The sequence below is a fragment of the Neoarius graeffei genome, chromosome 14 (genome assembly GCF_027579695.1).
Source record: "Neoarius graeffei isolate fNeoGra1 chromosome 14, fNeoGra1.pri, whole genome shotgun sequence".
Classification (NCBI taxonomy): Eukaryota; Metazoa; Chordata; class Actinopteri; order Siluriformes; family Ariidae; genus Neoarius; species Neoarius graeffei.
The window spans coordinates 49,791,116-49,935,294 of NC_083582.1; the positions used below are offsets into that span (position 1 = coordinate 49,791,116).

Consider the following 144,179-nt stretch of genomic DNA (forward strand, 5'->3'; position numbering starts at 1 on the left):
AACAAACTGCTGTATATAATTTTGCAACTTCAGAATTGTTTTAATACCCTGAAACAAGTGAGTTTGTATCAGACCAGTTTTATATTGCAGACACCTGAGTGTTACTTGCATAATCTTATATATTTAAATACAGTCTGCTATGAAGCTATTTGTTGTCACATTCAAATCACTTTTGTGACTGATGCTGATATCAGCCAGCAGAAAGACTGTCTTCTTGAAAATTTTGTGCTACCTGTTTGTGCTACGAGGCAGTTAGTCATGCAGCCAGTGTTCCTGCATTTGGAGGTTTGGCCACACAGCTGGTATAGGGCCCTTTCACTGATGTCACAGATGTAATATCACGCAGCATCCACCATATTGCCAGGCAAACAAAGAAACATAGCCATGGCAGTTAATAATGAAAATTGAGACGACTGCAGTCAGTACAATCTCTCTGAAATTATTAAAACTTATACCAACAGATCACATTACATCCAAAAGCTGAAACATGCAGGCATCACAGATCCATATAATTTACCCACAAATGTATTTATTTATTATTTATTCTCCCCACTGCTGTGTGTGTGTATGTGTGTGTGTGTGTGTGTGTGTGTGTGTGTTCACTGCTTCAGATGGGTTAAATGCAGAGAAGGAATTTCGTTGTGCTTGAGTACATGTGACAAAAATAAAGTCTGCTTCTTCTTCTCAATTTACCCACAAATGTATTTATTCCACTTGAAAAGTGTACAGCAAACCAGCTACTGGATTTGGGACACTACGACATCCTGAACTGTTTGATATTTAGGACTTCTAAGTACATTGGAGATGCTAAACGCTTACAAAAGTACAGATGCCTTCCAATATTTCAAGCCAGGTTTCGTGCATGGTGGAATGTTATGGGAAATTCTCATCCCATCCTCATTATCTCTAGCCGCTTTATCCTTCTACAGGGTTGCAGGCAAGCTGGAGCCTATCCCAGCTGACTATGGGCGAAAGGCGGGGTACACCCTGCACTGTAAAAAAAGAATAGTTGAGAATACTTGAAATTTCAAGGCAACAGTCTGCATTAAGAATTTTATGTTTTGCCAATGATGTGCCCATGATAATCCACACTATGATAAAACTGTTATCTTTATTAAGAATTCTTAATTAAGTCAATTTTCAATTCCTCATTCTGCCAACATAGATTTCTCTTTTTGCTGAACAGTGGCATTCACAGTAGTGCAAAAAGGCAATTGAGGTTATCAGACTTTTTTGGGGGGCTTTTTTCACCTTTATTTGGATAGGACAGTGTAGAGACAGGAAATGAGCGGGAGAGAGGGATCGGGAAATGACCTTGGGTCGGAATCGAAGCCGGGTCCCCGGATTTATGGTATGGCGCCTTATCCACCTGAGCCACACCCAGGGTTTTAAAAACTTTATTTCAATATTGAAGTTTTGTAATTGTGTAGAACAATGAAAAAAGGCATGTATAGTTTAATGATAAATTGTGATAACCTCGGGGGCGTCGTGGCTCAGGTGGATAAGGCACCATACCATAAATCCGGGGACCTGGGTTTGGTTACGACCTGAGGTCATTTCCTGATCCCTCCCCGTCTCTCTCTCCCGCTCACTTCCTGTCTCTACGCTGTCCTATCCAAATAGAGGTGAAAAAAGCCCCAAAAAAATCTAAAAAAAAAAATTGTGATAACCTCAATCGCCTTTTTGCACTACTGTGAATGCCACTGTTCAGCAAAAAGAGAAATCTATGTTGGCAGAATGAGGAATTGAAAATTGACTTAATTAAGAATTCTTAATAAAGATAACAGTTTTATCATAGTTTGGATTATCATGGGCACATCGTTGGCAAAACATAAAATTCTTAATGCAGACGGTTGCCTTGAAATTTCAAGTATTCTCAACTATTTTTTTTTACAGTGACAAGTCACCAGGTCATCACAGGGCTGACACATAGACACAGACAACCATTCACACTCACACCTACGGTCAATTTAGAGTCACCAGTTAACCTAACCTGCATGTCTCTGGGGGAAACCGGAGCACCCGGAGGAAACCCATGCGGACACGGGGAGAACATACAAACTCCGCACAGAAAGGCCCTCGTCGGCCACAGGGCTCAAACCCGGACCTTCTTGCTGTGAGGCGACAGCGCTAACCACTACACCACCATGCCACCCTGGGAAATTCATGATCAAGAAAAATACCTTATTATGACAAAAAGTATGCTCAAATGTGGACTTCTAAAAGTAATAACCAAGCCAGAGCCTAGATCTAGCTTATTTTATAGTGTTTAGTTTCGTCTACATTATCAGTACATGAAAAAAACAAACAAACATGCTGCTAGTCTCACCAAACATTAGGTCCAATAAAATATATCGCGTCCAAAGCCCACATCCAGATATATATTTTAACGTTCATACATTTGCCATTTTTTTTTGTAGTGCAGCAGAGCTGCAACCTGTTTAAATTTTACTATCTAGACCAAAGTTCTGTCCATGTTACATCAACTTATGGACTTGTTGAATGTTAACTTGAGAACACCGAGGCTAGATCTAGATCTATGGGATTTTTATAACTGAATGGCCTTGATCTAGAAAAAAGTGTTAGGAGAAATAACAAGTGCACAGAGCTTTCATACGAACCTGATATAAAATGTTCTCCACACACACGGGAATGTTTTGTTGGGATCCAGTGTTCCTGTTTAACTGCAGCTCGCCATTTTTCTTATCTTTCTGAATTCACCGGGAAGCAGTGAAAAATTAAACCAGGCTTAATTTTCACGTCTGTTATTACATCCAGAAACACTACAGCTCTCTGGCATTGTTCTTTCATATGTAATTTCTACAAGTTTATCTGAAGATGTCTACTGAATTGGGCTTATAATCACTCACGTACGCTTGTGCTACTACTGTGCCAGTCGTTGTCAAACATAAAGCTTGCCCGGCAACACTGCCGCATAAACAAATCCGCAATTATGATGGCGTCATGTGAAAGGCCCCTATAGGGTGTTAGCTGCTACTCTAGGAATAACTCCTCATGAAGGTTAATAAATCATATTCACTTTATGCTTTGCAGAGCAGTGATGTAGCAGGCAGCACTGCAGCAAGGCCCTGCTTCGATCCTGACCTTCCGTAACTTGGCATGTTCTGCTTGTGTCTGTATGGATTTCCTCCAGATACCTCTGGATTCTCTGCTTTCCTCCCACCTCCCAAAATGCTGACTTGCCCCTGGGTATGAATGGGTAAAATACCTTGCAGTAAACTGGAAGAAAGGAGCCCATTCAGGGTGTATCACAGCGTCATCATTTTAATGTTTCAAGACTTCAAGATTTAATAGAGCTTTACTGTCAATACCTCTGTATAAAATTATACAGTGCACTGAAATACCGTTTCCCTCAGGCTCCCCATGGTACACTTACAGAGAAAATAGAAAGGTTACAAAACAAGGTAGTCAAGTCAAGTCAAGTTGATTTGTATAGCACATTTAACAACAGACACTGTCACAAAGCAGCTTTAGAGAAAATTAAAGACTTTAAAAATTAGCTAATTTTATCTCTAATTTATCCCCAATGAGCAAGCCTGTGGCGACGATGGCAAGGAAAAACTCCCTCAGATGAGATGAGGAAGAAACCTTGAGAGGAACCAGACTCAAAAGGGAACTCATCCTCATTTGGGTGATAACAGATAACGTGATTGGAAATAACTTATTTCTATAACTGTGTCCTATATAGTCACAAAGTATAACTGTGTAACCAGGAAAATCATTATAGTTTTAACATGAAGTCTATTTTGTTGAAGTTATAAACTGTTCATTGATGGAAACTTGAGTGCAAAACTCTTCATGACAACTGCAGTCCGAAAGTTATCATATCAATTGTAGTCATCAGCTAGCCTGGCAAGCCAGACTAAATGTGAATATTTAGGCTACGTTTACATTAGACCGTATCTGTCTCGTTTTCTTCGCGGATGCACTGTCCGTTTACATTAAACCGCCTGGAAACGCCGGGAAACGGGAATCCACCAGCGTCCACGTATTCAATCCAGATCGTGTCATCTCTGGTGCTGTGTAAACATTCAGAATACGCGGATACGCTGTGCTGAGCTCTAGCTGGCGTCTCATTGGACAACGTCACTGTGACATCCACCTTCCTGATTTGCTGGCGTTGGTCATGTGACGCGACTGCTGAAAAACGGCGCGGACTTCCGCCTTGTATCACCTTTAATTAAAGAGTATAAAAGTATGAAAATACTGCAAATACTGATGCAAATACTGCCCATTGTGTAGTTATGATTGTCTTTAGGCTTGCCATCCTTCCACTTGCAAGTGGAAAGTGATATGCGCTGGGATCACACACACAGCGGCTCAGTCCCGAATCACAGCTTGTTCACTTCACTCGCGTGCTCTGTGAGCTGCGCAAGGCCGGAGTGTGCACCCTCCAGAGGGCACTCGCTGTTCAGGGCAGAGTGATTTGGAGCGCAGGATGCCTGCGGAGCCAAGCGTATCCGTGTATTGGTATTGCTGTGTGCACGCAAATCGTGTATTGGTGTTGCTGTGTGCACACTAATCGTTTTAAAAACGTTAATCTGATGATCCGCTGATACGGTCTAATGTAAACATGGGCTTAGTCTGGTCTCGGTCGTAGACATTTCCGAAGGGTGTGGGTAGGAACAACCCGTTGTCTTTCAAACCGTCTCTGTGCGTATAGGCCAACGCTCTGACCAATCAGCGCAACAGTGACTGTGACGTAGTCAGAGCGACAGAAAGCAGTGGGGGAGTAGCCTGGCAAGCCAGACTAAATGTGACAGCGAAACGTCCTTCTTGAAAAGGAATGAGCGGAGAGCCTCTTCCTGCTCATGTTTCAACGAAAACTCCAAGTCTAATTCTTCTAAAACTGATTCCAAAGCGGAGTCAAACGAGCGCTGTTCAATAGCCGTAGCCATCTTTCCTGTTGTGCTTTCTCCCATAGACATATAAACATAGACGCTGCATTGAGCTGGTGGCCCGTTGCTGGGATACGTCAGAGTGTCCGCCATATTGGATGTGGCAAATCTTCCCCGTAAACCAATGCAAGTAAATGGACTGAACTTCATAAAGCCCCTTTCTACAATAATATTTAACTCGATGCCTTTTATTCACCCATTAAGACACACACGTATATATTTGGGAAACAAACAGGCATCAAAACAACACATATAACTTTTAATGTGATGGTTATAAATAGTGTGCGAAATACTCTGTACACTGCAAACTAGCGACAGATCCGCGATAGATAGCTCAGGTAAGCTAATCAGTCAGCATACCGTAGCAAGCTACCAAAACCTGAGGCCAAAATAACCAACCTACAAGACTGAACATGATAAATGATGGAAATAGTGGAAAAACTGGAAATAGTGAATGAAAATAAAAATGTACTGTTTTATTTATTGAGTCACCACACAGACCTACTCTCGTTGAATAAAGTGAGCTGAATGACCGCCAAACTGAGTTCGGCCAGGTTCTAACGTCATACCAAAACAAAATACATCACTGATTCCTTCACATTCAGAAAGGTTAAAAACATTCATCATACGTTCAAAAACATTCATCATAGTGTGGCACTGTATTATCTAATTCTCACTGCTTATAACTCTACACCTACCCGGTGGAGATGAGCTGGGAAACTGAAGACTGAAGGAACAGTATTGAAAAGTATTTTTCCAGTCTCACCTGTGAAAGGTGATCACCATGTGATCTCGTTTGGACGGTAAACCTGTTGGTACAGTTAAACGCAGCACATGAATGGGGCATCTTTATTCTTGGCTACTGTCTAGATGCTATACCAGAGACGGTTGAAGAATCTCCACTTTGCCACATCCAATATGGCGGCGAGGATGCCGTATGATTCTACGCAGAATGCGGCGTCTATGTTTATATGTCTATGCTTTCTCCAGCGTCGCGCAGCCTTGTCGTCACTCCTGCAAAAGCCCGCCCAAAGAATCCAAATAAAAACCTTGCGTTGTGATTCGCGGGCACGATTTGATGCCTGGGGTGTGTTGTTGATATGGTCCGAGGCTAGACCCACTTGTAGGCAAAAATATTTTTGGCCGCTAGGCGGGTGGTTCTAGTTTACTAGACTAGTCCTCAGCCATAGATGCATTACTGTAAGTGTCCAGAACCATCTTCCAAGTGCAACTTTCAACTGTCCATATGGGGCCATCCTCCACAGGAGCAATGTGATGAGACTCCAGCCAAATGTAGGGCATCAGGATGGATCAGGTGGGTCTGAGAAACAGAAAGCATCACTGGTGTCTCAGGATTGACATGTAACTCAACAGAAAGAGACAAACAAATACAGGTCAATAAATAACTCTTTATATAACTATCTAGGGGGTGGCACGGTGGTGTAGTGGTTAGCACTGTCACCTCACAGCAAGAAGGTCCTGGGTTCGAGGCCAGTGGCTGATGAAGGCCTTTCTGTGTGGAGTTTGCATGTTCTCCCTGTGGGTGTGCTCTGGGCTAAAATTCTTCCAAGCTGGTGTGCAGGACTGATCAACAATTACCAGAAACATTTAGTTGCAGTTATTGCTGCACAAGGGGGTCACACCAGATACTGAAAGCAAAAGTTCACATACTTTTGCCACTCACAGATATGTAATAGTGGATCATTTTCCTCAATAAATAAATGACCAAGTATAATATTTTTGTCTCATTTGTTTAACTGGGTTCTCTTTATCTACTTTTAGGACTTGTGTGAAAATCTGATGATGTTTTAGGTCATATTTATGTAGAAATATAGAAAATTCTAAAGGGTTCACAAACTTTCAAGCACCACTGTATATATATACATGAATGTATCTCTTAAGTTATTTAGTTTTAATAAATCTCTATAATTGACTGCCTTTCATTTTTTTCTTTTACAATGCCATTATTATTTTGAATACAAGAACTGAGGACAGGGGTGGCACGGTGGTGTAATGGTTAGCACTGTCGCATCACAGCAAGAAGATCCTGGATTTGAGCCCAGTGGCCAACAAGGACCTTTCTGTGTGGAGTTTGCATGTTTTCCCCGTGTCTGCATGGGTTTCCTCCGGGTGCTCCGGTTTCCCCCAAACGCATGTAGGTTAGGCTAATTGGTGGCTCTACATTGACCGTAGGTGTGAATGGTTGTCTGTGTCTATGTGTCAGCCCTGCAATGACCTGGCGACTTGTCCAGGGTACCTTGCCTCTTGCCCATAATCAGCTGGGATAGGCTCCAGCTTGCTTGTGACCCTGTACAGGATAAGTGGCTACAGATGATGGATGGATGGATAGCTATCTAGGTAAACATTTAGCTATCTAAACATATAGCTATTTAAGTACAATAAACAACATAAATGACAAGACAAAGTGACATTTGTGCATTTGTGTGCAATGTTGTTGGTTTTTTTTTTACCAAATCACTTGGTTATTAGGAACTACAGAACTATAGTATCCTCCAATACATAGTGAACAGTCGTAGTAGTAGTAGTAGTAAGCTTTAATGTGAAGATGACAATTCAATTCAAACATCCATCCATCCATTATCTGTAGCCGCTTATCCTGTCGTACAGGGTCGCAGGCAAGCTGTAGCCTATCCCAGCTAACTATGGGTGAGAGACGGGGCACACCCTGGACAAGTCGCCAGGTCATCGCAGGATCGACATATAACTCAACAGAGAGAGACAGACAAAAAAAAAAAGGGTCATCACAGGGCTGACACAGACAACCATTCACACTCAATTTAGAGCCACCAATTAGCCTAACCTGCATGTTTTTGGGGGAAACCAGAGCAAATCCACACAGACAGCATGCAAACTCCACACAGAAAGGCCCTTGTTGGCCGCTGAGCTTGAACCCAGGACCTTCTTGTTGTGAAGCACCAGTGCTAACCACTACACCACCGTGCTGCTCTCAAACACTTTAGACTTATTGAATAAAATGGCAGACTGATACTGCTGCATAATTGCTGTAAAACATTTCAAATTGGTTTAACTTGGAAATGCAAGTTCACCTGCTGCCTTGAAAATGCAAGTTAACTCAATTTGACGATTATCTTCGTTTCAACTCAGAAAAAGTCTCAATTAGTCAAGTCGACTAAGTAATTCAGGTCTAACCTTTGAAAACTTGCAAGACTAGTTCAAAGTAAAACACTTTTCAGAGCTCATTGAGTTAAAAGTAAGTGGACATAACTAAACAAGGTTGAAACGTTTTACAGTGATCACTAACCTGTATAGAGGGATCCCGCATGATGTCACCGCACCGCGAGATTTCGGTAGTCGCCATATTGGAAGACCAAGTACACATCTATGCAAGTACATACATACATAAAACAAACTACACCTGAAATGTAGCCAGGGCCGGTTCTGCCCTAATATGGACCCGGGTGCAACATCGCGCAACCCCCCCCCCAAAAAAAAAAAAAAAAAAAAACACAGCAGTCTAAATCAGGACAACCAGTGTTCGAACTACGGGGGTACTCGGGGAATCCGAGATCCCCTGAAACAGACATAAGATCCCTTGAAAACATGATTTGGGAAATGTTGGGGGGTCTCTAAAATATTGGCAAAATGATGTTTATTGACAGCAATCGTGTATGGAAGCATTTGCATATCCGAAGTGTTGTGTTTACATCAAAGATAAAATAAACCTATATGACAACGACTGCTGCTGCCAGGTTGGTTGTTGAGTAGCCTGACTGTTTTTTTTCTTGCGTGTGGTATCATTGTTGACGCGAGGTTGTTTTTTGAACATGCCAATGCGGACACGATTTCCCCTGATGAGTTATGACTTCAGATGCGATGCGTGTGTGGAGGTGTGGAGTCCATGTGATATGTGCGTAAGATAGGCTTCTCATGTGTTTGGAGATCCACGCTCTGAGACAAGCGCAAGCGCCCCCCAGGGAAAAAAAGGGACCCCCCGAAAATATCGGCATAGTTCGAACACTGAGGACAACCATCACATAACTATAACTATAAACATTTTAGATCAACTATTTTAACTAAATGGGCTATAATAAATAAGCCTGCAGGCAGCCACGGCGGGCTGCCTCAGAAAAGTAACCATTCAGTGACACAACTGAAAGCCTGCAGCCACAGCAGGCTGCCTCAGAAAAGTAACCATTTGTCCTACCTTAAAAATTGTTTTGCATTTTCTGCCTCCTTTTTTGTATTTTTGACCCTGCGGTTATTTTCTTTCCTTTTCTGAAAACCCGATTTGTGTCCAGACATTTTGTTCTGCTACCAACGAACTAACTCATCAGGTCTCGTCTCTCGAGTCCGCGATGAAGGGCAACAATTGATACATTTTTACAAACAGCCAATAAACAGCCAATAGGGAGGTTGCAACGTTCAGGCTCTCCTTTGCTCACAGACACTCAGTAATGCACTTATTCTCTGTCTCCTGGCAGAAAGCTCCTTAGTTTGCTCCCCTTGTGTCTCAATCACAGCTGGTATTCTGAAGAACGACTTCTTTTCACCTTTCCCATCAGTTTTGTTGGAACACCCTAACACAGCACAAAAGTTTACCATTGTAGGTTTATGATGAATCAAGTGCCTCGTGGGTTTAAATTCCGCGCACTGCCGTTATTTCCCCCTGATCATGAGTTTGTTGGTCTTCCAATATGGCGCAGGGTCTGTTTACTTCCGGTTTCCGGTGACGTCAGTGGGAAGGGTCTATACTCTGACTGAGTAAGCTATGCAGTAGTTTCTAGCCCTATCCCACCTGTACTATTTTTAGATTGTCTAATCCCCTCCTGGGGCCTGTGATGACTTGGCGACTTGTCCAGGGTGTACCCCGCCTTTTGCCCATAGTCAGCTGGGATAGGCTCCAGCTTGCCTGCGACCCTGTAGGACAGGGTAAGCGGCTACAGATAATGGATGGATGGATCCCCTCTTGGGGTGGGTTTCCCAAAAGCCTCTTAACGCTAAGAGCATCTTAACTAGGAGAGAGAATGTTCATTGTGATGCTCGCTCTACCATTTAACCCTTTGATGCAAAACATATGCACACCCCTTCTAATGCACAACATGGGTCAAAAATGACCCGCATTCATTTTCCAGGTTATTTCATGCTGACTGAGTTTTTCTTTGCTCTATCTTTTGAAATCAATTTATTTTATGATTGAATATTCCAAGTATTCTTTAAATATCTTGTTTTTAATTACCACAAATCATTAATTTAATTTTTTCTTTCCTACTTTATGAGCAAAAATACTTTTTATATTACTACACATGGGTCATCCAAGTGTGATTTAAAATTAAATGTCTTAATACTATAATAATAATAATTTGTTTCAAGTAATTACTTTAGCAGTGAATGGGGCCAGTTATTTATTTATTAACTATGTAGTTAGCTAAGCCAACTACAATAAAATTAGTTAACTAAAGTAGAATATGTCAGCAGCTACTGTAGGTAGCTAATAGTAATTACTTGTAACTTTCTGACAAGTAATCTACTCACTCTCAAGGTAACCTAAACATAATAATTTTTTTTTCTAAGGCAATGTTAGAACAATTGAAAAACATTACTTCCATGTATTAGATGGGCAAAGGGCGCTGTGCTGAGCTGTGAAATGTCTGACACAAGCACAATTCACAGTTCCCACCAAACGCTGGAGTAAATGCATGCGGGTCGTTTCTGACCCATGTGTGTAAACTTGATGTAGAATTACAAAAGCTGTGCTTGTTCATAACTTAAGAAAGGAAAAATAAAAAGGATGATTTGTGCTAAACAAAAACGAGGGTTATGTATATAACCGCGGTTCTATGAGTTTCGGATGACTGCCAGAGGCGGTGCTTTCAGCACATGAATATCCATCACACGAACGTGCAGGTCGAGTAATAGTAACAACAAAGTCACGTGTGACCTGGGTGACGTCACCCCGTGACCCCGGCACAAAAGACCGGTGAACCCAGGAAGTGACCTCTTGGCAAATCTTCTCGTGTACACTCCGAGTGACTGCCAAGCTCTGGCGGTCATCCGAAACTCATAGAACCGCGGTTATATACATAACCCTCATTCTATTTCATTTCTCCTGACCGCCAGAGGCGGTGCTTTCAGCACATGGATGACTAATACCAACCAGGTCATGAGGAGTGCCTACCCGTACTCAGTGCTGCTGCGATGGGCCTGGAATGACGGCCGTCGCCACAGGATTATGTGGGACGACATTAAGACGGTAAAACCTGGTGAAGGTGCAGCTGGATGCCCAGGAGGCTGCGCTGCATATGTCTGAAAGGGATACGCCCTTCAGTGATGCCCATGAGGCCGCCACGCCCCGTGCAGAGTGCGCCCTGACAGCCGGAGGAATCGGGGAGCCACTGTGCCTGTAGGCATGTAATATGGCCTCGACTATCCACTTGGATAGCCTCTGTTTAGAGAGCGCCAGACCCCTCCTCGGCCCTGTGTGGCACAGAAACAGGACGTCACTCCTACGGAAGCCCTCCGTAGGGGACACGTACACCCTGAGGGTGCAAACTGGGCACAAAAGTTCCGACCTCTCACCATGGCCCGCCTCGAACGCCGCAAGGCTAAGGGGCTGGTTGACAAAGGTAGCAGAGAGGGTCTTCGGGAGGAAAGAGGGGTTAGGCGACAGAGTGACCCCACTGTCGCCGGAGTGCCACTGCAGGCACTCCCCACTGACTGACAGCGCGTGTAATTCCCCGACGCGCCTCGTCGATGTAATGGGCAGAAGAAAAGCAGTCTTCAGGGAGAGCCATGAAATGTCTGCCATGAGCAGGGGCTCAAACGGTGCGTCGCAGAGAGCCTGTAGCACCAAGTGAAGATCCCATGTGGGTACCCAGCTCCGTCGGGGGGGTCTCAACTGGAGAGCACCCTTCAAGAAACGTGCCACCAAGGGGTGGGACCCCACGGTCCTTCCCCCAACTCTGGCATGCTGAGCAGAGATGGCAGCTGCATAGACCTTGATGGTGGAAGGAGTAAGACCCTTGTCAAACAGAGACTGGAGGAACAGTAGAATGGTCGGCAGGGGGCAGCATGTAGGCTCCTCCCCCCGAGTCAAGCACCAGTTGGAGAAAAGCCTCCATCTGTTGGCGTAGAGGGCATTGGTGGAGGGTGCCCGAGAGCTTGCAATGGTGTTGACCACTGCCGGCTCACAAAGACCTAGCAGGGGGTCTGGCCCTTCAGCGGCCACACCCAGAGCTGCAGACAGGCTGGATCCGGGTGCCAGATCTGCCCTCCCAGCTGTGATAGCAGGTCCGTCCTCACTGGCAGGCACCAGGGGTTGCCGTTCAGAAGTTGCAGCAACTTGGGAAACCACACTCGGCCCGGCCACCGAGGGGCGACAAGCAGCAGTCCGTGGTGGTCCATCGCAACCCTGTGTAGGGTTGGCACGATCAGCAGCAGAGGGGGGAAGGCATACAGCAGTTGCCTTGGCCAAGCATGCGCCAGCGCGTCCTGGCCCAGGGAGCTGGGGCCGTGGAGGCTGAACCACAGAGGGCAGTGTGTTGACTCCTGGCAGGCAAAGAGGTCCACCTCTGCCCTGCCAAAACATTCCCAGATGGCGAGAACCACCGCTGGGTTGAGTCTCCATTCCCCGGGATCGGGGTCCTGGCGGGACAGCAGATCCGCTGCCCTGTTGGCAGTGCCTGGCAAGTACATGGCACGCAGGCTCAAGAGATGTTGATGGGCCCACCGCAGAAGTTGGCCAGCCACTTCCAAGCACTGGAGGGACTTGGTGCCTCCCTGGTGGTTGATGTAGTACACTACCGTAGCGTTGTCCGTCCGCACCAGAACGTGTCTGCCGGCCAGGCCTGGGAGGAAGTGCTGTAGGCCGAGGAACACAGCCCATAGCTCCAGCATGTTGATGTGCTGCTGTCGCTGCCCTGGACTCCAGCAGCCTCTGACGGTCTGGCATTGCCAGACTGCACCCCAACCTCCCAGGGAAGCATCCGTGGTGATGACCTCCCTCCGGGAGGGGATAGCTGCCAGCAGAACACCCTGCAGAAGGTAAGCCCTCCTCCTCCATGGACGGAGGAGCCTGCAAAAAGTATCCGTCACCTTCACAAGCCTGTGCCCGAGCAGCGCCGGGTGGAGGTGGAGACCGTTGAGCCACCTCTGAAGCGGACGTAAGTCCAGGAGCCCCAGCGGGACCAGAGAGGAGGCTGCCGTAAGCATGCCCAGCAGGCGCTGAAAGGTCTTCAGGGCGAGTGACCTGCCCCATCCGAAGCGGCCAAGCAGCAGGCGGATGTTGTGGATCCTGGTCTGGGAGGGGGTTGCCATCAACGACCTCGAATCCAGGTGCATGCCCAAGAAAATCGTCTCCTGGCTGGGCACCAGCGAGCTCTTCTTGTAATTCACCCTGAGCCCCAGCTCTGCGACATGTGAGAGCACAGTCGCGATGTCGGTGTGGGCCTGAGCTGCTGACCGTGAACAGACGAGCCAGTCGTCCAGGTAAGGCAGGACATGCAAACCCTGTGCCTGAAGTGGTGCCAATGCCGCTGCCACACACCTGGTGAACACACGGGGTGCCAGCGATATCCCAAAGGGCAGAACATTGAACTCGAAAGCCTGGCCCTCGAAGGCAAACCGCAGGAACTGCCTGTGGTGTGGCGCAATGGGAACATGGAAGTAGGCGTCTTTCAGGTCGACGGTGGCAAACCAGTCGCCCGCATGGATGTGGTGTAAGACATCCACTGTACGCAGCATGCGGAATCTCATGGTCTTCAAGTGGGAGTTGAGGGACCTCAGGTCGAGGATCGGGCAGATACCGCTGTCCTTCTTCAGAACCAGAAAATACCTGGAGTAGAACCCACCTTACTGTCTCTGCCTGTCGACGGGAGAGATTGCTCCTTTCTCCAGGAGGGTGGTGATTTCCTGCCAGAGGACGAGGGACTTCCCCGGATGGCTCACGGTGGTGTGTTTGACCCCATGAAAACGCGGCGGTCGGCGGCAGAACTGGATGCGGTAACCCTCGGTGAAGGTCACCAGCACCCAGGGGTCTGAGGTCAACGCTCTCCAGCGTTGGAGCTGTTCGCTGGAAAAGCGGCCGACCGCCAGCACGCTGATGTCAGCACCACCCAGACCGCCCCCGTCGGTCACCAGGGGGGCGACGAGGAGCGGACTGGGTGTAGGGGGCGGCGCCGCAGGTCCGGGAGGTGGTTGGGCGACGAAAGTCATCAACCCGTCTGGTCTCCTGGCGGGTGCGTGGCCGAGATGGAGTCGGTGTGGGCCCCCTGAAGGACTGGGCAGCGTTGCCGTGGTGGTAGACCTGGCGGAGGCCAGCGAACTGCTGTCGCGCCTGGACGACCTGGGCACTCCGGTCCAGGGCTTGTTGAGCGGCCTCGCCAAACAGCTCCCCGGGGACAACAGGGAGAGAGCGCAGCACACGCCGGTCGGGCTCGGCCAGAGGGGACTGCGCCAGCCATATCTGCCAGCGGGCGAGGGTGAGATACGACATCAGCCGGCCCAGTTCCCGCGACGAGTAGGCAAAGGCCTGGAGAGCCGCGTCGCACAGCTCCCGTGATGCCGTGCTCGTCCCCTCCAGCGTCTGGGCGAGGGCCAGCAGCAGGTGGGACATGGAATTGTTGATACGACCCATTTGTGCCGCCGTGTCGTATCCCCGCACGATGAGGTCGTTGGTCACACGGCATTGAGTGCGGGGGCATCGGGCGTCAGGCTGCAGAGCCTCGTTGGGCGAAAGGACGAGGGCAGCCACGGAGGGCTCAATGTTGGGCATCTGCTGGAGGCCATAGGTGGGGGCATCCTGCATTGCTGCCAGGGCCCTGCAGTCACTAGGGAGGTGGGAAAGGCGTCTGGGGTCTGCCCAACACCTCTGTAACTCCTCGATGTATGGGGCTGAGGGCGGAACAGACAACGAGGAAGGCTGTGTGGAGCCTCTGAAAAAAGCGCTCTGATGCTGGGCCACCGGGGGCGTGTTCAAACCCAGACGGGCCAATGCAGCCCTCAGTGTTGGCTGGATGGATGAGCGTCCGCCTTCCGACGTTGCCACGGTGCCATGGCTGGTGGCCTGGGAACCGGCCGGAGAGGTGGAGTCGTGACCGTCAGACCCACCGCAGTCAAAGCTCTCCGACGCCTGGATCGACAGCTCATCCAGGCCGTGTGCATCAACGGCCGGTGGCAGAAGCGGTGGTGATGGTGAACGGTCAGGCTGCCAGGCAGATGGGGTGGCTGCGGGAACACTGCTGCCCTGTGGCGGAGGCTGGAGATTCGCCAGCAGGGCCTTCATCTCCTCCAGCTCGGCGGACATCACCTCCACCTTCCGAGCCAAATCGCCCGAGCGCTTCTTTTTCGCCTTGGAAGCGGAGACGCGTGGGGGAGCCCCACGGCGCTTGCTGGGCCCCGCTGCTGCAGCCGGCACCATGTCCTGTCCCCCCGAGGCCCGGGGGATGTCAGACGGAGGATCCATCAGAGCCAGCCTGGCGGTCTGCGCAGCCACGCTCAGGCACATGCAGTCTGCGCAGGCCATGTCCGTCAGCCCCTGCCGCAGGTGATCAATACCCAGGCACGAGGGGCACTCGCGATGGCCGTCCTCCGGCTCGAGGGGGGCCCGGCAGTTGGCGCAGCAAGAGAATAGGTCCATGACACCTGGCTGGCAGAAGGGAACTTAAAAAATAGGGTGAGAACACCCCAATAATTAGTAAGTAACACAAAATAAACAATCAGGCGGCAACGAAAAACGACCGGGCGAACACACCCGTGGTCGGAAAAAAATGGTGCGAGGGCCCAAGCGGGAGCACCCGGATCTCGCGAACCGCGAGCCTACTGCCGCGGGTTTAAAAGACAGCCGCAACTAAACAGTCACTCACTAGCGTGAGAAGACATCATACACCGCTAAAACACACAAGACAGCCAGCCCGTGAACAAGCCGGAGGCAAGGCTACACAAAACAAGGCGGTCGATAATACTAACAAAAATAGGCGCCGTGCGCCACAGAACTGATAACAAAACAGCGACGAGAAACACCGCTTTAATTCAAATAAAATGAAAACCACTTACCTGAATGAAAACAAGCCGGCCTCCAGCGGCGAGGACACCGCCTCGGAGGGCTAGTCAGCTAACTCCACCGAGCGAGAGCACTCAGCTAACGGAGTAACAAAACAATACGAATACCACGACAAGAGAAAAAAGGAATTGATGGACTTAACGCAGTTTCTTGGGGGATGCGTAAGCACAGCCCCAACCACACGGATAACGAAACTAACACGGCGCTTTGTCCAAAATCCAAATTTCCAAATTCCAATCCAACTCGCAACCTGCAAAACGCGAGAAGATGCAAGAGGTCACTTTCTGGGTTCACCGGTCTTTTGTGCCGGGGTCACGGGGTGACGTCACCCAGGTCACACGTGACTTTGTTGTTACTATTACTCGACCTGCACGTTCGTGTGATGGATATTCATGTGCTGAAAGCACCGCCTCTGGCGGTCAGGAGAAACGAAATAGAACAAGATATTTACCGCATATTTGGAAAAGTAAATGACAAAATTAATTTATTTCAAAAGCATATCATAGAAAGATTCAGCCGTACATGAAATAACCTGGAAAATGAATGCAGGTCGTTTTTGACCCATGTTGTGCATTAGAAGGGTAGTGATACAAAAAGGGTTTTTATTCAAAAAGTAAGAAAGGAAAAAATAAAATAAGGATGTATGATGATCAAAAACAAGTTAATTGAGGAATACCTTGAATCAGGGGTGCAGATCCGATGTCAGGATTGGGGGGGACACAAAAGTGATTATTTTTTTTTTGCCCGTATGCAACTCATACCATGCAAGCATAAATCACAACTTCGTAGAGGCTCGCCACATCATTCAAAAAGTACCGCACAGGGAATCATTTGTCTGAAAATACATTTGTTTGTACAATTTTGAATAATTTAGGGGATTTTTATTGGGGGGGACAATTCATGTTTTTCCGAAATTGGGGGGGGGGGGGGGGGGGGGGGAGTCATGTCCCCGTCCCCCCCGTCCCCCCCGGGATCTGCACCCATGCCTTGAATACTGAATGATGGAATTAATTTATTGCAAAGATATAGATGATAAAAACTCAGCCGGGTCACTTTTGACCCATGTTTTGCATCAAAGGGTTTTAAAGATGATCTTTGTGCTACGATGCTTTTGGGAAACCCACCCCTGTTTACTACAGTGGCCTAGTATGCATTAGAGTGCCACTGACAGGTTACCATACTATTTCTTTGGTAGGGTAGTGTATGAGTGTTCCTGTTGGCATGTTACTTTGTCCATTCTGACTTTAGTACAGAAGTATGCAGTCATGACCCACTAAGTATATTCTTTACACATACTCTTTAGTAGGGTAGTATGCGGTGGATTCTCCGAGCACGAGCCCAGCCGACGCGGATCTTATGAATACTTCGATTTGTTTATTGTAGCCTGTTTTAAAAGTGGAATGTTGCTTTAAACTAGAAAAAGAAAAAAAAAGTCTATATATAGATGACTGAAGCAAATGACGCACTGAGCCGGTACAGATGAGCGCGCGCTCTGTTATTCGCCGCGACTCCTGTTCTTCACTTTGGACACATGCACGCGCGACAGCCACTTTAAATGTAAGTACTGCGTTAACTAACGAACGCACTGCATGCAGACTGTAAGATATAAGTTTTTGGCTTATCAGATAGCTGATTGGTCTTTAACCCCTTAAAGCCTGTTGATAGTCATTTTACAAAACGAGTCTTGTTTCTGCAGTTCTCTTTCGGCTTCAGTAAAACGGTTGCTATTGATCGAGCCCGAGTGCGCAGTCTGGAGGAAATTCATTTAACTCGGATGTCAGAGTTCTTTGCTGATAACGTTTTATGTAACGATGCAAACCTTCACGTGCAACTGCGTGCGTTTGCGCAAACGTGCCTCTGGATGTTTCAGTGATTTCTTTTCCTCCGGTGACTTTTGGGAGGCTTTAACAGGTGAGGACAGAGAGCCATGAGGCTGGGCATGCAGAATGGGCTGAGAAAGGATCATGAGGCTCATATCTACCACCTGTATTTTCACATCATTGCTTAATTGTTGCTCTGACGCTGATTTCAATCATGAAAGTTTTGTAATAACCTGTAATAACCTATTTCTAGACTAATATTCTTCCACGGGGCGGCATGGTGGTGCAGTGGTTAGCGCTGTCGCCTCACAGCAAGAAGGTCTGAGTTCAAGCCCCGTGGCCAGCGAGGGTTTCCTCCGGGTGCTCCGGTTTCCTCCACAGTCCAAAGACATGCAGGTTAGGTTAACTGGTGACTCTAAATTGACCGTAGGTGTGAATGGTTGTCTGTGTCTATGTGTCAGCTCTGTGATGACCTGGCGACTTGTCCAGGGTGTACCCCGCCTTTCGCCCGTAGTCAGCTGGGATAGGCTCCAGCTTGCCTGCGACCCTGTAGAAGGATAAAGCGGCTAGAGATAATGAGATGAGATGAGTATTCTTCCACAGTGCACCTGACATTATCCATCCATACATCCATACATCCTGTTCTACAGAGTCGCGGGCAAGCTGGAGTCTATCCCAGCTGACTATGGGTGAGAGGCACCCTGAACAAGTCAAGGCTGACACATAGACGCAGACAACCATTCACACCTACGGTCAATTTAGAGCCAGCTATTAGCCTAACCTGCATGTTTTTGGGGGAAACTGGAGCACCCGGAGGAAACCCACGTGGACATGGGGAGAACATGCAAACTCCACTCTCTCGTCAGCCGCTGGGCTCAAACCTTCTTGCTGTGACGCGACAGTGCTAACCACTACACCACCATGCCGGGGGGGTACACCCTGGACAAGTCATCACAGGGCTGACACATAGATGCAGACAACCATTCACACTCACATTTACACCTACAGTCAATTTAGAGCCACCTATTAGCCTAACCTGGAAGCACTTTGGGGGAAACCCACATGGACAGCATGCAAACTCCACACAGAAAGGCCCTCGTCAGCCGCCGGGCTTGAACCCAGGACCTTCTTGCTGTGAGGCGACAGTGCTAACCACTACACCACCGTGCCACCCCCTGACATTATCCTGTTAGAAGTAATATAACTGAATAAAATAGTTGGGTTTTGAATTTTTAATATGGTTTTTACATTGCTGAAAAATGCCAGCTGATAAAATACAGGCTAAAGTATCTTTACCACCTCGTAAGTTAATTTCCAGCTTCCTTATTACTTAACTCATTATCATCATCATCATCATCATCATCAGGTACCATGCCCAGTTTGAGCTTGGACTGCCATGGTCCATCCTCTTTTATCTCAAGTCAGGGGCATAGCTAGGATTTTTTAAAGTTGGGGTCAGACACTGACTGGCAGCCTGAGTGCATACCCGCAGGTTTGTAAATGAAAAAATACATTGAATACATTTGAGAAAATAATGTGGTCTTTGCCTCATTCTTTCATCTCATGTTGGAAGCTGTTTCATCTTGTTTTGAGTCTGTTTTATCATAAAAAAATTGACTTAGTACTAGAATAGAACTATGAAAAATATGTAACAAAAAATAATCACCATTGCTAGTTTTAGGTAGCTTAGAAACCGGCTCTTCCATTATTGCTGTTTCTTCCAGGTTTTCTTGATGTTGTGTTCTAGAAACGGCACTAAAACTTAGCTTCAAAGCCACAAAATGCAACTTTGATGGAAAAAATATATAATAAATTGCTTACCTCTCTTCTCGTCGAAAGAAGGAAGAAAGTTTTGCTTGTTTTGACATGGCAAATTATTAACACAAGAGGAAATACTCGTAATTCGCAACTAAAAAGACTGCAGCTACACTGGCAGCTTGACCATGCTTTCTAGTGCAATCGTGTTGCGCTTGCGCAGAACTGGGTTTTCGCGCCCAAACCACAGGAAGCCCATACTAGGTTATAGAAACCCTAATGAGGTTGAGGTGACAATCTAGTTAAAAAAAAATGTTAGAAAAATTACAGTGGGTGCTTTTCTAATATTCTTATGCAGCTATTGAAAAAATGTATGGGCCCCCCAGGCCCCCCCAGCTATGCCCCTGCAAGTGGATCAATTTATTGATATAAATTTCCAGTTTTCTGGCTGCTGCTGTCTCCATCACCAGTTGTCTTTGCCTTCTATTTGCTTTCTTCCTTTCAATTCTTCTCTTAATTACCATGCATTCTCGCTCCTTTTTTTCTAATCACATGTCCTGTGAAGTTACGTTGCCTTTTCATGTCCTACTAACTAACCAGGCCCTTAAGGCGTATTGGGCGGTGCTGATCTCCGTTCCTCTAGCCCTTGGCCTCTCGCCTATTACATAGCTAGGATTACAGTAGGGGGCCGGTCCTCTGGTGACTGGGTGAATTTGAGAGCCTTTTCATGAGCTCATACATTATTTCTCTTTTTGTGCCTGCTCTGTTCATGATATCCTTATTAGATATTCGTTTTATCCGTGATATTCTTTGCATCCTCCTCAAAAACCACATCTCTGCTGCTTCAATTCATTTCTTCCTGTTACTAGATACTCTCCAACATTCTGTGCCGTATAACATAACTGGATAAACATAACATTTCAGTACTCTGAGGCGTGTTGTCATGCCTAGATTAGTGTTGGTCAATATACTCTTCATTCTTTAGGAAGGTGTCTTTTGCCGTCCCTGTTTTTCTTTTGATGTTCATGTTGCACCTGCCATCTGATGTCACTCAGCCTCATAAGTCGCAAAAGTTCTGTACTTGTTTTGTCTTCCCCATATTTTCAGCCTGCAGATAGGACGTGACAGACTACTTAACTACATTGATCAACATTTTGTGAGATTTTCTAGCTGCCTTACTGTTATTTTCTTTAAAAAAACAAAAAACTTGTCTGCAATGCAGCATTAGTAATGGTAATTCAGAAAATATCCAGCACTTACTAGGTAACAAAGCTGATTTACTAATTTGAGTAGCTCAGCCTGTGTTGTGGTTGCTGTTAGCTGCTCAGACCAAGCTAGATTTTTCAGCAGGGTAGATGTGATTGCGTTTTGGGGTCTGAAGTGTGCAAATCATTCCCAAGAATTGTTATACTACTTCTAAAATTACGTGATGTCGTAAGGTTAGAAGAAAGACGTATGAAAAACCCCTAGCTTCACATTATACCCCACTATTGTGGTATTGGTAGAGAAACTGCGTATGCTCCTGAAATAATACCAATGTCATGTGGTATGAGTCAGACCTTGGCTTTTGTCTTCCCTGCTTCGGGGTTGCATGAGCAGATGGAGCCATGTCTTCAAACCGTATACTTTTTATGTCTTAGAACTATTTAAACATATATAAAACAAGACCCATGAATAATACACGCTTAAGTTTTAATCTAGTTCTTTTTCTAAAATTGAGTTTACTTTCTTTGAATTTAATTTGAGTTTACTTTGTAGGTTACTGAGACCAGATAGACATTTTTGATTTAAAAGCTCTTTAATTGTTTTTAAATGTAAAGAATCTTCTCAACAACTTGTTGGGCTGTTTTTTATTCAAAACTCTCAGATGTGGTTGCAGTAGCATTAATAATTTAATAAGTTTTTGAGGGCATAAGTAAGTATATTATGAGATATATCATAGGCTGCAAGTAATAAACTGCAGAAGTAGATGTTTTTATATTTCAGGCATTCATGCTGACCTAGATTCTCAGCTTCTGTTTGTCTTACCATCTTTATTGTCAGGCTTATGAAGTGAGGAAAGGAAAGCTTGACAAAATGAAACAAAAGAGCATCTTTATGTGAGGACATGGTACAGTTGACAGGTTTGCTAATTAAACATGACAGACAGAAAGAGCAAACAGTGTAGTACAGTGTATCTGCGGCTCTGCATCGCTACAAGGACATGGAGGACCAGTAGGATGTCTTGGGAGCCAAGCTGAACTCTTGTTTTGGGGTAGCACTGCTGTCACAGGGTCTTTATTCCTTTACAGACTGTTCTCTCAACTGTTACACTAAATAAAAACACTCCCAATTGTCCCCAACCTATCTGAGAAAAAAACTGTTACATCCACCAAAGTCTTCGACTAGCTATTGGACTGAAAACGTAGGCACTATCTTGCATTTTGGACCTAGGCGGATAGCACTTGTTTCAGGACGAACACAAGTGTCAAATCAGTGTAGACCTTCATGTATCTGTTAGATAAATACATAGCACACTCTCTAGGGGCAGATATACCAACCTCAAGCTTTTGCTCTGTCATGAATATTGAATTTGTAATCTTTAAATATTCATCTTTGAAATCTATATGTGTTCTGCAATTAAATGATGTTCTGATCTTTGGGGGATCTGAATTTGATGCCTGAAGTGACAACTCTAAAGTCAGATGTACACTATCTGCTTAGCTGGGGCTCATTTTTATAAATCTAGAACATTTTGCCTTACCATTTATTAATGTATCAGCTTTATTTTAATCAGCTCCCTATTGTCTCTGCATGCTCCATGATAAAAAAGCCAGTAGGCAGTAAGAACAAGCAGTCTACAAATAAATAATAATAATTAAAGAGATCAAATCAAAAGCTCCAAAGTTAGCTGTGAGGTGCATGTGGGAAGGCTTGGCCAGCATGAAGCTTTGCCTCTGCTCAGAGGTATCTAGGAAAAGCAATGCAGCTACATGGAATGTGCCAGGCTGTGTATGCCCAAATGGAGATGTGTGGTATAATAGAACAACAGGAGTAAAAATGTGTTATGTTAATACATAAGTTATAAGCTGTAGTAGATGGTGTTGCGCCAGTGTGTATAATGTTTATGACTCTAAGACAGTATGATTTATGATGTAGTTCTAGTCGTAATACCTTTGACTTCTGTCTGTGAAGGTTTTCAGTCATCCAGGTCATTGTAAACCATAGGTGCTAAAGAAGGCAACTGGACTTGCTTGAAATTCTTGAAGACGTTTCACCTCTCATCTGAAAGGCTTCTTCAATTCTGTCTGACTAGTGGAGAGTTCCAGTGGATCAGAAGCAACCCTAAGGAGAGTCGTTGAGGTCACATGGGTCGTTGACCCTCTCAGGCCAAGTTTACATTAGACCGTATCTGTCTCGTTTTCTTCGCGGATGCACTGTCCGTTTACATTAAAACGCCGAGAAACGGGAATCCGCCAGGGTCCACATATTCAATCCAGATCGTGTCTGGTCCGGTGCTGTGTAAACATTGAGATACGCGGATACGCTGTGCTGAGCTCTAGCTGGCATCGTCATTGGACAACGTCACTGTGACATCCACCTTCCTGATTCGCTGGCGTTGGTCATGTGACGCGACTGCTGAAAAACGGCGCGGACTTCCGCCTTGTATCACCTTTCATTAAAGAGTATAAAAGTATGAAAATACTGCAAATACTGATGCAAATACTGCCCATTGTGTAGTTATGATTGTCTTTAGGCTTGCCATCCTTCCACTTGCAAGTGGTAAGTGACTTGCGCACAGCGGCTCAGTCCCGAATCACTGCTCGTGCACTTCACTCGCGCGCTCTGTGAGCTGCGCAGGGCCGGAGTGCGCACCCTCCAGAGGGCACTCGCTGTTCAGGGCGGAGTGATTTGGAGCGCAGCCGCTGAGGAGGAAGCGATGAGCCGCACTGACACATTTCTCAACTTACGTGCTGAATTAGTCATGTGATTAGCGTATCCGTGTATTGGCGTTGCTGTGTGCACACGAATCGTGTATTGGCGTTGCTGTGTGCACGCTAATCGTTTTTAAAAACGTTAATCTGATGATCCGCTGATACGGTCTAATGTAAACCCCACCTCAGTCATCCTGTAGATGTTAGGGTCACTGGAGGCCGGGTGTGAATGGTGTTAGCAGCCTAGAGGGTCATTAGAGTGATCTGTGAGTCGTTGAGTCTCTCTGCCATCATGTGAGTCATTGAAGTCAGCTGAGTCGGTGTGGATGTCTATTTAGTTTTCTGGGAAGTGTACCAAGGACTGCACTGTAGGTGGCTGATAAGTGGTGTCTCAGACCACCACCTCTGTTCAGTGATGGTTGTTTCAGGTTGACGTAGATGGCTTCTTTTACTCCTCTTTCAAACCACTGGCCTTTTCTGGCTAAAATGCGTACATTACAGTCCTGAAATGAGTGTCCTTTGTTATTGAGATGAAGACAGACTGCAGAGTCCTGGACTGAAGAACTGGCTCTCCTGTGTTGAGCCATGCGCTTGTGAAGCGGTTGTTTCGTTTCCCCAATGTACAGGTCTGTGCCTTCCTTGCTGCATTGCATTGCGTACACTGCATTGTCCTGTTTGTGTCTGGATATTCTGTCCTCAGTGTGGACCAATTTCTGCCTCAGAGTGTGACTGGGTCTGAAGTGTACAGGGATGTTGTGTTTGTAGAAGATCCTCCTGAGTTTCTCAGATAGTCCAGAAATGTAGGGAATGACAATGTTCTTGCATTTGTTGCTGTTTTCTTCCCTGTCCATTGTGTTTCTTTTTCTGGTCTTGATGAAAGCCCAGTTGGGCTACCCGCACTTCTGAAGTGCTTCCTTGATGTGTTTTTGCTCCTTATCTTTTCCCTCTACCGTTGTAGGAATGTTCTGAGCCCTATGATGTAAGGTCCTAATGACCCTCAATTTGTGTTCCAGTGGGTGGTGAGAGTCAAACAGTAGGTAGTGGTCTGTGTGTGTGGGTTTCTGGTAGACCTCGATGCTAAGGCTTCTGTCTTGTTTGATGTGCATGCTGCAGTCTAAAAAGGCTAGGTTGTTTCCACTGATGTCCTCCCGAGTGAACTTGATGTTGATATCCACTGCATTGTTGTGCTCTGTGAAGGCTTCCACCGCATGGGTTTTGATTTTTACCCAGGTGTTATCCACATACAGTGGTGCTTGAAAGTTTGTGAACCCTTTAGAATTTTCTGTATTTCTGCATAAATATTACCTAAAACATCAGATTTTCACACAAGTCCTAAAAGTAGATAAAGAGAACCCAGTTAAACAAATGAGACAAAAATATTATACTTGGTCATTTATTTATTGAGGAAAATGATCCAATATTACATATCTGTGAGTGGCAAAAGTATGTGAATCTTTGCTTTCAGTTTCTGGTGTGACCCCCCCCCCCCCCCGTGCAGCAATAACTGCAACTAAATGTTTCCGGTAACTGTTGATCAGTCCTGCAGACCGGCTTGGAGGAATTTTAGCCCATTCCTCTGTACAGAACAGCTTCAAGTCTGGGATGTTGGTGGGTTTCCTCACATGAACTGCTCGCTTCATGTCCTTCCACAACATTTCGATTGGATTCAGGTCAGGACTTTGACTTGGCCATTCCAAAACATTAACTTTATTCTTCTTTAACCATTCTTTGGTAGAATGACTTGTGTGCTTAGGGTCATTGTCTTGCTGCATGACCCACCTTCTCTTGAGATTCAGTTCATGAACAGATGTCCTGACATTTTCCTTTAGAATTCGCTGGTATAATTCAGAATTCATTGTTCCATCAATGATGGCAAGCCATCCTGGCCCGAATGCAGCAAAACAGTCCCAAGCCATGATACTACCACCACCATGTTTCACAGATGGGATAAGGTTCTTATGCTGGAATGCAGTGTTTTCCTTTCTCCAAATATAACGCTTCTCATTTAAACCAAAAAGTTCTATTTTGGTCTCATCTGTCCACAAAACATTTTTCCAATAGCCTTCTGGCTTGTCCATGTGATCTTTAGCAAACTGCAGACGAACATCAATGTTCTTTTTGGAGAGCAGTGGCTTTCTCCTTACAACCCTGACATGCACACCATTATTTTTGAGTGTTCTCCTGATGGTGGACTCATGAACATGAACATTAGCCAATGTGAGAGAGGCCTTCAGTTGCTTAGAAGTTACCCTGGGGTCCTTTGTGACCTCACTGACTATTACATGCCTTGCTCTTGGAGTGATCTTTGTTGGTCGACCACTCCTGGGGAGGGTAACAATGGTCTTGAATTTCCTCCATTTGTACACAATCTGTCTGACTGTGGATTGGTGGAGTCCAAACTCTTTAGAGATGGTTTTGTAACCTTTTCCAGCCTGATGAGCATCAACAGCACTTTTTCTGAGGTCCTCAGAAATCTCCTTTGTTCGTGCCATGATACACTTCCACAAACGTGCTGGAAAGATCAGATTTTGATAGATCCCTGTTCTTTAAATAAAACATGGTGCCCACTCACATCTGATTGTCTTCCCATTGATTGAAAACACCTGACTCTAATTTCACCTTCAAATTAACTGCTAATCCTAGAGGTTCACATACTTTTGTCACTCACAGATATGTAATATTGGATCATTTTCCTCAATAAATAAATGACCAAGTATAATATTTTTGTCTCAATTGTTTAACTGGGTTCTCTTTATCTACTTTTAGGATATGTGTGAAAATCTGATGATGTTTAAGGTCATATTTATGCAGAAATACAGAAAATTCTAAAGGGTTTACAAACTTTCAAGCACCACTGTACCTGACCCAGTGGATGGGAGCGACTCCTGAAAAAGTGGTCAAGGCTTTGTTTTCCACTTCCTCCATGTATAGATTGGCCAATATAGGGGACACCAGTGAGCCCATGGTGCATCCATACTTATGTCTGTAGAAACATTTGTTGAACTGGAAATAGATGTGGTCAGGCAGAGGAGTGCAAATGTGGTCCATGGTAAGGTTCATACTATTCAGTAAGGTGCTCTCTTGAAGAAGTAATTTCCTAAACGATTTGACTGCTTCTGTGGTGGGAATGCAGGTGAAAAGAGAAGTGACATCATAGGAAACCATCTGAATCTAGCTTTAGGTCTGCAACTTTAGTGGCAAAATCTTGGGAGTTATTGACATGATGTGGCGTGTTTCTGACAAGGGGAGCCAGGATGGTGGCTAGGTGTTTGGCACTGTTATAGGTGACAAAGTTTATGCTGCTGCTGATGGGTGTGAGTGGAGCTCCTTCCTTGTGAATTTTGGGGAGTCCATAAATGAGAGCAATGGCTTCCCCAGGGTACAGTCTGTAGTACAGAGATCGGTTGATGGCATGGTCTTTTTCTAGTTATTGTAGGCAGCTCACAACTTTCTTTTTGTAACTGCTGGTGGGGTTCTGCCTCAGGGTTTCAAAAGTGGTTGTGTTGCTGAGGAGACTGGTCATCTTTGAGTGGTAGTCCACTGTGTTTAGCACCACTGTACATCTCCCTTTGTCAGCAGGAAGGATGGTGATGTTCTGGTCTCTTTAAAGCAATGTAAGAGCCCTCCTTTCTTGAGGTTAGGGGGGTGCTTTCACACTGGTGAGGGCAGCTGATACTTTCAGTCTAAGGCTACATCCACACGACAACGGCAACGAGATGTTATTTAAAAATATATCGCATCCAAATGGGCAACGATCAGTAAAATATCAGGTCCATATGGCAACGCAACACTTGCTGAAAATGATGCAATACACATGCCACACCTCTAGGGGCGCTGTAAGACGGTCCCTTCGGAGACACCAGAACAATAGAAGAAGTAAGGACGCATGCGCATAAACTATTATGCGCGAGACTTCATATTAGCCACAAAGTCAGGAAAATCTGTTCGTAAAATTACATTATAATGACCAAATACAATGAAAAGTATTTTTCCAGTCTCACCTGTGAAAGGTAATCCTATGTGATCTCGTTTGGACGGCAAACCTGTTGGTACAGTTAAACGCAGCTAATCTTTATTCTCCGCTTTGACCTATCCAATATGGCGGCGAGGATGACGTATGATTCTACGCGGAAGGCGGCGTCTTTAATGGTCCGGAATAAATTGAATGCTACACGTTGATGGATTAATTTGTTGTTTCTCACCTGTGAAAGGTAATCCCATGTGATCTCGTTTGGACGGTAAACCTCTTGGTACAGTTAAATGCAGCACATGAATCTTTATTCTCCGCTTTGACCTATCCAATATGGCGGCGAGGATGACGTATGATACTACGTGGAAGGCAGCATCTTTAATTGTCCGGAATAAATTGAATGCTACACGTTGATGGATTAATTTGCTCTTCTACGCCCTTTTTGAGGAATGTATTTTAGGACTTAAACCAATATCTGAAGAGGTGAGATCGCTCCTTTTTTTCCCTATTTTTGCTGGCGGGATTGACTCTGCCCTAAGGGCAGAGTCTCTCTCTCTCTCTCTCTCTCTCTCTCTCTCACTTTGCACCATTACACAATAAATATTCACAGTGAAAATATTTTGTAAGCGCGTTTCATGAACCAAGTTATAGGATTTGTTGACAACTCGCATCGAGTTCGTTACACTTCTACCCGGCGTGAAGCACTCACAGTCATGTGGTTGTGACGTCATCGTAAACAAATCCGTTCTACTCATCCAGACGACTTCACAATGGCAACGTTGCCATATCTTTCCACTCTGGAACCCGTTCTCAAAAAGATTGCGTTTTGGGCACCCAAAACGCCGGTGCCGTGTGGACGCCAGGCCTAAACGATAAGCAATTGTATCGGAGTCACCTGAATCCGTTGCCATGTGGACAGGGCCTAAGTTGTTCTGCCTCTGTGTTGGTCAAATTGTTGTTTCTGATGGCTGACTCTGTGGCTGTGATGAGATCTACCACTGGTATCTGCTCTGGTGAAACTGCAAAGTTTAGTCCTTTGAATAGAACATCCTTCTTTGGTTGGGTGAGTTCCCTGTCAGATAAGTTCTTCACCCACTTCTCTTGGATGTCAGGTTGTTTTGCCTGGTCAGATTTCTTCCTCCAAGTCAGCACTTCTGTCTTGTGAGAAGAGGTGGTTTTAGACAGCAGTATTTGGCTGCTCAACTGGCTCGACACAGGAGAGCTAGTTCCTCAGGCCAGGACTCTGCAGTCTATCTTCATCTCAATAACAAAGGACACTCATTTCAGGACTGCAATATACACATTTAAGGCCCTGTCCACACAGCAACGGATTCAGGTGAATCTGATAAAATTGTTTATCGTTTCGGCCTGGCGTCCACACGGCACCGGCGTTTTGGGTGCCCCAAAACGAAATCTTTTGAGAATGGGTTCCAGAGTGGAAAAATCTGGCAACGGCGCCATTGCGAAGTCATCTGGATGAGTAGAACAGATTTGTTTACAATGACGTCACAACCACATGACTAGAACAAGCAGCACTCTCGCGTGCATCATTCGTAACAACAACAGCAACAATGGATAAGAATCTTTATTATTGGATAAGAATCTTTTGAAATTGTTTACACATTAACCTGACTGACCTGCCAGACAGACAATTTACACCTGCTTTGATGAACAGAAAGTACAGCCTTCCACACAAAGCAACAGTTACCTGACTATAATGGAGGCAGAGGGGAAAAGGGTCAGAAGACCCTTCAACAGACTGTTTTGTCTGAACCACTGCATTGCATTCACTTTTGTATACAGCTTTTCTTTTAAATAAACAAGTAACTGAACCATTTCTTTAATTTCTTTTTTTTATTGGATAAGACTGCTTTTCAAAATGTTCACACGCAATATAAAAAGTTATATAAATGATATAAAAATGCTTTTCAAAATGTTCACACACAATAAGAAAATTAAGTTATATAAAACTATGCACACTAATAAAACTAATTTGTACACACAGAAGGCACGATTTCCTCGCGTAGTCGCAGCCATCTTGTTGTTGTTGTGTGTTTGTTCCTGTGAGTGCTTCATGCCGGGTAGAAGAAGGGGTTTATGCGCATGCGTCCTACTTCTTCTATTGTTCTGGTGTCTCCGATGGGACCGTCTTACAGCGCATATAGAGGTGTGGCATGTGTATTGCATCGTTTTCAGCAAGTGTTGCGTTGCCATATGTACCTGATATTTTACTGATCCGTTGCCCATGTGGACGCGATATTTTTTTTACCTGCTAAAAAAAAAATCTCGTTGCCGTTGTCGTGTGGATGTAGCCCAAGCTGACTTCAATGACACACATGATGGCAGAGAGAGCCAACGACCCACAGATCACCCTAACGACCATCTAGGCTGCTAACACCATTCACACCTGGCCTCTAGTGACCCTAATACCTACAGGATGACTGAGAGGGTCAACGACCCATGTGACCTCAACAACTCTCCTTAGGGTTACTTTTGGTCCACGAGAGGATAAATACCTGGAACTCCCCACAAGGAGTCTCCGCAGAAGGAGATGGTTGTGGACTTCAGGAGAGCGCACACCCAGTATGCTCCACTAACTATCGATGGTGCTGCAGTGGAGAGGGTGAGCAGCACCAAGTTTCTGGGTGTGCACATCTCTGAAGACCTGTCCTGGAGCAACAACACCGCATCACTGGCCAAAAAAAGCCCAACAGCGTCTGTACTTCCTCTGCAAACTGAGGAGAGCAAGAGTCCTGGCCCCCATCATGTGCACATTCAACAGAGGCACCATCGAGAACATCCTGACCAGCTGCATCACCGTGTGGTACGGCGCCTGCACTGTGTCCTGCTGCAAGTCTCTGCAGCGCATCGTGAGAGCAGCTGAGAGGATCATTGGCGTCTCTCTCCCTTCTCTTATGGATATCTATCACTCCCGCCTCACCCACAAAGCCATCAGGATTGCAGGTGACCCCACCCACCCATCTCACAGCCTCTTCAGTCTGCTGCCGTCAGGGAGGAGACTGCGGAGTTTCCGGGCCAAACCCAGCAGGCTCAAGGACAGTTTCTTTCACCAGGCGGTCAGGAGGCTCAACTCCCTCCCTGTTCTGCCCCTGTTCCGCACTACCTCACCTTAACAGCTATTAGTTTATTGTTTATACTGCTTATTTCATGTTTACCGGCTATACCTCAAGTGCCCTTGACTGTTTATTTGCTCCAATTTATGTGTATATATATATATATATATATATATATATATATATATATATATATATATATATATACACGAGTGTTTAGTCTATGTCTAGTTCTTATCTAGAGTGTTTATACTGTTTATATTGCTTATTTCAATTATTATATGTTTATTTATTGCATTGCCTGTTTGCACTGTGGGTCAGAGAGGACTGAAATTTCATCTGTGCTGTATGTCGAGCATGTATAGCATATTTGACAATAAAGTTGACTTGACTTGACAAGTCAGGCAGAACTGAAGAAGCCTTTCGGATGAGAGGGGAAACGTCTTCAAGAATTTCAAGCAAGTCCAGTTGCCTTCTTTAGCACCTACAGATTACCCTTGACTACTGAACAGTGCATGTCCCATTAAGAATGGAATAATGGGTTTAATGGTATGGGATTATATTTGTGTATCAGTCTGTGTATGTACATCTGTCTACTTTGTGTGTGTGTGCATGCATTCGTGCATGCATGTGTGTGTTTATATGTTTTGAGTGCAGAAGTTACTGTGAAAGTGTGATGATCCTGGCAGTAGAAGACTAGAGAATCAGAGTCTGCACTCAAAATAGCAGACCATGGACAACTGGAAAAGTAAAAAAAAAAAAAAAGAGGCCTATTTACTATTACAGGCTTGCTTATACAAGCTGACATTGAAATGGTAGCATTATGGCTAAAATTATTATCTTTATTTTTTATTATCTTTATGCATTTACAATCAAGATATTAAAAAACCTCAGAAATGCATTAAAACCAACTATTCATTAGACGAGTCTGACACAGTGACAGGTTAATGACATTTACAAGCCACTTTACTGGGCACATGTATACACTGGCCATTTATAAAATTATCCATTGATCCAATCATGTGGCAGCAGCACAATGTATAAAATCATGCACAATCTGGTCCATAAGTATTTGGACAATTATGCAATTTTCATAATTTTGCCCCCATACATTACTACAATTAATTTGAAATTAAGCAATCAAGATGTGATTGAAGTGTAGACTTTCATCTTTAATTGAATGGGTTTAACAAAAAATATTGCATTAATCATTTAGGAATTAGAGTCAAACATAAACTATATGGCCAAAAGAAAAATGCGATTTTGGTGACTTTGACCGTGGCATAGCTGTCGGTGCCAGACAGGCTGGTTTGAGAATTTCAGAAACTGTTGGGATTTTCATGTGCAACAGTGTCTGGACGTTTACACAGAATGAAAAAAAAAAAATCAATAAACATCCAATGAGTAGCAGTAGTGTTGGCAGAAATGCCTTGTTGATGAGAGAGGTCAGAGGATATTGGCAGGCTGGTTGAAGCTGACAGGAAGGCTGTGGTAACTTTCAAACTCTACAATTGTGGAGAGAAGAAAAGCATCTCAGAATGCACTTAATAGCTACAACAGCAGATCCCATCTATATATGCTAGGTAGATAAGCAGATGATTAAATGTGAAAAAAGCTACGTGTATAAAATCAGAAAACAGGTATGTTGAAATTGAAATTAAAAATGAAAACAATGATTTGTAAATAATCTTTGACCTGTATTACACTTAAAATAACACAGCAGCACATTGTTTGATGTTTTACCTCATGAAGTTTATTTATTTATTTATTTATTTATCTCATCTCATTATCTATAGCCGCTTTACCCTGTTCTACAGGGTCGCAGGCAAGCTGGAGCCTATCCCAGCTAACTACGGGTGAAAGGCGGGGTACACCCTGGACAAGTCGCCAGGTCATCACAGGGCTGACACATAGACACAGACAACCATTCTCACTCACATTCACACCTACGGTCAATTTAGAATCACCAGTTAACCTAACCTGCATGTCTTTGGACTGTGGGGGAAACCGGAGCACCCGGAGGAAATCCATGCGGACACGGGGAGAACATGCAAACTCCACATATGCCCCTTTTCCACCAAAGCAGTTCCAGGGCTGGTTCGGGGCCAGTGCTTAGTTTGGAACCGGGTTTTCTGTTTCCACTGACAAAGAACTGGCTCTGGGGCCAGAAAAACCGGTTCCAGGCTAGCACCAACTCTCTGCTGGGCCAGAGGAAAGAACCGCTTACGTCAGCGGGGGGGCGGAGTTGCTAAGACCAACAACAATAACAAGACTGCGAAAGATCGCCATTTTTAAGCGACGAGAAGCAGCAGCTGTACAACGCGAAGTCATCCATTATTATTATTGTTGTTGTTGTTGCTGCTGCTGCTGCTTCTTCCGTGTTGTTTTTGCTTCGATATTCGCGCCAAGGTTTAAGCAAACGTAGCGACGTAACTGACGTATACAGCGACGTAATGACGTATACAGCGACGTAATGACGTGGCACTGCGAGCTATGGAAAAGCAAACTGGCTCTCAGCTGGCTCGCAAGTTGAACCAGCACCAGCACTGGCCCCGAACCAGCCCTGGAACTGATTTGGTGGAAAAGGGGTAATAGAAAGGCCCTCGCTGGCCACGGGGCTCGAACCCAGACCTTCTTGCTGTGAGGCGACAGCGCTAACCACTACACCACCGTGCCACCCTTATTTATTTATTTTTCAGAAATAAACACATTAAAATTTTGATTCTTGCAACACATTTCAAAAATGTTGGGACTTTAAAAATATTTACCACTTTATAATGTTTCCATTCCTTCTCACAACACTTAAAAGATGTTTAGGGTCTGAAGACACCAAGTGATGAAGCATTTCAGATATTGTCACATTCTTCCTGCAAACAGGTCCTAAGGTGCGTAACGGTATGGAGTTGTTGTCATATTTTTCAATTCAAAATTCACCACACATTCTCTGTTGGGGACAGAAGGGACAGGCAACCTTTTTTTCCACAGCCATGCCTTTGTAATGTGTGCAGAATGTGGTTTCGCATTGTCTTGTTGAAATCTCCTTGGAAAAGATGTCATCTTGAAGGCAGCATATGTTATTCCAAAATTTCAATGTACTTTTCTGCATTAATGCTGCCATCACAGAAGTGTAAGTTACCTTTCCTAAGGGCACTGACACAACCCCATATCATGACAGACCTAGACCCTGGCTTTTGGTAACTTGGTAATAGTCTGGATGGTCCTTTTCATCTTTGGTCCGAAGCACAAGGCGTCCATTTCTTATGAAAAAGACCTGGGATACTGATTAATCTGACCACAATATACATTTCCACTGTGTGATGGTCCATCCCAGATGCCTCTGAGCCCAGAGAAGTTGACGGTGCTTCTGGTCACAGTTAACATAAGGCTTCCTTTTTGCACAGTAAAGTTTTAACTGGCATTTGTGGATATAACGCTGTATTGTAGAGCTTGACAAACGTTTGCCAATGTAATCCTGAGCCTATGTGGTTATATCAGCTATAGATGAATTGCGGTTCTTGATGCAGTGCTATCTCAGGGATCAGAGTTCACGGGTGCTCAGTTTAGTCTTGCACCCTTGCCCTTTATGCCCTTACTGCAGATTCCTTGAATCATTTAATGATATTATGGGCGGCACGGTGTAGTGGTTAGCACTGTCGCCTCACAACAAGAAGGTCCTGGGTTTGAGCCCAGCGGCCGGCAAGGGCCTTTCTGTGTGGAGTTTGCATGTTCTCCCCATGTCTGCATGGGTTTCCTCCGTGTGCTCTGGTTTCCCCCACATGCAGGTTAGGCTAATTGGTGGCTCTAAATTGACCATAGGTGTGAGTGTGAATGGTTGTTTGTCTCTGTGTCAGCCCTGCTATAACCTGGCGACTTGTCCAGGGTGTATCCCGCCTCTCACCCACAGTAAGCTGGGATAGGCTCCAGCTTGCTTGCAATCCTGTAGAACAGGATAAGTGGCTACAGATAATGGACGGATGGATTTAATGATATTAGGCACCACAGAGGGTGAAATATCCAAATCCCTTCATATCTTTCTTTGAGGAACATTGTTTTTAAACATTTCAATAATTTTCTCATGCATTTTTTAACTAACTGGAGATCCTCAACCCATCTTTGCTCAAAGACTAGACCTTTCCTGGATACTGATTTTGTATCAAATCATGGTTACAATCACTTTTTGACATCACCTGTTTCAAATCACATCATTATTTAATCATTTTACCTCATTATTAGCCCTAAATTGCCCCCATCCCAACTTTTTTGGAATGTGTTGCAGGCCTGAAAAGCAGGAATGGATGTATATTAACCTCCTAAGGCCCAAGCTGTTTTTTTACATGCATTTTTTATTTCTCTTTGCTATTTGGGATTATTAGAACCTGATTAGAATAAAAACTAAGCATCATCTTTTGATAAGATGTACTTTTAGAGAAAAAGTATGTCCACATATGTGGATTCTTGTTCCAAATTTCCATAAAGTGCTGTCCACGCATGTGACCGCTAAGCCCAAAATGAAATGAAGTTGATCAGACAAAACATGAACTATCTTGGGTTCATACTGTCTGGAATGAAATACAAGTCAAAGAAATCAGTGCTTTCTGTATGTATTTTTATTTTCCACATCATCCCAACCTTTTCTGATCTGGGATTGTAGTTTTTCTCAATGATAGGTCAGAGTATTTGGATATAGCATCCATCTGAGCCAAAGTGTGTATTTGCTGATGTTCTCTGAAAGCTTATTGCTAGATAGTTAATGGCATCTTGTGATGGCAAGATTTATGTTGTGATGTGATCTTGATTATATGTAGTGACTGGGAGACCATCAGTGAGTTCATGGAAATCTTTAGCAATTATCATATCTTAATCTTGCACTGCTGTCAGACATTAAATTACTGTGTATATTAGAACAGAAACCCTAAAAAAAACCAGACATGATAAAAAGTAACTCATGTTACTGTGTATAAGACCTATTTGATATTCTACAGTAGTGCTTGAAAGTTTGTGAACCCTTTAGAATTCTCAATATTTCTGCATAAATATGACCTAAAACATCATCAGATTTTCACACAAGTCCTAAAAGTAGATAAAGAGAACCCAGTTAAACAAATGAGACAAAAATATTATACTTGGTCATTTATTTATTGAGGAAAATGATCCAATATTACATATCTGTGAGTGTCAAAAATATGTGAACCTCTAGGATTAGCAGTTAATTTGAAGGTGAAATTAGAGTCAGGTGTTTTCAATCAATGGGATGACAATCAGGTGTGAGTGGGCACCCTGTTTTATTTAAAGAACAGGGATCTATCAAATTTTGATCTTCACAACACATGTTTGTGGAAGTGTATCATGGCACGAACAAAGGAGATTTCTGAGGACCTCAGAAAAAGCATTGTTGATGCTCATCAGGCTGGAAAAGGTTACAAAACCATCTCTGAAGAGTTTGGACTCCACCAATCCACAGTCAGACAGATTGTGTACAAATGGAGGAAATTCAAGACCATTGTTACCCTCCCCAGGAGTGGCCGACCAACAAAGATCACTCCAAGAGCAAGGCGTATAATAGTCGGCAAGATTACAAAGGACCCCAGGGTAACTTCTAAGCAACTGAAGGCCTCTCTCACATTGGCTAATGTTAATGTTCATGAGTCCACCATCAGGAGAACACTGAACAACAATGTTGTGCATGGCAAGGTTGCAAGGAGAAAGCCACTGCTCTCCAAAAAGAACATTGCTGCTTGTCTGCAGTTTACTAAAGATCATGTGGACAAGCCAGAAGGCTATTGGAAAAATGTTTTTTGGACGAATGAGACCAAAATAGAACTTTTTGGTTTAAATGAGAAATGTTATGTTTGGAGAAAGGAAAACACTGCATTCCAGCATAAGAACCTTATCCCATCTGTGAAACATGGCGGTGGTAGTATCATGGCTTGGGAATGTTTTGCTGCATCTGGGCCAGGACGGCTTGCCATCATTGATGGAACAATGAATTCTGAATTATACCAGTGAATTCTAAAGGAAAATGTCAGGACATCTGTCCATGAACTGAATCTCAAGAGACAGTGGGTCATGCAGCAAGACAATGACCCTAAGCACACAAGTCGTTCTACCAAAGAATGGTTAAAGAAGAATAAAGTTAATGTTTTGGAATGGCCAAGTCAAAGTCCTGACCTTAATCCAACCAAAATGTTGTGGAAGGTCCTGAAGCGAGTAGTTCATGTGAGGAAACCCACCAACATCCCAGAGTTGAAGCTGTTCTGTATGGAGGAATGGGCTAAAATTCCTCCAAGCCGGTGTGCAGGACTGATCAACAGTTACCGGAAACGTTTAGTTGCAGTTATTGCTGCACAAGGGGGTCACACCAGATACTGAAAGCAAAGGTTCACATACTTTTGCCACTCACAGATATGTAATATTGGATCATTTTCCTCAATAAATAAATGACCAAGTATAATATTTTTGTCTCATTTGTTTAACTGGGTTCTCTTTATCTACTTTTAGGACTTGTGTGAAAATCTGATGATGTTTTAGGTCATATTTATGCAGAAATATAGAAAATTCTAAAGGGTTCACAAACTTTCAAGCACCACTGTATACAGAATTAAGTTGAACACTTTCCAAACATGAACATAATAAATTTGTGCAATAGGAGTGCAACTACAGCATTTGCAGTGCATGAGCAAAAAATGTTTAAAAAAATGGATGCAAACATACATTTTTCATATGAGAGATAAAGAAATGTGTCAGAGCAGAAGGAACATCACTAATGCTTTGGTAGTAATGTAACCTTACTTTTTTAATCTCTTTTAAGGATTGAGCCATTTAACCAACTAGCCATCTAATTCACTGATTAGGCTTTTTACATCAGATTTGTTAATAAATATGCCGTATACTTCCACAGTATGTAATCCAATCATAGTTATGCTTACTATACAAACATTTATAGTACAGCCTCAAGTACCATTGAGGAAATACTGGCCCATCATACTCAAGCTGCACAATCACATACCATTACTCAAAATCCATCCATCCATTATCTGTAGCCACTTATCCTGTACAGGGTCACAGGCAAGCTGGAGCCTATCCCAGCTGACTATGGGCGAGAGGTGGGGCACACCCTGGACAAGTCGCCAGGTCATCACAGGGCTAACACATAGAGATAAACAACCATTCACACTCACATTCACACCTACGGTCAATTTACAGCCACCAGTTAAGGCCAATTTATGCTGACAACGCAGTCCTCGCAGACGGTGTCGCAGATAGCGTCTGCGTAGCTCCCCCACCTTCGCAGACGCTCTGCGCGCACCTCCCAAAAATTGTGACCACCGCAGAAGCCTCGCAGACAGCGTCGCAGACAAGAGGGCTCTGATTGGTCCACTCTACATCCGCTGTACATGCACTTCCGCTTCCCTACTTTCCCGGTTTGGTTTGTTTTCACGACCGCCATTTTTAAAAACACGAGCGAAGATGGAGCAGCACGAAGAGTGGTTGATCGAGGAAGTGAGGAAGTACGTACATCTATACGACTCCAGTTCTAGTCATTATAAGTAACCGGAGGATAAACACTCTACTAACCACACCCACCAACTACTCCTAGCGATTTCGCGACTTCGCGCCCCCTTGCGTTGTAGCGGTGAATAACATTGCGCATGCCTATTAAGGCCAATTTATGCTGACAACCCAGTCCTCGCAGATAGCGTCGCAGACAGTGTCTGCGTAGCCCCCCCACCTTCGCAGACGCTCTGCGCGCACCTCCCAAAAATTGTGACCACCACAGAAGCCTCGCAGACAGCGTCGCAGACAAGAGGGCTCTGATTGGTCCACTCTACATCCGCTGTACACGCACTTCCGCTTCCCTACTTTCCCGGTTTGTTTTGTTTTCACGACCGCCATTTTTAAAAACACGAGCGAAGATGGAGCAGCACGAAGAGCGGTTGATCGAGGAAGTGAGGAAGTACGTACATCTATACGACTCCAGTTCTAGTCATTATAAGTAATCGGAGGATAAACACTCCACTAACCACACCCACCAACTACTCCTAGCGATTTCGCAACTTCGCGCCCCCTTGCGTTGTGGCAGTGAATAACATCGCGCACGCCTATTACTCCTCGCTCAACGATAAATTACAACTGTCTGCGAAAAGCTATCTGCGAAAGCCTTGTCGCAAGAGCATGCAGAGGCCTTGACTCCCCGCTCAACAATAAATTACAACTGTCTGCGAAAGCGTTGTCGCAAGAGCATGCAGAGGCCTTTAGCCTAACCTGCATGTCTTTGGACTGTGGGGGAAACTGGAGCACCCAGAGGAAACCCACGCGGACAGCATGCAAACTCCACACAGAAAGGCCCTTGTCGGCCACTGGGCTCGAACCCAAGACCTTCTTGCTGTGAAGCGACAGTGCTAACCACTACACCACCATGCCGCCCCTTTACTCAAAATCCATTTTACGCTTTCTCTTTCAGACATACACTTGGGACTCCAGCAGCCATGTGTTCATGTAGCCCTCTGGGCTCTATAGTCTTCCTTCTTGTCATTAGCAGGTAAGAAATTCTACTCTGACCTTCTCTGTTTCATTGGAATATATTGCGTTTCAGCCTTGTTATTGTATATGTACCATTCTAAAAATCATTTTGTTAAAAAAATTATTAAACATTTTTTTTAATTACATGTGTTTACCTGTTTGGTGTTTGGGTTGCAGGCTTAAACACAATGCGTCACACTGCTAGCAGGAAACCGGAGGCAGATGCCTATTTTTGTCATTTTTTACTTGGTGACATACCCTCTAAGCAGACAAGCAGAATATACTGTAGTTTAGCTTTTGACAGTTAATGAAAGACTGGCTGCCATAAATGCCTATACATGCAGGATTATATGGACCTGACAAAAGATGCTGTGGTGGTAGGATGGAATTACAGCTAATCTGTGAAGACTTTTTGGGTGAGCTTGAATTTCTGAGCTGCAGTGTGAGTGTGTGTGGGTGCAGATGAAAATAACAGCCTTCATAGAGTACCCCATCTCCTCTCTGCTGTTCAGTGTTATCCTCCCATGCAGAGGTGCAGTAACTAGAGCACTAACATGATTACAGATAGCCCAATATAGCTTGGATGCAGTCATATAGTTCAACCACAGTGTGAGTTTAGGAGATACTTGCCTGACAAAAGTGGATCTGGCCCTGCTGTGGTAGCTCAGGTAGCAATGAAATGCGCACATACTGTGAATGCCCCCCCCTCCTTTTTTTTGAGTAGATCAGAGAGGATGTAGAGCGAGACAGAAGTTTCAGTCGGCTTCACCATATGCTCCTATTCACTCTTTTCTGTCATTTTCACTCCCTCTCCTCCCTGCCATGATCTCACGTAAAATATGTATGTATTCTAACTAGTGGGTGTAATTTAGTTGACTGTCATATGACTAAGGTGATGACAAAAGTTACAGTCATCACACTAATATTTACATATCTTAATTTTCATTAAAGGTGGCTTGTAATAATTGGCAATTTTGAGACAATAAGGACAAATAGTTAAGTGCCATGGGTGACACTGAGTAAATTAAGTAAAGAAATACATTATTATTGGACTCATATCGCAGTACAAAGACTAGTCTTTTCCTTCAAGTTGTATGACTGTGAGTATTTTGCAGTCACTTTGATCCATCTCAGTGTTGATGTCTTTTACCATGGTTTTTGTTAAAGTCTAAAACTAGCTTATATGATGTGAAAGCCCAAGAAAGATATTTTGTGATTTAAAAAAAAAATCTCAATAGATAGGAAATAATACATGGTATTTTTAAAAATAATATTTGAATAGCAGTATAGTAAGAAGACCAACATCTCTGATTTTTTTTGGAGAAGGCTTTAAATTTTATTCAAAGAAAGGCAGCACAGGTCCCTTGACAGATCTTCAGAAGTCAGTAAGGGAGGGAGAAAGGTGCTGTCAAGATATGGACAAGAGCAGAGTTATCTGATCATAGAAAACACTTTCTTTTCAACACTATCATTTATCATTTAAAAACATACCATTTTCATACATGAAACTTTGATTATGCTAGCTAAATAATTATTTTCATTGCACACATGCAGTTCTTGTTTAACTATGGGAGGCTGATCAAAACGAATTGTACTCATTTCACTCTCGTAAGCACAGTAAATGCTGTAGTGCTAAGAATCCTAGTGCACCATGATAATGGAGCAAGGGCTAGGTGTTAAACAAGGACATGAACGTCAGTGCCACTCCTCTATATCGGGTTATGCCAGGATCAGACTACACGAATGCAGTCTGGCTGACAAATTTCCAGCACTGGACTCGAATATGAACATCGGGAACAATGAATGGGCTTCGTAGTGTGACATAATCAAAGAACAACAATGTGGCATCTGAAGAAATGTCTAGCATGTTAGAATTTTTTGTATATTCTCACCTAGTTTGACATGTACCTTGATAGCCATGACTGACAATTTCTTGACCCTCCTCCCTGATGACATGCAACTACATGAACAATGATTGGTCAGGTTCAAGCTTTTAATGTTGCCAGTCTCCTGACCAAGACACAGCAAAAATTTATGGCACTATAATTGCCTAATCTGACATGGTGACCATCACGGAAGAAAAAAAATATGTAGTCTGATCCCAGCATAATCGGTCATGGCCAAAGTATGGCTGTACAAATACAGCAAGGGTTAACATTGTAGATTGTTTTAGATTATTGAGATCATTTCCTTATACAGTATCTGTGCAGTAGGGGTGTTACCAAAAATATTATTTGGAGTGAATAGATAAAATGTTTTAAACAGATACAAATACAGATTGTCTATTATGAGTAGCTTGCTTCAGTAGCCTGACCTAAACATTTCCTTACTGAGCTCCAAAATAAAACCACATTTCTAACCTAGTTCTATACAAACGGGCCTGATTTTCATTTAAAAAAGTTTTATTTATAGAGCCGCTACTCTGTATAGCCCACACAGACTGCATGCCGTGCACAGGACAGCTTATCTCTGCTGGGATCGAAATAAACATTTATTTAATTAATTTAAAATATTACCTTGTACATTCATTCTGCATGCTTTTGTCATTCTTCATTGTTATTGATGAAAATTATTATCAGAATACAGATATAGATAAAGATATTTGGAGCACTATACACGTTGCAGCTACAAGTCACGGCATTGTTGTTTACTCCTACTGTGAAGGAATAGTTGACTGCCATTTTGAGACTTTTGTCTCAGTGGGGGATTTGCTGAAATGAGGCTGTGCCCTTGAGGTTTGGTGTTTGCAACACACACACACACACACACACAGACATTTTATCACTTTTTGTGTTGTGTGCTTTACAAACTCATCTGACTTTGGGGTAAATGTAAAGAAGTACCGTAAGTATGAGAAAATTTAAAGTTGAAATGACAACCTTTGTATTATGTTTTGTTTGTTGTGTTTGTATTTGTGTGAAAAGATCCTGTCAAATTATTGCTATATTATTAACTGGAAGCAGTATAATAAGCAAAATAACAAGCATAAGCAAGAATCCAGTATGATTATGAATCAGGGGTAGAATGTCCAATGGCAGGGAATAGGAAAAATGAAGAGAGAAAATTAGAATTGACAAGGCAAGCCTCGAATATGCCTTGGCACAGATTCTAAAGTCTCTAGAAGTGCACTGGAGGGATGAACACCATTCTTCGAAAATACACTCACCATCCACTTTATGAGGAACACCTATACACCTGCACATTCATACAATTATCTAATCAGCCAACCTTGCGGCAGCAGCACAATGCAAAAAAACAAAAACAAAAGGCATTTCCACCCACAGAACTGTCACTCACTCAATGTTTTTTGCACCATTCTTTTTAAGTAAAGCCAAGTCAAGTTTATTTGTATAGCACTTTTTTGTCACAAAGCAGCTTTACAGAAAATTATAGGCTGTAAACATGAGCTAATTTTATCCCTCATTTATCCCCAATGAGTAAGCCTGTGGTGACAGTGGCAAGGAAAAACTCCTCAGATGACATGAGGAAGAAACCTCGAGAGGAACTAGACTCAAAAGGGAACCCATCCTCATTTGGGCAATAACAGAGAGCATGATTGTAAATAACTTGCTTCTATAACTGTGTCCTATATACTCACAAAGTACAACTGTGTAACCAGGAAAATCATAATAGTTTTAGCATGAAGTCTGTTTTGTTGACATTACCAACTGTTCATTGATGGAAATTTGAGTGCAAAACTGTTCATGACAACTGCAGTCCTAAAATTATCATGTCAGTTGTAGTCCTCAGCCTTAATATATAGATTTAGGCACTGCCTAAAAGCAGAGCTCCCATATGTTTCTGGGTTGTAGAATTTTCTTATATCATAGCCAGCCTCTTTTGTTTTATTTTTTTACCGTTATATCGACTTTTATCCAAAAAGTAGAATGAAGAAGAATGAGTCGAATTTTTTTTATCGAGAATCGCCAAAAAAATTTAAAATAAAAATTCAAGCATGATGTGCGCGTGTCATGCATGGAAATTTTCCCACTATGACTGGGTTGCCTGTGATGGCAGGCACGCGAGTACGCGACACACGGAGAGGTTGGGCGACAACAGTGACAAGTTACTCACTACTATACTCTCCCGGCTACAACCCTACTTCACACCTCACTACTCACTTCACTAGTTGTTGGGTTTCCTGTGGTGGCAGGCACAAACGCACATGACCGAAACCATCAGAAAACAACTCGATGGGTTTCTTTATGTATGCACACTCTATGCCTATGGGGCTCCGCTAATAGCAAAACTGTAAGTGTACAGAGCCAGCTTCTAAGTGCGACTTTCGACTGTCCATATAGGGCCATCCTCCATAGGAGCAATGTGATTAGACTCCAGCCAAATGTAGGGCATCAGAATGGATTAGGCGGGTCTGAGGAGCAGAAAGCATCACTGGTGGCTCAGGATCAACATGTAACTTGACAGAGAGAGACAGACAGAGGGAAGAGATGGGAGAGAGAGAGAGAAAGGGAGGAGGTTGTTAGGTATGCCCAATGTCACCTAATGAGTAAGAACAGTATACATTGTGCACTGAGTGCAAGCAAGGACTCCGGCAAAACTAATCATGACAGCATAACTAAAAGAGAGAGCCAGAAGCTAACACAGACATGAGGGTGCCCTGGATCATAAAGCAGCCAACCACTCCACGGTCCACAAACCCGAGTGAACGAGTGAGAGTGGGGGGACAACAGCATCCATATATCCCAGTTTACCAAAACACTCTATGCCTGAGGACCCTCCAGATCTACTCCTTTACCTAATAAAAAACTATTAACAAAAGGCTTGACTAAAAAGATGTGTTTTCAGCCTACAGTGGTGCTTGAAAGTTTGTGAACCCTTTAGAATTTTCTATATTTCTGCATAAATATGACCTAAAACATCATCAGATTTTCACACAAGTCCTAAAAGTAGATAAAGAGAACCCAGTTAAACAAATGAGACAAAAATATTATACTTGACCATTTATTTATTGAGGAAAATGATCCAATATTACATATCTGTGAGTGGCAAAAGTATGTGAACCTCTAGGATTAGCAGTTAATTTGAAGGTGAAATTAGAGTCAGGTGTTTTGTTTTCAATCAATGGGATGACAATCAGGTGTGAGTGGGCACCCTGTTTTATTTAAAGAACAGGGATCTATCAAAGTCTGATCTTCACAACACACGTTTATGGAAATGTATCATGGCACGAACAAAGGAGATTTCTGAGGACCTCAGAAAAAGCATTGTTGATGCTCATCAGGCTGGAAAAGGTTACAAAACCATCTCTAAAGAATTTGGACTCCACCAATCCACAGTCAGACAAATTGTGTACAAATGGAGGAAATTCAAGACCATTGTTACTCTCCCCAGGAGTGGTCGACCAACAAAGATCACTCCAAGAGCAAGGCGTGTAATAGTTGGCAAGGTCACAAAGGACCCCAGGGTAACTTCTAAGCAACTGAAGGCCTCTCTCACATTGGCTAATGCAGTGGTTCCCAAACTTTTTGGCTGGGGACCCCCTTTTGGACTTCAGAATATTTTTGGGACCCCCTGACATCGACCCCCACCACCACCACCACCCATTATGCAGTGTGTAGTGTAGTAATAATAACCATAATAATAATAATTAAAGCCGCAAGCGGCCTCGACGGGCCCTCGCGCCAGCGGCCAAGGGGGGCGGGGGCATGCGTCCCCGCGAAATACCTTCCACAGCTTCTGCAGCAAGAGACATTACTCCCACAATGGCGACAGTATGCCAAGCAGGCACCTTAATGCGAGAGGCAAAAATCACAACACGTTAGGGGGCGCTATAGAGGCCCTGAGGCCCGCCTGGATCTGGGCTTCTGGTTCTCAGTAGCGGTGGCAGTCTAAGAAAAAGGAGCCAAATTTCGTGCGATGTCGACCATGGCAAGCGCCCCAATAAGGGTCTTGAAAAGAGTTTGCTTGCCAAGTTTGACAAATCAGAAGCTGCAATATCATTTCTGCCATAACCAGCACCCCCAGGGGCGAAAGTGCACAAAATTTGGCCTATATGTCAGGTGAGCTATGAAGAGTCTGCGTGTGAAGTTTGATGACAATTGAGTAAATAGAAGATGAGATATAGATTTTTGAAGAATAAATTTTTTGGTTTTTCCCATGTCAGTAGGTGGCGCTATGCTGTACATGAGCGATTATGAGTTGGAAAAATAAGTGTCTACAACAGCAACGTACAATCACAAGGTAGTGGTGTGAAGGAAAAGCATTATGGAATTATTTACCAAAAACCCGTTTTGGAGCAATTGCGTGGGCCAAAAACAGCGCCCCCCATGGACGAAAATTCCCAAAATGTGGTATACATGACATGGGAGGTAGTAAGAGGGTGGCCGTGAATTTTGACCAAATTTGAGGAAAGATTGGATTTTTTGCCCAAAAATAGCGCCCCCAGTGGCGAAACATCACAGAAATTGGGTCACATGTCAGAAGCCCAATGAGTGATTTGCGTTTGATGTATGAGCAGTGTTGAGCAATTAGAAGATTTGTTATGAATTTTTAAGCATGTAAAATTCTGCATTGAAAAATGATTGACGTATAACTTCTGAACGGTTTACGCTACGTGAAACGTATTTAGAAACTTTTGTCAGCCATGTCTGTAGATGATGTGTATCAATTTTGGTGACGTTCCTATGAACGGTCTAGGAGGAGATGCGCCGTCTTCGTGGCCATGCATTTCGCACAAAAGTGAAATTACCTCACTTCCTGCTGGGCGTGGCTAATGCATTGGCATTACATTTTTGTCCGGCTTGGTGAGATACATATGCATACCAAAGGGCATGCCACTACTACAAACTACATGGCAGCCAGGCACCTTAATGCGAGAGGCAAAAATCACAACACGTCAGGGGGCGCTATAGAGGCCCTGAGGGCCGCCTGGATCTGGGCTTCTGGTTCTCAGGAGTGGTGGCAGTCTAAGAAAAAGGAGCCAAATTTCGAGCGTTGTCGACCATGGCAAGCGCCCCAATAAGGGTCTTGTAAAGAGTTTGCTTGCCAAGGTTGACAAATCAGAAGCTGCAATATCATTTCTGCCATAACCAGCACCCCCAGGGGCGAAAGTGCACAAAATTTGGCATATATGTCAGGTGAGCTATGAAGAGTTTGCGTATGAAGTGTGATGAAAATTGAGTAAATAGAAGATGAGAAATAGATTTTTGAAGAATAAATTTTTTGGTTTTACCCATGTCAGTAGGTGGCGCTATGCTGTACATGAGCGATTATGAGTTGGAAAAATAAGTGTCTACAACAGCAACGTACTATCACAAGGTAGTGGTGTGAAGGAAAAGCATTATGGAATTATTAACCAAAAACCCATTTTGGAGAAATTGCGTCGGCCAAAAACAGCGCCCCCCATTTACGAAAATTCCCAAAACGTGGTATACATGACATGGGAGGTAGTAAGAGGGTGGCCGTGAAGTTTGACCAAATTTGAGGAAAGATTGGATTTTTCGCCCAAAAATAGCGCCCCCAGTGGCGAAATATCACAGAAATTGGGTAACATGTCAGAAGCCCAATGAGTGATTAGCGTGTGAAGTATGAGCAGTTTTGAGCAATTAGAAGATTTGTTATGAATTTTTTAGCATGTAAAATTTTGAAGTGAAAATTGATTGACGTATAACTTCTGAACGGTTTATCCTACGTGAAACGTATTTAGTAACTTTTGTCAGACATGTCTGTAGATGATGTGTATCAATTTTGGTGACATTCCTATGAACGGTCTAGGAGGAGTTGCGCCGTCTTCGTGGCCATGCATTTCGCACAAAAGTAAAATTACCTCACTTCCTGTTGGGCGTGGCTAATGCATTGGCATTACATTTTTGTCCGGCTTAGTGAGATACATAAGTGTACCAAATGGCATGCCAGTACTACAAACTACATGGCAACCAGGCACCTTAATGCGGGAGGCCAAAATCACAACGACTTAGGGGGCGCTATAGAGGCCCTGAGCCCCGGCCTAGTTTGGGCTTTTGGTTCTGAGTAGCGGTGGCAATTCTCGGAAGTGGTGCCAAATTTCGTGCGTTTTCGCCCATGGCAAGCGCCCCGAAAATGGCCCAACAGCGGAGAAAAATAAAGAAGAAGAAGAAGAAGAAGAAGAAGACGGAAGAATAATTAAAGCCGCTAGCGGCCTCGACGGGCCCTCGCGCCAGCGGCCAAGGGGGGCGGGGGCATGCGTCCCCGCGAAAGACCTTCCACAGCTTCTTCGGCAAGAGACATTACTCCCACAATGGCGACAAAGCACAGAATTGGACACATGGCAACAATAGGGTCTCGCACTGTACGGTGCTCGGGGGGCGCTATAGAGGCCCTGAGGCCCGCCTGGATCTGGGCTTCTGGTTCTCAGTAGCGGTGGCAGTCTAAGAAAAAGGAGCCAAATTTCGTGCGTTGTCGACCATGGCAAGCGCCCCAATAAGGGTCTTGTAAAGAGTTTGCTTGCCAAGTTTGACAAATCAGAAGCTGCAATATCATTTCTGCCATAACCAGCACCCCCAGGGGCGAAAGTGCAGAAAATTTGGCGTACATGTCAGGTGAGCTATGAAGAGTTTGCGTATGAAGTTTGATGACAATTGAGTAAAGAGAAGATGAGATATAGATTTTTGAAGAATAAATTTTAAGGTTTTTCCCATGTCAGTAGGTGGCGCTATGCTGTACATGAGCGATTATGAGTTGGAGAAATAAGTGTCTACAACAGCAACGCACTATCACAAGGTAGTGGTGTGAAGGAAAAGCATTATGGAATTATTTACCAAAAACCCGTTTTGGAGCAATTGCGTCGGCCAAAAACAGCGCCCCCCATGGACGAAAATTCCCAAAATGTGGTAAACATGACATGGGAGGTAGGAAGAGGGTGGCCGTGAAGTTTGACCAAATTTGAGGAAAGATTGGATTTTTTGCCCAAAAATAGCGCCCCCAGTGGCGAAATATCACAGAAATTGGGTAACATGTCAGAAGCCCAATGACTGATTAGCGTGTGAAGTATGAGCAGTTTTGAGCAATTAGAAGATTTGTTATGAATTTTTTAGCATGTAAAATTTTGAAGTGAAAATTGATTGACGTATAACTTCTGAACGGTTTATCCTACGTGAAACGTATTTAGTAACTTTTGTCAGACATGTCTGTAGATGATGTGTATCAATTTTGGTGACATTCCTATGAACGGTCTAGGAGGAGTTGCGCCGTCTTCGTGGCCATGCATTTCGCACAAAAGTAAAATTACCTCACTTCCTGTTGGGCGTGGCTAATGCATTGGCATTACATTTTTGTCCGGCTTAGTGAGATACATAAGCGTACCAAATGGCATGCCAGTACTACAAACTACATGGCAACCAGGCACCTTAATGCGGGAGGCCAAAATCACAACGACTTAGGGGGCGCTATAGAGGCCCTGAGCCCCGGCCTAGTTTGGGCTTTTGGTTCTGAGTAGCGGTGGCAATTCTCGGAAGTGGTGCCAAATTTCGTGCGTTTTCGCCCATGGCAAGCGCCCCGAAAATGGCCCAACAGCGGAGAAAAATAAAGAAGAAGAAGAAGAAGACGGAAGAATAATTAAAGCCGCTAGCGGCCTCGACGGGCCCTTGCGCCAGCGGCCAAGGGGGGCGGGGGCATGCGTCCCCGCGAAAGACCTTCCACAGCTTCTTCGGCAAGAGACATTACTCCCACAATGGCGACAAAGCACAGAATTGGACACATGGCAACAATAGGGTCTCGCACTGTACGGTGCTCGGGGGGCGCTATAGAGGCCCTGAGGCCCGCCTGGATCTGGGCTTCTGGTTCTCAGTAGCGGTGGCAGTCTAAGAAAAAGGAGCCAAATTTCGTGCATTGTCGACCATGGCAAGCGCCCCAATAAGGGTCTTGTAAAGAGTTTGCTTGCCAAGTTTGACAAATCAGAAGCTGCAATATCATTTCTGCCATAACCAGCACCCCCAGGGGCGAAAGTGCAGAAAATTTGGCGTACATGTCAGGTGAGCTATGAAGAGTTTGCGTATGAAGTTTGATGACAATTGAGTAAAGAGAAGATGAGATATAGATTTTTGAAGAATAAATTTTAAGGTTTTTCCCATGTCAGTAGGTGGCGCTATGCTGTACATGAGCGATTATGAGTTGGAGAAATAAGTGTCTACAACAGCAACGCACTATCACAAGGTAGTGGTGTGAAGGAAAAGCATTATGGAATTATTTACCAAAAACCCGTTTTGGAGCAATTGCGTCGGCCAAAAACAGCGCCCCCCATGGACGAAAATTCCCAAAATGTGGTAAACATGACATGGGAGGTAGGAAGAGGGTGGCCGTGAAGTTTGACCAAATTTGAGGAAAGATTGGATTTTTTGCCCAAAAATAGCGCCCCCAGTGGCGAAATATCACAGAAATTGGGTAACATGTCAGAAGCCCAATGAGTGATTTGCATGTGAAGTATGAGCAGTTTTGAGCAATTAGAAGATTTGTAATGAATTTTTAAGCATGTAAAATTTTGCATTGAAAATTGATTAACGTATAACTTCTGAACGGTTTACGCTATGTGAAACGTATTTAGTACCTTTTGTCAGCCATGTCTGTAGATGATGTGTATCAATTTTGGTGACATTCCTATGAACGGTCTAGGAGGAGTTGCGCCGTCTTCGAGGCCAATGCATTTCGCACAAAAGTGAAATTACCTCACTTCCTGTTGGGCGTGGCTAATGCATTGGCATTACATTTTTGTCCGGCTTAGTGAGATACATATGTGTACCAAATGGCAAGCCACTACTACAAACTACATGGCAACCAGGCACCTTAATGCGGGAGGCCAAAATCACAACGATTTAGGGGGCGCTATAGAGGCCCTGAGGCCCGCCTGGATCTGGGCTTCTGGTTCTCAGTAGCGGTGGCAGTCTAAGAAAAAGGAGCCAAATTTCGTGCGTTGTCGACCATGGCAAGCGCCCCAATAAGGGTCTTGTAAAGAGTTTGCTTGCCAAGTCTGACAAATCAGAAGCTGTAATATCATTTCTGCCATAACCAGCACCCCCAGGGGCAAAAGTGCACAAAATTTGGCGTACATGTCAGGTGAGCTATGAAGAGTTTGCGTATGAAGTTTGATGACAATTGAGTAAATAGAAGATGAGATATAGATTTTTGAAGAATAAATTTTTTGGCTTTTCCCATGTCAGTAGGTGGCGCTATGCTGTACATGAGCGATTATGAGTTGGAAAAGTAAGTGTCTACAACAGCAACGCACTATCACAAGGTAGTGGTGTGAAGGAAAAGCATTATGGAATTATTTACCAAAAACCCGTTTTGGAGCAATTGCGACGGCCAAAAACAGCGCCCCCCATGGACGAAAATTCCCAAAATGTGGTATACATGACATGGGAGGTAGTAAGAGGGTGGCCGTGAAGTTTGACCAAATTTGAGGAAAGATTGGATTTTTTGCCCAAAAATAGCGCCCCCAGTGGCGAAATATCACAGAAATTGGGTAACATGTCAGAAGCCCAATGAGTGATTTGCGTGTGAAGTATGAGCAGTTTTGAGCAATCAGAAGATTTGTTATGAATTTTTAAGCATGTAAAATTTTGCATCGAGAATTGATTGACGTATAACTTCTGAACGGTTAATCCTACGTGAGACGTATTTAGTAACTTTTGTCAGACATGTCTGTAGATGATGTGTATCAATTTTGGTGACATTCCTATGAACGGTCTAGGAGGAGTTGCGCCGTCTTCGTGGCCATGCATTTCGCACAAAAGTGAAATTACCTCACTTCCTGTTGGGCGTGGCTAATGCATTGGCATTACATTTTTGTCCGGCTTAGTGAGATACATATGCGTACCAAATGGCATGCCACTACTACAAACTACATGGCAACCAGGCACCTTAATGCGGGAGACCAAAATCACAACGACTTAGGGGGCGCTATAGAGGCCCTGAGCCCCCGCCAAGTTTGGGCTTTTGGGTCTGAGTAGCGGTGGCAATTCTCGGAACTGGTGCCAAATTTCGTGCGTTTTTGCCCATGGCAAGTGCCCCGAAAATGGCCCAACAGCGGAGAAAAATAAAGAAGAAGACGGAAGAATAATAATAGTGAACTCTTACAAGAACAATAGGGCCTTCGCCCATAGGGCTCGGGCCCTAATAATAATAATAATAATAATAATAATAATCAGATGGATATTAAAGTTGCTATTTTTTATTCACAGAAGAGCATTATCCACAAAAGAGCATTGCACATCATATTAAAACAGAACATTACACAGAACATCAGAATATTTTTTCAGTGACTTGTGTGTGCTTGCTTTTCAGTACAGAGTTTTTCAAATCTTGGTGATAACTGTGAGATCGCCACCCTTAGTTCGTTTTCAGTGTTCAACTTTGCCCTGTATTTGGTCTTGATGGAGGCCACTGCAGAAAAGCCCACCTCACAGAGGTAGGATGTGGCAAAAGGGAGGAGTATGGCCACAGCCTTTCCACCCAACAGTGGGTAGTCTTTTTCCACTCCAATCCAAAAGGCAGACAGTGACTTGGCCCTAAACTGCTGTTTGTATCCTATGTCTGAGGTCACATCTGAGTAACACTGAGATGAGCAGGTGGCCTTGTATTGAAGGGGTCTGTGATCCATTCATAGTGTGCCAAATCCATAACAGGAAAGTACCTCTGAAAATGTTGTTGGAGGGCAAAAATGTGTGAACGAATGCATGGCATGATTGTGTTGTGACTGTTGGTGTTATGGAGAAATGAATGCAAGTTCTGAAAGCAATCTGTTGTTCCCTCCTCAATCATCTTTCCCCACAGTTCCAATTTCCTTGTAAATGACTGCATTTTAGCGACAAGCTGAGGGAGATGGGTGTTGGGTCCTTGCATTTGCAGATTCAGTTCGTTCAGTTTTTGGAAAATGTCACTGAGGTAGGCAACTGTCATCAGGAACCGTTCATCGTTGTAACAGAGTGCCAGTGCATGATTCTCCTCCTCGAGAAAAATCCGTATCTCCTCTCACAGCTCAAACACCCTGTTCAATACCTTCCCACGTGACAGCCATCGCGCTTCGCTGTGAAACAGAACTGCCATGTATTTGGAGCCCATTTCTTCACAGAGAGCAGCAAAGAGTCGAGCTTTAACAGGGCGCGTTTTGATATAATTGACAGTGGCGATTACGTCCGTCATCACCTTGTTCAGTTCGGGACTCAGCTGCTTCGATGCCAACGCTTCTCGGTGAATCATACAGTGGGTCCACTGCACATTGGGGGATACACGCTTTATGAGCGCTTGTAGCCCACTGCACTTCCCAGCCATAGCCTGAGCCCTGTCCGTACACACTCCAACACAGCACTCCCACTTCAATTTTGCCTCTTGCAAATAAGTGTCAATCACTCGGAACAGTTCATCAGCAGTGGCTCGTGTTTTCACTTCCTTGCAGAATAGCAGATCCTCTCTCATGTCCTCTGTATCAACGAAACGGATGTACGTGATTAATAAACAGTCTCGGTTGCTGTCAGTGGCTTCGTCGACCTGCAGAGCAAACCGGGTGCTTGCACGTACTCGGTCGGTGAGCTGCTCCTCAATGTCGCCAGCGATGTCATGTATGCGTCTTCCAATCGTATTATTTGAGAGGGGGATCGCCCGTAACTTGTTTGCTGTTGCCTCGTCGACCATGGTCCTCACCATTTCAATGGCACAGGGCAGGATCACCTCCTCCGCTTCTGTGTGTGGCTTCTTGCTCTGCGCAAGGAGGTAGGCCACTTTGTAGGAGGCGAGCTGGGCATTGACATTGACAGACGCAACTTTAGTGAAGTTCACCCGTTGTGCCTGAAAGTTCAAAAGTTTCCGCCGAAAGAATTCAACCGGCTTGTCCTTGTGCTCGGGGTGTGCCGTGTCCAGGTGACGCTTCAGCTTGTTTGGCTTTAAACTTTCTGTCGCCAGCACCTTCAGACAGAGAACACACTGCGGTCGTTCCTCACCACCCACCAATGTGCTCGTAAAGCCCATTTCGATATATGCATCATCATACGCCTTATCTTTTTTGCTGCCGAAGTGCATGGGAACTCGTCCTGTGCAGCAGCCTTGCGTTTTGTAGGAAGCACGCGTAGAAACTTGTCCATGTTGTCATAAAGTCGCCGTCCGATGTTTTGTTCTGAATCTCAAAATAGGGACCTGTTTTATACAGTTTGTATTCACAGGAGGAGGGTTTGCTAATAACAACAACAATATCAGAGCAATCCAACAGATTGGCGGTTTAGCATAAATTGAATGGAATTAATATTCAAGGGCGGAGCGCGATTACTGAGTGAAAGGGAGCAATTGAATTCTAATGACCGAGGCAGCTATACACTGAATGAAATTCATATTCATATTATTCAAAACATTCCAATGCCGTTTTTTTTTTCTGTGTTATGCAAACAGTCCCGTCTCTCCGCGACCCCCCTGGAGTCCGTCCGCGACCCCCACTTTGGGAACCGCTGGGCTAATGTTAATGTTCATGAGTCCACCATGAGGAGAACACTGAACAACAATGGTGTGCATGGAAAGGTTGCAAGGAGAAAGCCACTGCTCTCCGAAAAGAACATTGCTGCTCATCTGCAGTTTGCTAAAGATCACGTGGACAAGCCAGAAGGCTATTGGAAAAATGTTTTGTGGACGGATGAAACCAAAATAGAATTTTTGGTTTAAATGAGAAGCGTTATGTTTGGAGAAAGGAAAACACTGCATTCCAGCATAAGAACCTTATCCCATCTGTGAAACATGGTGGTGGAAGTATCATGGTTTGGGCCTGTTTTGCTGCATCTGGGCCAGGACGGCTTGCCATCATTGATGGAACAATGAATTCTGAATTATACCAGCAAATTCTAAAGGAAAATGTCAGGACATCTGTCCATGAACTGAATCTCAAGAGAAGGTGGGTCATGCAGCAAGACAACAATCCTAAGCACTCAAGTTGTTCTATGAAAGAATGGTTAAAGAAGAATAAAGTTAATGTTTTGGAATGGCCAAGTCAAAGTCCTGACCTTAATCCAATGGAAATGTTGTGGAAGGACCTGAAGCGAGCAGTTCATATGAGGAAACCCACCAACATCCCAGAGTTGAAGCAGTTCTGTATGGAGGAATGGGCTAAAATTCCTCCAAGCTGGTGTGCAGAACTGATCAACAGTTACCGGAAACATTTAGTTGCAGTTATTGCTGCACAAGGGGGTCACACCAGATACTGAAAGCAAAGGTTCACATACTTTTGCCACTCACAGATATGTAATATTGGATCATTTTCCTCAATAAATACATAACCAAGTATAATATTTTTGTTTCATTTGTTTAACTGGGTTCTCTTTATCTACTTTTAGGACTTGTGTGAAAACCTGATGATGTTTTAGGTCATATTTATGCAGAAATGTAGAAAACGCTAAAGGGTTCACAAACTTTCAAGCACCACTGTAGAATTAAACACTGAGACTGTGTCTGAGTCCTGAACATTACTTGGAAAGCTATTCCATAACTGCTGGGCTTTATAAGAAAAGGCTCTGCTCTCTGATGTAGCCTTTTTAACCTCCAGAGACTGTTGTGTGAGAAGTTCCCATGAGATCAACAGTTTATCTACTCTTTATCTACTTTTAGGACTTATGTGAAAATCTGATGATGTTTTAGGTCATATTTATGCAGAAATATAGAAAATTCTAAAGGGTTCACAAACTTTCAAGCACCACTGTAAATGTGCAGGCATACAGGTGTTCCTAATAAAGTGGATGGTGAATGTATACTTCCTTTATTGTTATATTGATGGTGGTGGCAAAAAAAAAAAAAAATGCTATCTAACACATTGCCCCAAAATCTTTCAAAGGTGTTCAGATGGGTTGGGATCTGGTAACTGTGAGGTGAATTGCATGTGAATTACATAATTTTAATACTCATCAAATATTCAGTCAGCCCTCACGTGGATAGGAACATCCTGAAAGAGAGTGCTCCCTTCAGGATAGAAATGTTTTACTAAAGGTTTCTGATCAGTCAGAAGAGCTTTATATTCATTTATAGTGACTCTTCTATTTTAAGGGGAAAATGGAGTCAAAACATGCCACACAAAATTCCCTCACATAACAACCACTGTTTTTTCCCTTTAATTTGTCAAATGATTATATATTAGAAAAGAAGTATACTAGAGACCAAGTGCTAGAGAGAGGTTGAAGGGTAGGTCTCTCAATCGAAATGCTTGCCCTTGAGGTACATCTCAAAGACCTTGGTTTCCATTGCTGTCCTGAACAGTGGTTGTAACACCTTGGCAACTTCTTCCCTGAGTAGATTTGTTGTTCCAAATGGACAGAGAGATTCGGCACCCATGATTTTATGCATGCAGGATGCTGAACTGAAATGCGTCTCCCTACTGTCTTTTTGCTAATGATCACCTCAGTAGCCCTGGCAATAAATTTACCATACATGTTTTGGTGGACAGAAGATTTTGGAGTGACCTTATTGTCAAATGCAGGATTTTTGCCCAAGGTCATATCAACCACATTGTTAGCAAATCAAATGTGGCATTCCATGTGGATAAACCTGTAGAGCATTTCATGCCCAAGATGTCCTAGTGCATTTCAAACAATTAGAATATCCTGAAAAAGTTCAATATTTTCCATCAGTTATTTAAGAAAGATGCTTGAAACATTTTAGTTTACAGTACATGTATTGAGTCCAAAATTTGCTATATTCTGGACTCAATACTGTACATGTAAACTAAAATGTTTCAAGCATTTTTCTATTTTAATTTTGATAATTATGGCTAACTGTGCAAAAAATAAACAATAAAAAACACATCTCAAAATTTCATTTTAAGTTCGACTAAAACAGTATAAATGCTGTGTATCTCTCGGTCTAATTCAGTACACGCAACCACAATCATGGAGAAGACTGCTGACTGGACAGTTGTCCAGAAGATGATCATCAACACCCTCCACAAGGAGGGTAAACCACAGAAGGTCATTGCTGAAAAGGTGCACAAGCAACAGGGATGACTACAGCCTTGAGAAGATTGTCAAGACAAGTTGATTCACAAACTTGGGAGAGCTTCGCAAGGAGTGGACTGAGGCTGGTGTCAGTGCATCAAGAGCCACCACACACAGACGTCTTCAGGAAAGGGGCTGCAACTGTCGCATTCCTGATATCAAGCCACTCCTGAACCAGAGACAACGTCAGAAGTGTCTTACCTGGGCTAAGGAGAGAAAGAACTGGACTGTTGCTCAGTGGACCAAAGTCCTCTTTTCAGATGAAAGTAAATTTTGCATTTCATTTGGAAATCAAGGTCCTAGAGTCTGGAGGAAGAGTGGAGAGGCACAGAATCCAAGGTGTTTGAAGTTTCTGCAGTCTGTGAAGATTTGGGGTGCCAGTTGGTCCACTGTGTTTTATCAAGTCGAAAATCAACACAGCCGTCTACCAGGAGATTTTAGAGCACTTCATACTTCCATCTGCTGACAAACTGATCTGCCCACAGTACCAAAACTACTACCAAACAGTTTGCTGACTGTGATATTAATGTGTCTGATTGGCCAGCCTACTCGCCTGACCTGAACCCCATAGAGTATCTGTTGGGTATTGTCAAGAGGAAGATGAGAAACACGCGACCCAAAAACACAGATGAGCTGAAGGCCACTGTCAAAGCAACCTGGGCTCCAATAACACCTCAGCAGTGCTACAGTCTAATCGCCTGCATGCCACGCCGCATTGATGCAGTAATTCATGGTAAAGGAGCCCCAACCAAGTATTGAGTGTATAACTGAACATACTTTTCAGAACTTGGACATTTCTGTATTGTAAATGCTTTTTGATTGATCTTAGGAAATATTCTAATAATTTGAGATACTGGATTTCTAATTTTCATGAGCTATAAGCCATAATCATCTCATCTCATCTCATTATCTCTAGCTGCTTTATCCTGTTCTACAGGGTCACAGGCAAGCTGGAGCCTATCCCAGCTGACTACGGGCGAAAGGTGGGGTACACCCTGGACAAGTCGCCAGGTCATCACAGGGCTGACACATAGACACAGACAACCATTCACACTCACATTCACACCTATGGTCAATTTGGAGTCACCAGTTAACCTGGCCTGCATGTCTTTAGAATAGAATAGAATGCCTTTATTGTCACTATACGTATGTACAATGAGATTTAAAGCATCTCCAATAACAGTGCAAACAGTGTGTAGAGAGAGAGAGAGGAAGTGGGGGAGAAAAAAAAAAGGGGGTAAAGTGCACAGTCTGAGGTGTATGTGTTGTGTTACACATTATTGGAGTGAGGTATTGCACATATAAAGTATTGCACAGAGACAGTCACATTATAAATTATTGCACGAGAGAGTCACATTATAAGAAAATATTACACATTATGAAGTATTGCAAGGTAAGGTAAGGTGCACAGACTTGAGGTGTATGTGCTGTGTGTAAGGTGCACAGTCCTGAGGTGTATGTGTTGTGTGTAAGGTGCACAGTCCTGAGGTGTATGTGTTGTGTGTAAGGTGCACAGTCCTGAGGTGAATGTGTTGCATTTCACATTATGGAGTGAGGTATTGCACATTATAAAAGTATTGCATAGAGAGAGTCACCTTATAAAGTACTGCACATTATAAATTAGTAAAATAGTAAAAATAAATAGACTATAAAGTCAGAGCATATCCGAGTTCAGGGCGGTTATGGCTTTTGGAAAGAAGCTGTTTTTTAATAGATTTGTTTTTGTCCTGATGCACCTGTAGCGCCTCCCTGAGGGCAACAGGTCAAACAGATCAAAGCCAGGGTGGGAGCTGTCCTTGATAATATTCTTAGCTCTGCTAAGGCAGCAGGAGGTGTAAATGCCCATCAGGGAGGGGAGAGGGCAGCCAATGATCTTCTGTGCTGCCTTAACTACCCTCTGGAGCCTCTCCCTGTCTACAGCAGTGCAGCTGCCATACCATACTGTAATACAGTATGTCAGCAGGCTCTCGATGGATGAGCGGTAGAAGGTCAGCAGCAGGTTGGAGCTTAAGTTGTACTTCCTGAGGACTCTCAGGAAGTGTAGCCACTGCTGAGCCTTCTTAATGACTGCTGTAATGTTTGCTGACCAGGAGATGTCGGTGGAGATGAGGATACCGAGAAACCGGAAGGTGTGGACCCTCTCCACATACACGTTGTTGATGTAGAGGGGGGCTAGGTCGGTGCTGTGCTTCCTGAAGTCAACAATGAGTTCTTTGGTTTTCTTGGTGTTCAGAGCGAGGTTATTTTCTGAACATCAGGCTGCCAACTTCAGGACCTCCTCTCTGTAGGCTGCCTCGTCTCCCTTTGAGATGAGTCTGACCACTGTGGTGTCGTCAGCAAACTTGACAATAAGGTTGTTGTGGGTCGGACTACAGTCGTGGGTGTAGAGGCAGTACAGGAGGGGGCTCAGCACACAGCCCTGTGGAGAGCCGGTGCTCAACGTGCGGGTGGAGGAGAAATGGGGGCCAAGTCTCACAGTCTGGGGCCGGTTAGTAAGAAAGTCCTTTAACCAGGCACATGTGAGAGGGGGGAGGCTGAGAGTGTCCAGTTTTCTAATAAGGATGTCCGGGATTATTGTATTAAAAGCTGAACTGTAATCCACAAACAGTATGCGGACGTAGCTCTGCTGCTGCTCCAGGTGATTTAGCGCAGAGTGGCGAGCTACGGCAATGGCATCCTCTGTGGATCTGTTTGTGCGATATGCGAACTGGTAGGGGTCGAAGTCTGGGGGGAGGTGGTCCTTGATATGCTGAAGAACTAGTCTCTCGAAGCACTTCATGATGACCGGGGTGAGGGCCACAAGACGGTAATCATTTAGGCTGGTGACAGGAGACTTCTTCGGCACTGGGATTATTGTTGCAGATTTTCAGCAGGGCGGGATGACTGCCTGAGCCAGGGAGAGGTTAAAGATCCTGGTGAAGGTAGGGGCGAGCTGGTGGGCGCACACTCTGAGCACCTTACCAGGTACACCATCTGGGCCGGCAGCTTTCTTGGGGTTCACTGCCAGGAGCACCCGTCTGACATCGTGCTCCTGTACAGTGAAAGGAGTGGTGTAGGAACTGTGTGGTGGTGGGGGCAGGGCAGGAGCAGATGAGTGCTGCTGAGATGTTTCAAAGTGAGCAAAGAACCGATTTAGCTCCTCTGCTAGCGGCGCACTCCAGTCTCCTGTTGGTGCATCACAGTCTCTGAAGTTTGTGATGTCCTGAATGCCCTGCCACACCTCCCGTGTGTTGTTGCTGGACAGGTGGGACTCTATGCGCAGCCTGTGGTCCGCCTTGGCTTTATTTATTCCTCTTTTCAGATCAGCTCGAGCAGCTCTGTACAGAGCTCTATCACCTGACCTGAAGGCAGCATTGCAAGCCCTGAGGAGTGAGTGGACCTGGCTGGTCATCCAGGGTTTCTGGTTTGGGAAGACCCAGATGTTTTTATCCACCATCACATTCCCGATGCAGAACTTGATATAGTCCAGCACCGTTCCTGTGAATGTCTCCAGCTCCTGGTGTTCAAATAAGTCCCAATCTGTCTGTTTATAGCAGTCCTGTAGTTTGGAGAGTGCGTTGTCAGGCCAGGTTGTGATAGTCCTTGTGGTGGGCCTGGCTCTGCGTCTGAGGGGGGTGTAGGCTGGGGAGAGCAGGAGGGAAAGATGGTCTGACTGGCCGAGGTGGGGGAGGGGTATGGCTCTGTACGCATGCTTGATGTTGGAGTAAACATGATCCAGAGTGTTCTCCCCTCTAGTAGAACACTTAACATGTTGGTAAAACTTCGGCAGTACAGTCTTCAAGTTGGCCTTATTAAAGTCTCCTGCTATTATGTGAACACCGTCAGGGTGGGCCCGCTGCTGTTTGTTTACGGTGTTCAGCAGGAGAGAGAGCGCTGTGTTTACACTGGCGTCAGGTGGAATATACACAGCTGTGACAATCACTACAGTTAGCTCTCTCAGTAGAAAAAAAGGCCGGCATCTTACAGACATGTACTCAAGGTCTGGGGAACAGTGTTTATCTATAATTGTTCCGTTGTTACACCAATTATCATGCACGTAAATACAGAGCCCTCCCCCTCTGCTCTTACCGGAGTTCCCATTTCTGTCCCAGCGGAGCAGAGTGCAGCCTGCTAGCTGCAAGCTAGCATCGGGTATTTCTGGATGAAGCCAGGTTTCTGTGATAATTAAAACACAGCAGTCCCGAACATAGCGATTTCCAGCGAGTTGTAATTCCAGATCATCCGTTTTATGCACCAGGGATCTGGCATTGGAGAGATACAGGCTCGGTAGAGGTGGCTTGTGTGGTTGTTTTCTTAGCCTTAGCATAGCACTGGACCTGTGGCCCCGCTTCTGCTTCCTCTCCCTCCTCTGTCTGCGCCGCCTCCTAGACCCAACAACAATCCACGGAGAGCCCGGCGGTCTCGCTATGTCATCTGGGATGTTATGCTTGAAGAGAAAGTCGCTCGAAACAGATACCTGATGTTGGTCACCAATGGCTAAAAGTGTCTGGCGGGTGTACTGGATGTTTGCAGAACCGATGTTGCACAAACAAGCAAGAAAGAAATACAAAAACAAACAAAAAAAGAGCACTGAAAAGGAGAGCCGTAAGCCGCTGCAACCACGCGCGCCGCCATCTTGGATCTTTGGACTGTGGGGGAGACTGGAGCACCCGGAGGAAACCCACGTGGACGCGGGGAGAACATGCATTTAACCTATCTGGGTTAATGTGAGCACACATTCCCAGAGCAGTGGGCAGCTGTGCTGCAATTGGGGATAAGGTGCCTTGCTCAAGGGCACTTCAGCCGTTCCTGTTGGTTCAGGCAATCAAACCAGCAACCTTATGATCCCAAAGCTGCTTCTCTAACCTTTAGGTCATGGCTTCCCCTACCCAGTTCACAAGCATGATTCAATAATCAGATCAACTATTGATTTGTCATTTAGGAAAGATGAGGGAACTCTACCCTGTCTAAATAAAGACTGGCCCATTGAATGATGGACATTATTATTTTAGTCGGTGTGTGGGCCAGACACCTGGCTCCTACTGTGGCATGCCACTATATCAGGAGCATCTCCTCCTCATGTGAAGTGTGCTGCTTCAAGTAGGCAGCAGACATCTTCTCCAGGTCCTACAAGAATGACATTGCACATTCCAATGGTGTAAATATGATGGTCATTGATAAACACCTTTCCAGTCAGCTGGCTCAGTTCCTCATGGCATGATGGTATACATTATCCAGGTGATATTCACTGATCTGGTGGTTAGGAGAGCCTAATTGGAATGCTAGTTACATATGTAAGGTTCATCTGGCATGAACTCAGCCTCCAAGAAAAGATAGCTGCATGACTATTTCATCCTGTCACTTGGTGACTTTGTTAGAAAGTCTTTGTATGTGAGCATACATGCATGAGGATGTATCCAGGTTATATTGCCTCTGGTGGCTATCTATTGTTCATACAATCTCAGAAATAAAGGTACCAGAGTTGAAGTGGTACCAGGAAAGTGCATGTTGTGTAGCTTTAATTAGTTTTTAGAATAATGGTTCTGAAGGTCCAATCACATACTTATTTAAAGGCTTCCTGATAAAATCTACTGCGTCTTGCAAGAGCATTGATCCCCCTTGGTGTTTGTCCTGTTTTGTTGCATTACAATCTGGAATTAAAATGGATTTTTACAGGGTTAGCACTATTTAATTTACACAACATGCCTACCACTTTAAAGGTGCAATTTTTTTAAATTGTGACACAAACAGTAATTAAGATGAAAAAAACAACACCACAGAAATCTGGAGTGTGCATAGGTATTCACCCCCTTTCATATGAAATCCCTAAATAAGAGCTGGTCCAACCAATTCACTTAAGAAGTCACATAATTAGTTGATTAAGATCCAATCTGTGTGCAATCAAAGTGTCACATGATCTGTCATATGAAGTCTGTATAAATCAACCTGTTCTGGAAGGACCCTGACTCTGCAACACTACTAAGCAAGCAACATGAAAAGCAAGGAGCCTCCAAACAGGTCAGAGACAAAGTTGTGGAGAAGTATAGCTCAAGGTTGGGTTATTTTTAAAATAAAAATCCCAAACTTTGAATATTCCAAAGAGCACTATTAAATCTATTATAGCAAATTGGAAAGAATATGGCACCACTACAAACATGACAAGAGAAGGCCGCCCACTAAAACTCACAGACCGGGCAAGGAGGACATTAATCAGAGATGCAACAAAGACACCAAAAATAACATCGAAGGAGCTGCAAAGATCCACAGCAGAGATGGTAGTATCTGTGCATAGGACTACTTTAAGCTCCACAGAGTTGGGCTTTATGGAAGAGTGGCCAGAAAAAAGCCATTGCTTAAATTAAAAAAAAAAGAAAATATGTTTGGAGTTTGCCCAACAGCATATGACAGACTCCCCAAACACATGGAAGAAGATTCTCTGGTCAGATGAGACTAAAATTTAACTCTTTGGCCATCATGGGAAATGCCATGTGTGGTGCAAACCCAACACCCAGAGAACACCATTCCTACAGTGAAGCATGGTGGTGGCAGCCTCATGCTGTGGGGATGTTTTTCATCTGCAGGGACAGGAAAGCTGGTTAGGATTGAAGGAAAATGGATGGCACTAAATACAGGGCAATTCTGGAGGAAAACCTGTTTGAATCAGCCAGAGGTTTGAGACTGGGACTAAGGTTCACATTCCAGCAGGACAATAACCCTAAATATACTGCTAAAGCTACACTGGAGTGGTTTAAAGGGAAACATTTAAATGTCTTGGAATGGCCCAGTCAAAGCTCAGACCTCAATCCAATTGAGAATCTGTGACATAACTTGAAGATTGCTGTACACCAACGTAACCCGTCTAACTTGAAGGAGTTGGAGCAGATTTGCTTTGAGGAATGGCCAAAAATCCCAGTGGCTAGATGTGCTAAGCTAATGGAGACATACCCCAAGAGACTTGTAGCTGTAATTGCAGCAAAAGGTGGCTCTACAATGTAGTGACTTTGGGAGGTGAATACCTATGCACACTCCAGATTTCTGGGTTTTTTTTTTTTTTCATCTTAATTATTGTTTGTATCACAATAAAAAAAATTGCACCTTTAAAATGGTAGGCATGTTGTTTAAATCAAATGGTGCTAACCCCCTAAAAATCCATTTTAATTCCAGATTGTAATGCAACAAAACAGGACAAACACCAAGGGGGATGAATACTTTTGCAAGTTACTGTACATGCTAAAGGTACAAAACATGCTACACTGATGGCACCACACCCGCCACAAGAAAAAAAGGATAGTTTTTTTAACCTTTATTTCTGAGAGTGTAGAACCACAGTTACATAACAAACTAGTGGGTTTTTTTTCATGTTAAAATAATATTATGCTCAAGTTGAACAGAAACTATTTTCATCCTACAAATACATCAAAGATGAAAGTGATAAACTCGAACTGATATTGGGATTTACATATGATGGTTGGATAATTAGATTCAACTATATACAGCTTCGCTGAATCAGGACCAGATACAGTACTCTTCTTGCCATAACTACATAGCTCTAGAGCATAATAAGGAAGACAGAATGCTTCTGTTTAGAAAGTTAAAGAGCAAGGATGCAGTAGAAGGAGGATGTGCAGGGTGGTGGGGAAGGTTGATTTACTCTGAGGTAGGCAGTCAGCTACAGTATATCTGACATGCACATAGCTGAGCAGATAGGGAGGGAGAGATCTGCTTAGAGAGAGTACTGCAGTCAGTAAGCTTCTGTGATGTTTTCCATATGTGCCTTCATGCTTGTAAGATGGAGTGAGAAACACACTCACTCTTTTTGGAGAAGCAAAAAAAAAATTATTTTCATTCTGGAATATTTATGAGGGTCAACCATTTTCTTCACCTTTGCATTCACCTGACCAAATTTTCTGTGTGTCATATTCCCTATGATAACGATAGCCAAAACCAAAAAAACAACAACCCCATAAGATAGACCATTAAAAAAAAATTCCTCCATTTTCTTCACCTGCTGGGGGTTGTTCTGTCAATAGCAGCGCTGAAAACTGGAGTTGAGAGCAGCCTCCAAACATGGCCCCTCTGGACTACATCTCCCAAGCACCACAGCGCCCCTCATCTCCAGAGTACTAACAAGTGCACCTGTCTCCTATAGGCCAGTAATCACTTCCCTATATAAGCTCAGCAGTCACAAACACCTGTTGTGACGTATCGTTCTGTGGCTCTGTACCTAATCATACCAAGCCTTCTGACTTCCTGCCTGACTACTTGTGTTTTGATTCAGTTTACATTTATTTCCCGACTCCATTTCCTCGCCTGTCCTTCGACATCCCATTTGTTGATCGACCGACCTGTGCCCATCCTTGACTATGTCTTCAGCTTACTGATTTGGGTTTGTTGACAGTTTGCGATGCACCCACTCTCCCCTGCGCTTGTATCTGTAAGTGCCTGCACTGTGACAGTTAGCAGGAAGTAATGTTCAATATTGGGCTTGATATCATCCCAAACTGGAGGTAAAAAAACCCAAAACAAAAAACTAAAGATGATGGGCATATGAAAGTATTTATAATCAGCCGACCTAAATCAGCAGTGAAAATCAAGGCTATGCTATTGCCAATATGCAACTTAATTAACATGTACTTGTGTATAACTAACCAGTGTGCAGTCATCATCAAAATCTTGCAGTATATTCATCCGTTAATAATCTAAAGCATTGAGGCTATTCGTGAATCATATCAAGTCTATTGTAATGCAATATATTCCAGTTGAATTTAGAATTTTTAAAAATTAATTTACTATATTGTACAAGAACATATTGAGGCAGCAAAAGATACTGATACACAGCCAGGCCCCCACCAAGGCATATCTCACAAAATTATCATTGCTATGGACTAATGTAATCAGCCATCCTTGGCGGGGCTCATCTTGCTCAGGGCTCCAGGCAATTGCCCGCCTTGCCTCCCCTGCTGTGTCACCCCTGAACACAGCATCTGCAGAGTTCAGACAGAGATGTTCAGCAATCATCTAGAGAGAAAAAAAAAAACAGAGAGAAAGATTTCTTTTAAAAATCAGGAGATCAGAAGTTCAGTTATGGACACATTTAAATGACCAGGATATCTATTGTGTGCATTACAAAGCATGATCAAAAAGTGCAGTAAAGGGTGTTTCTGTGTTCTGCTTGTAGGATCATACAAGGTTCAAACTCCAGTGCTGAAGAGGCCCTACCTCCTACCATTCAGAATCTGATGAAGGGCTACAACAAGTACCTGAGGCCTTTCTTTGGCAGTATGAGAGCCAACAACTTGTTTTACACCCATACAATAAGTCAACATCAAAAGATATCAAAATTCATGTTTATTTTTCTCTAAAGGCTGCAATTAGAATTAAGTACAAAAATAGTTGTGTGGTAGGACTGCAGGTATTATGTAACGTATTCCAGTATAATAACACATGTACAGTATATTAGAGCTCTATTTCAGATGTTCTGCTCAGCCTGGTTTTAAGTCTACTAATTCTAATGCTCTGATTTATGCTGTGTTGTGGGTGTCTGCTGCAGATGGTCCTGTTACTGTTGGCATGAGTTTAGACATCGCCAGCATAGATACTATATCAGAGATCAACATGGTAAGATGCTAACAGATTAAAAAGTGGTAGATTCTCTGTGAAGGCAAAATAATACATACAACTGAATTTATCTTTGTGCATGGTTCAGTTTGGTTCATGCATACACACTATATGGCCAAAAGTTTGTGGAAACCTGACCATTCCACCCATATGAGGGCCTTCCCTCAAAACTGCCACAAAATTGAAAGCACACAATTGTCCACAGTGTCTATGTATGCTGTGGCCTTAAGATTTTCCTTCACTGGAGCTAAGGGGCCCAAACTTGTCCCAGCATGACACTGTCCCTGTGCACAAAGTGATGACCATGAAAACATGGTTTGCCAAAGTTGGTGTGGAAGAACTTGAGTAACTTGCATTGAGCCCTGACCTCAACCCCATTTTACAACTTTGGGGTGAACTGGAAGACCAGCTGCACCCCAGGTTTCCTCGCCTGATATGTGCCTGTGCTCACTAATGCTCTTGTGGCTAAATGGACAAATCCAACCCGCCACTCTGATATCTAGTGGAAAGCCTTCCTAGAAGAGTGGAGGTTATTCTAATAGCAGAGGCAGACTAAATCTGGAATGGGATGTTCAACAAGCATATATGGGTGTGTTGGTCAGATATCATAGAATTTTGGCCATATAGTGTATGTCTTAAAGAATGTTTATGCAATGTGTGCTATTGTGCTAATCCCAGCTGACATTGGGTAAGAGGTGGGACAGGTTGCCAGTCTATTGCAGGGGTACAGAAATCAATAACTCTGAAATTGTGGGGATATTTACAATTTAAGGGAAATGCTTTTATTTAAAAAAAAATTAAGGTTAAAAGTTATGGTCCTACTTATGGAGGTTACACCAGAATTGTTACAGTAAATGGGCTTTACCCTAATTATTGGCAAAAATCACAATTATGATACATTGATTAGCACTAGTATGAAGATTTTTTTTTTAGTAATTTAAGTGTGCATCCTTATCATGATCTGTTACAGTTTTAAAACTTGTACAGTACATTCCAGTCTTTAAATAGAAATACAGAGATTTCTATAAAACCATAATTTAGCTATATAAATACATAATTGTTTACAAAACTCTCATAAAGACAATATTACGGAAATTTTTTGTGTTTGTGTTTGAATTTGCGGTCCTATTTAGGACTATACAGCAACTATCTTCTTGCGTCAGCGCTGGACAGATGAGCGTCTGTGCTTTGATGGAAATAAGAGCCTGAGTTTGGACGGCAGACTGGTGGAGCTTCTCTGGGTTCCTGACACATTCATTGTGGACTCCAAAAAATCCTTTCTGCATGACATCACTGTGGAGAACAGACTCATCAGGATATTCCCAAATGGCACCGTGCTTTATGCCCTGAGGTTCTGATCTGCCTTTCAGAGTGTCTCAGGCTGGGGGGGGTATTAGGCAGTCCTTCATTGACACCATGCTACTGTATTAAACCTGAAGTTTTAGAATGGCAATGAGGCAGATTAAGGGTAGGAAAAAACTATGTGCACCCTTAGTAGGGGATAAAAAGCATCGTGATGCTCATAACCAGCTCATAACATGCAGTTCTCCCTCTCTTTGTCTTATCTTTAGCTCTCTCTGTTTTCTTGCAGAATCACCACCACAGTGGCCTGCAGTATGGACCTGACCAAGTATCCCATGGACAAACAAACTTGCACACTTCAGCTAGAAAGCTGTAAGTCTTAAACATTAAATCTTTATCAAAACGCCCTGGCTAACAATTCTCTCACTGGTTTGAACTGATATGAAGAGCAAATACCATAAAAATGTAACATATATATAATAAAAGCAAAAAGCAAAGTGGTAGGTTATTGTTCTAAGAAGTAAGTTCCTGTTAAAGGGATATAAATTATATATCGTATTATTCTACAGTGAGAGGCTTCTCTAAACACCACTTATGCAAAGCTATAAGGACAGCCCAACAAGGAACTTGTTATACAAGCATTAATAAGAATGATTGGCACCCCTCAAGAAAACAAGCATCACAAGCTTCAGAAGTTGTGGTTAGTAGCTAGTAAATATCATACACCTGTGTATCAGGCAGCAGAGACGGCAACAGTTGTGGTGAATGAGTTTAATAAAAGAGACTAGCAAGTACAAACAAATCCAAATCGCAATATCAAGGTCAGAATCCAAAAACAGATAAAAGTTAAGGTGCTGTACTAATAGGTTATCAAGGAACAAGACTATGATCATAAAATAGAAAGCAATGATGAGTCAAAACTCATGTTTCAAAAATACCAGAAAAAGCTTGGTATGTCAGATGCATCACCGAGCTGAATTAATATTTGCCAAGTGTGTGAGTTGGGAGCGGTGTATATAGTATGTGGCTGTGATTAGGTCCAGGTGTGTGCTATCAGTAATCGGGTAAACTTATGTGGCCACGTTTGTAGGCAGAGGTGCAGTCTGGGAAAATTTTTAAGCTTCATATACATGTACATTAGAGCACAGTGAAATTCTTTCTCTGCATTTAACCCATCTGGGGATGTGAGCCCAGGGATTAGGTTGGGGTTAGGTGCCTTGAGTGGAGTGTAACGCTGAATTTTGTTGACACTGTGAATTTCTCTCACAACGATATGTGACAAATTATAGTCATCCAAAAAAAATTATAAATAAAAAAAGAAGTAAAATGTAAATAAAAAAAGGACGAGATGTATGTACAGTCTCCTCCAAAAGCATTGGAATGGCAAGGCCAATTCTATTTTTTTTTTTGCTATACACTGAAGACAGTGGGGTTTGAGATCAAAAGATGAGTATGAGATGACAGATCATAATTTCAGCTTTCATTCCCTGCTATTTACATCTAGATCATGTTGTGTTGGCAGTGTGTTTTGGGTCCTCGTTTTGCTGCATGGTAACATTCCTCCCAGCTAAATTGGATTCATTCATTCATTGTCTATATCACCATTGTGGGTTGTAGGTGAGCTGGAGCCAATTCCAGCTGGCCAGGGGCAAGAAGCAGTGTACACCCTGGACAGGTCACCAGTCTATCACAGGGATAGCACAGAGAGACAGACAGCCATTCACACTTGCACCTGCAGGCAATTTTAGCCAGCTGATCTAATCTGCATGTCGGTTTACTGTGAGAATAAACTGATGTAGCCACAAGGAGAACATGCAGATTCCACACAGAAAGGCCCCAGTTAGCTGGCAAGTTCCAACCCAGAACCTGCCTGCTGTGAGGTGATAGTGTTAACCACTGCACCACTATGCTACCCAGACTGGATCCATTTCTCTGTACATTGGCAATTTCCGTAGACTTCTGAATTCTTTCTGTTGCTACCATGAAAAGTTACAACCCCGATTCCAAAAAAGTTGGGACAAAGTACAAATTGTAAATAAAAACGGAATGCAATAATTTACAAATCTCAAAAACTGATATTGTATTCACAATAGAACATAGACAACATATCAAATGTCGAAAGTGAGACATTTTGAAATTTCATGCCAAATATTGGCTCATTTGAAATTTCATGACAGCAACACATCTCAAAAAAGTTGGGACAGTAATAATAAGAGGCTGGAATAATAACAATAAGAGGCTGGAAAAGTTAAAGGTACAAAAAAGGAACAGCTGGAGGACCAAATTGCAACTCATTAGGTCAATTGGCAATAGGTCATTAACATGACTGGGTATAAAAAGAGCATCTTGGAGTGGCAGCGGCTCTCAGAAGTAAAGATGGGAAGAGGATCACCAATCCCCCTGAGGCTACGTTTACATTACGTCGAATCAGCGGATCATCAGATTAACGTTCTTAAAACGATTCGCGTTTACACTAAAACCGTTAGCCGTGCACACAGCAACACCAATACACGGATACGCTCGGCTCCGCAGGCATCCTGCGCTCCAAATCACTCCGCCCTGAACAGCGAGTGCCCTCTGGAGGGTGCGCACTCCGGCCCTGCGCAGCTCACAGAGCGCGCGAGTGAAGTGCACAAGCTGTGATTCGGGACTGAGCCGCTGTGTGTGTGATCCCAGCGCATATCACTTACCACTTGCAAGTGGAAGGATGGCAAGCCTAAAGACAATCATAACTACACAATGGGCAGTATTTGCATCAGTATTTGCAGTATTTTCATACTTTTATACTCTTTAATGAAAGGTGATACAAGGCGGAAGTCCGCGCCATTTTTCAGCAGTTGCGTCACATGACCAACGCCAGCGAATCAGGAAGGTGGATGTCACAGTGACGTTGTCCAATGACGACGCCAGCTAGAGCTCAGCACAGCGTATTCGCGTATTCTCAATGTTTACACAGCACCGGACCAGATACGATCTAGATTGAATACGTGGACGCTGGCGGATTCCCGTTTCCCGGCTTTTCCAGGTGGTTTAATGTAAACGGACAGTGCATCCGCGAAGAAAACGAGACAGATACGGTCTAATGTAAACGTAGCCTAATTCTGCGCTGACAAATAGTGGAGCAATATCAGAAAGGAGTTCGACAGTGTAAAATTGCAAAGAGTTTGAACATATCATCATCTACAGTGCATAATATCATCAAAAAATTCAGACAATCTGGAAGAATCTCTGTGCATAAGGGTCAAGGCCGGAAAACCACACTGGGTGCCTGTGATCTTCGGGCCCTTAGACGGCACTGCATCACATACAGGCATGCTTCTGTATTGGAACTCACAAAATGGGCTCAGGAATATTTCCAGAGAACATTATCTGTGAACACAATTCACCGTGCCATCCGCCGTTGCCAGCTAAAACTCTATAGTTCAAAGAAGAAGCCGTATCTAAACATGATCCAGAAGCCCAGACATCTTCTCTGGGCCAAGGCTCATTTAAAATGGACTGTGGCAAAGTGGAAAACTGTTCTGTGGTCAGACGAATCAAAATTTGAAGTTCTTTATGGAAATCAGGGATGCCGTGTCATTCAGACTAAAGAGGAGAAGGACGACCCAAGTTGTTATCAGCGCTCAGTTCAGAAGCCTGCATCTCTGATGGTATGGGGTTGCATTAGTGCGTGTGGCATGGGCAGCTTACACATCTGGAAAGACACCATCAATGCTGAAAGGTATATCCAGGTTCTAGAGCAACATATGCTCCCATCCAGACGACGTCTCTTTCAGGGAAGACCTTGCATTTTCCAACATGACAATGCCAAACCACATACTGCATCAATTACAGCATCATGGCTGCATAGAAGAAGGGTCCGGGTACTGAACTGGCCAGCCTGCAGTCCAGATCTTTCACCCATAGAAAACATTTGGCGCATCATAAAACGGAAGATACGACAAAAAAGACCTAAGACAGTTGAGCAACTAGAATCCTACATTAGACAAGAATGGGTTAACATTCCTATCCCTAAACTTGAGCAACTTGTCTCCTCAGTCCCCAGACGTTTACAGACTGTTGTAAAGAGAAAAGGGGATGTCTCACAGTGGTAAACATGGCCTTGTCCCAACTTTTTTGAGATGTGTTTTTGTCATGAAATTTAAAATCACCTAATTTTTCTCTTTAAATGATACATTTTCTCAGTTTAAACATTTGATATGTCATCTATGTTCTATTCTGAATAAAATATGGAATTTTGAAACTTCCACATCATTGCATTCCGTTTTTATTTACAATTTGTACTTTGTCCCAACTTTTTTGGAATTGGGGTTGTACATCAATAAAAATTAATAATTCCCCCATTCCACAAGTATCCATGCAAGCCCAGGCCATGACACTACCTCCACCAAGCATTGACCAATGAGCTCGTATGTTTTGTATAAAAAGCAGATCCTTTCTTTCTCCACACTTTGGCATTTCCATCACTTTCCAGAACCTTTGTGGTTCATCTCTGTACTTTTTTGCAAATATCAATCCGGCTTCTTAGTTCTGATGAGTGGTTTACATCTTGTGGTATGGTCTTTACATTTTTACACTTAAATTTTTCTTCAGGATTGTGATACCTCCCCCGCCCTTTGAAGATTTGTGTTTGGGTTTTTCTTCACAAATCTCACAATGTTTCTGTCATCCACTGCTGTTGTTTTCCTTGGCCAACTTGCTCGTTAGGACACCAGTTGTTTCTTTCTTTTTCAGGACATTCCAAATTGTTGCAATGATAATGCTCAATGCTTTTGCAATACCGCTGATAGATTTTTCCCTCTTTTCACAGCTCCAAAATGGCTTGCTTTTGTTCTTCGTGTTGGTTTATCTTTTAACAACAAATGCAGTCTTCACAGGTGAAACACAGGGCTCAAACCAAGAGTAGACATTCAGGGCTATTAATTGTTTAAACGATCAGTCAATCTAACAAGGCACACCTGCACAACAAGTGCAGTGCTTGTCATTGACACATTCCAATAATTTTGATCACTTTAAAAATGGAAGGGTTTAAGCAAAAGATGCTGTGTTTTAAGTTAACATGTCGAGATGTAAATATCAGGAAATGAAATGAAATTCTGATCGACTGTCTCATATTTATCTTTTGATCTCAAAGCCAAATGTGTATCGTGTATAGCAAAAACAAAAGAATTGGCCTTGCTGTTCCAATTCTTTTGGAAGAGACTGTAGGTCAGGAGGCATGATGCAAAACATAACTTGATGCAGCCTCAAAATGCACTCGTGATGTATCTGAAATTAATATTCAACTTACTAAGACTGTAGTTCATGACACAAAGTGCACCTGGGGCTGCCTCCTAAATGTGCTCTGCATGCGGTGCTATTACCAGTTCACTGTATATTCTGCATAGGGCAACATTTTCTATGCTTATGCATCTCAGTGCCCAAACATTTGACAGCAGTACTGTAAGTTCAGCAGAGGGGATTAAAAAAAACAACAACCCAGAATTGTTCTGAAAAGGCCAGCAAGCTAAGGCTATTTTACTGTTCACATATCCATGCATGCTTTCTTGTAAAATATGTCTTGGCCTTGGGTAGTAGAGCTGTTAAGGTCCTATAAACATAAGAATTGTGCACAACATGATAAAAGCATGAAACTTTCAGGGTTTGTTCTCCAGGGCATAACAATTAATTTAAGATCTGGAGGCGCTCTCAGTTTGACCTTGGAGGTCATTTAGAGGTCATCGACCCTTGTTATGTGCAATTTCAATGGACAGGATTAAAAATTGGGGCATTTTATCATATAAGTGTGAAAAAAATTGTAATTACATGTGGATTTCCATTTTTCTAGGTCATGAGGGTCCATTTATAGTGATATTACACTTAGAAGTCAAGGTTAAGATGAAGGTCACTCTAAAATATATGATGTGTTATGTCAATTTCAACAACTTTTATGATTTTGTAGCATATTGCCAAGCAGTATATACTTTGTAATTGTAAAATGACTTCCAAATGAGTGATACAAGTGATACAGGCCTAATGTGAGTATTCTAATCATTGCAGTCTCCAGAACATGCACAAAGGGCAGTACACTTCAATTCTGCCTTTTTGCATTTGCAGTGACCACAACAGCCCTTTTTGCAACCACAATGCAAAAGCTCATAGCACGACTGTGAAGCCTCAGGTAGTGTTGTCCAAAGTGGCTGCCATCCATCGTCACTGTTAACCCATCCCCAGTCTGAAGGACTTGGCAACTGGGGCCTAATAACCAAGGCAAGGTTCCATACATGAGCCTGATACATGGCTCGTTTGATGTGTTGTCTCAAAGCAGCTTGTGTAGGGGGGATGTTTTCCAACGATCTTGACTTTCGTGTGAAAAGATGTTTCCATGCCTCATTGACACCTACACATTCACTTGTTCTGTCATAAATGAGAACAACAAAGCGTTCCAGCTGTGACAAAGACAGGTCACTCAGTTCTTGTGGCATTTGCAACATTTCGTGAAAAGCCTCCGTGACTTCTGGGTACACAAGCAACGTGTCCCAAGCAGTCTTTTTACCACGGCCACAGAATGCTGATGTTGTATCACAGCCAGTGAAAGAATGAAATGCAGGCAAAGCATCGCTAGTGGAAGGACCAAGAGCAGCAACCACCTTGTGGATGCCAATATAGCAGAAAGTGCTACCAGTTCCAAAGGCTATCCACATTTCTTCAAGGTCAACTTTCTGAAATACAGCTACTGCCAAGATGACCACATCTGAATCCACTGTTCTAACTAACACATTCTTAAGTCCCTTTTTAGCAGCATCTGCCACATATATATATATATATATATATATATATATATATATATATATATATATATATGATAAAAATAATGATTAAATTTATGTAGTTTACCTGGGTATCTATCAGTTACAGTTCATCTGCCATTTCCCAATTTTACGTTATTATCATTACGTTTTTTGTTTATTTCATTCATTTACCTCTATGGGTGTATATCTATTTATGTTTATTTACTTGATTATGCCTTAATACATGCATATTTATACTTACTGTACATTTTTAGCAAAATTGCTCCCAAAAACACACCCATTTCAGCTCTCATGCATAGAAATGTCCTATTGATGACCTCAATGACCTCTAATTGACCTCCAAGGTCAAACTGAGAGCGCCTCCAGATCTTAAATTAATTGTTATGCCCTCAAGAACAAACCCTGAAAGTTTCATGCTTTTATCATCTTGTGCACAATTCATCTGCTTATCTGCTCTACTATGGGGGATTCTGGGTGAGTTTATAGTCTACTGGCAGAAAATTAACTAATTAGTGCAAAAAGTTTATTCGCAAAAAGGGTAATACAGTTAAACCATACATGTTAGTCCACACTTTAGGTGGACTAGCAGTTGCACAGATTGATGAGTACACTTGCTGCGAATTCCTGCTTTTGGTGAAATCTAAATTTATATAATATTATTGATTCACAAATGTCCCTAACCTATTGAATTCTCATTCATTTTGATTGTTCTCATCCTGATAGACTGCCAGTAACATAAAATATTGCTGGTTGAATATCTGTCTTTCAGCACTAAGGTTATGAGATGATACTTTTTCCTCTTTTTTTCATGTGTCCTTCCGACAGGGGGTTATAATGTGAAAGATGTGGTGTTTTATTGGACACGTGGGAACCTCTCAGTTAGTGGACTTGATACCCTGCAGCTGGCGCAGTATACACTAGAGGACTACTATACCTCAGAGTCTGAGGCTGTGTATGAGACAGGTATGTGTCTATTATCTCACTCAGTGCCCACAACCAGCTTATACTTTTGCAATGCACACTGCATTGATTTGTCACATCATTTTAGGCAGGTACCCAAAGCTGATCTTCCACTTCCAGCTGAGGCGAAGCATCCTTTACTTTATTCTGGAGACATATGTGCCATCTAGTGCCCTGGTGGTTTTGTCCTGGGTGTCCTTCTGGATCAGTCAGTCCTCTGTCCCTGCTCGCATCTGCATAGGTATGGACAGAGAAATCCTGTCTGTAATTCATTTAATTTGGCTAAAAGTATACAGTTATGCTATATTGTTACAGTATATCTCCTTCCAGTTTATGATAGTATATATTTTCTGACAATGATTTTCCATTGACCAAAGGGGTGACCACAGTCCTGACAATGACCACGCTGATGATGGGTGCACGAACTTCTCTACCCAATGCTAACTGCTTCATTAAAGCCATTGATGTGTACCTGGGCATCTGTTTCAGCTTCATCTTTGGTGCCCTCATAGAGTATGCTGTGGCGCATTTCTGTACTTTACACCAACCAAATGCTGCCAATGCATATATGGTAAGACTTTATCTTCCTAAGTGACTTTATATTGGAGTCTATTATTGTGGTCATGGCATAAGCATAGAAATAAAGCATAAGGTTGTAGTGTTGTGTATTTTTGGCACTGTTAGTGCAGGCAATAATCTGGTGAAGAGTTGTGTAAATGGAGTGGGGCTAGAATTAATGCAATAACAAGAGGTGTGGTTAGATAATGTGCAATAAATTCAACTCTTCTCATTGACCTTTAAAACCATGTGCATTCTGGCTTATTATTCAGTTAATATTTAACACTTATTCCATGAAATTGAGTCATACATGAGCTGATAGCTGACGAGGTGCACAGTGCCGAGTTGGCTATAACCCATGTACGATGAGATTGAGTGGAATAATTGTTTTAGTATATCCACATTCACTCGATTTTGAGAAACAGAGCATGTTTATTTTTATTTTTTTGCAAATTTGATAAATAAAAACTTTATGCAAAATGTCTGACAAAATCATTTCCGCTTAGGTGGACTTCTTAAAAACCTGTCGATGGCTGCATGAATTGACTTTAGTGTTGTCGTTTTTTTGTTTAAAGCACCGTCTTGCTGTTGTGTCGAGGTATAGAATAGTTTTAGACATTTATTTAATTCTTCCTTGGATATTTCAGTGATGTAATTTTTAAACTTCTTTGAGCTTTTGAGCCAGTCTAAAAAATTCAACAAATTTTAATGCTTAAAGATGAAGAATGTAAACAAACTGGTGAAATGACAGTAGCAATTTGTGAAAAATACTATAATAATAATTCTTGGAAAAAAAAGCAAAACCTTCTTACCATCAAATATTTCATTCCATATTTTGTTGCATTTTTGTATTTTTGGGGGGTTTGTTTTCGAGTAGAGTTTTTATTTCGTCCTCGGTTGGTTCAGCAACACGCGCTGCCATTTTATTTTTCTCTACTCACAGTATATGAGCTGATATCTGAGTAGTAGAATAGCCAATCAGAGCGCGCGATTGCTCATATACAGTGAATGTGGATAGAATAATATGAATTATCCACTAACTTCAGTGAAACTAATAGGAAAGGTAATTACTCTTAAGAGTAAGGAATTAAATCGGGACGCACCTATGGATCCTGGATATTTAAGGGGTTAATTCTATGATGTTCCATGAATGTTCCACCAACTTACATCCAACCTTATATCATTCACCAACCATCTGATTGACATTTAGTAGCTTATTTGTTATGGATAACATAATGAATTCAGTTGCGGTTATATATTAGCCACCTAATATTGAAGAAAGGTGGCAAATTGTATCTAGCCCCAAAAACAGCTTGTAACAAATGGGACGGAAAAAAAAAAAACTCAGGGAGTCAGGGAAATGCAACTTCAACATTGCGCTTGCCATATGAGGTGCCCAACAGGCAGTATTTTGGAAAAATTGAATTTGAAAACATGACTGAGCCATCAGATTTAGAATGGTACACCCACTGTTTTCTTCACATTGTTCATGTTCTTGCTTTCAGCATCATCCTTATCACCATCATTACAGGATGATTTATGATGAGGAGAGGAATATGATTATTCTGCTAACATTTTTATTGCCATCATTATCATCATCATCATCATCATCATAGATTGTCTATATCATCTAAGCTACACTGAAAAAAGGACCTGTGTCTGTTTAAAAAAAATCCCCAACTCCCCACTTACTCTGCATTATATCTACTGAATTATTCCACGTTTCTTCATTGGTTGTCAGTATGGACAGGAGATGCAGGAACGTGAGGATGAGATGAATGGGATTATCACATCCATCGGCAGCCAGGCTCTGCGGGTACGCAGAAGGGAGGAAATACTATCCCGTGGTGGCAGCACTAGCAGTCCCACTTCCAGTCACACTAAAGAGGAGAAGCCCTCCTCCCAGCACCAAAGCGGCTGCGCCAAGTCGGTGTCACTGCTGCGTCGCATTGTGTGCTTCCTGAACTGTTGCCATGTGGAAAACCCACACTATATTGACAACTACTCACGTCTGACCTTCCCTCTCTCCTTCATCTTCATTAATCTGCTCTACTGGACCTACTACCTGTACTTTTAGTGTGTGTTTTTATGCGTGTGAGGGTTTCATATCTCTGCAATATGTCACAGCATTTTAAGGATTTAATGCACTTTTCTCTGAGCATGTTTTTGCAGATACTACATGTGACTCATGCATGTAGTATGCAATTTTTTTCCTCATTTTGTCCTACAGGATGGTCATGGCTGTAACAGAGTTTTAATGAGTGTTGATTCCTGAAGGTATGTTTATGTGAGAAATATATACCATTTGTATTCAGTAGAATTTACGTGACAACACAAGACCACACAATGCAACTAAAAGAATGAAAATGTGAAACAAAAATGCGACTAATTATTTTAAATTCTACATATTATAAAGCAGGATCAGTGATGTAATAGTGAATAGCAAGACCAAAGATTTAATGCATTTTTAATATACATGAATACAAATATTTCAGTGCATGTTATTAGATGTTGCGCAGGTAGCATTATATGGATGATTTCAGTCATTGTTATTTGAACAGTCAATGTCGTTGAGTTTTGTGACTAAATCTTGCTGCCGTCAAGAAGAAAAAAAATATCTCCAAGTGATTTTCTGATTATTAGTTTAAGGAGCTGCATTTCCCCTCAACTCTACTGCTTAAGTTAGTGTGACAGTGAATCATTATATAACATTACTGCAATGTTGTTGTTTTTTTTTATGTCGATGACATGCAATGTAAAAATGGCATCTTAGTGAAAATAGTTTGAATCTAGTCAAATGTACTATTTCCTCTTATAAGATTACAGTAAACCAAATATAAGATCATTATTTTATTTATTTATCCTTTGTTTTATCAGGACGGTCCCATTCAGATACAATATCTCTTCTTCCAGGGAGTCCTGACCAAGATGGCAATAAATAAAATAAAAAGTGTCATATACATATACAAACAGAGACAGGTAACATTAACACAGACTAAAACACAGACAAACACTCTAAATCTCAAAACAGACACAGAGACATATAGTAGAGGACCTGGGTTAGATATGTATGCACATAATTTAGAAGAGGATAACTCAACTGTTATAAGCTAATTTGAACCCAAGGAACAACTTGGGGGGGGCGGCACAGTGGTGTAGTGGTTAGCACTGTCGCCTCACAGCAAGAATGTCCTGGGTTCAAGCCCAGCGCCTGGTGAGGGCCTTTCTGTGTGGAGTTTGCATGTTCTCCCCGTGTCTGCGTGGGTTTCCTCTGGGTGCTCTGGTTTCCCCCACAGTCCAAAGACATGCAGGTTAGGTCAGTTGGTGGCTCTAAATTGACCGTACGTGTGAATGGTTGTTTGTCTATGTGTCAGCCCTGTGATGACCTGGCGACTTATCCAGGGTGTACCCCGCCTCTCGCCCGTAGTCAGCTGGGATAGGCTCCAGCTTGCCTGCGACACTGTAGAACAGGATAAGCGATGGATGGATAAACAGATAATGGAACAACTTGGGATGTGTGCCAACATCGCTATCCAGGGTGAACAGGCTGAAAATTACCAATCCAAGATGGCTGCCGGTAGCCATATTGAAAATATAAATTTTTGAACCACTCACCAGAGAAGTATGTGCTATACCTCATTTTATGGGTTTTTGGGTATGGGGAATCCATTAGTGACACCATTTTCATGATTGAAGGAAAAGGGAACAAGCTATGGTCAAGGGCAAGGTAAAAAAAAAAAAAAAACACCAAAAATTGGCCAAAATTGCAGTTTCACAGAAAACATGAGAAAAAACAGAATAACCTTACCTCAAACATGAAATCATGGAATTGGGAGACCTATGCACATAATTTAGAAGAGTATAAAAAAGCCATCTTGGATTGGTAATTTTCAGGCTGTTCGCCCCGGATAGTAATTTTGGCACACATCCCAAATTATTCCTTGGGGTCAAATTAGCCTATAACAGTTGAGTCATCCTCTCCTAAATTATGTGCATACGTGTCTAAGCACGGTTCTATTCTAATAAGGGAGTCAATGACTAAAATGAACCATGGAAAAGATAAAAAAGACACTAATTTGAAACAATGACCCTGTTCTATATTAAGTTTATTTCTAGACATATTTTACTATTTTTATGCTTGAAATTTTCTTATTCTATTGGAAGATAATTTTGGTTCTTTTTTGAAATTAATGCTTAAATTAGCAAAATTATCTGCCAATAGAATAAGAAAATTTAAAGTGTAACAATAGTAAAACATGTCTAGAAATAGGCTTAGTAACCTTATATTTGGTTTATTGTAATCTTCTCATAGGAAATAGTAGATAAAATTGACTAGATTCAAGATATTTTAACTTGCTAAAATGTCTTCTCTTTTTTTTCAGTGTGACTGTTTAACATTATTTCTTTCATCCAAACATACTAACACAATCAGGCAAATTTCAAAAGTGGAGTGAAACTTGAAGCAGTTATTATTGGAATTTGTATAATATTACATATTGGTCAACAGAAATAGCTGCATTATGATGGGTTTTATTTTGTGTACATACTGAACTATATTTATTATAAGCATCCCTCCAACTTGGTGTATGTTCTGTAGAGGGTTGCAGGCTTATAATAGTTTTATCACTATCTTTTCTTACATTGACCTTTGGATAGAAACCTTTTTTATTAACTGGACAGAATATTCAATTGTTTTACATATATAATGTCTTCCTCTTGTACTAAATTTTAAACCACAAAGGCATTATTTATTAGCAAGAGTTTCTTATTACTATAGAGGTCTTTACAGATGTTTTGCAAGTTAAACATTTCATGCATGAATCTTGTGTTGTGGAAAATAAGCCATGTAGCTCCAGTATGTTTTTCATGCATGGGAGATTATGATGCATCAATTCCCACAGCAGCTTGTGAGGAAGGGTGCATGGTGTGGGAAGTTTTACAGTAAACTAGATCATAATTGTATCTGCAGTTTCAATGTTGAGTTATTTTAAATAATGAATAATAAATCACTGCCAAACTTTTTCAAGTGCTTCTCAGTTAATTTATTTAACAGTCATGTTCTCATGCTCCCCAGAGCTATGTGGATGATGGTTAGTTAAACCAGTCCACATTATTGGATTTCATTTATTTCCTCAGCTTTTGGCTTAGGATTCACTACCCAACCACCAAACCATCATGTACCATGAGCATTTAACTAGGGAGATGATTTTAGTAACGTGGAATTATGATGAATAACAATCTGGGTTATTACCAGTGTTACCAAAACCAGACTACATTAATTCAGCCTGATTTTGACACAGTTTTGTTGTGGCCAACATATTTCCAGTTTGATAATGAACATGGGCGGCACGGTGGTGTAGTGGTTAGCGCTGTCGCCTCACAGCAAGAAGGTCCGGGTTCGAGCCCCGTGGCCGGCAAGGGCCTTTCTCTGCGGAGTTTGCATGTTCTCCCCGTGTCCGCGTAGGTTTCCTCCGGGTGCTCCGGTTTCCCCCACAGTTCAAAGACATATCAGGTTAGGTTAACTGGTGACTCTAAATTGACCGTAGGTGTGAATGTGAGTGTGAATGGTTGTCTGTGTCTACTGTATGTGTCGGCCCTGTGATGACCTGGCGACTTGTCCAGGGTGTACCCCTCCTTTCACCTGTAGTCAGCTGGGATAGGCTCCAGCTTGCCTGCGACCCTGTAGAACAGGATAAAGCGGCTAGAGATAATGAGATGAGATGAGATTATGAACATCAGGAATGATGAACAGGCCTTGTAGTGTGATATAATCAAAGAACAGCAATATGGCATCTGGAACACCCCAGAACACCCGAGCAAAATGTCTAGCATGTCAGATTTTTTTGTGTTTTCTCACCTAGTTTGACAGCTATGACAACATGTTCCTTGAGTGACGATTTCTTGACACCCCACCCCCCGATAACATGTAAGGATGTGAATGATGATTGGTCAGGGTTAAACTTGTAGAGTTTCCAGTCCCCCGACCATGATACAGCAAGAATTTATGGCACTATGATTGCATTATCTGACGAGGTGACCATTGTGAAAGACAAAAAAAGAAGAAGAAAAAGTGTAGTCTGATCCTGGCACTAGTCAAAACCTAGATATCACTGTAAACAACTCATCAATTAGTGCTAATTTATTGTAGCTCCTCTGTAACTGGTAAGATTAAACAGAACAAAGTATACAATAGGGTATGGGGTGCAGTGGTTAGCAATGTCTCCTCACAGCAAGCACGTTCTGGATTTGAACCTGCTGGGCGACTGGGGCCTTTCTGTGTGGAGTTTGCATGTTCTCCTCATGCCAGCATGGGTTTCCTCTGGGTACTCCTGTTTCCTCCCACAGTCCATAGGCTACGCCAACTGTATAGTGCCTGTAGGTGAGTGTGAATGGCTGTTTGTCTCTCTGTGTTAACCCTATGATAGCATGGAGACCTGTCTGGGGTGTACCCCACCTCTCACCTAGTGTTACCTGGAATGGGCTCCAGCTTACCTGTCACCTGCAATGGATAAGCAGCATTAAAAAAGTGAATGAAGGAATGAAAGTATACAATACAACAAAGTATACATTAAGAAAATATAAAAGTGTTCTTCATTTGTCCATCTGGGGAAACCAAACCACAACAATGGTTCCCTGTAAAACCCTTAGAGCCTTTAAAGAACCATTTAAAGAGCCCTTTTTTTTCCAAAACGTACTTTTTCTCAAATCAAGTTTATTTTTTATAGCACTTTTAACAATAGACATTGTCGCAAAGCAGCTTTACAGAAAATTAAAGACTTTAAACATGAACTAATTTTATCCCTAATCTATCCCCAATGAGCAAGCCTGTGGCGACGGTGGCAAGGAAGAACTCCCTCAGACGACATGAGGAAGAAACCTCGAGGGGAACCAGACTCAAAAGGGAACCCATTCTCATTTGGGTGATAACAGACAACGTGATTATAAATAACTCACTTCTATAACTGTGTCCTATATAGTCACAAAGTATAACTGTGAAACCAGGAAATTCATTATAGTTGTAACATGAAGTCTGTTTTGTTGACATTATAAACAGTTCACTGATGGAAACTTGAGTGCAAAACTGTTCATGACAACTGCAGTCCTAAGGTTCACAAGTTAACTGTAGTTCTCAGACATAAAAGCATTACTGTAAGTGTCCAGAGCGTCTTCCAAGTGCGACTTTCGACTGTCCATATAGGGCCATCCTCCACAGGAGCGATGTGATGAGACTCCAGCCAGACGTAGAGAATCAGGAAGGATCAGGCAGGTCTGAGGAGCAGAAGAGGTCAATATCTCGATCTCAGGATCGACATGTAGCTCAACTTTGCATAATAATAATAATTGTTTATTATTATTATTATTATTATTATCTCATCTGGCCGACAGGCAATGAGCTTATGCCATCACGTGTTATCTGTTGTCCGTCCATCTGCCGTTGTCCACATTTCAGGAAAATCACTTCTTCTTTCTCAATTCTTCACTGATTTTTATTCTTTTTGGCAGGAAGGTAGGTCTGTCTGGGGTGCATATAGCTTCTACCTAAATTTGCATAATTACAGTTAACAATGAAGATATGGAACAATTAAGCCCTAACGAGCAGTTTCCACACAAATCGCTTCTTCTCCCTCAATTCTTCACCGATTTTGATTCTTTTTGGCATGAAGGTAGGGGTATCTAGGGTGCATATAACTTCTACGCAGATTTTCTTTATTACAATTATTAATGAAGTTATAGACTTATTAAGCTTTAATGAGCAGTTTAACAAAAATCGATTCTTCTTAGTCAATTCCTCGCCGTTTTGGATTCTTTCTGGCAAATATTTGAGCTGGACTGGTTGAGAGTAGAACTGCGCAAGGTGGCCCACTTTAGATCATTACTTCTGAACTAGACAGGGCCGGAGTGAGCTACACCTTTATTGACGGTCTCATCTCATCTCATTATCTCTAGCCGCTTTATCCTGTTCTACAGGGTCGCAGGCAAGCTGGAGCCTATCCCAGCTGACTACGGGCGAAAGGTGGGGTACACCCTGGACAAGTCGCCAGGTCATCACAGGGCTGACACATAGACACAGACAACCATTCACACTCACATTCACACCTACGTTGAATTTAGAGTCACCAGTTAACCTAACCTGCATGTATTTGGACTGTGGGAGAAACCGGAGCACCCGGAGGAAACCCACACGGACACGGGGAGAACATGCAAACTCCACACAGAAAGGCCCTCGCCGGCCACGGGGCTCAAACCCGGACCTTCTTGCTGTGAGGCAACAGCGCTAACCACTACACCACATTGACGGTCTCATTATTATTATTATTATTATTATTGTTGTTAACCCTGCAGTGAACTGGCGACTTGTCCAGGGTGTACCCTGCCTCTCGCCCATAGTCTGCTGGGATAGGCTCCAGCTTGCCTGTGACCCTGTACAGGATAAGCGGTTACAGATAATGGATGGATGGATTATTATTATTGTCGTTGCTGTTGTTTATTTTATTAAAGCAAAAAAAAAAAAGGTCCACCTTCATTCACCCTATCTTGAGCTTTCAGTTTCTCATTCCTCCTTGAAGTATGCACTGCAATCTGATTGTACAAACCTCCCTCCAAAACCAGTCCTTGCCTGCTCACTGGTTACTCTACCACATGGAGGAGCTGTTTGATCAGCTTAATGGAAACTGAGGTTTAAATGTAGTTAATGTTTTAGTTATTTTTGTAATATTTTGTTCATAATTAGTAATTAGTCACACACAAGACAGTGCAGCTCTAGCTTCAAGCTTCTCTAACTTTGAAAGCAATGAAATAAGACTTATACATAAACACTCGGGTGTACTGACACGCAAACGTCAAATTCAATACCACACCATATGGTGGTGTCTCAATATGATGCATTTTCAATATAGCAAAAATAAACGTTGCCTGAATATGAGCCTTAGGTTTATATTTTAAATTGATTAAAACATTCACTGTGACAAAAATACAATAATTGCAAGTGTTTGTGGTCGTATCATCCATTTAATCTCTTAGCGGAAAATAATGAAACAGAAGCTGTGCATTCAAGGGTAACTAAAGTAAATGTAATTAATTAAGCATTAGCTTTCTGGACAAGCTTTTACTTGTGTGAATCTAAAGGGGGTGGGTCTGAAGCACAAGTCCTTTACAATTAAATTATAGTATTTTGTTTTTTCATCTCATCTCATTATCTCTAGCCGCTTTATCCTGTTCTACAGGGTCGCAGGCAAGCTGGAGCCTATCCCAGCTGACTACGGGCAAAAGGCAGGGTACACCCTGGACAAGTCGCCAGGTCATTACAGGGCTGACACATAGACACAGACAACCATTCACACTCACAGTCAATTTAGAGTCACCAGTTAACCTAACCTGCATGTCTTTGGACTGTGGGGGAAACTGGAGCACCCGGAGGAAACCCACGCGGACACAGGGAGAACATGCAAACTCCACACAGAAAGGCCCTCACCGGCCACGGGGCTCAAACCTGGACCTTCTTGCTGTGAGGCGACAGCGCTAACCACTACACCACCGGGCCACCCATTTTGTTTTTTCATTCTGCTAATAATTTGTTGTACTGTGCAAGTCACATTGGACTCTACCACTGAGTAGAGTCCACTGCAACTATGAACTTTTCCATTGCTGTGCTGATTTCTTTAGCCTGGATGAGGGGTTGGCACGGTGGTGTAATGATTAGCACTATCACCTCACAGCATGCACGTTCTTGATTCAAACCTACTGGCCAACTGTGTGGAGTTTTCATGTTCTCTCCATGCATGTATGGGTTTCCTCCAGGTGCTCTGGTTTCCTCCCACAGTCCAAAGATATATGGATTAGGTCAACTGGCTACTCTAAATTGTCTGTAGGTGAGTGTGAGCATGAATGGTTGTCTGTCTCTCTGTGTTAGCCCAGGGTGGACTCTGCCTCTTGTCCACTGTCAGCTGGGATTGGCTCCAGCTCACCAGCTGGATAGGTGATATAGAAATGAATGCATCAGTGAGTAAAGGTTGCCTGAATTTAGCATTTTTTTTTAATTTAGAATTTATCTGAGGAGCATGAAGGCTAACACACGCTTCCTGTAAGACATGTGAAATTAACCAACTGGATCTTTTTGAACTGCTGCTCTGCTGTGTCACAGGGCAACATAACATACTCAGAGGAAAGCACTACCCTCTTCAGCATACATTAGCTCACAACATTGTAACTTACCAGGAAGCAGATTTGCTTGCATACACCAGACCTTAAAGATCTGCAGGGATTTTCCAGTTCCTGCTTGACGATAACTGAAGCCATTTGCTTTTCCTGAGCTAATACAATAGTATGCCATCATACTGGATCATGAAAACAGCATGCATGGTTTTTTTTTTGTTGTTTTTTTAAACACCTCTGCATCCAGATTTGAGATAAAGATGTAGTTACTTGTTCAGAGGGCATATGGGTGTGATTAATTGATTTAATGCTTATTACACATCATGCAAATGACAAATGTTCATTAAGTGATATGGAAAGAGAGCATTATAGTCAGTTCATTGCTGCGTATGGAATTAAGTCAGATATCTGTATGCACGTTTAAAATTCTAGATACTTTTTAAAGTTTATGTAAGTAGGAACAAATGAATGGTGCAGTAATATATTGCAATTTGGCTACTTGTAAAGCTACAACATTGAGGATTCTTCATTCAATATAGCTTATTGACAATATCTAGGTAGCCAGCAACTGCTAAGCACTTGTGGGTAGAGCTAGTAGCATGCCTAAACACACCGACTTACATGTTTCAAATGTTCCTAAGACTAGCGATCGTTCACTACATATTCATCTCTTATTAGAAGGTGAGTTAATGCAAGGGATGGGCGATATCATTGATTTTCTCTTCAATTCAATAACAGGTAATACCAAGACTTGGATATTGATACCTTGAAAGGTCTTCAAGTGTATAAAAAGGGGAAATGTGCATTTTTTCACAATGAGAATATGGAAGAAAGAATGCATTTACATTACAGGTATTTAGCAGATGCTCTTATCCAGAGCGATGTACAACGTACCCAGGGAAGCCTGGGGAGCAGTTGGGGGTTACAGTAGGTGCCTTGCTCAAGGGCACTTCAGCCATTCTTGCTGGTCCAGGGAATAGAACCAGAGACCTTTTGGTCCCAAAGCTGTTTCCTTAATACTATGTTTTTCTCTTGTCCATGCTTGCCTGACAGACATCTCTAATAACGTTTTTTTCTTGTTCATACTTGCCTGACAGACACCCCTCTCTCTGTGTGTGTGTAGTGAAGATGGAAGAAGGAGCAGTAGTTCCTATTCTGCACCTCAATATTATGACTGACTTTTTTTTACATTTTATATTTAAAACAATGAGTATACAGTATTAATATATTAAATTTATATATTATTGTATATAAAACACATTTTTTCAGAAATATATCAAGAATTTAAAAAGTAAATAAATCTCAGGATAAAAAGTATTGCCAGTTCAGTATTGATTTGTCCATCCCTATGAAAGCTGTGTCCCTAATACACACAAATGCTGTTCAACCCACAAAACTCCTCAAGCACAACTCATTTCTCATTCTGTTTTCATTTCAGAGACATGTGTATGCAGTAAACAAACTGGTCAGTATTCGGATAAGAGAGTTAAGTACAAGTTAATATGGAAGTTAGCTCTGCCTCTGTTATTTGAACAGTACATCAGAGATATTTAAAATTGATGTCACTCTAATGTGATAATGTATGGAGGAATATATATTTAAAGCATTAGCAATATTGATTTTGTTGCTTAAAGCCTACGTTATTATGTGATGTCGCCAAGTGGATGTTTGGAGAAATTAACATTTTTTCACACAGTTACAGTATAGGGGCGGCACGGTGGTGTAGTGGTTAGCGCTGTCGCCTCACAGCAAGAAGGTCTGGGTTCGAGCCCCGTGGCTGGCGAGGGCCTTTCTGTGTGGAGTTTGCATGTTCTCCCCGTGTCCGTGTGGGTTTCCTCCGGGTGCTCCGGTTTCCCCCACAGTCCAAAGACATGCAGGTTAGGTTAACTGGTGACTCTAAATTGACCGTAGGTGTGAATGTGAGTGTGAATGGTTGTCTGTGTCTATGTGTCAGCCCTGTGATGACCTGGCGACTTGTCCAGGGTGTACCCCGCCTTTCGCCCGTAGTCAGCTGGGATAGGCTCCAGCTTGCCTGCAACCCTGTAGAACAGGATAAAGCAGCTAGAGATAATGAGATGAGATGAGTTACAGTATATTTGTGTGCATGGATTATCTCATGGGCTGTAAACATTTAATTACTGAAAGTGAAATTTAACAGAACTAGTGTATGTAGATTAAATAGCTGTTTGGGTGTTGCCTATTTGCAACCTCTAATGCTCAGGTGCAAGCAAGAGCATGTGGGGTGTGAGTCCATGCTGGTGTGTTTTGACATTTCAGTTGCTTGCAGGATGTATGCAGGGTATTACGCAGAGCCCAATTTTATTGTCTTTTATTTTTAGTTTTCACACCCACAGTGAGGCAGCAATCCATCCCCAAGGGTTCCTCATGAATATTCATTTTCTGCCTTGCATGAGACTATTTTTAAGCACAATAGTCGCTAATCGCTAACTTTGAGAGCATAGTGATATAGCAACATAAAAATGACACTACTCCAGTATAGACTGTGCAACTGAATGAATGAATGAACCCTTTATTATCACTGTTACCAGTGAAATTGACCATCAACCTGTCCTTACAGAGGGGGAACAGGACAGGAAGACAGGGATAAAAGAAAAAGAAACACAGTAGTAACATGAGGAAAGATGAGGAAAAAAGAACACCCCCCACTATGCTCCTATCAGGAGTACAGTGTGGGAGCATTTAAAAACCTCCGCACAAGCACACAATAACACAAATACACTTTAAAACATGGGACTTGAGGGGGGGAAAGGGGGTAAGGAGGGGGCAATCAGGGGTGGGGGGAAAGGGGTAAGGGGGTAGGAGGGGAGGGGAGGAGGTAGAGGTAACCTAGCGCAAGCAAGCAGCCGTCCGCTCCTGCAGCCATGCAAGCGGCGCTGGTCACGCACCCGCTTGTCACACTGGGGGTGAAAAACGGCGACCGTGGAAAATTGGGGAAGGAATGTGAAGAATGCGAGAGTGTCTCCCAGCAGTGACCTTCTGGGGGAAATGTTTCCCCAGCAATGGCCTTGATCGAGGCCGGTGCTGTTCAGGGACCCGAATGTCGATAAGATAGAGATTGTTTGGTCTTTCGAACAGACGCAGTCTTTACACGTCCACACCACTCGTCCATATCTGTCCATTTCATCCATATCTGTCCATTTCTGTCCATTTCTGTTCAATTCAATTCCATTTGGTCTCTGAAATACTTATTCCTTGCAAAGCCGAAAGCGTCTCCGAGATGACAACCATGTTGTGGTTCAAGTTCTGCCACAGTCTGAGTGCTGACAGCTTTGCCCACCGCTTCAATCATATCGGGCAGTTTTGTGGGGCTTTGAACAGCTGTCACCGTTGTTTGATTTCCTCGATATACCAGGGCAATGCCTAATCCAATCAGCAAAAGTCCGGTAATCATGGTTCCGAATAGGTAGATATCTTCAATGTCCTCCACAGACGTTCCGGCAGGACAGGTGGGTTCCCCCGAACCCAGAAACTGTGTCAATTTCGTTAGGAGACCAGTTTATCAAATCCATGCTTTTTTAGTTTAGAAATTCAATGCGGAGAGAGTCTCTCAAAAAAAAACTGTCTCACTGTGCAGATTATTCAATCTTTATTCTTATCATATTTGAATTATTTTATTATGCATATAATCACTCACTGGCTCACTCTCTGTAACCATTTTGTGTTGCTCAGGGTCATGATGGATCCAGAGCCTAACTTGAGAACATTGACTCATTCACACCTAGCGCAAGTTAGAGTAACCTGTCCACCTTCTGACTTATGTTTGGGAGATGAGAGGAAACCCATGCTGACAAGAGGAGAACATGTGAAACTCACAGACAGTACAGAAACATGAAACTAGGACTCAGGATCAACCCTGAGGATCATGAAGCTGTGAGGCGTCAATGCAGTGGTACCATGCCACCATTATATGGGCTGTCCCAAAAGGCTCCATATGTAGGGGAAAGGAAAACTTTTTAGCAAAATGTAACTTTATTGACAAAACATCCTCCATATGATTGCCATTCCTTTGTAAACACACAAATCCCACTCATGATTAACTCAACACATCTGGTGTTATGCATGTAATTGCACTACTTTGAATGTGTTCTTTAAATGATCTTTGTGCTGGAGCCATGAGAAGGATTTCAATATGTTGTTCTTCTGTCAAAGGCATTCTTACAGTCTATCAGAAAAAAAGAGAAATATATATACATACTTTATACACATATATACACACTCGTGCATCTCAAACAATTAGAATATCATGAAAGAGTTAGTTGTTTTTTCATAATTTAATTCAAAAAGGTAAATGTTCATATTTTCTATGTTCATTACATGTAAAGTGAAATACTTCAAGCCCTTTTTTATTTTGATTTTGATAATTATGGCTTATAGTTCATGAAAATCAGAAATCCAGGATCTCAAATTATTAGAATATTTCCTAAGGTCAATCAAAAAAGGATTTACAATACAGAAATGTCCAAGTTCTGAAAAGTATGTTCATTTATACACTCAACACTTGGTTGCGGCTCCTTTACCACAAATTACTGCATCAACACAATGTGGCATGGAGGTGATCAGCCTGTGGCACTGCGGAGGTGTTACTGAAGCCCAGTTTGCTCTGATAGTGGCCTTCAGCTCGTCTGTATTTTTGGATCTGGTGTTTCTCATCTTCCTCTTGACAGTATTCCATAGATTCTCTATGGGGTTTAAGTCAGGTGAGTTGGCTGGCCAATCAGGCATAGTAATATTATGGTCAGCAAACCATTTGGGAGAAGTTTTGGCACTGTGGGCAAGTGATAAGTCCTGCTGGAAAAAGGAAATCAGCATCTCCATAAAACTTATCAGCAGATGGAAGCATGAAGTGCTCTAAAATCTCCTGGTAGATGGCTACATTGACTTTGGACTTGATAAAACACAGTGGACCAACACCAGCAGATGACACAGCACCCCAAATCTTCACAGACTGCAGAAACTTCATGCTGGACCTCAAACACATTGGATTCTGTGCCTCTCCACTCTTCCTCCAGACTTGAGGACCTTGATTTCCAAATGAAATGCAAAATTTACTTTCATCTGCAAAGAGGACTTTGAGTCACTGAGTAACAGTACAGTTCTTTCTCTCCTTAGCCCAGGTAAGATGCTTCTGATGTTGTCTCTGGTTCAGGAGTGGCTTTGATATTAGGAATTTGACAGTTGCAGCCCCTTTCCTGAAGGCGTCTGCGTGTGGTGGCTCTTGATGCACTGACACCAGCCTCAGTCCACTCCTTGTGAAGCTCTCTCAAATTTTTGAATCGACTTTTCTTGACAGTCCTCTCAAGGCTGCAGTCATCCCTACTGCTTGTGCACCTTTTCAGCAATGACCTTCTGTGGTTTACCCTCCTTGTGGAGGGTGTTGATGATCATCTTCTGGACAAATGTCAGGTCAGCAGTCTTCTCCATGATTGTGGTTGCATGTACTGAAATAGACTGAGAGATACACAGTATTTATACTGTTTTACTCAAACTCGAAATGAAATACTCTAAAATTTTAATATATATTTTTAAATTTCATTCAAACAGTAAAAATATAGAGGATATTACACAGTCATGCAAAGATATGAAGTTTATCTTCGAGTCGTGAATATATTTCACGAGTGAGCAGAGCAAATTTATCAAAACATTTCATCGATATCCTCATATACTGAAAAATATGTCACTCAATGTCCCGGATATAGTTCATATGAAAAATAGGAGTGGCATATTTCCTACTGTACACACACACTAGTGTTTTACTTGGAAATATGCCACTCCTATTCTTCATATGAACTATACACACACACACACACACACACACACACACACACACACACACACACACACACACACAATCATGAGATATTAAGAATTATTGTCAAGAGGAAGATGATAAACACGCAACCTAAAAATATAGACGAGCTGAATGCTGCTAACAAAGCAACCTAATGAACATACTTTTCAGAACTTGGACATTTCTGTATTGTAAATGCTTTTTGATTGCTCTCATCTCATTATCTCTAGCAGCTTTATCCTGTTCTACAGGGTCGCAGGCAAGCTGGAGCCTATCCCAGCTGACTACGGGCGAAAGGCGGGGTACACCCTGGACAAGTCGCCAGGTCATCACAGGGCTGACACATAGACACAGACAACCACTCACATTCACACCTACGGTCAATTTAGAGTCACCAGTTAACCTAAGCTGCATGTCTTTGGACTGTGGGGGAAACCGGAGCACCCGGAGGAAACCCACGCAGACACAGGGAGAACATGCAAACTCCACACAGAAAGGCCCTCGCCGGCCACAGGGCTCGAACCCGGACCTTCTTGCTGTGAGGCAACAGCGCTAACCACTACACCACCGTGCCGATATATATATATATATATATATATATATATATATATATATATATATATATATATATAATTTATGGATTTTATATATATATAAAATCCATAAATTATATTTATAAACTTACTAAAAGGTTAAGAAGATTCCAGTAAAATACCACGCCTTGAAACAGTGTAATTAATACAGCATTTTTAAATATACATATGCCTGGCAAGAAGATGGAGAAAGGAAAGTGTGAGATGAAGGATGTGCCACATGGGGTGTGGCATAGCTTTGTGTGCACACACACACACACACACACACACACACACAGAGAGAGAGAGAGAGAGAGAGAGAGAGAGTCAGGCAAGGTAAGATGTGTGTAGGTGAAAAACTAAGAGCCCGGAATAGAAAAAAAAATCCTGTCTTCACAGAACTATTTTACTCAGATTGAGTCATTTCATGCAGTGGACATTAATATCTCATGAGTTAAGTCCACAGATGATCAGCAGGACTGAAGCACTCCAGATGAGCCTAGATATGAAGTCAGACTACTTAATAGCTTCTTTGAAAATGTGAACAGCATTGGGCCAACAGCAGGGCTGGAATGAAAACTGTGCCCTTTGCCAATGTTGGCCCAATTTTGGCACATATCACACCTTTCATACAGCCCTGCTGCCTTTGGGAGAAATGCTTGAAAGCACAGTTTCAGACCAAAAATAGGCAGTGCTGGTCACTGCCTCATGTTGTGTTTTATTTATAAGGGTGGTGCAGTGGGCAGCAGGAAAGCAGACTTGAAGTTACAGTGATAGTTACTGAAATAGCATTCTGAATTTTTACCCCTGAAATTATGAAGAGATTAAAAAGGACTAAAAATCCCATCATGATCTGTGATATTCTTTTTGCATATTATTTATCTCATCTCATCTCATCTCATCTCATTATCTCTAGCCGCTTTATCCTTCTACAGGGTCGCAGGCAAGCTGGAGCCTATCCCAGCTGACTACGGGCGAAAGGCGGGGTACACCCTGGACAAGTCGCCAGGTCATCACAGGGCTGGCATATTATTTATTTGTTGAATAATTGGTTATATTATTTGTTTTTGTTTGTTTGTTTATACATACCTGAGAGCTTCTGTGGGTACCCATCAGTGGTCGGTAGAACAGTAACTAGGAATATTACTTGACAAGATTTAGTTAATGGTTCCATTTATGAAATAAGAGCAATATTTTTTGCAGAATATAGATAAATATCAATAACACTATTCTTTGTTAGTGTATACAGAGATTTCCTAGTTATCATGACAGATAAACACAGAAAAGTGTTTAAATGAAGTTACAATTACCAAAAGGACTATTCAATGAGGTTAAAAATTGACGATATAGCAGTAGATATCCATTAGCTACTTGTGGCAATGTGGTTTAGGACAGCCATCATTAGTGTTGATTTCTGTAACCATTATCTCCGGTCATCTTTTAGATAGTTTGCACAAAGCACCATATAGAAGAGTCTGGTTTACATGTTGCCAAGAAACTAGACAGACATTTGCCTTTAGTTCTTGCCTTCCTTTTCTGGAGAACCCATGCAGTCAATTAATGCAATCAATATCTCCAAATCTAGCGAGTTATAGCCAACTAGATATCTTGTTAACTAGATATAGCTAATGTTAGCTTGCAGCTTTCACCCCTGTGCCTACCTCTTGGCTTTATTACTAAACAGAATTACTAAACTGAAATTCTATTATGTTATACATGGATAAAAGTGTACATTCTCCCATATTTTACTTTTATGATAAACCACAAACACACCTACAGATTTTCTGTTGACCACACAAAGTTAAAAACAAGATGTTTTTAGATCTCCCATGAACCTCCTATCTCTGTTTCATAATGCACCAAAATTTGCAACCGCACTGAGCTTTTTATTAAATGTAATGCATTTTAAAGAGCAGCTGTAGATTTTCAATTTTTTTTAATTATTTGAAAGCTGAGGTAGTCAGAGTAAGTTTCCTATTAAAAAATAACTCTGTGGGCCTGGGGTGACATAGATCAGTATGATGGAAATCTGTTGTGAATAAGAACATTAATATATGGGGCTTAGCATTCCACTGTGCTGTTACAGTATTTGAAATTCTCTCATTTCAGGGACATGTTTTCATACTGGGGTTTAGATTTTTTGTGGCTGAAAATGTTTGCATACATGGGAAGTGTCTGTAGAAATTAAACCATGCTTAGTTAATGTGACCATGCCTCATAACAAGGTCAACCCTCAACTCAGCAAGGAGTACACTGATGAGGCCTTTTTGGTTTAAGGTGCATCTCTCACACATTAGAGAATGTATGTGTGTGAGAGTAATGTCTGGTCATGCATAATACAATGATACCCTTAATAATATTATGTAATCAGTGGACTCTTGTTGACTGCACTAGCAGAGGTAACACACTGAGACATATTTCCCACAGAGAATAAACTGAATTGGGCGGCACGGTGGTGTAGTGGTTAGCGCTGTCGCCTCATAGCAAGAAGGTCCTGGGTTCGAGCCCCGGGGCCGGCGAGGGCCTTTCTGTGTGGAGTTTGCATGTTCTCCCCGTGTCCGCGTGGGTTTCCTCCGGGTGCTCCGGTTTCCCCCACAGTCTAAAGACATGCAGGTTAGGTTAACTGGTGACTCTAAATTGACCGTAGGTGTGAGTGTGAATGGTTGTCTGTGTCTATGTGTCAGCCCTGTGATGACCTGGCGACTTGTCCAGGGTGTACCCCGCCTTTCGCCCGTAGTCAGCTGGGATAGGCTCCAGCTTGCCTGCGACCCTGTAGAAGGATTAAGCGGCTAGAGATAATGAGATGAGATGAGAATAAACTGAATTGGGCTCTTATCCTCAGCTGGTTGCTTGTACCTGAACACTGGCACTTACAACCCCAATTCCAAAAAAGTTGGCATGCTGTGTAAACTGTAAAGAAAAACAGAATGCAATAATTTGCAAATCATGGAAACCCTATATTTCATTGAAAACAGTAAAAAGATAACATAGCACATGTTGAAGCTGAGAAATTGTATTGTTTTTTGAAAAATACCGTATATGCTCATTTTGAATTTGATGTCAGCAACACGCTTTAAAAAAGTTGGGACAGGGGCATGTTTACCACTGTGTTTCATCACCTCTACTTTTAACAACACTCTGTAAACGTTTGGGAACTGAGGAGAGCAATTGCTGTAGTTTTGAAAGAGAAATGTTGTCCCATTCTTGCCTGATATACAATTTCAGTTGCTCAACAGTTCGGGGTCTCTTTTGTTGTATTTTGCACTTCATAATGTGCCAAATGTTTTAAATGGGAGACAGGTCTGGATTGCAGGCAGGCCATTTTAGCACCCTAACTCTTTTACTATGGAGCCATGCAGTTTTAATATGTGCAGAAAGCAGTTTGGCATTGTCTTGCTGAAAGAAGGAAGGCCTTCCCTGAAAAACATTTTGTCTGGATGGCAGCATATTATTCTGAAACATGTATATATCATTCAGTATTAATGATGCCTTCCCAGATGTACAAGCTACCCATGGCATGTGCACTAATGCACCGTCATACCATCACAGATGCTGGCTTTTGAACTGTGCGCTGATAACAAGCCGGATGGTCCCTCTCCTCTTTAGCCTGGAGGACATGGTGTCCATGATTTCTAAATAGAATTTCTACTTTTGATTCATCAGACCTCGGGACAATTTTCCACTTCGCCTCAGTCCATCATAAAAGAGCTCGGATCAAGAGAAGGTGGCAGTATTTCTGGATATTGTTTATATCTGGTTTTAACTTGCATTTGTGGATGCAGTAATAAACTGTTTTCACAGACGATGGTTTCCTCAAGCATTCCTGACCCCATGCAGTGATTTCCAATGCAGACATGTGTCTGCTTTTAATGCAGTGTCTCCTGAGGGCCTGAAGATCACAGGCATCCAATGTCAGTTTTCAGCCTTGTCTCTTGTCTACAGAGATTTTTCCAGATTCTCTTAATCTTTTCATGATATTATGTACCATAGATGATGTGATCCCAAATTCTTTGCAATTTTACATTGAGGAACGTTATTCTTAAATTGTTGCACTGTTTGCCCATGCAGTTTTTCACTGAGTGGTGAACCCATCCCCATCTTTACTTCTGAGAGATTCAGCCTCTCTGGGATGTTCTTCCCCAATCATGTTACTAACTTGTTGCCAATTAACCAAATTATTATTATTTTTTATCATTACACAAATTTTTCAGTCTTTTGTTGCCCCTGTCCCAACTTTTTTGAAATGTGTTGCTGACATCAATGTCAAAATGAGCATATATTTTTCAAAAAACAATTAAATTTCTCAGTTTCAACATTTGATATGTTGTCTTTGTACTATTTTCAATGAAATATAGGGTTTACATGATTTGAAAATCGTCATATTCTGTATTTATTTATGTTTTACACAGTGTCCCAACTTTTTTGGAATTGGGGTTGTATTTGCTTATTGTGTGCTCTGACTGGTATGGTAAACCCATCTGAGGAGTCACACCATGTTTGGCTACATGTCATGTCACTGATTGAGTGTACTCATTTATCAGGTCCTTCCCACTGTGTTAGCTAATGACGGCCTTCCAGCTCTATGAGCTGTGCATCTTGTGGGAGATGGCATGGGGTTACTATCGTGGCCTGGAAGTACAAAACACATGAGCAATCCAAAGACACAACAGCAAATCAGAAAACAACAATAATAAAAGAAAAACAACAACAACAACAAATTCAGAAACCCTACAGGATTAACTCAAAACAGAAAGGGTAAGTCCTTTGCATTCTCATTGTTGATTGGTTACAATGTGAATCATGCTGAGAGAAGAAAAAAACAAATCTGCTGGATGTTCATATTAAGAGGAAATACAAGGCCAAATGAACCTGCTGATGCTTTTTTCATGCTTTATTTTTATGATCGACATTCAAAAAATGATGTTACTTTAGCTATGCTGTCAATTTGCACAGTAATAATATGAGTATCCAAACACTGACAGCCTGCCTAAAGGAAGCGGGGTTATTCCTTTTACTTGTGCTGAGCCTTAGGGAAGCCATGGCCTAAAGGTTAGAGAAGCAGCTTTGGGACCAAAAAGTTGCTGGTTCAATTTTCTAGACCAGCAGGAATGGCTGAATTGCCCTTGAGCAAGGCACCTAACCCCCCAACTGCTCCCTGGGCTGCATCATGATGACTGTTTGATGTTCAGTAAGCATATATCCTTTCCTCATCAATCCATCCATTTTCTACACCACTTGTCAGCATCATGGGGGATGCTGGAGCCATTCCCCAGCTCCCCCCCCCCCCCCCCCCCCATTCATGGTGGAGCTGGTCTCTTGCATTGCTAGTCAAAGAACCTTATTATAAATCACTGGTGGGTTTCCCAAAAGCCTCTTACTACTAAGAGCATCTTAACTAGGAGAGAGACCATTCATTGTGTTGCTCGCTCGACCATTTATCGATTATCTTTGTGCTGTGATGCTTTTGGGAAACTCAAGTTATAACAGTCTCATTTCACATTCTCTCCCTTTTCCAATTAAACAAGGTGCAAGAAGGCATCAAGATAAAGTAACTAATGTTCCTGCCTTGTCTGTCTGCATGCATAGAGGTTGAGGCTAATTTAATTAACAATAGCACTGCAGGTTCTCAGCACAGCTTCTGAACCACAGACAGACACTCAGGCTTGGGCTGTAATGACTAACAATATCCCTATCACAAAACAGACAGAAAATCTACTTGGGGCTCTGTGCATGTGTGTGTGTGAGAGTGTGGCTTGTGCCTGTGGTTAAGAGTTTGTTAACAATCCCGTTAACCTGAAACTGAGAACAATGAATAGATAACGTTATTGCACACCTAATACTTAGTCAAGTGTACACTGTTCAGCAATAGCAGTTAAAACAGTATCTATGTAGAACACAGTAATATTGCATAATGATATAATCGATTATTAGAGATGAGAGGATCTATAAGGACCACTGTATGGTTAAGATGCGTACAATAATTAAATATACAGCCTTTGAGTGTCAAACTAAAGATCTAAGCATACATATCCCTCTCCAGTTCTGAACATGCCCCAATACCCTGAACTGTGCTGCAACAACAACAACAACAGATTCTGTTCCTTATTTATTCCAGCAATGCCAATCTACATTTGACATCTTTTAAGGGAAAAAAAGCCCCCTAAAATAAATTTATACACATGGGGTTTCTCATAGGTTTATAGCAATTATAGAAGACAAGCTGTCAAGCTCTGACTGACGTACATTAATAAACTCATTCCTTATACTACATCCAGTACTGACATGTACATATTGTTAGCGTGCACATTTTTGCTGCTATTTAAATCAATAAAAAAAGTGGTGCATATACAAAAGGTTGTAAAATCCATGCACTTCGCTATGGATTTTACCTTCAGTGGAATCCCTACAGTAACTTAGTTTTGACAGTTAACCTCAGTGCAAATCAGTAGATTCAATTTGATGCTGCTGTTGGGTGGTAAAGCATAAAAGAAGCTCATGAGCCAAGTAATGTTAGCCTCTGATGCACTTTGTCTTTAGCAGAGTTTCCCACCTTTCCCTAGACTTCACATGAGTCTCATTCTAATTACCCAGCTCTTTATATTATCACTCAGCCATGGTGACATCCGTGAATTATTTGAATTATTTATATTTTCATTAGTTGACACAAATGAATTGAAGTCACCAGTTAATGACATTGAATCTTAATATGACTGAGGTTTTGAGCATACTCACATAACAAGCTGAATGTTAATACCCAGTTAAAGTGAATAATGGTGGTGCTGAAACAGTTATCTGAAACATGATCTGGAGTATTTCTGCATTGCTCTTCATTTGCGTTAATTTTATGATCCATGGCTGCTGTTGCACCTCCATGTGCATTTTCCCTTCCCTCGCCATCAGTTTCTTCACACAGTTAAATGCATTCAGCTACATTATAGCCATGCATTTTGTTTTAGTGCAATTAGCTGCCACTTCTGCACCAGCTGCCACCTAGAGATGTATGTCTCATTCTTTGCTTGTTTCCACTCAGCAAAGGAAAAAGAAGCATGCTTAACTTCACTACTGCTAGAATAGATCACATAAGTTGTCTACTGCTCTATAATTATTCCAACATATTGCATACCCACCATTAAGGCATAATTGTTAAGGATGACATGATGAAAGAGGAACCATAACCACATTTCTCAGAAAATGGAACATTGAAGCTAAGTATCCTAATATCACATATACTTTTCTACCTTATTTTAGCTGCATACTATTATATACAGTAGATGTAATTCTTGTGTATGTCATTATATCACCATCCATCCATCAATCTATTGTCATTGTCTTCCATTAATCCTACTGAGGGTTGCAAGTCTTTAGGATTGTGGCCTGGGGGAAGAAACTGTGCAGTCGGGGGAAGAAACTGTGCGTCGGCTGGTATAGGATTTCATGGCTCTTATTCTATGTTTCATTATGAGGGCAAACACTGAAATAGAAAGTGCCTGGGATGTGTAGAGTCTGCCATGATGTTTCCAGGTTTCTTCTTCATGCTGGATGAGTGTTGGTTAGTGAAGGTGAGGAGCTGTTTTTCTGCACTTCTGATGATGCTCTGTAGCTTTCGTTTTGAGTCTGAAGTTGCAGAGCTGTACCAGACAATTACTGCAGTTGGTCCACTGTCTCATGTCATATAGACCCCTTCGCATGTTTGTAAACAAACCGACCGTTGCCAGGATGCGTGCGCAGCCTGGACCCAGAAACAATGGCGCTGCCCATAGACCGGCATTATGAGCTGTCAGGTTATGCAAAACAATTGTCGTTACAAGATCGAGAATGCTACATAAATAAGTTAACTCTAACAAGTGGACATCGCCTACCGGATCCACATTTAATTAAAGAGTGGACGGACGATGTTAGTAAGTTCCCTGGTATACAATGGCCAGATATATACTCGTACCTTATTGACAAGACTTCAGTGTACACTCACGAAAAACTTCGTGCCTACAAGTCTTTAGACGCATATGATTATGTTATGTGCGGGCATGTACGACTTGATTAACAATGGGCCATTCATATTCATTTTGTTTTAATCAAATTATGCCAGTGATGTGATGGCAATGTGGCTTTAGCTACAACAGCAAATACCAACACTAAACAGCAATTTGCAGGAGGTAATGGCATGAAAGGAATGATAGTGTAAAGAGTGCAGCTAAGAGAAATCAGAGCTGCGTAAAAAGCGAGAGGCAGAGAGCAGAAATGAAACTGAATGGGGCGGGAGCTAGGTTAGAGCAGTCAACGTAAGTTGGCATTTAGAGTGAGGGCACACAATTTTACCTTTCCATCCTTACTTTAAAATTGTGATTTTCGGCATACACAAATAATGATGGCACAAAATCTGGACTGCTTGAGTCAAGCGAGACCTCTCCTACAAACAAAATTGCATGCAAAGCTAAGTTAACATGCTAACAATATTCATTACATTGTGTAACTATGACCCAGCTAATCAGACAAATGTTACCAAAGTATTTTGCTACATCAATAAACGAAGACTAGAAAGAATAAAAAAGAAAGATTTAATCAATAGCCTGATCTTACCTGTGATGAAGTGGGCGCTGCAAACCCATACATTTTTGATAGTGCTTTCATCCCAGTCTACACGTTTGATGGCTTGTAGTCATAGACGTCGGCGATTTTTTTGGAATGGGTGAGATCCTGCTGGAATTCTGAACATTTTAACCCCATCACTGCTACGATTCTGACACCTGACAACACAACAACTAGGCATTTCTGAGTCTTTTTTGGGTCCAGGCTGTGCACGCAATTTCCGCTTACGTATGAATGACGTTTACTGCGAAGGGGTCTATTGAGCTGTGTTACAAGTACAGCTGTCCAACTTCAGGTGTGCCCATTCACCATATTTAATTGACACATTGTACATTTCTGCATTGGTTTTCTAGATAAAAATGACCTTTGCTATGCATTTGGCATGAATTTGCGTAAGATGTGGATGAGCAGTCACTACACTAAATTAGCAACAGTGAAGTAAACTCTACCAAAATCTACAAACTTATCCAATGTAAAGAAACCAAATGATGTTTATCTAATTTGGCTCATGCTTTTATCCAAAGCATCTTACAATTACTGATAAAGGATATAACTGTCAAGTCAAAGTCCCTTCCACACCAGGATCTGGTCTTCCCAGGCAGTCTCCTGTCCCAGTACTAACCAGCTCTTTGAGGCGCATGGGTGCGGCGCTGATCTCTGTTTCTTAGCCCTCGGCCTCTCACCTATACAGCTAGGGTTACGGGGGGGGTTCTAGTCCTCTGGTAACCACAAGAGTTTGACTTCCTACTCGCATCTGTATTGCAGCGTGCCTTGCCAGATGGCAGTAGGTACCATTTTTATGATGGTCTTTGGTATGACCCAACCACGAGTAGAACTTGCAATCTCCTGGTCGAGAGGCGGACACGTTCACCACTAGGCCAGCTCACAGTCCAGGATATAACTGAGCAGTTGAGAACTAAGGGCCTTGCTTAATTACAAATTGCAAACCGATATGAAATATGCACATCTATTAAATGCATAAAAATAATCATGAGATTTAACTGCGGCTAACAAGAATAGAACTGAAAACATAGCCTGTGCAAACCAATGGGAAACCTTAGGATGTCATTTCATGTTCATAAGTGTCTGAAAATCAGGATGGTGTGATCAGATACGTCTGTTGATTCAGTTAGTTTGACTGCATAAAAGTAACTTGTCTTAATGTATTTTAACTTCTGCTACTTTATGTTGGACATGTCTTGTATTGTCCTCGTTATGGTGTTATTGGAGATACAGATTTTTTCAAGTGATTTGTGGCAGATTTGCACCAAGGATCTCTCTGGTCATGTCGACACAACGGCGGACAACGGGTGACATAAGCAGCCACCCAGGGTGGCATCTTGCCGGAGGCAGCACGGAATGCCAGCACAAAAAAAATAATCTAAATTTTGAGATCTGTGTGATCGGTTTTCTGTTGCTCATTTGCGTGTCACATCAATGATATCATGTCACCATGTGGATCAATTAACCCGTCACAGTGGCACCCTGATTCTAGTTTGTGAGCCAAGCAGTCAAGCTACTTTTGGGTCTCCAACTCAGAAGCATGAAATGGGGAGAGAGGGGGTGGGGCAGGTTGACCTATGACCTCAGATCTCCTCACTGGAAACCTGAGGTAGGGGAGTGGGGGGATTTATACGGGATTGTAAAACTTTGAGCGGGTGGGTGGAGCACAGAAGTACGGCAGGCCAGAACTGAGTTTCCCAAAACTCTTTATTTTTACACTTTTCAGTGCTATCACAATCTATCACAATCTCCCAGTCATACAGACACATCAGTCATCTGGTTGGGGGAGAGCTCCCTTCCTGTGCTCTCTCTCTCCTTATATAGGGTGTGGTCACTGGGGAAGACACACAAACACAGGTTAACTGACATCAGGTGCAGTGATTCTGCCACTTACCTTCCCTGACTCCGCCCTCCGGTCACAGACCGATGCTTGACCACGCCCCCGCTGCCACATACCCCCACCGCCCGACTCAGGCCGGGCAGCCATCCGGCCTGCAGCCGACTCCCCCAGGGGCGCAGATAGGATTTTTGAACTGGGGGGGACTGAGCTGTCAGCAAATGATTCCATTTTGTGTGTGTGTATATGTATATATATATACACACACAGGCGGCACGGTGGTGTAGTGGTTAGCGCTGTCGCCTCACAGCAAGAAGGTCCTGGGTTCGAGCCCCGGGGCCGGCGAGGGCCTTTCTGTGTGGAGTTTGCATGTTCTCCCCGTGTCCGCGTGGGTTTCCTCCGGGTGCTCCGGTTTCCCCCACAGTCCAAAGACATGCAGGTTAGGTTAACTGGTGACTCTAAATTGACCGTAGGTGTGAATGTGAGTGTGAATGGTTGTCTGTGTCTATGTGTCAGCCCTGTGATGACCTGGCGACTTGTCCAGGGTGTACCCCGCCTTTCGCCCGTAGTCAGCTGGGATAGGCTCCAGCTTGCCTGCGACCCTGTAGAAGGATAAAGCGGCTAGAGATAATGAGATGAGATGAGATACACACACACACACTACTGTTCAAAAGTTTTGGGTCACTTTGAAATGTCCTTATTTTTGAAAGAAAAACACTGTTCTTTTCAATGAAGATCACTTTAAACTAATCAGAAATACACTCTATACATTGCTAATGTGGTAAATGACTATTCTAGCTGCAAATGTCTGGTTTTTGGTGCAATATCTCCATAGGTGTATAGAGGCCCATTTCCAGCAACTATCACTCCAGTGTTCTAATGGTACAATGTGTTTGCTCATTGCCTCAGAAGGCTAATGGATGATTAGAAAACCCTTGTACAATCATGTTAGCACAGCTGAAAACAGTTGAGCTCTTTAGAGAAGCTATAAAACTGACCTTCCTTTGAGCAGATTGAGTTTCTGGAGCATCACATTTGTGGGGTCGATTAAATACTCAAAATGGCCAGAAAAACATCTTGACTCTATTTTCTATTCATTTTACAACTTATGGTGGTAAATAAAAGTGTGACTTTTCATGGAAAACACAAAATTGTCTGGGTGACCCCAAACTTTTGAACGGTAGTGTGTATACATGTTATTTCACCTCCCTCACTGCCATCACCAGGAACTACCTGCAGACCAGGACAATGACATAGCCTATGGAAATCCAAAGTTTACACATTATCATCACGCACAGAAATTGCAAAACTGCAAAGCTAGTTTTAAAACCGCTAAGTTCCAACTGTTAAACATAGCGAGAGGCTGGGCTACGTGTGTGTGTAAAGTGTAAACCAGTGCATCCTGGCTTTCTAACTATGCTTGTGTGTTGCATGAGCAGCAGTCAGTCAACAACTCTTCGCAAAGTTTCCTTATGAAACAATATGCTCGCTGAAATTATGGCAGGGAATGCCATATTAAACATTAAAACTGCCTTCTGAGCACTGTATCTACAGGCTACCACCAAGAGAAGGAGGCTACCAGAAAGGCATCTCTACTCCGTACGATTTTACTTTCACTACGACATCACTTTGAACAGACTATCAAAAAATTGCAAGGTGATATGATAAAGTAAGGCACAGTTTACTTACAGTCGTTTTTTTTTTTTGAAAAAACGATGCAATCGTTTTCTGCCTTTTGGCACCCTTCATCATGCCGTGTTGGGGTCCTGAACTAGGAGGAGCTGTCCCCGATATGCCTGTCAAACTTGTTGTAGGTAACCATAGCAACCAAGCTCGAGCTCGCAACCTGTGCAGTCTGCGCAGTTGCAACTATGTATGTACTGCTGTGCACCTCAATAAACCGAATGGTAATTAGTCTTTTGATTTTTTCCGTGAGGTTTGCCTTATGCAAAGAAAGACAGCATAGACGTTTTTTCCTCCCTATAAGTGGGGGGGACCGAACGAGGTGAATTTAAATCTGGGTGGAACGAATCCCCCCCGTCCCCCCCTCTATCTGCGCCCATGGACTCCCCACCCCCACCCCCCAATGGGAGAGGAAGCCCGCCACGACTATCTGCGCCGCCGGCCTGTGGACCACCTTGAAGTTAAAGGGCTGGAGTGCCAGATACCAATGGGTGAGCTGCACGTTGGCATCCTTCATGCGGTGGAGCCACTGGAGGGGCGTGTGGTCTGAACAGAGGGTGAAAGGGTGTCCCAGCAGGTAGTAGCGGAGGGCGAGGACCGCTCACTTGATGGCTAGGCACTCCTTCTCTATCGTGCTGTAGTGTCCCTCATGCACCAACAGCTTTCTGCTGATGTACAGCACTGGGCGATCCTCCCCCTCTACCTCCTGGGACAGAACAGCCCCCAGCCCCCTGTTCGATGCGTCCGTCTGCAACATAAAGGGGAGAGAAAAGTCAGGGGAGTGTAACAGTGGCCCCCCACACAGTGCAGCCTTCACCTCAGAGAAAGCCCGCTGGCATTGCTCCGTCCACTGGACCGGATCTGGTGCCCCCTTTTTAGTGAGATCAGTCAGCAGGCTGGTGACATCCGAATAATTAGGTATAAACCTACGATAGTAGCCAGCCAACTCCAGGAACTGTCTCACCCCCTTTTTGGTCTTGGGCCTTGGGCAGGCCACAATCGCTGCTGTCTTATTAATTTGGGGACGCACCTGCCCGTTGCCCAAGTGGAAGCCCAGATACCGTACTTCCACCCACCCAATCGCACACTTCTTCAGGTTGGCTGTGAGACCTGCTTGCCTCAGCGACCCAAGGACGGCCCTCAGGTGGGTGGAGCACAGAAATACGGCAGGCCAGAACTGAGTTTCCAAAAACTCTTTATTTTTACACTTTTCAGTGCTATCACAATCTCCCAGCCACACAGACATGCACGCACACATCAGTCATCTGGTTGGGGAGAGAGCTCCCTTCCTCTGCTCTCTCTCTCCTTATATAGGGTGTGGTTACTAGGGAAGATACACAAATACAGGTTAACTGACATCAGGTGCAGTGATTCTGCCACTTACCTTCCCTGAGTCCGCCCTCTGGTCACAGACCGACGCTTGACCATGCCCCCGCTGCCACTGGGATCTATAGGGGATCTGTAGGGGATCTAAGGAGGTGAGATTCTAAGATTCCCAGGGTGCCATACAAGCTAGAACCACCACTGTGTCAACAGCAGGGGCTAAAGCAAGATCCTCTGTAACTGTATGGACCTTTTTGCATCTTGAAATGTGATGAGTGAGTTTGTATGATGCATGAAGTGCTTACTTCTGAACAGTGCACATGACCAAAAAACAAAAAACCAAGCATTTCTTTACGCCTTGAGTGTTTTGTCTCTAAATACTTTAGAAATTTTGATTGTTTCATGCTTTCCACGTCCTATAACTCACCACACAGTGTGGTCTGCATGAACCATGCTTGTCATATTTTCGTTTACCTTGCATAGTTTTTTTCCCCCCAGCCTTTTATAGGAAGAGGGAATTTCACTCTGTTTGTCAGTGTTAGCACCAACTGTTTACAGATGAATTGGTGTCACAATTGACAGAAGTTCACTGGACACACAGTGTAGATGTTAGAAGTAGGGGTACAGGGGGTACAGCAGCACCCTCTCTCCCCCAGACAGCCCCCATAATTAGATTAGATTAGATATACTTTAATCATCCCAGAGGGAAATTCCATTGTTTCAGCAGCCTTAAAAACATATACAACAAACACACATACAATACACATAAATAAATAAGCACAAATACATTCAACCACAAAACACAGCCAGAGGTGAGGTAGCTGTCAAGACACACACATATCCAAGTAGCAAGTGAGACTATAACTGCTTAGTGAGGCATAAAACAGTACTATGCATCAACATTTTAGATTAAAAAATAAGTCATCTCTCTCTGCTCAGAGAGGAGTCATTATAAAATGCTATTGCTGTGGGTAAGAAAGTCCTCTTATATCTGTCCCGACTGCAACTGAGCTGGCGAAGCCGCCAACTGAAAACACTTTTTTGCTTTGCTAGTGTACTGTGTAGAGGATGTGATGCATTGTCCATAATGTTTAACAATTTCTGTAACATTCTCCTCTCCACCACCAACTCTAGGGGTTCCAAAGTAGTCCCCAGCACAGAGCCTGCTTTTCCAATCAGCTTGTTTAGTCTGTTAGAATCACTTGCCCTGATACTGCTACCCCAGCAGATGACAGCAAAGAAAATTGCACTTGCCACCACAGACTGATAAAATTTTTTTAGCAACTTAGTACACACATTAAAAGACCTCAGTTTCCTCAAGAAATAGAGCCTCAATAGCTTCCCTTTAATGTACCAACCTTTTAAAATAAAAAATTGGTGCTTAAATTTGTCTGACTTTCATTTCTGTATTTCGTGTTTATCTACAACATAAAGAATATGCTTTCATAGCCTCATATAGATTCACACAGCTTTTCCTGAGCTGCTAGCTAGCAATGCAACTAGTTTTAGGATTACAGGATATTAGAATGTTAGAATGTTGTCAATTCTTTACAGCGTACTTCTGTAATTTGTGGTTTCAGTGTGGCGGCTTCAGTATTGTCTGAATGTGGTCCAGGGTCTTCCTCAGTGGTGCTCTATATAATACTCCATAAAGAACAGTCTATATAGTAAATAGTGAACAATTGAGTGAGGAATTGAGTTCATATCCAATTATTACAACAAATAGTATAACAAAACATTGCCCCTGTTAGGGTTTTGCTGGGATTCAAACGCGGGTCGCTGGCGTGATAATCCAGCAAACCCCCACTAGGTCACCAGGGGGATGACTCAAGTGTAGAGGCGTGAGGCGAAAGTAGAGTATCAAAAACAGTTTATTTACACTATACTGTATACAGTCCAAAGGAAAAAACAAAAGGATAATCCAAAAGCTCAGAAGATGTACAAAAAACAAAAAATATCCAAAGGGTGAAAGTCCAAAATCCAACTAAGAAAAGAAGAGGCAAAAACTCAAATGCTCAGAAGATCAAAAGGTCAAAACAAAATCCACAAAGTCCAAAAGAAAGAAGCAAAAACCAAGAATACAAAGACACAGGCAAGGTACATGGGACAGAGGGAACTAGCACTAACAGCATAGCATAAGTAAAAGACTCCGTGACAAAGGAACAAACAGAGGGGTATTTATACACACACTAATTAAGGAACAGGGCGGGGCAGGAAACAGGCAATGAAGACAAACACAAAAACACAGTGGCGGCCTCTAGAGGCCAAAACAAACATGACAAGATGGAAATAACAGCGGCCTCTAGAGGCCAAAACAGTCCCAGTCCTAACAGTCCCTGCTAAACTCATCTCATTTATATTGGGTTTAAAGTAATTAGCCTTATAGTTTTTTGAATAACATAGTTAACACATAAGGGATCATGTTGGCCTTTCATTTGAATAAGTCTAGTAGCTTTTATTTTGTAGAAAAAATGGGATCTGTAAAGTGGGCATGTGATTTTCCTCAGTACAAGAACTGAGCCTTGAGTCAGGACGTGCTTTTTCAGCCATAATTCTGTCATACTGTAACTGTTTACACATCCACTTTGATAGGGTGATGACAAATATTTCACCAGCCTGTAAAATCTTGTTTGACAGTTGATAGGCACTTCCTGCTCACACAATATTGTCACTTAATCAGGCCAAGAAGAGCTGTTGAATGGAGGGATGTGAGCAATAACAGGCATGCCAAGCTCAATATTTGGACTCAAGCAGATGAATACTGAGGTCCAGAGGAAAACAAAAGAGCAAGCAGCCTTTAAGCATGTAATGTTTTGATGTGCCTATGTATGAATATTTGGTAAGAAAGTTTGTGAAAGAGTTTAATCAATTGTTGTGATCTCTTTTAAAACTGTTGTCTGCTCACACACCATTTAATATATCATTAATGGCATGGATTGTCTATGCTAAATTCCCTCTAGGTGTGAATCAGTGTGAATGTGTATGCCTAGTGCACTGTGATGAGCTCAGGTCCCATCCAGAGTATATTCCAACCTTCTTCCATGTGTTTCATGGGTTTGGTTTTGGATTCCCTGTGACCCTGACCAGAATAAAGCTTCTACTGAAGATGAATGAAATAACTGATTCTGTGATCATCTTTACTTCATGTCATTAGCATGTCACAATCATGGTTAAAGGAGATATGCAGAGCCATGGCCTCACTTTTTGTTTATAAATGAGTTGAGACCTCAAGAATGGCATAGGCATAGTTTTAAGCGTTAACAATAAATCTAATATAATAATTTTTATGATTAAAATGATTCATATAGGTAGTGGTCTAAGTGAATGACCTTGACATCTGTGACATCACCGCGGTAAGGCTATCAGTCTCATCACCATTTTTGCTATACTAAAACACAGAGCTAACTGCAACTTCGATCTTCCATTTTGAGCTAATTTATTGCCATGCCACGTAGATGTGTTGCTGGCAGGTGCAGCAACATGACAGAAGGTGGCATTATGTTGCATTCATGGCCCAAGAATGTTCAAACTGCAAAGATTTAGACACGTTTTGCAAGAAATTCACGGGCCCATTGGGCGCCTATGAAGTGGTCTCTCCTCTGCACTGCACATTTTACTGATGACTCGTATAAAACCTCTGATCTGTTTAGGAGCGTTGGCTATAAGCCCGTATTGAAAGAGGGTGCAGTACCAACAATTAAAGGAAAAGAAAACTACAAGAAAAGGAAAGTAAATTCAGTTGCACCAGTTCTCCCGGAGTGTGAGCCGAGCAGTAATGGCGGAGTACTCAGTATGGAGAAAACAGAAAATGAGTGGACCAGTTGTCAGATTTCTCCAGTGGATATGCTTGCCTCAGCAGCAATATCTCACCCTTACGTGGAAGAAGCGAATGAACAAAGAACTGAACAAAGAACTGAAAGTCAGATTGTTTCAAAACAATCGGCCACAAGATCGGCCTTCAAGACGCGAGAACACAGATGGGTAAGACTCTCATTTGGTTACATCACAGCAACAACAACACTCGTTGTTTACCTGCATTTAGATTAATACACGTAACTTGTATTGTGTATTTAAGTTACTGGTATAAGATTATTTAATTTGCTTCAGAATGTGATTGTCTCAGTTCATCTGATTATTTAATTAGCCTTATGTTTTATCAGTGAAAATGCATGCATGTGTATGTTGCATAAGTTATAACGCCTGTCCTGTTTTAATGAGAGTCACATGAGACTGTCAGTTCAATTCCATCCAGTTCTCTAGACGGCTTTGTTCTCTGGCTTTATTCCGTAAGGTGGTGGCCTCCGTAGCCGACGTGTTACTATCAGATTCACTTTCTGATGGTTCGAACTGTTCTCCGTGTATAGTAGTAGCATGTACACACACTCCAATTTCAGGACTATCACAGTCAGATGTATTACAGTCTGAAGAATCCAAAGACTCTCCAATAAATCTGAACAAAGAGGCCACTGCAACCACTTTGGCCTGCTGAGTCTGGCTTTGGTCTATAGCTGTCAAAGGCCTCGGTCTTAAAACTGGTTACCGCAGTGATGTCATGCACTCAGGGCTGGCTGGCTCAGTGGGGCAGCTCGAATGCCAACTTTGCAGTCAATTTTAACTCTCAAAAATATATATTTTTTATTCCCAATTATGCAGCATACAAGAGTCAAGGATGGAGATACTATCCACTCAGAAATGTATTTTAAAATAATGGTTCTGCGTATCTCCTTTAAGATAAGCTTTTAGAAAACTTCCAATCGTGCTTCTTACCTATTATGTCTTACATATAGTCCATGTTATGCTGTGAAAACCATTTTCTTTTTCCTTAGCAGGAAGGGTCAATGCAATTCAATACAACATTATTCTGACTGATCACCTTCTTCCTCTGATAAAACATTTCTCTCCTGAAGGGTGCATTCTCTTCTATAATGATGCCAACCTCATCCACAGGACATGAGTGTTTACTGAGTGGTTTGCTGTGTATGAAAATGATGCAAATCATATACTATGGCCTCCACAATCATCAAATCTCAACCCGATAGAACACGTATGAGCAATTTTGAGCATGATAAACAGCGCTCTCCACTACCGTTATCAAAACACCGACTTGTCTTGGAAAAGTGGTGTATATCTGTTTTGTTTTTTTCTATGGTCTTGCTCCTGACTTTCAGTCAAGCATTTGCATTCGCTGTATTACTCTGGCACACATTCAAAAAAAGCCTTCTGTCAATAGTAAGCATTTTGTGTGTGCCTACGGCCTGAATGATCAATTTATTTAATTTAATTTAATTTAATCATATCTAGTTTTGATTCATTTTCCTGATAAGAATGCTCTCATCTAAAGACTAGGGGCAGGATTTAATTAGGCTTGACTAGTTGTGCTTTTAACACAACAGCGGCAGGATCAAGGACATTTCAGGATCCTCCGGGGTAATCGCCTTTTAAAATTTCAATTAGCATGCAAATACAACCACATTGAACAGCATTGTAGTGTAACTGAATATAATGAGTTACAGAAGAAGAAGAAGAAGAAGAAGAAGAAGTGGGGCTAAACCACTAGATACCTCGCCCCATCATTGAACTGAACTAAGTTTGATCATAATTTTGCCTTCTAAGACACCAGTAACAGTAATTTATCAGTTTTCAGAGTTAAGGATCAGAAATTATATAGCCTGCAGCCATATACTGATTTGCGGTCATTTTGCCGTGACTGCTAACATGCTGAAAATCTTACATTCTTCAAGTGGTTTAACCCCATCATTGAATTTAACCAAGTTTGATCATAATTTTACTTTCTAAGACACCAATAACAGTCATTTATGAGAGCTTTTATAATTATCACAAAAAATGTGATATAAATATTTATTGGTGGCCATATTGCTGTGACCATGAACATCTGACCATAGGAAGCCCAAGCTGTGTTTCTGTGAGTAAATACAGTAAAAAAAAAAAGGAAAATAAAAAAAACATGGAAATAGATGTCCTTTATTTATTATAGGACATTTATTTTCATGGGTTTTTTTTTCATTATCTACTGTAATTTCTTTGTAAAAAAAAAAAGCCCACAGAAAGGCTAAACCACATGAAGATGGGGTGAAAACACTTGAAGATGGGGCTAATACACTTGAAAATGGGGCTAATACACTGGGGGCTAAACCAGCAAGGGGCTAAAACACGGTATACCAGTAGAGCTTTTGATCATTTAATCTTCTACATGTCACAGTAAGAAAAAAAAAAGGCTCAGACATATTATTTAAGATTATTCAGTTCTTCTAACTGGTGGCACGGTGGTGTAGTGGTTAGCATTGTCGCCTCACAGCAAGAAGGTTCTGGGTTCGAGCCCAGTGGCCGACGGGGGCCTTTCTGTGTGGAGTTTGCATGTTCTCCCTATGTCTGCATGTGTGGGTTTCCTCTGGGTGCTCCGGTTTCCCCCACAGTCCAAAGACATGCAGGTTAGGTTAATCGGTAGCTCTAAATTGACCGTAGGTGTGAATGTGAGTGTGAATGGTTGTTTGTATCTATGTGTGTCAGCCCTGCGATGACCTGGTGACTTGTCCAGGGTATACCCCACCTCTTGCCCATAGTCAGCTGGGATAGGCTCCAGCTTGCCCACGACCTTGCACAGGATAAGCGGTTACGGATAATGGATGGGGCAATGGGTTCTTCTGTCTTGAGCCTGTGGAGATCATGATGTCTTACTGAAAATGTGTACTAGCTTAATGTTTTGGGTGGTTTTTCAGTCTCTGATCTGCACCTTGGAAAATTCTTAATGAGTCTTCTTCTTCTTCTTTTGGCTGCTCCCGATTAGGGGTCGCCACAGCAGATCTTTTGTCTCCATTGCTTCCTGTCTTCCGCATCCTTCTCCACCACACCTGCCACTTTCATGTCCTCTCTCACCACATCCATGCATCTCCTCTTTGGCCTTCCTCATTTTTGTGTGCCTGGCAGCTCCATCCTCAACATTCTCCTTCCAACATGCTCTGCATCTCTTCTCAGGATGTGCCCATACCATCTCAGTCTCATCTCTCTTAGCTTCATTCCCAAGCTCTCCACATGTGCTGTCCCTCTGATGTACTCGTTCCTTATCCTGTCCAACCTTGTCACTCCCATCGCAAACCTGAACATCCTCAACTCTGCCACCTCCAACTTTGCCACCTGTCTCTTCGTTAAGGGTACTGTCTCCAATCCATACATCATAGCTGGTCTTACTACTGTCTTATACAGCTTACCTTTCACTTTTGCTGGGACTTTCCTATCACAAATGACTCCCGAAATCCTTCTCCAACTGCTCCACTCTGCCTGCATTCTCTTTCTCACCTCACTATCGCAGCCCCCATTTTCCTGCACAGTTGACCCCAGGTACTTGAATTCACCAACTTTCTGTACGTCTACTCCTTGCATCTTCACTACACTCTCATCCTTATTCTCATTGATGCACATGTATTCTGTTTTGCTACTGTTCACCTTCATTCCTCTTCGTTCCAATACATACCTCCATCTCTCCAAACCCAGCTCAACCTCCTTTCTACTTTCACCACATATCACAATATCATCCGCAAACATCATATTCCATGGTGACTCTTGCCTCACTTTGTCCGTCAAGCTATCCATCACTGTGGCAAACAAGAAAAGACTCAAAGCAGATCCTTGATGAAGTCCCACCTTCACCTTGAGTACAAGTGGAATATGGAGGGCGTTTCAATGTTGACTGCATGGTGATAAATATTTGTGGCAAAAGTGAAGAGTCTTGATCGGTTTGAGACGACGTCAGATCCCCTCACACACGTGCACTCGCATGTAAATCTCAGTGAGTTTAATAAGTAAATAAATAAATCAGGGCAGCACGGTGGTGTAGTGGTTAGCACTGTCGCCTCACAGCAAGAAGGTCCTGGGTACAAGCCCAGCGGCCGACAAGGGCCGTGTGGAGTTTGCATGTTTTCCCTGTGTCTGCGTGGGTTTCCTTGGGTGCTCCGGTTTCCCCCACAGTCCAAAGGCATGCAGGTTAGGTTAACTGGTGGCTCTAAATCAGTGGTTTTCAAAGTGGGGGCCGCGGCCCCCTGGGGGGCCGCTAGGGGGGGCCTCAGAAAGTTGGAGGGACGATAACAAAAAAATTGCGAAAAAAATATATACTTTTTAAAAATAATTATTATTAAATATATTGTAATTAGTTTTTTAATCATTATTATAAAATATAATTATTAATAATAATACATCATATCGAAACGTTGTTTGCCATGCTCATCTCTCCGATTGCCTGTGATGTTGTGGTTTGCACCATTTATCAAGCTGCTTTGCTTCTCAAGCTAGCGTATTACTAACGCAAAATGGACAGGTTTTTGAAGAAGAGACCGAAGGAACAAACCAACAGCCCTGCTGTGGAGGACACTGCTGCGAAAAAAAACTAAGAAGTCCTGGCCAACTAAAATCCGAAAATATGAGGCAGCATACATTAAGTATGGCTTTACAGCCATACAGAAAAATGGCCATGATTGCCTGAAATGCGTCCTCTGTCTGGAGACCCTGTCAAACGAGTGCTTAAAGGACCCATGGCATGGTGGTTTGTTGATGCTTTAAATGGGCTCGTGGAGGTTTCTGGATGTTATATCTGCAGCCTTTCTTGAAATGAACCCTCAGCACGTAGATATAGCCTCCTGGGAGAAAGCCCCATTTCAGCCCTTTTCCCAGTGTGTCATTTTGCTAATGAGAAGCATGGACGCGGGGAAGGGTAGAGGGTGGGGGTGGGCCATGGGGGGAGGGGGAGGGGCTTGACCAAGCTGCGGGCATGCTACCTGTGTGTGAACAGTAGCAATGGCAGGTCAAGCAACAGTCCAAGCTTTCGCTTTTGACCCGGAGTCCGACCCCGAAGCAGAAGCGCAAGCAGTTGAACAAACTGTAAATCACCGACTTCAGCAGGATGTAATTTAACACCCCATCATGTAATGCAGAGCAAGCAGACTCACTCTTTTGTCCCTCACAAACAGTCAAACGCCCCAGTCACACCTATCACATTCAGGCTGAGCTATAGACAATACTGATACTGATCTACATACTGACAGAAAATTATGGACACAGAAAAATAAATATGAGAAATACATAACATACAGTGGTGCTTGAAAGTTTGTGAACCCTTTAGAATTTTACATATTTCTGCATAAATATGACCTAAAACATCATCAGATTTTCACACAAGTCCAAAAAGTAGATAAAGAGAACCCAGTTAAACAAATGAGACAAAAATATTATACTTGGTCATTTATTTATTGAGAAAAATGATCCAATATTACATATCTGTGAGTGGCAAAAGTATGTGAACCTCTAGGATTAGCACTTAATTTGAAAGTGAAATTAGAGTCAGGTGTTTTCAATCAATGGGATGACAATCCGGTGTGAGTGGGCACCCTGTTTTATTTAAAGAACAGGGATCTATCAAAGTCTGGTCTTCACAACACATGTTTGTGGAAGTGTATTATGGCACAAACAAAGGAGATTTCTGAGGACCTCAGAAAAAGCGTGTTGATGCTCATCAGGCAGGAAAAGGTTACAAAACCATCTCTGAAGAGTTTGGACTCCACCAATCCACAGTCAGACAGATTGTGTACAAATGGAGGAAATTCAAGACCATTGTTCCCCTCCCCAGGAGTGGCTAACCAACAAAGATCACTCCGAGAGCAAGGCGTGTAATAGTCGGCGAGGTCACAAAGGACCCCAGGGTAACTTCTAAGCAACTGAAGGCCTCTGTCACATTGGCTAATGTTAATGTTCATGAGTCCACCATCAGGAGAACATTGAACAAGAATGGTGTGCATGGTAGGGTTGCAAGGAGAAAGCCACTGCTCTCCAAAAAGAACATTGTTGCGCATCTGCAGTTTGTTAAAGATCATGTGGACAAGCCAGAAGGCTATTGGAAAAATGTTTTGTGGACGGATGAGCCCAGAATAGAACTTTTTGGTTTAAATGAGAAGTGTTATGTTTGGAGAAAGGAAAACACTGCATTCCAGCATAAGAACCTTATCCCATCTGTGAAACATGGCGGTGGTAGTATCATGGTTTGGGCCTGTTTTGCAGCATCTGGGCCAGGACGGCTTGCCATCACTGATGGAACAATGAATTCTGAATTATACCAGCAAATTCTAAAGGAAAATGTCAGGACATCTGTCCATGAACTGAATGTCAAGAGAAGGTGGGTCATGCAGCAAGACAACGACCCTAAGCACACAAGTTGTTTTACCAAAGAATGGTTAAAGAAGAATAAAGTTAATGTTTTGGAATGGCCAAGTCAAAGTCCTAACCTTAATCCAATCGAAATGTTGTGGAAGGACCTGAAGCGAGCAGTTCATGTGAGGAACCCTACCAACATCCCAGAGTTGAAGCTGTTCTGTACGGAGGAATGGGCTAAAATTCCTCCAAGCCGGTGTGCAGGACTGATCAACAGTTACCAGAAACGTTTAGTTGCAGTTATTGCTGCACAAGGGGGTCACACCAGATACTGAAAACAAAGGCTCACATACTTTTGCCACTCACAGATATGTAATATTGGATCATTTTCCTCAATAAATAAATGACCAAGTATAATATTTTTGTCTCATTTGTTTAACTGGGTTCTCTTTATCTACTTTTAGGACTTGTGTGAAAATCTGATGATGTTTTAGGTCATATTTATGCAGAAATATAGAAAATTCTAAAGGGTTCACAAACTTTCAAGCACCACTGTAAGAAGAGATGACCACTAATCAGGTTCCTTCACAAGTCTAAATAAGGGAGTGGGAAAATGTGTGTACAAGACTAGTAGTATAGTATAGTAGTATAGTGTTTGCGTGCACACACATACTCGCTGCTATCAGCGCCTGTAGCCACGCTGCTAAGACAAAACCCCGTTCTCCTTCAGACTCCTTTCGTAAACTCAACGTGACACAGAGAACAGAGAGTGAGAGTGTTCGGAGTGGTAGTTTACGAACGTATAATACCCTAGGCTTGAACACGCACTCCATAACCAAAGAGGATAGAAGCAGCAACTACAGCAACATATTGCTTATCCAACAGAAGACATGCATTGCGGAGCAATAGTCAAACATAAGCTCATAAGTTACAGTCAATTTCCAGACTAAACTCAGTTTAACAGAGCATGCTGCATGCTTTTTGGTTTTGTAGCGCAGAGTACCTGGCTAACTGCAGGAAGCGGTTAGCTGCACAGCTAATGTAGTCACTGCAAGGCTAACGCACCGATTTTAATACACGGCAAAACGACTTAACAGTTATACACTTACTTGTTCGGTGTTTGTGGCTGATGCGGCAGGGATGCTTGGTACGGACCCAGGCTTCAGTGACAGTTGATGTGCAAAACCTGCCCTGTACTGTCCCAAGTTGTGGAAACATTCTTCAGGAAAATGCTTCCGACAAACATACACCGTCTTAGGTAGACTCGACGGCGTATTATTGGAGTAAATAAAATTAAGCCACTGCGTCTTCAGGGGCTCTCCCGTCAGCAGTAAAAACAGACTCCTTTCTGTGTTGTCACATCCATGTACAGCGCAATTTCCATGTTTCGCTCGCTTAGGTGGTGCCATGTTGTTGTGTCCTCTATGGTCTCCTCACTACAAAATTGAAGTGACGTATCTATGGTGGCAACTTTTGAGCTGGGCGGGCAATCCATACAGTGGGTGGAAATCCAGAGGGGGGGCGTGGGGATCATCTCCCTTGCTGACGTAGTAAAGGGAAGAGCCTATCAACGCGCCATTTTGATGCGCCATTCTCAAATGTTGACAAAGGGTGGGCATAGTTTGGTTTACACATTATGACATTTCTAGCCACTGGGGTGACTTAAGAAGGTCAGAGGAACTCATTTTAACGTTAAAAAACCTCAGAAAGTGACAATTTCATGCCATGGGACCTTTAAAACCTTCGAAACTTCAGCGTCACTTGGTACAAAAACATCTGACAGATGCCAAAAAACCAGTAGATTTCTTCAGAAGCAAAGAAGAGCATTTGGTCAGGCAATCTGCTGCATTCACCCAGCAAGCTACTGTCCCCGAGCGGGCCCTGAAGGCATCATTTTTAGCCTCGTACCACATTGCTCATGCTAAAAAACCTCACTCAATTGGAGAAGATTTGATTTTACCAGCCACCAAAGACATTGTCTGAGAATTGCTTGGTGAGGATGCTGCCAAAAAAATCGATGCTGTCCCACTCTCTGATAACACCGTGAGCCGACGGATTGGTGACATGGCTCAAGACGTACAGTATCTGCTCAGCTGTTGGAGCAGGTGAGAGCCAGCGAATACTTCGCACTTCAGCTGGATGAGAGCACAGATTTATCCAATGAGGCCCAACTGCTTGTGTACATCAGATTTATTTCACAGGAAAGATTTGTGGAGGAAATACTATTTTGTAAAGCACTTGAAAGAAGAACTACTGGGAAAGAAATTTTTCAAGTTTTGGACGATTACATCGAGTCTAACGGATTGGACTGGACCCGTTGTGTGGGGGTGTGTTCGGACGGAGCTGTGGCAATGACCGGGAAGATCAGTGGAGTGACCACTCTCATTAAGCAGAAGGCCCCGCATGTAGTGGCCACACACTGCATGCTCCATCGCGAGGCACTGGTCGCAAAAAGGATGGATAACGAGTTGAATCAGGTACTACAGGAGGTTATACAGTTTATTGTTCAGTGCAAAAATATTTGTGTTGAAAACATGTTAGTTAATAATATTCTTATGCTAAACAAATGTAACAATTATTGACTATTGAATAAAAGTAAGAGAAAACATTCTAAAAGTTGATGGTTTTTTTTACATATTTTGTAGCATTGTCTGTGGGTTTGCAAATGGGGTCCCCGGCCAGAAGCTAATGCTGTTTGGGGGGTCTTGGCATGGAAAAGTTTGGGAACCCCTGCTCTAAATTGACCGTCGTTGTGAATGTGAACGGTTGTTTGTCTCTGTCAGCCCTGTGATAACCTGGCGACTTGTCCAGGGTGTACCCCGCTTCTTACCCATAGTTAACTGGGATAGGCTCCAGCTTGCCTGCGACCCTGTAGGACAGGATAAGCAGCTGCAGATAATGGATGGATGGATGGAAATAAATAAATAAATAAATAAATAAATAAATCAGGGCGGCACAGTGGTGTAGTGGTTAGCACTGTTGCCTCACAGCAAGAAGGTCCTGGGTTCGAGCCCAGCGGCCGACGAGGGCCTTTCTGTGTGGAGTTTGCATGTCCTCCCCATGTCCGCGTGGGTTTCCTCCGGGTGCTCCGGTTTCCCCCACAGTCCAAAGACATGCAGGTTAGGTTAACTGGTGACTCTAAATTGACCGTAGGTGTGAATGTGAGTGTGAATGGTTGTCTGTGTCTATGTGTCAGCCCTGTGATGACCTGGCGACTTGTCCAGGGTGTACCCCGCCTTTCGCCCGTAGTCAGCTGGGATAGGCTCCAGCTTGCCTGCGACCCTGTAGAAGGATAAAGCGGCTAGAGATAATGAGATGAGATGAGATAAATAAATAAATCAGGGCGGCACAGTGGTGTAGTGGTTAGCACTGTTGCCTCACAGCAAGAAGGTCCGGGGTTCGAGCCCAGCGGCCGACGAGGGCCTTTCTGTGTGGAGTTTGCATGTCCTCCCTGTGTCCGCGTGGGTTTCCTCCGGGTGCTCCGGTTTCCCCCACAGTCCAAAGACATGCAAGTTAGGTTAACTGGTGACTCTAAATTGACCGTAGGTGTGAATGTGAGTGTGAATGGTTGTCTGTGTCTATGTGTCAGCCCTGTGATGACCTGGCGACTTGTCCAGGGTGTACCCCGCCTTTCACCCGTAGTCAGCCGGGATAGGCTCCAGCTTGCCTGCGACCCTGTAGAACAGGATAAAGCGGCTACAGATAATGGATGGATGGATGGATGGATAAATAAATCATTTTCACAGCAGCTATGAAACAGCGGGTAGTGTGTGTAGGAGCTGGAAGGCTCGCTGGTGTGATGAGGTTTTCTCTGTCGTGCTGTATGTGAAGGACAGAACCTGGTTTCTGTTGTCTCTCCAATCAGCGCTGTGTTGGGGACATGCCCGGGGGCGCACGCAGGAATAAACCATTTCCTCCGCAGAAAGGAACCTTGACTGAGCGCCCTGCTTCTGCTATAGAAACCTCAAGATGCAAACCTGTCACACACGCACAGGGAGGACAAGACTGCGCTGATTATCCGCTGATTGTTATTATTGATATTATTTTTTTTTCTAGACTTATCTTCTTTCTTGCGTCTACCAGAAGACCTTGGCTATTCATCATGAATCTGGTGATTTGTCTTCCACATGGTTTTGAGCTCTTCTGCTCAGATCCTCCACAGCTCACAGAGATGGACACGAGGCTTTCCGCACCAGTTGCTCTCATCAAATTAGGTAAGGTTATTTAGAGGAAATGCGGTGATGCTCTTCAGCTCTGCTGCTGAAGCAGCCTCTGATTATTTCATTTAAAAAGGGGGAAAACCCACACTTTTCACTAGTTACTATCTGTGCATGGGATGATTGTTCAGCCAGTCAGTGTTGCAAAGATTTATGATATTGATCAGACATTAGAGACTACCGTCTGCATTATTTTTATCGGATAATGTTGATCCTCTTGGCGTCATCAGGACGTCACATTCCGCACTACCTCATCTTAACAGCTGCTAGTTTGTTTATTCTGCTTATTTCATGTTTCATGTTTACCTGCTATACCTCAAGTGCCCTTGACTGTTTGGTTATTTGAACCAATTTATGTGTGTGTGTGTGTGTGTGTGTGTGTGTGTTTAGTCTACGTCTAGTTCATATCTAGAGTGTTTATACTGTTTATATTGTCTGAGTGTTTAGTCTATGTCTTGTTCTTATCTAGTGTTTATACTGTTTATTTATACTGTTTATATCATTTGAGTGTTTAGTCTATGTCTAGTTCCTATCTTGAGTGTTTATACTGTTTATATTGTTTGTTTGTTTTTCAATTATTCTATTTTTATTTATTGCATTGCCTGTTTGCACCGTGGGTCAGAGAGGACTGATATTTCATCTGTGCTGTATGTCGAGCATGTATAGCATATTTGACAATAAAGTTGACTTGACTTGACTTGGGTTAGCACTTCATCGTAGGTTAACCTACCAGTGCTTGAAACGTCACCACATGTTAAATCACATCATGGTCATGGTCATCATTCTTGGACCCGTATTTGCATATGATAGTCTATGAGAATGAGTGTATTGATATAAACCAATCATATCACAGGAAATGTTATCATATAGACTAACCATGTCCTAAATTCCTATTGTTTTGCTTTCTGGTCACAGCTCACACACATGAGGATACTACTGCAACAGTGACACATTTAGAAAGCATTATATATATATATATATATATATATATATATATATATATATATATATATATATATATATATATATATATATACACACACACATAAATGATCATGTTCTTTTTATTTATTTATTATGTGCACACAGAGATGGTCAGGATGGTGGGCTTCGATGAGATGTAATGAATGGGTCTTCCTTCACTACCCTTCATGCTGCTCTTCCATGTGTACAAGTCTAACTCATGAACTGCGACACATCCCTGATCTCACTCTGCATCTCAACTTTGAAGAACTGATGGTGAGTGAATGGAGGATCGTTGTTCATCAAACTAACTTTCATATGGTTATTTATTTATAATCTGAATAACGAACAAGAAGTCCCGTCACCATTTTAAAGACATTCAACGTTCTGACAAGTTGTAGTAGCTGAACATGCTGGCTGCTTTAATTAATTGATAATTGACCATCATGGTCTTTAATATATTTAGCTGCTGATAAACTGTAAGTGTGTAACTCTAGCTGTCTCTGTGTAGTGTTCACGCATCAATGCAATCACGCACCAGCTCAATATCCAGCCTGTCTTTATTTTACTTACATAAAACTCCTTCCATGGCAAATGGGTCCTTTTTTCCTTGGTGGACTCCAGATTAAGTGCAAACATGCCAGATAAGCATTTTATTTGGAGGGCAACCGTGCCGGTGACTCTGGAAGTAAGAGAAGGCATGAACTGAATTTCAATTGCAATGATGTTTGGCTGAACCCCAAACAACTCCCTGTACAAATGCACTACGCAGTCTGGGTATAACATTATCTTTACATAGGCCTACAAAATTGCATACTGCCATATGCTCTGCCCCTACACCCTACCCTCCTCCCTTTTTAAACTTGTTTGAAATTTAGACACAGAATATTCCCTTTCAAGTGTAATCAATATCATGACCGGGTTATGTTGTGCACTGGATCAAAGTAAGCTATCTGTAATGGTGGTGTTGTGACTATTTCTGCTAACAGCTCCAGGCTGGTGGTTTTACTGCAAGTTTATGTCTACATACTATTTGGTCTTTGTTTATACATTCACCCCTCCTTAGCCATAATTAATATTGTGGAATGATTCACCAGTTAGTCCTGTTATGACATCCAGCTCTGAAGTGTGCACTGATATTTACAAAGCCCATTTCCAGAAAAGGTGGGATATTTTCCAAAATGCAATAAAAACAAAAATATGTGATTTGTTAATTCACGTTAACCTTTATTTAACTGAAAAAAAGTACAAATAAAAGACTTTCAATAGTTTTACTGATCAGTGTAATTGTATTTTGTAAATATAAGCAAAGCTAGAATTTGATGCCTGCAATGCACTCAAAAAAGTTGGGACAGAGACAAAATAAGACTGAAAAGTTCATAAGATATTCAAGTAACACCATTTTGGAAGATTCAACAGTAAACAGATTAAAGAACAAGGTCAGAGACCACTGCTGAATGTGCATGACTTTTGAACCCTCAGGTGGCACTGCCTGAGAAACTGTCATACTAATGTGACAAATATAGCCACATGGGCTCGGAAATACTTCGTAAAACCATTGTCACCTAACACCGTCTGCCACTGCATCCAGAAATGCAACCTGAAACTGTGTTATGCAAGGAGGAAGCCATTCATCAATTCTATGCAGAAACGCTGGCGATTTCTCTGAGCTGGAACTCATCTCAGATGGACCAAAAGTCAGTGGAAACCTGTGCTGTGGTCAGATGAGTCCACATATCAGCTTGTTTTGGGAAAACCGGACGTCAAGGTCTCAGTGTGAAAGGTCAACACAACCATCCAGTTTGTTAACAGAGAAAGGTGCAAAAGCCAGCATCTCTGATGTTATGGGGGGCATCAGTGCCCACGGCATGGGTGAGTTGCATGTGTGTGAAGGTACCATTGACGCGGACTGGGATTTTCGAGAGACATATGTTGCCATCATGGTGACATTTCTTCCTGGGAAGTCCATGTTTATTTCAGCAGGACAATGCTAGACCTCATTCTGCATGGGCTACAACAGCGTGGCTACATAGAAACAGAGTGTGTGTGCTTGACTGGCCTGCTGCCAGTCCAGATCTGTCTCCTATTGAGAATGTATGGTGCATCATGAAGAGGAAAATCAGACAATGGCAACCATGGAGTGTTGAGCAGCTCTAGTCATTTATCAAGCAAGATTGGAAAAAAATTCCAATTGCAAAATTAGTATCCTCATTTCCCATATGATTTAAAAGTGTTATTAAAAGACAAGGTGATGTAACACAATGGTAATAATGCCTCTGTCCCAACTTTTTTTTGAGTGTGTTGCAGGCATCAAATTCTAACTTCATTTATATTTACAAAATACAATTATGTTGGTCAGTAAAACTATTGAAAATCTTTTCTTTGGACTTTTGTTAGATAAATAAAGGTTGACATGAATTAACAAATGACAGATTTTTGTTTTTATTGCATCTTGGAAAATATCTAAACTTTTCTGGAAATGGGGTTGGTAGTTTGAGGGCTTAAAGTAGCCTGCAAAGATTAATATAAAGCAATCGTGCATAGTGTTCAATGATGCATCATGTTTGCAGTAAACTCAGAGTTACTAAATGTTTATGTATGTAACAGCTGCTATGTTTAATATTTTGCCTTCTCGTTTAAGCTTATAAACAATTTACAAAAGACACAAACTAGAACATTTTGCGCAGAGCATCGTCAGCACCATGGAGAAGTCCATGAGAAAGCTGTGCATTTATAGGCACCAAGGACAGAGATGAAAAGTCAAGATTGTGTCTGCTTGAGAGATAAGTGGTCTATAACTGGCCAAGAGAGAACCTAGGGTTCTTATTCAAGTAAAACCATTTTAAAATGCTCAAGTAAAACATTACAATTTTCAAAATTGACTTAATTTTTTTTCGTGGAAAACATAAACTGCAAATTAAAGGTAGACTGCCTTTCAGATTTTTCAAGTGTAGGTCATAAAAAGAATTTTCCCGACACCCAAGTATTTTTGTTTAGGGGACCGAAAGCTACTGAATTCGAATCACAGACTTCCAATTTTATTATTTATTTATTTATTTATTTTTAAAATAGAACAATTAATGAATTTAGGGCCACGTGGCCCTAAATTCTCCGCTATTTTTTCCTACTTCACCGTGACCCAATTCAAGATACTACATCATGCATTACATGGTGGGCTTTCCCCATTCACGAAAGGCATTGTGAGATACAAATTTGAAACAGGAGAGAAAAATGGAGGGCGTGACTGTGCGAATGAAACATGAAAGACCGACTACAGTAATGGAAAGCAAGAAGAAAAGACATTATATTGTGAAGGAAAAGAAACGCAGGACCAAACTAATAAATATCAGCGGTCAGCGAGCATCTCAGTGTGATCAGCTTTTCATTTACTGACAGAATGATGTAACTGTCAGTGTATGTTCAAGGTAAACCTGTAGATGGCAGTAATGCAACACTGTGGATGCCAGTTGCCATAAAACCCAAAAGAAGAAGAAGAAGAGGTAAACCTGCACATGTGCACACAGACTTCCTCTGTCTGCTTGACTGTGCGAAGTGAGTGATTTCATGCACATTATTTGCTAGGGAATCCACTCAAATGAAATAACTTCCCAGTCACAGAACGGCCTGATATTTTGTGAGATATTACTAAAATAAACATATATCACAATGACCAAATTTCAGAGGGAACTAAATTTCACCAATTTTATGAAATCGAAAGGCCGTCTAGCTTTAATAGTCTGATAGCATGCCTTGTCCAAGAATATATTACAGTATTTAGTAAATGCTAAGCTAATATGTTATGAATGTGTATGAACGTCTTATGAAACAACATCATGAAATACCATTAATACAGTATAATGTGCTGAGATAGTGGTCTGTCTCTTGTGTGTAAACTCCCATAAAGTGGTGCTTGAAAGTTTGTGAACCCTTTAGATTTTTCTATATTTCTGCATAAATATGACCTAAAACATCATCAGATTTTCACACAAGTCCTAAAAGTAGATAAAGAGAACCCACTTAAACAAATGAGACAAAAATATTATACTTGGTCATTTATTTATTGAGGAAAATGATCCAATATTACATATCTGTGAGTGGCAAAAGTATGTGAACCTTTGCTTTCAGTATCTGGCGTGACCCCCTTGTGCAGCAATAACTGCAACTAAACGTTTCTGGTAACTGTTGATCAGTCCTGCACACCGGCTTGGAGGAATTTTAGCCCATTCCTCCATACAGAACAGCTTCAACTCTGGGATGTTGGTGGGTTTCCTCACATGAACTGCTTGCTTCAGGTCCTTCCACAACATTTCGATTGGATTAAGGTTAGGACTTTGACTTGGCCATTCCAAAACATTAACTTTATTCTTCTTTAACCATTCTTTGGTAGAACAACTTGTGTGCTTAGGGTCGTTGTCTTGCTGCATGACCCACCTTCTCTTGACATTCAGTTCATGGACAGATGTCCTGACATTTTCCTTTAGAATTTGCTGGTATAATTCAGAATTCATTGTTCCATCAATGATGGCAAGCCGTCCTGGCCCAGATGCTGCAAAACAGGCCCAAACCATGATACTACTGTACCACCGCCATGTTTCACAGATGGGATAAGGTTCTTATGCTGGAATGCAGTGTTTTCCTTTCTCCAAACATAACACTTCTCATTTAAACCAAAAAGTTCTATTCTGGGCTCATCCATCCACAAAACATTTTTCCAATAGCCTTCTGGCTTGTCCACATGATCTTTAGCAAACTGCAGATGCGGAACAGTGTTCTTTTTGGAGAGCAGTGGCTTTCTCCTTGCAACCCTGCCATGCACACCATTCTTGTTCAATGTTCTCCTGATGGTGGACTCATGAACATTAACATTAGCCAATGTGAGAGAGGCCTTCAGTTGCTTAGAAGTTACCCTGGGGTCCTTTGTGACCTCGCCGACTATTACACGCCTTGCTCTTGGAGTGATCTTTGTTGGTCGGCCACTCCTGGGGATGGTAACAATGGTCTTGAATTTCCTCCATTTGTACACAATCTGTCTGACTGTGGATTGATGGAGTCCAAACTCTTTAGAGATGGTTTTGTAAACTTTTCCAGCCTGATAAGCATCAACAACGCTTTTTCTGAGGTCCTCAGAAATCTCCTTTGCTCATGCCATGATACACTTCCACAAACATGTGTTGTGAAGATCAGACTTTGATAGATCCCTGTTCTTTAAATTAAACAGGGTGTCCACTCACACCTGATTGTCATCCCATTGATTGAAAACACCTGACTCTAATTTCACTTTCAAATTAAGTGCTAATCCTAGAGGTTCACATACTTTTGCCACTCACAGATATGTAATATTGGATCATTTTTCTCAATAAATAAATGACCAAGTATAATTTTATTTTTTCTCATTTGTTTAACTGGGTTCTCTTTATCTACTTTTTGGACTTGTGTGAAAATCTGATGATGTTTTAGGTCATATTTATGCAGAAATATATAAAATCCTAAAGGGTTCACAAACTTTCAAGCACCACTGTATATCAAATGATTATTAAAGGATATCACAGTTATGTGCATGTAATTTGACAAAAGCAAATGTAATTGCATAATGCAATAACAATAGTGGGCCATATGGACTGGATTCAGCAATTCATTATCATTTTATGGTGCAAAATGGAAGTACATCATTATGTGTGCTAAGAATCAGAGGCTGGTAGTAGGCTGTAGTGAATCCTGCTAGCATTTAAAAGTTATGCGTTTGATTCTGAGAACAAAGGAGATGGGGGATGGTGAGAGAATGTGTGTGTGCATGTGCGTTCCAGTGTGCATGTGTGTTGCCTGAAACAAATGCAGACGGTCATGTTGTGTGAGTGAGAGGGCTTGGTCACTGGAGCATGCCGGTTGACCAAGATTCATCTCAGTTCACTGAGACATGCTGTAAGGACAGGAATGTTTTCTTTCCCCAAGATGTGTAATGCTGGTTCATATGACGCATATGATGATGCCATTTCATAAAACCTTCATACACACTTATAACATTACCCTTTGTCATGGAAAGACTTTAAGCACTTTGTTTATTCATGGTGAGTGCATGGTGGCCTGGGATGATTCCATCATTGGGTATATTCCAGTCTCACACTCAGTATTCCATGGATAGGCTCTGAATTCATCTCAACCCTAACTGTCCCATTCCAAAAGCCATTCCTTTGTAGAATTTGTGCTTTGGTTCGTTATCTTGTTGGAACGAAAAATTATTCTTCATCTCCTGCTGACTAACAGAGACCTGCAGGTTTTTGTGCCAAAACAGATGGTATTTGGAGCTATCAATGATCCCTCTAGCTTGCCTAGACCCCCAATCCCAGCTGAAGTGAAGCAGTCACTTTGCACGATGCTGCCACCACCATGCTTCACTGTAGGTATGGTGTTCTCTGGGTGTGCCAAACATATCTTTTAGAATTATACCCACAAAGCTTTCTCTTGGGCTCATCAGACCATAAAACATTTTGCAAATTTAGGCGGGCTTGGATGCTTTTTCTTTTTTGTTTCCTTTCTGAGAAAGGCTTTGCTTCTAGCTATCCTACTCCATAGCCCAGACGTGTGAAGAATATGAGAGATTATTGCAGGGAGTGACCAGTACTTGCCAGATATTCCTGCAGCTCCTTTAATGTTGCTGTAGGTCATTTGGCAGCCTCGCTGACAAGTTTGCATCTTGTCCTTTTGTCAATTTCAGAGGGACGTCCTGTTCTTGGAAATGTCACTGTCGTGCCCCTTTATCTCTGTTTGTTGGTGACGGCCTTCATTGTGTTCCATGGTTCTAGTGTTTTGGAAATTATTTTGTACCCCTTTCCTGATTGATAGCTTTCAAAACGAAAGCCATGTACATGTTTGTAAGCTTTTTGCTGACCATGGCTTTAGCAGCTGGATGAAAGATATCAAGAAATTCCTACATTAACAGCTGACCTTTATTTGAGAATAATCAGAGTCACGTCACTGATGACAAGTCTATAATAATTACTTTTGAACATGAGTTTTAATGTGATTGGTTAAATCTGAGCAGTCACAGGCACCACTATAAAACTGTGTGCACACTTGTATAACCTGGTTATTGTATTCTTTTCCCCTAACACATTTCTATTTGTTTTTCACTTGAATTTTGTTGGTTGCTATATCACATTAAAAGTGAAAAAGATCTGACGTGATTTCACATGACATGGTTTAATTTTTTTTACATCACAAAAACCTGCCATTTTAACATGGATGTGTAGATTTATTTTTATATCCTTTGTATAATTCAATTTAATGTACATTTATTATTTTGTTCTGTCTTGTTACCAAGCAGACAGGCCTCTTTGTTGGACTGAATCAGGGACGTTGTGCAATGAAATATTGTATGAGGATTCCTCATATAATGGGGGAAATACAGCAAACAGATTTTTAAAAGACTATTATGCTACAAGCTTTGTGCAGCACCACATTGAACAACACCAGTCTATTTCATTGTTGTTTAAAAAAATCTGTAAAAATCTGTTTTTTTTCTTCCCATTTTAAGTTTATACGATCTGAAAACTCCAGCCAAATGGCCATTTTTTTTAGTTTTTATTAACTGATTGTTCTAAATGCTGTTTTTGATAGTGATTAGTATATGATATATTAATATTTATAATTCAACAAGGAATTTTAAGTTGGGTGGCTATTGGTCACAAACCTGTGAAACATATAAAGTAAAAAAAAAAAAGTAGTTGTTTAGTGGCAGGGCCTTCCCCACAAAATATACAAAAGGCTCTCAAACTTCTACAGTACCAGGAGACCCTCTAATACACATTAATACACCATGAAGGCGATTAATGAAGCATGTGGTGTCCTAAAGGTGGTATGTGAAAATGCAGAGGGACGAACCATGTGAGAAATAAGTGTCATTAGCCATCTGGTGAATAGAACTACCCAGCACAAGCATAGCAGGCCTAGACATTAAGCATTTACCACTGGTGGCCCATTGGGCCAGTGGAATTGAAAAGTTACTGGCCCAAATGGAAAACGTGGTGGCCCGAATGCGCGCGGTACCCGAACCACGGCTGCCACAGGCAGCCGCTGCAAGCACCACAGGTGCTTGCACAAAGTGGGGGATCCGGGGGCCCTCCCCCGGAAAATTTTGATTTTTCACTTCATATTCGTGCATTCTGGTGCATTTTAAGGTGAAATTAATGAAAATAAGCTTATTCATATTTTGCTAACATTATTATATCTTTATTGTTTGTTCACATTGATATTTTATTGTTTGCATTTCTTGTTCTATCAATTTCTTAGTTACATTTAAAAATTTCCTTTGTTCTTGTTCTCTGTTCGTTTAACACATGCTGTTGATTACTGTTTTACATTAACAATTGTTTGTATAAGTTTTAGAATAAGCTAAGTTTTGCCTCACCATGCAACTAGCTTGTTTATAGAATAAGCTTTGCCTGTAACCCACCCTGTGTGATGTAGACATATTTTCCTTTTTTGTCATGGTTTCAACTTTGGCTCATATATTCTCAACATTGTAGATATTGAATTCTCACCACTGTAGATATTCTTATAGAAATAGAAGTACAATGAACTTTTTAAATACACCTTTATATAATAGCCACAAGACACACACAGGCCAGTCCCAAGTGTGGATGAAAGGTGAGGGTGGCATACTAACCCTTATCATGCTGGATTTAAATGGGCATTTTTATTGCCCATGAAGAAGTTTTATTTCTTAATTAATAAAATATCATGAGAATCATTGACAAACCATACATTTCCTGAAAGGGTGGACTTTGGGGAATAATCTAGTGATGATTTTTGCAAAGCCTTACCTGCTCGGGGGTGATTTATAACCCTAATTATCTGTTAATTAGCTAATTAACAGGTATGCTCAGGTGAGCCAAAAAGGGGTGATATGTTGTATTTTTTTTTAATAAGACAAGATATAAACACAAAATTTTCAGGATAGGCCCTTGGGGGAACTAGTAGTAAATTTTTGCAAATTCAGCTCATTTGCATAAACCGTTGCCATGGCAACAGCAGATACCCTAGCAACTGGGGGTATACTGGGTTTAGCATAGTCTGGTTGTACCAGAGAGGATCAGAATAGTTATTATTTTTGTTGTAATGAACTAATGTAGACCTAGTTTGGCTATTTTGATAGATTTCATCATCTTTGGATATTTGAATAATATAATATATGGGATCAGATCTAATTTACCACATTATTTTATCTGTTCTTCTATTTCAGTCATAGCAACCAACATTTATACTTCATTCTTTAATCACTAAAAGTTGATACACGTGTAGCCATATTTCTTGGCAGTGTATCCTGAAGTTTTGATATTAATATACAAAGTCTGAACGATTTTACACCATCTGAAGCTAAAGCGCGCGTGTTGAAATGCTGTTTTACGATTTGGCGAGTTGTAAACCGAGCGTGACGTCGCGCGCTCTGATTGGCTGCCAAGTTCAAAATGAAGCCGTTTGTTAACACCCGATAGTTAATTTATGCACGATCGTATTTATGAATGAATTACACCACTGAACTCTCTAGCGGAAGAGGCAGAAAGTGGTATAAAGATGACGACGATCGGACAATGAGAAGTTTGTTTTTAGCTCAAACTGTTCACCTGGCCTTTGGCCAGGTTGGGGAGCGTGGAGTTTGAACATATTTGAATTTCACCGTTCTGATGGTCTCCTTGCCGCAACCGTCTTCGTCTACAAGATGCTATTTTCCCGCCAAAATGACGCTTCCGAACAGCGCCGAACATCTCCGAAGATGACACACTCCTGCCGCGGAGCGGAGCGTGACGAAAACAAAGATGGCGGACCTCGTATCGAAAAGGTGCATTTTACGAACAATTTCTTCACAATTCTGGGTAAAATATGAGTAATAAAATTGTTAATTTGTATCGAAAACGTACTGGCCCGCCCGGGCCACTGTTTGGCCAAATTTAGTTCCCGAACTGGCCCGAAAGACATAAAAAACACCGCCGGGCCATCGGGCAAGTGCTAATGTTGAGGCCTGCATAGCCTGTGAGGGATCGCCACAGCAGATCTTGTTTTTTTCCCCTGCATATTTGATTTTGCATAGGTTTTACACCGGATGCCCTTCCTGACGCAACCCTCCCCAATCTATCTGGGCTTGGAACCGACACTAAGTATGAACTGGCTTGTGCAAGCCCAGTGGCTGGGTATTTTACCTCATCTGCATGTCTTTGAACTCTGGAGGAAACTGGAGCACCTGGAGGAAACCTACACAGACACAGGGAGAACATGGCCCCTGTCAGCCATGAGGTTTGAACCCGGAACCTCCTTGCTGTGCGCGACAGTGCGAACCACTACACCACCGTGCCACCACAAGAAAGAGTGTTGAGTGGTTCGTTAAATTCAGAGCACTAATGTTAAAGTGGGCAAACTGACTTGAGGCTGAAGGACACTACAAATCTACACAGGGTTCTAAGAAAAATGCTCATAATATAGAACTGTTATGTATTGCTGCGACAGAAGGGAATGTGATGAGGTTATCCCCCAGCTTTGAGAGACAGATTACCACTAGCTTTGACTATGGTTAAAGATAAATTATCTACAGATTTTCACCAGGATCACTATATAATACTGGACAACTGTATAATATAATTTTCCATCAAACTTATAATATAACTCCATCAAAGTATTTAAGCTGTGATGTCCAATCATTGTTTTAACAGCCTCTTGATATTTTTAATCTTGATTTAAAATTGCACATTCACACAGACTAGGTTCCAAAATTGGAGCATATGACTCTTTCCACTCTTACTTCTGGCCTCAGGGTTCGCTACAAGTCAACTTGCTATTTGCTGTCATCCTGCTCTCCATATTTTTCATACCAGAATATTATAAGTCATTATAGTCCTTGAAAAGATATATATGGCTGACACTGCACATTTCTGAGTTCAGGTGAGCAGAATGTCCTATAAAATTCCCCCTAACGAGTACATGGCTGCCAGTTACAAACATAATAAGGCCACTATTGTGCATTTCTTTCTCACAAACCACATTTTAATGATGTGCGATTTTAATTTTGAGATTTATGGCTCCTGCACACTATAGCTTTGCTTCTGAACTGCATATTCTGATAGCCTCTTCCTCCCATCTTTATCTGCATGACTGATAATGCATACAAATTTCACAAAGCAAGAGCAAGAGGTGTGGTTAATAAGCAGGAGATATAGTACCCCGACATTTATGAAGAGGCTTTTTGGAAGGTTTAGAGATTCTATGTGAAGCGTGAGATACTCTGCGCTGTGAGAATTGAGCCTCCCAGCTACATAACGAAGGGAACTCTTCAGGCTTGGTGATGAAACTGGAGAGAATAATGTGTGGAGGTGTTGTCTTGCTTGACAGGGACAAAGCACTGTTTTCTCTGAGCCTATAGCTTATTCTATGTGCCTTTTATTAATATTATATTTCTCATATACAGTGGTGCTTGAAAGTTTGTGAACCCTTCAGAATTTTCTATATTTCTGCATAAATATGACCTAAAACATCATCAGATTTTCACACAAGTCTAAAAGTAGATAAAGAGAACCCAGTTAAACAAATGAGACAAAAATATTATACTTGGTCATTTATTTATTGAGGAAAATGATCCAATATTACATATCTGTGAGTGGCAAAAGTATGTGAACCTCTAGGATTAGCAGTTAATTTGAAGGTGAAATTAGAGTCAGGTGTTTTCAATCAATGGGATGACAATCAGGTGTGAGTGGGCACCCTGTTTTATTTAAAGAACAGGGATCTATCAAAGTCTGATCTTCACAACACATGTTTGTGGAAGTGTATCATGGCACAAACAAATGAGATTTCTGAGGACCTCAGCAAAAGCGTTGTTGAGGCTCATCAGGCTGGAAAAGGTTACAAAACCATCTCTAAAGAGTTTGGACTCCACCAATCCACAGTCAGACAGATTGTGTACAAATGGAGGAAATTCAAGACGATTGTTACCCTCCCCAGGAGTGGCCGACCAACAAAGATCACTCCAAGAGCAAGGCATGTAATAGTCGGTTAGGTCACAAAGGACCCCAGGGTAACTTCTGAGCAACTTGAGGCCTCTCTCACATTGGCTAATGTTAATGTTCATGAGTCCACCATCAGCAGAACACTAAACAAGAATGGTGTTCATGGCAGGGTTGCAAGGAGAAAGCCACTGCTCTCCAAAAAGAACACTGCTGCTCATCTGCAGTTTGCTAAAGATCACATGGACAAGCCAGAAGGCTATTGGAAAAATGTTTTGTGGATGGATGAGACCAAAATAGAACTTTTTGGTTTAAATGAGAAGCGTTATGTTTGGAGAAAGGAAAACACTGCATTCCAGCATAAGAACCTTATCCCATCTGTGAAACATGGTGGTGGTAGTATCATGGTTTGGGCCTGTTTTGCTGCATCTGGGCCAGGACGGCTTGCCATCATTGATGGAACAATGAATTCTGAATTATACCAGTGAATTCTAAAGGAAAATGTCAGGACATCTGTCCATGAACTGAATCTCAAGGTGGGTCATGCAGCAAGACAACAACCCTAAGCACACAAGTTGTTCTACGAAAGAATGGTTAAAGAAGAATAAAGTTAATGTTTTGGAATGGCCAAGTCAAAGTCCTGAACTTAATCCAATTGAAATGTTGTGGAAGGACCTGAAGCGAACAGTTCATGTGAGGAAACCCACCAACATCCCAGAGTTGAAGCTGCTCTGTACAGAGGAATGGACTAAAATTCCTCCAGGCCGGTGTGCAGGACTGATCAACAGTAACCGGAAATGTTTAGTTGCAGTTTTTGCTGCACAAGGGGGTCACAGCAGATACTGAAAGCAAAGGTTCACATACTTTTGCCACTTACAGATATGTAATATTGGATCATTTTCCTCAGTAAATAAATGACCAAGTATAATATTTTTGTCTCATTTGTTTAACTGGTTTCTCTTTATCTACTTTTAGGACTTGTGTGAAAATCTGATGATCTTTTAGGTCATATTTATGCAGAAATATAGAAAATTCTAAAGGGTTCACAAACTTTCAAGCACCACTGTAGACCTAATACAGACAGTATGATGCAGCATTTGTGTGTGCAGCTATTATGGTGCATAAAATTATTTTATGTAACTTATGAAATCATATATCCCTTGATGTTTTCCAGGATTTAAAGAGGGTGCTGTCCTTCCCTCCATATCCAGGAGACTATCTACATCCAGTTGTTTATGCATGCACAGCAGTTATGTTGCTCTGCCTGCTGATATCAGTTATGACATACATTCTACACCACAGGTACAGTATGTGCTGAATGTTGTTGTATAATTACAAAGTTAAAGAAACATTGTTATAGGTTTTTATTTTTCCCGATAATGCTCATTACAGAACAGTTATTCCTTGTGTAATTTGGAATATTACTGATTTTCTACATGAACACAGTAGAGGTGTAGCTGGGCTGGATTTTGGATTTGAACCCTCTAAATTGAAATAGTTGTGTGTTCCAAATGATTATTTGTGGATGGTAAATATAGCACACATACAATAGAGCTGATTAGAAAAGTGTTAGATAGTGTTAGATAGTCCACATTTTTATTGGCTAGCAGCTGCTATAGTGATAAACAGGATTAAACTTTTGGAAATTTCGCTTTTGTCAGTAGATTTGGTTTTATAACATAAAATGTTCATATTGGGGCGGCACAGTGGTGTAGTGGTTAGCGCTGTCGCCTCACAGCAAGAAGGTCCAGGTTCGAGCCCCGTGGCCGGCGAGGGCCTTTCTGTGCGGAGTTTGCATGTTCTCCCCGTGTCCGCGTGGGTTTCCTCCGGGTGCTCCGGTTTCCCCCACAGTCCAAAGACATGCAGGTTAGGTTAACTGGTGACTCTAAATTGACCGTAGGTGTGAATGTGAGTGTGAATGGTTGTCTGTGTCTATGTGTCAGCCCTGTGATGACCTGGCGACTTGTCCAGGCTGTACCCCGCCTTTCACCCGTAGTCAGCTGGGATAGGCTCCAGCTTGCCTGCGACCCTGTAGAACAGGATAAAGCGGCTACAGATAATGAGATGAGATGAGATGTTCATATTGCTAACATGTTCTTATGTAAACATTTTCAGGGAAAGGTATTTATTTCCTATGCCTCCTAACGTTAATTACATTGCAAGACTGGTTGACAGTACATCTATCTCTGCTGGCAATCCGTCTAAAATGCATGAGTGCATTGTGCTTTTAATCAATTTAAATCAATTTAATTGTACAGATTTATTTGGCATACTTCCTTGTCTCCCCTGAAATTAATTCTGTCTATGCCATTGCCAATGATTATGTATTCCTCATAACCTTAGTATTTTGGTAGTGACTATGAGAGCTGAGCTCAGCAAGTAACATTTGCTTCATGGAGAGGGATTGACTGCCACTCTAAAGGGGTTAATGCCAAATCTGGATTACTGGAGCCCAACTTCTCAGTTTGATGAACACTCTTTACTCATGGCATTGAGCTTGTGAGACTGCAATTACCTAAATTCTGATTCCTTCTTTCTTCTTCCTTTTTTTTATTGTACTTGGGTGTCTGTCTGGGTGAAGTGTAATCCGAATCAGCAGGAAAGGATGGCACGTACTACTTAACGTCCTTTTCCACACTGCCATGACATTTGGAGTGTTTGCAGGAGGCATCAATCAGATCAAGTACCCCATTGTCTGTCAAGTGGTGAGTCTTTCCTCACACTATCCATTTCAGCTGTGTACTGCTTCAGAACTGCACTATGTACATTATATGGCCAGAGGTTTGTGGATTCCTGGCCATCACATCACCCATACATGGGCCTTCCTGAAACTGTTGCCACAAAGTTGAGAGCACACAATTGTAAAGAATGTCTTTGTATTTTGTAGCATTACAGTTTCCTTTCAGTTGAATTAATCACCCGAAACATGCTTCAGCATGACAGTGCCTATGTGCACAAAGCAGGATCCATTAAGATATGTTCACCAAGGTTGCAGTGGAAGCGGGACCCCATTGAACACTTTTGGGATGAATTGGAACACCAAATGCTCCCTAGGCCTCCTCGCCTGACATCAGTGCGTGACCTCATTAATACTCTTGTCGGTGAATGGACAAATACCCACAGCTATGCTCCAAAAGCTAAGGGAAAGCCCTCCCAGAAGAGTGGAGGTTCTTATAAGAGCAAAAGTGGGATCAAATCTGGAATGGGATGTTCTAAAAGCACACATATGAGTGTTATGGTCAGGTGTCCACAAACTTTTGGCCATATCGTGTACGCAATAACTTAAAGGCAATACTGTCTTGCACCTCACATATGTGTGCATTCAGGTGACATCATATGAGTAGGACTGCAGGGCAAAAAAACATAGAAACAAACTGTGTTGATCAGTGGTGGCTTATAAAATAAATTGCACTTGTATAAGTGACTTTAATGAAGAATACTTTTTAATCTTACTTAAGTAGATAGGTCAAGACAGAGATGTATTTTTATTTGGCTCTGTTTTTCACCACAGTTTCTACGTAAGGTAGAAATGCTGCCAAAACCTCTGTCTTTGGACGTTTCCCAGAATTCTTAGTGGGCAACCACACCTACTTCCCATTACAATTGCTCATATGGCCTTTCCTACTACTGGATTTCACCTATTGCTCATCTAGTCTCATTTACTTCTGGATATTTACCTGTCAGTTAATGCATCGCTAAGTATTGCTTGCTCTATGTAGCATGCATTACTAAACTGTATTTTTTTCTCTGCTTCTCCTCCCTCTGTATCCTGTGTTCCCATATATGATCCTTTCTTTGTTCTTCTGGGTTATGCTCTTTTTATTTGCCCCTTTGAACTTGATGCTGTGTTTTGCTTTGTGGTCCTGGACTTTTGTCTAACTATTTGTCTAATCTTGTTGAATAGCTAATAACAAGTGGATTCACTGATATTTTTCAATTTTGTTTAAAGCATCTTGTAAACCAAACAGCAACAGCAGTCCTAGATTGGTACATGATATTTTCATATTTTGGGCATGTCTGTGTGTATTGAGTGTTAGCAGTCACCAGAGTCTGTAGAGACTTCTGTCTGTGTGTGCTAAACTGTGTGAACTTTACATGCTGGTGTAGTATTTTAAACTAATAATTTACTGTTATGGGCGGCACGGTGGTGTAGTGGTTAGCACTGTCGCCTCACAGCAAGAAGGTTCTGGGTTCGAGCCTAGCGGCCAACGGGAGCCTTTCTGTGTGGTGTTTGCATGTTCTCCCCGTGTCTGCATGCGTGGGTTTCCTCTGGGTGCTCTGGTTTCCCTCACAGTCCAAAGACATGCAGGTTAGGTTAATTTGTGGCTCTAAATTGACTGTGAGTGTGAATGGTTGTGTGTCTCTATGTGTCAGTCCTGTGATGACCTGGTGACTTGTCCAGGGTGTACCCTGCCTCTCGTCCATAGTCAGCTGGGATAGCCTCCAGCTTGCCCGCAACCCTGCACAGGATAAGCAGTTACGGATAATGGATGGATTTACTGTTATGCAGTAATCTCCCATAGTATTGGTCTGTTCAAAGTACATTATTAATGTGAAGGATTTTATTTATTTTTATTTCTATGCTTGTAATGAAACTGTACAGAATGCATGACCTTCATTAAATCAATTAGTGAAATGTTTTATATTTTTAAAAATTCAGTTACTCCCTTATAAAACAAAGTAGGATTGTTTTAGTAGTAGTGTTTAGTGAAGTGATTTTTTATATTCTGGAGGGAACGCTGGTCGCTGTGGTACCCACGCTCTGAAATCAGGGGGAAGTAAGTTATATGGACCTGTCAATCATGCTGCCTGCCAATTCAGAAAGCGCCTTCTCTTTCACAAGCACTTATACCCTAGATATCTTTTTGGGGGTCTGGCTTTGGAGAGCTGTTTGGACGCAGCTGTTCGGAGCTGTGGCCGCAAGGTCTCCGGTGCCTGTCGTGGCGGCAATCCCCGAACCCGGTGGTGGACACCGGAAGTAAGGGATGCCGTCAAGCTGAAGAAGGAGTCCTATCGGGCCATGTTGACCTCCGGGACTCCTGAGGCAGCCGACGGGTATCGGCAGGCCAGGCGTGCTGCAGCTCGGGCAGTTGCGGAGGCAAAAACTCGGAACTGGGAGGAGTTCGGGGAGGCCATGGAGAAGGACTATCGGTCGGCCTCGAAGAAATTCTGGCAAACCGTCCGGCGCCTCAGGAGGGGGAAGCAGTACTCTGCCAACACTGTTTACAGTGCGGGTGGGGAGCTGTTGACCTCGACTGGGGACATTGTCGGGCGGTGGAAGGAATACTTTGAGGATCTCCTCAATCCCACCGTCATGTCTTCCACTGAGGAGACTGAGGCTGATGACTCAGAGGTGGACTCGTCCATTACCCAAGCCGAAGTCACTGAGGTGGTTTGCAAGCTCCTCGGTGGCAAGGCACCGGGGGTGGATGAGATCCGCCCTGAGTATCTCAAGTCTCTGGATGTTGTGGGGCTGTCTTGGTTGACACGCCTCTGCAACATCGCGTGGCGGTCGGGGACAGTGCCTCTGGAGTGGCAGACTGGGGTGGTGGTCCCTCTTTTTAAGAAAGGGGACCGGAGAGTGTGCTCCAATTATAGGGGAATCACACTTCTCAGCCTCCCAGGGAAAGTTTACTCCAGGGTACTGGAGAGGAGAATTCGACCGATAGTCGAACCTCGGATCCAGGAGGAACAATGCGGTTTTCGTCCTGGTCGCGGAACACTGGACCAGCTCTATACCCTTCATAGGGTGCTCGAGGGTTCATGGGAGTTTGCCCAACCAGTCCACATGTGCTTTGTGGATCTGGAGAAGGCATTCGACCGTGTCCCCCGTGGTATTCTGTGGGGGGTGCTTCGGGAGTATGGGGTTCGGGGCTCTTTGCTAAGGGCTGTCCGGTCCCTGTACGAACGGAGCAGGAGTCTGGTTCGCATTGCCGGCAGTAAGTCAGACCTGTTCCCAGTGCATGTTGGACTCCGTCAGGGCTGCCCTTTGTCACCGGTTCTGTTCATAATTTTTATGGACAGAATTTCTAGGCGCAGCCAGGGGCCGGAAGGAATCCTGTTTGGGAACCACAGGATTTCATCTCTGCTTTTTGCGGATGATGTTGTCCTGTTGGCTTCTTCAAACCAGGACCTTCAGCATGCACTGGGGCGGTTTGCAGTCGAGTGTGAAGCGGCTGGGATGAGAATCAGCACCTCCAAGTCCGAGGCCATGGTTCTCGACCGGAAAAGGGTGGCTTGCCCTCTCCAGGTTGGTGGAGAAGTCCTGCCTCAAGTGGAGGAGTTTAAGTATCTCGGGATCTTGTTCACGAGTGAGGGAAGGATGGAGCGTGAGATCGACAGGCGGATCGGTGCAGCCTCCGCAGTGATGCGGTCGCTTTACCGGTCCGTCGTGGTGAAGAAGGAGCTGAGCCAAAAGGCGAAGCTCTCAATTTACCGGTCGATCTACGTTCCGACTCTCACCTATGGTCATGAGCTTTGGGTAATGACAGAAAGAACAAGATCGCGGATACAAGCGGCTGAAATGAGTTTCCTTCGCAGGGTGGCTGGGCGCTCCCTTAGAGATAGGGTGAGAAGCACAGTCACTCGGGAGGAGCTCGGAGTAGAGCCGCTGCTCCTCCACATCGAGAGGAACCAGCTGAGGTGGCTCGGGCATCTTTTTCGGATGCCTCCTGGACGCCTCCCTGGGGAGGTGTTCCAGGCATGTCCCCCCGGGAGGAGGCCCCGGGGAAGACCCAGGACACGCTGGAGGGACTATGTCTCTCGGCTGGCCTGGGAACGCCTCGGTGTTCTTCCCGAGGAGCTGGCCGAGGTGTCTGGGGAAAGGGAAGTTTGGGCTTCCATGCTTAGACTGCTGCCTCCGCGACCCGGTCCTGGATAAGCGGAAGAAGACGAGACGAGACGAGACGAGGCTTTGGAGAGAATACTGAAGGGAGTGGCTGTGTTTCTTTGAATTTTGACTTATCATCTAGCATAAGCTTCCTTCCACCAAATCCACTTGTGATCAGTTTTATATTCCTGTTTAATGTTTTGCTTTTTTATTGTCTCAATATGTACATTACAATGCTGCACATTGTGACTTATTTGTGTTTGAATTTATTGGTCTCTAGATGGCAAGTATTCACTGCTATTTCCCATTTTTATTTAAAATCATCTCGTAAAACAGGCAGCAGCAGCCCTAGTTAGGTGCATGACATTTTTCAGCCGTATTGTGTGCGTGACTGTGTGTATTGAGGGTCAGCAGTCACCAGAGTACTGATGCAGTAATAAAAAGAGGAAGAGTAATGGACTTGCTCTCTTTAGTACCGTGTCCACAGAGGTGAGGCAGATACCTGTATAGACCAGCTGGCTAAGAAGGATTACCTCAAGCAATCCACTCAGTGCTCCTACATGCTTGCTTCCCCTTTTTAAACACTGTTCTATCCTGGGTCTTGTGCTCAGAGGCGGATGTCTGCTCACAGCAGAGCTGCTCAGTGGCTATATAATCATCTTAGTGTCCTGGCTGACATTTGTGTTTAGTGACTTTGTGTGTTCTGCTTCAAGGTTGGCATCATTTTGCACTACTCCTCTCTCTCCACCATGCTTTGGCTGGTGCTTACTGCCAGGAATACTTGTAGTGAAGTCTCCAAGGCTCCGCCCATCTCTCAGGACAGGGATCCACCCATACAGCCTCATCCCAAATTCACCATATTCAGGTAAATGGGCAAAAGAGTGGTTCATGACATTAGGCTCATGAGTCACAGACTGCTGATCTGCAAATAGTGGTAATGATGTTATCTTAATCAAATGAGTCTATTAAGGCTATAATTTGACATTTATTTGACCTGCACTAAAAGTGAATGTTCTTATGTTATGAGTTATGTTGTTATTCACTGGTGAGTGCAAAAGAACAGCGAAAGATGGCTTTAGATTATTTATTTTCAACATTTAGAGTAACAGCAGCAGGAAAAACAAACATATGCGATATCACCAAAAATATCTGGACACCTGATCATATCCACCATATATGTGCCTTCTCTAAACTATTTCCTCAAAGTTGAAAGTACACAGTTGTCTAGAACATTTTTGTATGCTGGAGTTTTAAGATTTCCCATCACTGGAATTAAGAGGCCCTAACCTGTTCCAGCATGATGGTGCCCTTGTGCCAGAAGTGGGGTCCATGAAGGCATGGTGTGCCAAGGTTGGTGTGGAAAAACTTAGGTGGCCTGCACAGAGCCTTGACCTCAAATCCACTGAAAACCTTTGGGATGAATTGGAATGCCGTTAGCTCTCCAGGCCTCCTCGCCCAACATCAGTGCCTGACCTCACTAATGCTGTTGTGGGTGAATGGGCAAATACCCACAGTCACATGTCAAAATCTAGTGGAAATCCTCCAAGAGAGTGGAGGTTGTTATTATAGCAAAGATGGGGACTAACTTTTGATGGGGTGTTCAACAAGCACATGGGTATAATGGTCAGGTGTCCCCAAACATTTGGCCATATAGTATATCTCCTTCTTTACTCTGTGATCTCTGATTCTGTCCTTTTGGTTCTGTTTTTAGATTGTATCTGTTCAGTAGTGGGATCCCCATTGTCATTGTTGGGGTCATAGCTGCTGTTAGCCTGGATAATTATGGGAGCAGACATGATGCCCCTTAGTGAGTATACTCTTTTTCTGCCTCCCTCCCTCTCCACTTGTCATTTGTCTGCTTTGAGTAATTTGTTCAAAACAATAATCATGATTGGAAATGAAATAATGGGCAAATGTACATGCACAAAATACACAGGCAAAATCTTCAGTCGGATTTTCATGTTCTGTCAGCTCAGCAGCCCTGTTACTTTGTGCCAGGTTTAGCATTCGTAGAATTTGCAGTGAGGCAGGAAATGGCTTCATGCAAGCATCATTGATTTATACAGACGTTTTAATTAAGAAAAATAAATTACCATGTGATTTGTGATTTAATTAAGGAAGGCAGTAATGGCATTACTGACTAGGTTGTTGATTCTATCTCTCTTCCTCTTCTGAAGTTGTTGGATGGCATGGGAGCCCAGTCTGGGAGGCTTCTATGGACCCACTGCATTCCTGGTCCTGGTCATGTGTATGTATTTCCTTTGCACATTTATACAGTTGAAGCGGCACCCAGGGCGTAAGTATGAGCTGAAGGCCATGACAGAGGAGCAGCAACGTCTGGCCACTGCAGAAATCAGCCACTGCCATGCTGCCAGTAGAGAACCTGGAGAACAGGGGGCCCATTCAGGTTGCACAGCCATCACTGCCTCTATGCTTGCCAATGAGCACTCTTTTAAGGCTCAACTACGGGCCACTGCTTTCACTGTCTTACTCTTCCTGGCTACATGGGTCTTCGGGGCATTGGCTGTGTCACAGGGCCATTATCTGGACATGATATTTAGCTGCTTATATGGGGCATTCTCAGTCACACTGGGACTCTTTCTCCTTATTCAGCACTGTGCTAAACGGGATGATGTGTGGCACCGCTGGTGGGCCTGCTGTCCTTCTAAACGCAAAGTGGATGTGAATGGAAAGGCAGCGGGAAGTACTGAAATTCAAAGTCACCTTGAGGTGAAGCGGCCTTATGCAGGTAAAACTTTACTTTCCCCCCACCTTCTCACATCCTCACCCCACTGTAACCCAAGCTTCCTGCCCACAGCTCAGACCCCAATGAGCCCATGCTGCTCCACCTTGTATAGCTCTTCTCCAGTTCTAGAAGGCTCTGCTCATTCCCTGTCTCTCCCTGATGAGTTACCCCACCCCTCCCTGCCACTGCAGAGCTGTCTGAAGGACAGGACTAAGTCACGTTCATTCAGTCGGCCAAGGCCCTGCCTCAGGGACTACACCTTACACATGGCTTCAACCAGCTTGGATGGAAGTGTGCACAGCTCCCACCTGGAAAGCCCTCACATCATGCATGTAGAAAATCCCATCACTGGTCATACCTCACACTTGGAGAGTCAGCGCTCCTGCCATACCCCTCATCTGGATAACCAGCTGCGCTGCACCAGCCCTAGCATCCACATGGAAAGCCACAGAATGCACCTGGACAGCCAGCTGCCTTGTCACGACAGATACACCTGCCATAGACACACGTGCTGTGCCAAGGAAGAACCTTTCTCCAGCATCTGCTGTCTCAAAACAGACCCATTTTCTGTTGTATCCCAGGGAGAAGATACCAGTACAGATTCCCTGATACACAGCAGCACCAAAATGACCAATAAAGAGGAGGACATTATGTTGCACTTGGATATGCCTCCTCCACAGGCCATTGTGTCAAGCTCCCAGTCTACTCTCAGCAGGAAGGGCACACTCAGCCAGAGAGGGATGCTGAGCCACAATAACAGTCTGCCTGAGGACTATGTCTTCAGTCCTGATTCCACAGGTAACATTAGGACAGGACCATGGAAAAATGAAACCACTGTGTAGCCCTGCAAAATATCCTGTTTCTTCCCTGAGCTAAACTACTACTAAACTACTGTGTAGTCCCAGGGCTATAATCCAAAGCACCTCTAAATAAAACTACTGTGTAGTCCTTCTACTATGACTGTCAGCTGTACACTCCCCAAACCTTCACTTAACCACTAATTAGGACTTTGTGGAGTTGAAAGTACAACACTGATTCCAAACAAGTTGGGACACTGTGTAAAATGTAAAAAAAAAAAAAGACTGTCATGATTTGCAAATCCTTTTCAACCTATATTCAATTGAATACAGTATAAAGACAAACTATTTAATGTTCAAACTCTTAAAATTTATTGTTTTTGTAAATATACGTTCATTCTGAATTTGATGCTTGCAATACATCTCATCTCATCTCATTATCTGTAGCCGCTTTATCCTGTTCTACAGGGTCGCAGGCAAGCTGGAGCCTATCCCAGCTGACTACGGGCGAAAGGCGGGGTACACCCTGGACAAGTTGCCAGGTCATCACAGGGCTGACACATAGACACAGACAACCATTCACACTCACATTCACACCTACGGTCAATTTAGAGTCACCAGTTAACCTAACCTGCATGTCTTTGGACTGTGGGGGAAACCGGAGCACCCGGAGGAAACCCATGCGGACACGGGGAGAACATGCAAACTCCGCACAGAAAGGCCCTCGCCGGCCACGGGGCTCGAACCCGGACCTTCTTGCTGTGAGGCGACGGCGCTAACCACTACGCCACCGTGCCACCCGCTTGCAATACATTCCAAAAAAAATTGGGACAAGGGCAACAAAAGATTGGGAAAGTTGTAGAATGCTCAAAACAACAACAACAAAAAAAAAAAAAACCAAAAACAAAACACCTCTTTGGAACATTCTACGAATAACTAGGATAAGTGGTCATTGGAAAGGCCCAATCATTCACAAGCAAAGACAGGGCAAGGTTCACCACTTTGTGAAAATCTGCATGGGCAAATAGCTTAACATTTTAAGAACAACATTTCTCAGCTTACAACTGCAAGGAATGTAGGGATTTCACCATCCATAATATCATCAAAAGATTCAGAGAAATCTCTACACGTAAAGAACAAGGCTGAAAACCATCACTGAACACCTGTGGCCTTTGATCCTTCAGGCGTCACTACATTAAAAGCCAACAAGATTGTATAATGTATATTTCTAGATGTGGTCGGGAACACTTCAGAAAACCATTGTTGGTAAACACAGTTCATCGCTGCATCTACCATGCAAAGCAAAAGCCATGTATCAACAACATCCAGAAGCAATGCCAAATTCTGTGAGTCTGA

The 144,179-nt window shown here is 42.7% G+C and overlaps 2 protein-coding genes across 3 annotated transcripts; both read left to right on the forward strand.

Moving 5' to 3' along the window:
* The first annotated feature begins 17,439 nt into the window (after window positions 1–17,439).
* On the forward strand, window positions 17,440–77,825 carry gabrz (gamma-aminobutyric acid type A receptor subunit zeta). Of its 2 annotated transcripts, none has more exons than XM_060938995.1 (10): window positions 17,440–17,514; window positions 38,952–39,029; window positions 65,117–65,217; window positions 65,489–65,556; window positions 66,690–66,907; window positions 67,148–67,230; window positions 74,475–74,612; window positions 74,698–74,850; window positions 74,987–75,180; window positions 76,909–77,825. In XM_060938995.1, exons 2-10 carry the CDS (start codon window positions 38,977–38,979, stop codon window positions 77,242–77,244), a joined length of 1,344 nt encoding a protein of 447 aa, XP_060794978.1. In that variant the 5' UTR covers window positions 17,440–17,514; window positions 38,952–38,976; the 3' UTR covers window positions 77,245–77,825. The 2 variants fall into 2 exon arrangements, with proteins under 2 accessions (XP_060794978.1, XP_060794979.1); XM_060938996.1 differs by having other exon boundaries at window positions 76,673–76,993.
* Window positions 77,826–133,631: 55,806 nt separating this feature from the next.
* adgra1a (adhesion G protein-coupled receptor A1a) lies at window positions 133,632–142,868 on the forward strand. Its single transcript, XM_060938997.1, has 5 exons — window positions 133,632–133,753; window positions 135,033–135,156; window positions 139,994–140,145; window positions 140,992–141,087; window positions 141,458–142,868. The coding sequence occupies exons 1-5, from the start codon at window positions 133,704–133,706 to the stop codon at window positions 142,866–142,868; spliced, it is 1,833 nt and encodes a 610-aa protein (XP_060794980.1). The 5' UTR covers window positions 133,632–133,703.
* Window positions 142,869–144,179: the final 1,311 nt, after the last annotated feature.

Bases quoted from the DNA above. Each gene is read 5' to 3' on its own strand.
- gabrz (XM_060938995.1), top strand. From the start codon at position 38,977: ATGTGTTCATGTAGCCCTCTGGGCTCTATAGTCTTCCTTCTTGTCATT. The intron at 65,557-66,689 runs GTAAGATGCTAA...GGTCCTATTTAG, and splicing joins CTATATCAGAGATCAACATG to GACTATACAGCAACTATCTT. The intron at 67,231-74,474 runs GTAAGTCTTAAA...TCCTTCCGACAG, and splicing joins CACACTTCAGCTAGAAAGCT to GGGGTTATAATGTGAAAGAT.
- adgra1a (XM_060938997.1), top strand. From the start codon at position 133,704: ATGTTGCTCTGCCTGCTGATATCAGTTATGACATACATTCTACACCAC. The intron at 133,754-135,032 runs GTACAGTATGTG...GTCTGGGTGAAG, and splicing joins ACATACATTCTACACCACAG to TGTAATCCGAATCAGCAGGA. The intron at 135,157-139,993 runs GTGAGTCTTTCC...TTCTGCTTCAAG, and splicing joins ACCCCATTGTCTGTCAAGTG to GTTGGCATCATTTTGCACTA.